The sequence below is a fragment of the Platalea leucorodia genome (genome assembly GCF_965183815.1).
Source record: "Platalea leucorodia genome assembly, chromosome: 22".
Taxonomy (NCBI): Eukaryota; Metazoa; Chordata; class Aves; order Pelecaniformes; family Threskiornithidae; genus Platalea; species Platalea leucorodia.
The window spans coordinates 2,298,686-2,440,229 of record NC_138844.1 but is presented as its reverse complement, the minus strand read 5'-3'; the positions used below and the strand labels follow the sequence as shown (position 1 = coordinate 2,440,229).

Sequence of the window (141,544 nt, the reverse complement as noted above, 5' to 3'; positions counted from 1 at the left end):
TATTCAGCCCTGTACACTGTATTCCTTTTGCAGATGCCAGCAAGCCAGGCTTGCAGCTCCCTCCCCTCGCCCGCGTGCTGCAAGCGCTGCTGGCGGTGGTGCGCGCTGTGTCGCAGCCGGGGAGGGGTAGGGACGGTGCTGCTCTGCAACGCCCCTGTAGAACGCAGGAGTGCATCCATTCAGAAGTAAATCCACGTGAAGTACGGCCTTCCCGTGTCTCAGGAAGCACTATACTTACTGATCCACCCAGGAATCCTACCGGGACCTGGGCATTGAAACATGGGCAATTATGAAGGCCATTCAATACTGAAGGCCTTCCTCGGGCACCACCGTGCTTTGCTGCGCCAAGTACAGCTCAACCGAAAGGCAAGAGAAACGCATCAGTTACCATCACGTACAAAATCAGATGCAGAGAAAGGAAATTCAAACTCACTTTTGCAAAGGCATCTCTGCCGTAGGTGGCTTCTTGTTCGGTATGTTGCTTGTCGATGACATCCCGACCCGTAGCTACAGTTCGAAACAACAGAGCCTTCTCCACCATGTCAGATTTTGTTGACAGCAAGTCTGCGATGATCGACACAACCTTGCCATTTTCTATTACAGGCGTATCACCATCCACAAAAAACTTCAAGTTCCCCTGCAATAAGTAGCAAGAAACTAGATTTCTCAATCTGTCTTTTATTCATATGAATCATTACACCCCAAGTTCGTCCATATTCCACCTGCTGTTCAAGTCAGTAAAGCTCCTAACACCTTAGAAGGGCGGGCCGTGCATATCCACATACCCACGAAGCTCTCACATCAGTGGAAGCAGCAAAGCCCGACTCAAAGAAAAGCATTCCTGCTCAGTGTTCAGCTCAGCTTTTGGAAAAAAATTACATCAAACACTTCCAGAGGTTTAATCAAACACTGTCTCAAGATTCAGAGTCTAGTGGTGGGTAATGACATCAAGCATAGAAACACTGGTTGTAGCATTTCATCTTCGCTGCAGCTCGCCACAAAAGCGCTAGGCTGCAGTTCCGACTGTAACGCTACTGCCCGCACAGGTAATGTGAATGTTCCGGGGAAGCTGAGAAGCCAGCACTGCTAACGGGGCTGGACTGACAGCGCGGCGCCTCGACGGCTTTGCTACTGAACACCTGCAGTGCCAGGATTAAGCAGCAGCACGACTGCACTGTTTGCAGGAGTGGTCTCACGCCCTGTGTGCACAGCCTGGCTCTGCCTCCGTTCCCTTCCCCAGCACTGGCGCACAACTACTCCACGGAGGGGAAAAAATTGGAGAAAAGCTACCGTTTTCTTTGCCACCTTCCTCCTGCCCACCTGCGGCGCCTCTCTTCTCAAGGAAACATAAGATGTGAGGTACAAGGACGCTGCGCAGGGGAGGAGACTCCTGAGAGAGAATATGGGTGAAGGAAGGATTTCCTTAGCATCAGAATACAGAAAGTAAGAGGCCTCCCGTACCAGGCTGTGCTCAAGCCTCCACCATGAAGTGAAGTACCATCCCTCCAGCAAACCCACAGCGGAGATGGTGAGTGTGAGGCTAAAAGCGGACAGAAGGATGGCGAGGTGAGAGCTCCCGACCCTCTCACTGCCAAACCCAAACCATTCCCGTTCAGAACATTTAACAGCTCCCAGTAGTCTGTGGTATGTCTGTTTTGGGATCTGGAATACGCAGGAATAAATGTGATCTTCCATCGTTACTGCAGTGTCCTATTTTACCAAGGATTTTCACTCACCACTGGAAGTCGTAAACTGTATTCACTTTTCCAGCCAGCAGATCTTCCAACTGCTTTTGCAGCAAGAAAATTAGAGCTGCTGGAAGTACCAGTGTACGTGACCCCTCCTGAAGAACAGCCTACTCATACCCGCGGGCAGAGCGCTTACCAAGTGAAGAATGGCTGCCACAATTTTGTAGACAGTCTGAATCTCCTCTTGCTTGAAGCCTATCACTTTCATGGCATCAGCTACTGCTTTGAACTCGGCACCATCGTTGATGGAACACTGATGGGAAAGAGATGTTTGGGACATGAGGGACTTAATGGAAGTCAACTGTGAGAAAGCAAAGATTTTGCAAGCCCGTGGGAAATAGATATGTACTTCGCTATTCTTCAGATGCAAGACACTGTCGTGAGATTTCTCAACTTATTCTAATGCCATACCGTACGCTTGTACGCCGAACCCCGCGTTGGGCACACACGTATGCTAGCAGCAATGAGATACAGAAACCCGCCACAGCACGACTAAATAGTTCAGTACTTTCCCAGTGGAATTTCTTGTGAAAGAGTAGAAGCGATTCATAAAAAAAAAAATCAGAACAACAGTTACAAGTAGCGCGGTCACAGACCCTCCGAGGTGAAGCTGCAGAGCACCGGCAGTGAATTTCTGGTCACCATCTTTCCCAGGATGAGCCTCTGCCCCCCTCCCCTCCTGACCACCTGGGTTTGTTTTCACTGCAGATTTCTAGAGAAGCCGATAAAGGTGTCTGAGAAGGCCCGTGGGTTTGTTTGCCAAAGAGCATCTCGAGAAAGCAATTAGGAAATCTGGGAGCCTTTTGGCTGGACCCTGCTTCAGGGGGACAACACTAGGGACGACTCCAGACATATTTAAAGTGTTCAGGATCTTATTGTCCTAAAAACTTTATGGGTTTGTTCCCTTCTTTCCTGCCCAGAGGCCCCCTTGAGGATAAGTCAGATATGAAGAATGAATGCTTCAGTAACTTAAATGCTCCTACTGTAAAAAAAAAAAATTAGTCCTTACGGCTTTTTGGTCCAGAAAGCAGCTAAAGTTACCCATCATGAAGCATGAGAAGTCTGTCACTGGTAATGGGTGAAATATCTATGCCTGCATTTATTAACAAAGGTGATGTCTCTCCTACTACGTTTGATTGTTTTTTATAAGCAGACACAAATGTAGTAGGCGCAAGTACACATATGCTTGTCTTCTAGGGCCAGAAACTCCATTAAAAACAGCACATTGGTGTCACCTTTCCATATTCATCCTGTAAATATTGGTCTCAGCTTCTGCTAGCTCAGCAGTACTTTAAGTATTTCAAGAAGCATTTACAATTTTAAGACAAGTTACCTCTAACTGACTAACACCCCCCTCACCTTTATCTGTGCTCCAGGACAGATATAGTTGTACGCAGATGCATCCTTCTGAAGATGTAGAGAACGTAACATCTGGTCAGAACCCCCCTGGAGGAGCTGCACAAAGAGTATTTTAAGAAACAGCGAATGAAAAAAATAAAATCCTTCCTTCTTCTGTTTCTTACTCATCTGCTTGACAAGCAAAATCATAAAAGCATTCAATTACTGCTACAGAAGAATCAGCGACAGTATCTGGAGCCGCAAGCACAAGACGTGCAAAACACAGAGTCTGCATCGTTGCAGGGCTCTGAGCCGCAGGAAGAGGTTACCTAAATGACTGTCCTGTTGGGTGACACAGCTGTTTAGAAAACAAGGCTGAACCTCTTCACAGCCCAGACATGTTTACATCTGTGACGTGCCACAGATGTGTCTTGGCAAGCGCATTTACCTTCTCCGCTGTACACAGAGACTTTCCAGTAGGAAATGACACGTTCACGAGAAAGGTGCGAACGTGCCATCATGGAGTACTGCGCAAGTGGGAAAAAAATAAACAAACCGACGTTTCCCTCACCGCAAAACTGAGAATAAAGGTTATACTAATAAGCTGACCATTTCCCCCAGAGGACGCACAAGGGAACCACCATACAACATGGAAGACATTAAAAAGAACCCAAAGGAAAAAAGAAAATCAACTCGGTGTCATAAAATTACTTCCATATGGACTACGGGCCTCAAGAGAATATAGATGGATTAGACTTATTACAAATAAAACAGTGAGTCAAAGTCCAATATTCTACCATATTTGTTTAGTTAGCCTCCTTTTAAGTTTACAAATGTGTTAATATGGGACTGGAGGACAGAAAAAAATAAATCTTCCCATGCTCCTTCCCCAGACCAGGCCTAGTCAAAGAACTGAAGAACCTGAGATCACCCAAGATGCAACAACAAGGGAACCCCTTGCAAAACACACGAGAGGGTGGAAGCTTTAGACATTTCTCCTATCGTGTCTGGGAAACTTGAGAAAAGTCATTTATTTTAGCAAACGAATACAAACCTGGTAAAAAGAATGAAAGCTTCGTTCTCCCGGCTGTTGCACAATCACACGAGACTGTGGGGAAACAAAATACAAAGATAGGTATTTGTGGATGTGGACGGCCTGCTTCCCCAGCACCTCCCCTTAGACACTGATGCATCAGTCCACCGCTGCTAGGACACCTCCAGACTAATCTTATCTTACAATCCGTCTGTTATGAACGTTATTAGCTAGGCACGAGCATGGAGTTTGAAGTCTATCGTCAAAAAGACCAGCTTGCCTAACAGCTGCAATATCCTACTTCCAACCAGGAATCCCATGCAGCAACTACAGAATTGCTTTCATGGAAGAGTCAAATAAAACGTCATTTTCGTTTAAGAGTTATTTAATCGCTGGAAATGAAAAGCAGGACTGTGTGACTACAAAAAAATGATCCACAGGCCACAGTTAGGGCCCCTCGGTAACCACTTGGACAACCCCAGGAGAGGCTGACCGACAGCACCCAGCCACTCTACAAGCGAACGCTCTGCGCTAACACAAGGGCATTGTTTTAGGGAGCAAGCGACAGCTCCATCTTCAGAGCACTCATTCCAAATCAGTGCGAAACAGCACAAAAAATAAAGTTAAATGCAGCAGAAATTCAGTCAACAAGCAACGTAGGCTTGTTTTATGCTACAAGGTTGAACTATGCAGAGCGAGGAGGCATGCGTTCCTGCTGCAGGGCAAAGTCGCTGTGTGTTAACTGCTTGTGTTCAGGCCAGAACCTCAACTGCTTTCAAAATGGAAACAAATTTAACTTGGTAGAATTCAAGAACATGAAATAAATTATCAGGATTTAAGTCACAGCAGCTGCAGCCCCACCCCTTTTTTGCATGAAAGTATCACATGTGAAATGTTTGGGTTTGTTGTTTTGTTTTTTAAAATAAAGTGTTTATTCTGAAAATAGACTTCAGGGAAATAATGGGAAAAGTAAAAAAAACACAAACAAAAAAGCATGTTAGCAGATGTGGTCAAACACAAATTAAAGCCAGACGTGTGTCTCACACATAACAAGAACTGTTAATGGATCGAGCCCAGTTTCTCCACAGAGTTTTACATATTTCAATGTTTTCAGCCACCACTTAATGACATGAAAAAAAAAAAAATTACACTTAGGATCACTTGGAACATATAAAAACAAAGTTACTAAAAGATCACACAAGGCCGTGCCATTATTCCAGAATAACACTTCTCAAGCATACCGTTGCTACTTACAGACCTAGACATCTTCTCCTTTTATTCACCAGTGAGATCTCAAGGCGGGAACTTATAAAGAAGGAGTTTTACAGAGTTAAATTAATCTCAGCTTTTATTCTGGATACAAAGTTCATACACGTAGATGCTCATAAGCTTTTGCGTAACACTGCTCCCTGACACGGCGAGCTCTGAAAGCAGTGGTGGTAAAGTAAGAGGGCAGCGCCAGCAGCATTTCAGTTACTTACAGTAATTCTTGGAGAAGAACAAAGCCCTGGGTTTCAATGAGGTTCCGTGCCCTCATACGTAACGTAACGACATACCACATTTGAAAGGAAAATTTTCTATTGGGAAAGCACATATTACAAAAGTAACTACACAAAAGCCTCTAACTGAAAGCGAGCGTGGCTTACCTTTTCTAGTAAGTAATTATTGATGTGCCCGCCTATCGGGTCTCCTTTAAAATCAAAGTTGATATCCATATATTTTCCAAACCTGCTGGAATTGTCATTACGGTTTGTTTTGGCATTGCCAAAGGCCTCTAACACACAGTTGGATTTCAGCAGTATGTTCTTCACTCTGTAATACAGATAAATGGAAAAGAGAACAGCGTAAGTCCAGACTCGCATACTCAAACCATTAAAATGTTTTTCGCAGGCATTTCTCGAGAAGAAGTGAGTAACAGCAGAGATGCTCGTTGATGACATATTTGGGCAGATGTGTACGACATTAGCAATCCCATGGGAAATCAGCTGGGAGCTTTCGGTAACGTTCCTTACAGCCGAGCAAATGGGAACCAAAGACCAGATCCCCCCCCCACTGAAAAAGACATCACAAAATCAGTTCCTTTACAGATATAAGTTTTGAAATCAATTTCTTGAACGCTTTTGCAAGTAATTTTCAACATTTTTGCTGGGTAGGCACTAGGTCTGTTTCAGCAGAAAGCCACATTCTTTGCTCAAAAAACTTTTACTCTAAGGCTGACGGGCCTTTTATTTTCAAAGTTTGAAAGCTTGAGTTTTTCCTAAGTTTTTTCTATGTGAATTTAGCAATCAATATTGCAAAATTCCCAGAGTAAAAGCAGTAGCTGAAGAGTTAGGTCAATGCTGTAAAATCAGCACGCACTTAGCACAAGAGACCATCTAATAACACGGTGCTGCACAGTGCACAGACAGAGAGCCAGAAACAACACAATTTCACTTTTTTTCCCTGCAAAGCCCTTACCTTTCCACCTCTGCTCTCTGACCGGGGTTGGTAATGGCTGCTATGTACTGCATAATATATTTACTGGCCTCAGTTTTCCCAGCCCCGCTTTCACCTGAGGGCATAAATACAAAGATGACACAACAGATCAAAAAAAGCAAAGCAAATCACCGAATAGCATATTTTAATCCTACCCCACAGCGTTTGGGGTTTTTATTATTGTTTTTCTACAGCAATCTTATTTGTGTGCACTTTGAACGTTTTCTAAACAGAGCCATAACCCTGCCTGGTTGCTGCTGCTGAGTTAGAAGCAGTTATGATGTAAGATTTCACAGGTCGGTAAAGGCCTGGCACACAGAGGATCAAAAGGAATATTGTTAGGGGAGAAAGACTGGCATGCAGAGGCTTAGCTAGCAGCAGTGCCGGGAACTGCAACACAAGAGGCTACTGTTCAGCACACCAGCTCGGGTCTCTCGCTTTTCAGAGCTGCTAAAGCACGGGAACATCAAGGAAACGAAGTGCCAGGGTCCAGATAGCGACCGTTCATGGTACAAGCCCCGCTCCCACTGTCAGAGCCACGACAAGCCATCAGTCCGGCCATCGAAACAGAGAACAAAACGTTGGCCAGTCATCTAAGGGACAAAAATCAGCAGCTCTGCGAAGGGAGACAGGAACCCTGTCCTCACCCATCGCCATTCACCAGGCGCAGCAAGCGGAGGACTCACGTTATCACTCTGCACGCACACAGTAAGCGAATGACTGACACCAGCTCTTGAATTAGATAAGAAATAATTGTTAAGGTCTCCACACACGGATTCAAATGCAAATAAGCAGTTTTAAGATTAATGAAGTTTTCTTTTATAAAATGCTGTCATTAGCCAAATCATTCTTCTTCTTCTGCCTAAAATTTCACAAAGATCAAGTGTTCATCATAATGAAAAGCTCTTTCAGCTTACCTGATATTACAATACAGGTGTCTTTTGATCGCCTCTTCATCGCTTTGTAAGCGGCATCAGCAATTGCAAAGAGGTGAGGAGGCCTCTCGTACAATTCCCTTCCTTTGTACTGCTCGATCATGTCACGCCCATAGATGTTCAAGTTTTTGTAAGGATTCATGGAAACGACCACCTCCCCAATAAACGTGTAAATTCGGCCTTTTTCAAACCTACCCGGAATGAGACAAAAGGGAGAAAGGGAATTAGTCAAACGTAGAGCTTCAGAATACGCCTTCCAAGCAAGCTGCCCCTTTCATCGGGTGAAGTCTTCAATCCATCACTGTACCGAAACGTTATAATAAAACATTGACTACGGACGTGATCTGACCAGCGTGGCCCGGGTGGCACGTTAGCACATCACGTGGAGACCTGATGCTACAAGGACTAAGAGCTAGGGCTAGCTTTGAATCTCACCACCTACAAAGGAAGTTTCGACTGCCACTTGACGCACGGAGGCATGCCCGATCAGAGTACTGAGGTACAGACACCGACTGCGTTTCTGACTAGAGCAAACTTGTGCTGTGCCGATGCAATCAAGCCGGCTTTCTGCACATTCAGGTATTTCTGCTGCCGTTAACATGCTGCCAGAAACAAATGTTTCTAAGAAATTCTTTAGCAAGATTTAAGTTAATATAATTTACTGTTTTGACAATCAACAATACGTACACATGCGTTTGTGGTGAGCTTATATGACCTGCTTCATAAAGGGGATTTAAAAGCAGATTCTTTTTTCCCGTTCTGCAGTTGTCCGTAGCCCAGTGCAGGCCAGAGAAGCAGAAGTTTTGAAGCCACTCACTTAAAGGTCTAATCACATTTGCAAGAAAGTAAGCAAAGATACAAGCCACGGAGCACCTTACAGCCTTTCAGCTCTAGCACTTAGCTCCCACTCCATCCTTTTCGCCGAAGGCACTTTGGTATCATCACCGCTGCTAAACCAGGAGCTTTTTAAGAACGTGTGAAACCAGCCCTACGCTACACCTTTCCTAAACCCTACCCGGTCCTTAGTATTCTTTCTGCAAACAAGACAGAAAATAACTTCATGTTTGTTTAAAAAAGAAAAAAAAAAGTGTTTAAGTTAAAAGATGTTTCCAAAGAAATTCACGTTTTATCGAAAGTTATCTGGCAGAAGAGCACAGGAGGCATTTCAGTTTAACAGCTGAAGAATTCACACAGCATTTGCTTCTCGGGAGAAAGGATGACAGCAGATGCAGAGATCAACGCGCAACTACGGCATCTCTACCATTAAATACCTGCCTGCACCCTGTCTTTAAGTCTTACAACATTAGATGGCACCCTAACACCTCTGCCGAGCACCGGGCCTCCCCGATCCTCGATGGACGCCGGCACAAATTCTAGCATTACTTTATTGAATTTATTACCACCCCCATGTGGTGACAGGCTTGACATTTTCTATTGTTCATTTGAGAATTTTCTGCAGCATCTTGGCAGTGGTAGTTTTTAGCAGGTGTAATAAAACTCAAGAAATATAATCTAGCAACCAGCGTTCCACTTTCTAAAAGCCATTTTGCCTCTAATTCCAGCTTCCTCCAGAAATACTTCGCTAAAAGGACACAAGAATAGCAAAACGTCTTTTTGTTCCTGCGTTCAGTTTTAACTGAAGGTAGTCCTGACATGCATTTCCCAAAACAACAGCGAGCTTAAAATGCAAAGATATTTTCTATTTTAGAGATATATGCTGTTTGAAAGCTACCAAAAATGTTTTAGAAAATATAAGGCCATTATAATCAGCAATACCAACTACAGCTCAGCAGCGAACTGTTGCAACAAAAATGATGGATAAGACGTCGGCAACAACACTAAAATGGGCACACAAGCCTGGTACGAAACACAGAATCCCAGCCTAATTCTTAGGCCAGACTTAGGTACGCAGGAAGCCTCACACACCGAGTCCCCATCATTTGCCACCCCTCATTTAATTCTTTGAAGCACAAAGCAGCTGGGGATTGTGGTATTTGGAAGATACTAAACACACGAGAGGCTCGTGGGTGCAGAGATCGCATACCCCCAGGCTGCTGGTCCTCGGCTCTCAGGAGCACAGGAGGGACTCCATGCCTACCTAGGAGAGCTTAAGGCAAACCACACACACGCACCGCTGTTTCAGTGAAGGAGATCAAATCACTCTGGGACATACATATGCAATGGGAACCATTACAAGAACATCAGAATCAGCCGCATCTGTCCCATCTATTTGGAGCCGGGCCATCCGAAAAGGTAAGTTGCCCAATGGAGAATATATAGACTGCTCTCCAAAAGTCACCGCATGTAGCCACCGCTAAAGGCACTATTAATGATAAAAATAAAGATACAGCAGTTTCTGGAGGAGGTTTTAAGCCCCGCCGTACTGCCAGACGCACGGCCGGAGGGTTCATGTTCAGCACAGAGAGGTTAAGGGGGTTTCTTTTAGCTGCAGAGAAAAAAGAAAGAAAGAAAAAAAAAAAGGGACATCCCCACTGGAGTGTGGTGCCAAGTCACCATCACAGGACCCAACACCCTGACCTCTTCCTTAAGTAATGAATTATGTAAACTTTCAGTAGCAGAGCACAGTTTAAGTTTCCTCCCTTGACAGTTCGGCATCCCTGGCTGCCTCGTAAGCAGAACCTCGGGATTGCCCACCGCCGGCCCTTCGGAGCTCACCACTCCGGAGCAGCCCCCGGCCGGGGCGCAGCTCGGCCCCGACGCTGGCACGCAGCAGCTCGCCGTACTGCCTGCCTGCTTCCCCGGCAGCCCCGGGCTTAGACCACAGATCTCGCATTTGGCCTCCAAGTCAAGTTTTAAAAGGTTTCACTAGGCTGACAAGTTGTGTCTTCCATCTCTGCAGCAAAAGGCAGATGGAGACAAGGGAGAAGGATCCAGCTCCGGGCTTGACAAACAGGCCTCTCTCAAGCTTGGCTTCAAGGATACGGAGGTTATGAACAACTGACATCCCCGTTTACCTCTCTGTTAAATTTTTTTTTTTTTTACTTCTTAGCACCAGAGTTACATTCCAGAGCTGTGCTTAGATGTTCCTAAACGGAGCCGTCGCTCCTCGCCCCTCTTTGCTGATAAAGCCTCTTTTCATCAGGCAGCGCGGCTCAGCCCAGCCGCAGGCCAAGAACAGCAGTGGCTGTTTTCCTAGCTGCATTGCTTCGCTGTGAGATTCTTGGTTTGCCTTGCCCAAGAAGAACTCATGAAAACTTAAGAAAACAACCAATGACGGCAGTCCGGACTGGGAGGTACAAGCTGTGTTAAATGCACTGTTCTGCTGCAAGGCCAGGTCCCAAAACCAGACAAGGAGGCTCTCCGGCGCTTTTCGGAAAGGCTCATCAGTCAGGGCACGCGCTCCATCAAGGGAAAGCTCATCAACGGAGAGGCCGGTGTAATCGTTTCAGTACCCCACGTATAACACATAGGAGCGGATTTTGGGTATTAAAAGCCATCTAGAGCACACTTGATAAAAGGAACCCCTGTACCTGCTCCTGGGGCTCGACACCCCCGCGGTCAAACCTCGTCGTGTGTGTATGAAAATCACATCACCTCGTGCTGCAATACGGAGGAGAAAAGATTTCCCCGTAATGATGCTATTTGAATAATTTCTGTATCACTGTCTTCTGAATTTTCCACGTATTACTTTGGCATCTGAAATCTAGCTCAGCAGCCAAAAAGAAAAAGTCACAGTATTTAATCTTTGTGTGTTATTTTGATGAAGAACATCAGCTCTTTCAGGAGAAGTTTTTACACTCGTTTTTATTACCTTGTTAAAACACGGATTGATAGTGAGAAAATATAAACCAGTAGGTCACAGAATATAAATCACTTAAAGGGATAGAAATGATTGTCTAGAGAAGACGACTGCCAAGACTTTGTTTAGCAGTTTTTATTTTTAGGGAGTTGAAAATAAATACATCCTTACGTCCAGACGTCCTATGTTCACATGCAATTCCCATTGGAAAATATACTGCAGAATTCGGAAGACTAAAGCAGAAATCTTCGCCACCAGAGAGCACTCACATTTAGGATTTCTCCCACCTGACAAACACTCCAGGCAAAAATAAAACTGTTCTTACCGAGGAAATGATGCAACTTCAAATGCACTCAGTACAAATAAAGAAAAGAGTTAGTTGGCAAGACTTGGAACCCATACTCCAAAACAACATCTGCAGAATGCAGACCGTTAAACAAAGGCACCCTACCATGCAAACTCCACTCCAAATGCTGCAATTCAAATTATAAAGGGAATTTCTAATTAATCATTTACATGGCAATTCCTCTGTACCGAAAGATAAACAGAAACTTGCTGGCATCACAGGCAGCAGGCAGCACTCCGCAGGCTCGCTGCTATTTCCAGAACCCAGCACCCTCGCCGAGATAACCCACGCCAGCTTCCAGGGACTGTCCGCAGCGAGATCACGGGCTGGGCTGCGCTGGGGTGTGAAACGGCGCCTCAGAAACACATTTTGCCAGCCTTTCCCTCCATCTGTCTAATATCTGAGGAGAAGAGCAAGTGCTGGAAAAACCATGTCAAGTCACCAGTCGTCTCATTTTCTGTTACTTTATGAGAGCTGCAGTGTAGCTATTGATACTCCGGATTATTTTCTCCCAGGGAGCTCTCTCTCATCCGGAACTACTCCTTTCTCACCACTGATCACAGCCTGACGTCGTATTCTGCTCCACATAGACGCAGACACACTAAAGCTTTCCCACGTTAGCAGGTGCTCGGTAAAGCTCCTTGCTCTCGCCCCCTCCTGCTCCCTGGTGCTACACCGATGCTCCAGAAACACAACGTCTTCACGGCAAGAAGTCACAGCACAGCCATCGACTGAAGACGCGCTTTCAGTGTAACTGTGCAGCAGTGGCTTAAAGCGAAGGAAACCTTAACAAAAAAGGCAAAAGCAAATCATTCAGGACAGGTACGGGAGCACTACAGATGCATCGGCCTGCACTAGATAGTCAACAGCTAACCTAGTACCACCGAAGGGGAAAAGAATAAAAGCTGATGGTTTCAAACTGTTACCTATTTCCAACTTACTCGTTAACTCCAAAGCACAAATCAAACTGAAATATTTAGCATGAGCATACTGCTTTTTCTTCCTCCTCTGTGCACGGGAAGAAGAACGATCTAGCAGCCGCACACCTCTCTGGCACGCACAAGAGGGACAAATCCTTTTCCTGTTGCAAACACCCTGTGTGATTTGGGTTATTCCCCAAAGGGGGTCGCAGTTCTTAGTTATTTCTTCCCACCAAATATATACGTTAAAAATCCATTACTGCAGGCTTTGACTCCATTCTCATTGCAAACACACAGGAAAACGTTAATTAAAACTCGTGTTCATGAAGAGATGTACATGGATAGTCAAGGATGGGCCTTTAGGATGCGTTCACTCAGGAAGGGAATTTAAGTAGACTTCCGGCAGCGAAATCGTACTCACCTGTTTTTAAACGCAAGAACGTATAGCCAGCTGCGCTGACGCAAAGGAACAGCTATTCTTCCAATGCTTTGGGCAGTAGGATGACTTTGCTTAAGCACACTTCACCCTGTGCGTGTCAGACAATTGTGCCTTTTATATGTGATAGCAGGTCTCTCTACTGCTACTTAAAAGACTTTATTTCAGGTAAATCTCAAAATAAACTCAGCTGTCAAGCAGGAAAGAATGACTTTCAAGTCTTTCAGTAAATTGCTCATAAACTGTATTATAGCAAATCCTCCTCATCACAAGACAACTCAGATAAACAGGATTTGCGTTGGCAGAAGTATAGCTAAAATATTCTTGCTGCGCTTGGAAAAACAGACCAAAAACTGTCCAGTCAGTATTACCTCCCCGCGGTAGGAAAACAATCCAAGTCTGTCGCGATTCTGAATATGCATGTCTACAACGTTTTGATCCATCCTGAGAGCCAGAAAAACTGGAATTTAAGTTCATTTAATGTGCAGGTGAAATTTTTGCTTGCAGTTGTCCTGCATGGACTCAGTTTTCAGATGCTGCCAGTTTAACAAAATAGGAAATGCCATTCAGCGCGCGTTCTGCACCACTCCTTTCCTGTGCGGAGGGAGCAGAAAGGGCAGGGTGAGGAATACTTCATTCATCTGCAATTTTCACAGTCAGCTTTGGAAATGAGGTTAAAAGAGTCCTTTGTAATGATGTCATTTTTTTCAAAAGAAAATAGTAAACTAGGAGTGACTGGTGCCACATCTTCCCCAACAAACCAACATTTAAGCAAAGTGACTGTAATTTGACAAGGCTGATTCAGCTCCAACACAGCCGACCCTTGGGCCATCTACCCAGCTCTGCAGACCCACTAGGTAAGGCCAGGGGAAAGGAAAACGGAAGATGGATGCTAATCCAGCTCTAATGAATGCTGAATAAAGGCTAAAACTGTGAAATGTAGCTGGCTAGCTAGAAACTGGAATAATATTAAAATCCCTCTCCTTAAACATGAAGTTAAATTACTAACCTTGCACTGAAAAAATGCCAAACCACTAAACATAGGAGTCACTGAACTTTCATTTCTATTTGCGTCAGACAGGCTGAGCTGTCTCTCCTACAGCAGGGAAGCACTGCCGACTCTTTTCACATATCCAGAAGCGTAGCAGAAGGCGCGAGCAGACTTGAAGCAGATAATGAGACAAAAGGAAGTTCTCTGAAAAGCTTCCAGGGACAACATAATGCTTTGTGGTTTTTTTCCAATCCACACAGGAGAAAGTTGCTGTTGAGCACAGGTAGAGGAAAAGCAGCTTGCTCCTGATGGCTCTGTGTAGAGCAGCAAAACACACTGCCACTTTCCGTGTGAAAAGTCTGTAAAATCCTAATGCAGTAATCACATCACTCTGCTCCGAGCAGGAGGTTGCCCTCAACGACCTCCTGAGGCCGAATTATCCTGTGATCCTGTATCTAGGAAAGAGTAGAACAGGCTTGGGATAGCAACAAACAAGTGACTGACATCTACCTATCATCTCTAACTTTTTAATCTGTCAAATAAAAAGCACATAATATATAAAAGGATAGTAAAGAGAAAAAGAAAGCTCAGAAGTCAGGTAGGTTCTTCTATCTGCTCCCATCGCACGTGAAGTCAACTGGAGCACGTGTGCAGAAGAGCCTAGGGAGCGAACTTAAATGCGTAAGAGTCATAAAACTACTGAGGAGTAGGAAAGGTGAAAGCAATCACTCTATAAATACGTCGGTACATGAATATCATCTTGCCAGGTAGCCAGAAGAACTAATTACACAAAAAACCTACACAGGCCCATACAAAAAAAAAAAAAAAAAGAAAGGGAACGTGCTCACCTTGGCCAATGTAGGCTTGAAACTAAAAGCTCGCTGTCAAGGGAGCAGAGTGCTGGAAGAGCATTTCAATAGAGGCAGAAAGGACGAGTGAGCCCCGCTGGACATTGCGGAACTTATTCTATAGATGTGTTCAGAAGATTTGACCTCCTGCACTGACCAGCGACTGACTTCACGATCCATTACGTTCCTTCCACTCTGATGTTACAGCATTCAGGTACTTCAAAAAAGACGCTTTACCTTCCTTCACCTCCTCCCCTTTCCAAACCCTCTGTCCATATTAACTGTAACCTGCCGCACCACGACTATCTCAGCCTTCCATTTGGGGAATTCAGCTTTGTTAATCGGATTGTACACCACTGTGTTAAAAGGGTATGCTACCTTCAAATGGATCAGCAGACAAAACTGCACCACAAAAGGCAAAAACCAGACCAATGCCTGGTGGCTGGAGAGATTTGCATCGTGCGGAAGATGCCGTCTGATTTCATCTCGCTGGTTCAGTGGTGCATGCATTCCGCAGCGGTCGGTTTGTCTGAACGGTGTCCAGGCAAGGACTAGCTTACACTTCTGAACAGCGCCCGTTCTTTCAAGGGATGCTGAAGGAACTATAAAATCCTACAACCCAACAGAAAGATCAAGAAATACGCAGAAAAACAAAGACCGTGACTGATACCGTTACTTCCTCCGAACTTCTCCGGTAACTTCAGGAAACAAAAACCAGTCACGTCGCTGCTGACGACCCTGACGCAGCAGCATCCTTGTATACACAAACAGAACCTAAAGCCACATCAGCAGCTGTCCTGATGACGACTTCCAACCTTATTTTCTAAGCCATCTCTTTCCTATGCTATACCGCCTCCCCAATTTTCTGTATACACTGCACAATCACCAGAACTTTGTACCGATGTCTAACTACACCTCTATTTATTCCACAAGTCTAGGTGCCGAGGTACACAGTATTTCACAGGTTTTCTTTGTAGATGCTTGGAGACTCCTTTTGCAGTCAGCTGGCCATGAGATGCTGATGTTCAGATGCCTCATTGTTCTGCTGCAAAGGAATATTCTGCATTTGTCAAGCTCATGCCCAGTGCTGATCTGCGAATGCTGCTGGAGTCTCCTGAATACAGCATTGTTTTGATACAGGGCTCAAAACACCCAAGAATCATCTTCCAGTATTAAGATACAGTACACCATCCGTAAGTGCTCCAAAAGGCTTGCTTAGTCCTTTGGTAACACTAGATCTAAAATAAAACGAGATGCCTTATTTACACTAACGCAGGCCATGCAAATCATGCAAAAATAATAATGCAAAATATGCAAATAGTGCACAAATATGGCTTATGTTTCTGCATAATTAGGGTTTCATGTAGAGTTGTTACGGCGATCTGCACCATCTCACCTAAAACCAAATATTGAGTATGTAGTCCTTAAACAGGACTGTTTGTTTTCTGGCCATGAAACCAGGCAGGCTTCCTTAGGCCTTTATGTGTTTTACAGCATAGTGTGACTTAACACAGCTCTTGTGGTTTTGGCTCGTGAACTGTCCTAGCAGCACATCAGATTACCAACTAAGGGCTTCGGCAGACAAACTGCTGAGTCTCAAAGCAGCAGATGAAGATGTTCCACCTCCAGCTGCCCATCCAGCTCCTTTGCCAAAGATTCCCTTCTGCCACGTCTGCTGAAGGGACAGCGATGGACAGCCGGGATCTCAGCCACCCCACGTCCAGATCATCGCTGACACCGTTCCCTGTGGGACAGACACCGACACCTTCAGCCAGCTAACGTAAAGAGCGAGCCATGAGCAATGGAGGGGGAAACTGAGTTTGCAAACCACAAAGCAAATACGTTTCACCACAATATGTCCATTAACTACTCAGGTTGAAAGGACGGACTTCTCCTCGTGCTTCCTTGAAAGCATGTCTATTTAGGAAAAGCTTCCCCTTCTTGGTCATAGATTTAGCTCAGGTTCTTGTTGGATTTTTTCTTGTATTTTCTGTTTTGTATTGGAAAAACGTCATGTCACGTAACGGCAATCTGAACCAGAATGGCAGTGAAATCCCCCCTTCATCTTTCAGACTCTCCCCCATTAGCAAGAATCGAGCAGCAGGTGCCCTGAAGACAAACCCTCCAGCCCTACAGAAACGAGATTAAATATGCGTATCAGTGCTGAAAAGGCCTAGTAAATACACAGGGTTTGTTCTTCCAATTAAAGAGCGAGTAATATTGTACAGAAAGCTTGGTTTAGAAATAAAGGGGTTTTTTACTACAACCAAGGGTAGTGCTTTCAGTCGAAGCCATGAGTGTGACTGACCTGGCAGATCCAATCCCCTCTCGCTGAAAGGACAACTTCAAAAAGGGAAGGAAAAAAGGAAAGGTCCAGAGACGTCTTCAAATATCCTTGTGGATATGGAAGTGCAGGGTAGGACAGGCAAGATAAGCAAATGAATTCGCACAACAGTCTTGAGTACTTCACTTTCCATTCTTTGAATGGAAAAACATCCGAGCAGTAGGAGAGCTGTTATTTATGCATTCATCATTCATTGCAAAAGGAGTGAATTTCTAAATGCCAACTGTACTGAGCTGTTAAACAATGATAATGCAAGGGGAACATTAGCAATACGGAAAAGTACTTAAATGGTTTGATTATTAAAACAGATTACTTGATTTACATGCCGCTTGTTTTATCGTTTTAAATTATCACCGGAAAGATTGTGTTCATTTACTTCCTTTAGATTTTACATATTTTTTCTGTCAAAATAGCTCCCACTCAGAAGCTGAAAGCCTATTCACGTAACACTGTGAGACAGCACAACCACCACTCGGAATTAATAGGCAGAAAACCTGTAAAATATCCACAACTCATCTTCCACAAGCCAAGATGACTTTGGCCACACCGGCGCATTTTTAATTCTAGGCCAGTGGAATTCAGAGCTAGTGAAATGATTTAAAACGGGATCTTTTAAGATGACGTATCAGCCCAAGAATTCAGGCAGGCTCCTACTTCTGTAGAGTATCATTTGTTAGGTAATGAGCATTAGTTAGTGACAATCACCAAAAGTCAGAGCAACGCTACACTGTTCATCAAAAAGGTTAATAACAAAGTTTTCCGCCACTAATTATTTACTGAAAGCACAATTTTAGCCTAGAGAGGGTCAAGTGCATACTCTCAGCTTTGGCAGATGTAATTACACACCCAAAACCAGCAGCACAGAGGAAACCTGCACCGCTGGTTATTTCCAGGATTATCACGTTCATTTTTGACAGGTCTAACAAAGCAGTCGGCCCAGTTTAAAGCAGGGTGCCAGATAAAATGACCTCCACTGGTCCCTTCCCAACAACATTACTGCACGGCTATGGCATATATGTCGCAGCTTCCAATAACGGCTGAAAGTAATTGTTATTTCCAATAATAGCAGCACAGATTTTCAAATTAAATTTGCTATTGGCCCTATTTAGATTAACCTTTTTTTTTTTTTAGAAATCAGTTTAATTAACAGTTCAGAGCTATGACATATCCTCCTCCAAATGCAGCTATGGTTCTCTTCTCCTCCTGTGAGCAACCAGCTGCTGAGCCCTTGCAGAACAGCAACATGCTGCAACGAAACACAAGGAAATACACTCTGAATCAAGAAGTCTGGCAGTCACAAACTGTCAATCTCTTTAAACCTTTAAAAATATATATGAAATTATCTATTAGTGGACAAATTCTTTTCTATATTATTTTTCCTATGTTTTTTAAGTTAAGAGGTTTGTATTACCCTTCCCACATTCATGAAATCGTCTCTTCCGCAGCAGGGATATCTCATCAATACTTGCACAGTTGGAATAACATAGATCGTACTAGATTGCTAATAAATAACCAGACATGTTCACGTATCAGCTCAACGGCACCCTTAGCGATCATCTTCCAGCAGGCAATAACAAATGAGGGAAATGGATCCATTGCCAGTTTTCCAAGGACTCCTGAAAACAACAGAGCGCTTCAAGTTTCTCAAAATATTTTGCGTTCTTACTCGGAAAGCATTAGCAATCCATACATACAGGTGTCTGCTAGCAATCCATAGTGGAATACAACCGTCAACCATCATATATATATATGAAGTCACACACATCGTGCCTCCAGTTCTGTAAAACCCACGTAAAACGCACCCTTCTCCAATGAGAAGTGGCAGCAAAGCTGCCATCCTCACCCCAAAGTGGCCTTTTCTTATCTAATGAAATTCTGTTCAGATCTGGCTCGAGCATAACACTCTTCACACCTATTAACGAAAGAATTTAAACCCACAACACATACAACCCTTATTACTTGCATTTTAAATATTTGATGTATCGTGATGTAGTCACTACTACGTTACTCTGTGTGTACATACAGCATGCATAGTATTTTCATTTTTTATATATATATATATAAAAATATATATAAACTAACCATTAAGGTTTATATTTACACAAGGCTCCTCCTAGCAAATATCGCACACATTCTTCTGGCCTGCTTCTAACTGAATCTGATGAATAAAATAATCACTAATAAAATCCAGTAAGAAAATGCATCTATAGCTTTGGGATACAATGAAACGGTTTGAGGGACTTGCAAATAAGGACAGGGTTCAAGCGTTTCATTCACAGCACTTTCATGCAGTGCCAACAGAATGACTACAAATCCTGGTTTTGTCAAAAGGAGAGTGGAATGTATTTATGAAATGACTCTTTTCCTCCTAAATATATTCAAGAGAGACTTACAGGAAAAGAAATAAAGCTTAGTTATTTCCTGTTCGCATCTTTGTCCTTTGAGAAAGGGAACAAAGGAATTTGACACTTCATATCTACACTCATCTTAAGCACCCATTCTTTGGCCTTTTAGCTGGAGTACAGGCTTGCCTTAACAGTTAAGGAAATGGCCCTACATATAGAAAAATCACAAGCTTTGATAAGTTGCTGCTACGGTGCACAGGTCGTTAACGCTGATAAGCAAACACCAGGAACTAAGGACAGTCCATATCTTCACTTCTCTCAAAGTACCAGGTCAGAGTAGATAAAAACCAGCTAATTATTTTTTCGACTTCTCTCTCCTGCAAGCAAGCTTCGTCTTTTGAAGCTACTTGCTTGCGTAGTGAAATTCTGTCTCAGTCCTAAAAGAATTACAGTTCAGCAGCAAAAATGCCAACGGTTCTAGGAAACAGGCCACGCAAAAACCCTTCTAAACTGTCCAGTAACCTGATACAAGAAAAATCTTTTCCTTAGTCCAAATTTGTTGATGTAACCTCAAGCAAGACAGACCAGGGATCCGAAACAGTTTAACACCGCTCGAAGCGTCGGTTCACCCTGAAAATATCTCATCCGGGCTGCAGCTCATCCGATTCTGGAGAAGAGAACAATAGATAGCCACCAGCCAAAGCAGCGTGCCAGGACCAAGGATTCCTGCTCTGCAAACGCTAAGTGGAAGCCCAAAAACACGGGATCAATGGGTTCAAGCGAACAAACCAACCTGTGCAACCAGCCAGCAACCGTAACTCACGATTTCCCCTCCACCACCTAGTGCTGCTTTACCTGCTGTTTAACCTGCTGTTATTCCTTAAATTCTTTCTTTCCCTTTTTTTGGTGGGAATAGGGGGGAGTGAGGAGAGGCGAGGAGAGAAGGAAGGCTGGAGGGAGAGGAGGTAACAGGGAAAGTGTAATTCCATCAGCTCAGGTTTGGGGGTTTGTTTCCACTTTTAGTTTAAACAAGTCAAACTTTATTTACTCTCCTTCCACAAACCACTGGTAACCAACTCTTCATCACAATAACCATCTCTCTCTCTTCCCATTTTTCCTACTTTAAATACAGAGAAACAAACCTGTTTATAGTTATGAAAACAAAAGCCTGCTAATATTTTATGAAGTCATACCAACATTTCCTTGTCCTTCCTGACTGCATCTCCTCCCACTACATCCTTGGGCCTCATGAGTGTTTTCCAGAAGCACCCTGAACTGGTGGCTGGTGTCACCCAGCGCATGTAGTGTCCTCTAATCCTCCTCTGCCACCGATCCATGACCTTGCAATTTGCAGCACATTACTCATCTGTAAATGAATGGCTCAGCATTTTGTATAATTGGATTTCATCCACGAGGCGATCCAGGCACCTTCAGGAGGAGCACCGCCATCTCCCCCATTCGTGCCATCACTAATGTTATGAATCTTGCTGTTACACAAAGACGACCTCAGCAATATCTGTACCAGCTTTGTGACCCGCTGCGGGGAGATTCCTGTTCCGCAGGCCAGTTGATGCACAGCGTCCTTGCCAGCTCCTTGTCAAGCAGCCGTTTTGCCAGCCACACTGCCCAGCACCTCCAGCAGCGTGGGGATCTTTCTCAACAGGTCTTTGCACATACGCTGCCAGAGCTCTCCAGCAGACCTCATTCTGCACCACGCCCCATGGCTGCTCCCACAGGGCACCTTAACGTAGGCCAGGTTACATTTTTTTCATTTGAGCAGCTCTGCAGGACAAAGCCAGCTTGCCAAACCCCTGCAGAGAGCAGCACTTGCTTTTTCAGCCTGCCAGCCCTGCACCTGGGTTAACCAGCACACTGCCACAAGCCTTCCACTAGATACCTGTGTTCAGGCAGGTGAAATTTTGGGGTTTATTCATCAACATCACTAACCAGGTCTCCACTGACTATATAAAAGAGATCTTAACACCACTAGGTCCCGTATGGTGTCCACGTTGCGTAAGTGGGGTTCACCTCCTGCTCAGAGATCTCTGCAGCTTCTTCCCTGGGATCCCTGCTCTGAGAATACGGTGGCAAAGGGCAAAAGCCAGCTCTGCACAGAGCCACCTCGGCCCTGCAGCTTTGTTCGCTGGAGCTCCACGGGGTGAGAAAACAGCAATACGACTCCCCAGCCCGAAAGCAGCACAGGCGCCTTCTCCCAGCACCACGCCTGGGCTGCTGTGCTGTGCCAGGCTGGAGCTCACGTAGGCCTTTATCAATGGTGTGGTTAATCTGCAACCAGATCATCCACTCCAGGGCAACTGAGGATGTGCAGGAAATAAAACAGGTATTACTAAAATGGAACATTAACTTCCTGCTGCTTGACTATCTTGTTTTTAAGCCCCCCGATGTCCCTCATTAAGTAGGGAAAGAAGATGGTGCTAACACCCAGGCGTTACTGACAACGTAAAGCACCATTTCCCTTTCAAACAGTGTAACAGTATACATAACATAAAACATTACGTCCACAAACTAGGGAGACATACAGAAATTTGGATTCTTTTTGATCATTTATCGCCGGCCTCCTTACCTACAGATCACCCCCTCCCAAAGAAGGGCAGTATTCATATTCCTGTTTTAACCGGGTTGGTTCGGATTGCTTTGCTCCTGAAGTCCCTCATCTGCTTTAACTCTGTTTCCAAAGAGATGGCAAAGCAGAACACGTAACTGAGCTCCACGGGTACGAGCAGCAAGGTGACACCGCACTGCCTGCCTAACACACTGCCTTCTTCAAAGGTGCGTACACAGACGGTCCTTTCTTCTTGTTAACAGCAGCCTCTGTAGGGTCAACTAAGACAATCATGGTACCATAGGCTGCAGAATACACGGACCACCTGTTAGTACACAAACTACCAGACATCACATACCTCACGCACCACAGGGCACGTTCAAAAACTGCAGATCTGGCTATTTAAACGCAGGCTCTTGCTGCACTTCGCAGTTTCTCCACAGCATTGATTGCTTTGTAAAGGTGTAATTACAACGCAAAGGCTAAGAAGATGGGCACGCGTGATGTTTTCATCACATGCTAAGCAGATATAAGCAGTATATAACAAAACGAAGGTATCAAAGGTAGAATTTTAAAAGCTGCTAAGCTGTACCACCACATTGGCCAAGCAGTGGGACCCATTTTCAAATGGCAGCTTGTTGGATGACAATCACTTCAACACCACTGCAATTACTGAGGCTGTTATCATCAGTTTGATCAGAAACAGCAGTGTGCTGTGCAGCTGACTGTTCCTTGACAGCTTTCGCAACTATTAAAATGACCCAGAGAAATAATCAAAAATTCTCAAGGGACCAATTCCTCATCATCAAACTGAAAGGACTGTCAAAATATCTAAACAGATTACAGAGCCGTTATTCAATCAATGGTATCAACCCCGTAACCTACATTAGCAGATTGCAAGCCTTTACAAGCCATTGCTCATTTATAATAGCATCTTTATTGCTGCTTCATGAACCCTGGAATCGGTTCATGGCGCCCTCATGTTCCTCTCTCCCCCTCACATTGTACCCAACCTTAATTAAAAAAAAAAAAAAAAGAGAGAGAGAGAGAAAATCGTTAGACACAACTGTCTTCATGCCACAACTGCAAGCAACGGAAAGAGAAGTCCAGCTAGGCTATGATTCTTCGCTGTGGTCAGCCAGAAGTCAGGCAGGTGGTCTGCACTGGCGTTCCCGTTGTTAAATCCCCCTGGAAGCTCACAGGTTCACAAGGAGCACTGGAGGAATGAGATAACCCCAAGCGTAGACAGCCTTGGGTTCAGAACAGCAGAGCAAGCAGTTGTTTGTATACATTACATTAACCGGTAACCAACCCAATTCAGCCAGCACACGCAGATCTATAGCGGAAAGGGCAACTGGGGAGCAAAACGAGCTGCAGCGTGAGCAAAGCCAGTTTATTAGCTGTGACCATGGAGGCAGCCAGACAAGCAAGCAGGATTTCTGGCAGCACCACGTACTCTAGGATCAAGGTTTTATTTCAGCTATTGACAGATCGTTCAGTGAGGCATCCAAACAAAAGTCTGTCTCAAGTAAAAAAGTCGGACATTATAGAAGGACACATGCTGCCAGGCACTCCCAGGCAGAATTGCACTTACAGGCATTGCCTCCTTCACAGCTGGCACTCACAATCTATAATCATAATAAGAAGTAGGACATTAAAAGAACATCCTGTATAGATCTGAAGGAAACGAATACAATAAAAATAGCTGTAAACTAGTTCCAGTGACCTGTGGACCACAAACCCTCCAGCAGAAAGACCTGTACCTTCCTCCATAGCAAAATAAGTCTGTGCCAGGCTGGTACCTTCAGTAAAACAGACATAACTTTGAAAATCAGCCCCTCAGCCAGGCTGTCCAAGGTTTGTGCCTCCTGTGCAGATGCCCACGGCTGCCGAGAGAGCAGACCTGAGCCCCAGGACCGCCTTCAATCCCTGTTCACTGATAGGGACATGAACGCTGGAGAGCTCAGAGGAAACCAAAGTTTACGTTCAGCGCAGTAGTGAAACATCATCCGAACAGTTTGTACAAATCATAAAATGAGTTAAGAGGGGGAAAAGGAAGTAAGTTGCCAAAACAGGATTAGACACTAATGTGAAACTCCAGGATGCATTCGTGAGCGCAGGCCCAGCCTTAGCTGCTCCTGACACAATCTAGTTCTCGTCCAGCTTTGCTTTCCCAGAATTCGAATGTGCGAGGAAGGGGTCAGGAATGACCCAATGAGGAGCTGCTCTCCAGAACCTTCCCTGGTGCTGCACTAAGGCACAGTTTCTCCAGATCTTAAAATGTGTCCAGGATCTTGGGAAATCCTGCGTCTCCAGCGTACTTCAGGGAACACGGAGCATTTTCGGCGCCAGACCCTTTCTCTTCTCTCCTGCTGGAGCTGAGCAGGAGGCGAGCAGGGCGCTAGCCCTTAGGAGTCACCTGCCGCTGTGCTGGGAACGTCCCCGCTCTGCCCACGGACCTTCTCGCCCCAAAGCTGCTTCTGCTGCCGTCTCTGCCGTCGTCTCTCTGAAAGCAGTCCAGTTTATAGTACTTTCTGTGTACAGTTTTGGAGGACACACAAGAAGGCAATTTACTATCAGCAAACAAACATTCAAAATTCTGATTGTATCTAAGCCTCCCCCCCCCAATAATATCAAATAGTTTAAGGATTCCCTAAATGGAAATGCAACTAACATTAAGGCTTAAAGGTCATCTCAAAGGAAAACTGTGTGCAACAAAAAATGGCCTGTTGATTCCACACACATTATTCCAGACTGCCTTCACTCCATTTAGGGCAAAGAAAAAACCCAAGGAAAATGAAGTAGCTGGTTAAAAGGAATTTAAGGAGGTTCTTAACAATTCTCTTCAGTATCAGGAAAAAGGATTTAAAATCACCTCAGCTGTGGCTACTGAGCCAGCAGTACTAGCCCTCTTGATCCTCTGAACACACCTCTGATGGCAGGCTTGACCCCACCTCATCCCGGGTGAAGCCACACAAAACATCCCCGTGGGCTGCACCGCCCTGACCGCGCCGCACCTCCCGGTTCTTCCACAAGAACAAGACACACGGGAGCTGCAAGCTGCAGCCTCAGAGCGCTTTGGATAACATGAAAACAGAAAGCTTTTCTGATTGTTTTCTCATTTTCCTGACTGCTGGCACTCGGGACAGTCACCCATCAGCGAGGTAACTGGAGGGAAATGAGACACAGCTATTGTGATACAGTAAGTAAGGAAACTGTGCCTTTGTAAACACACCTCACCTGGGTCTTATTCCTGGATGCACGGACACTTCGAATGTTGCTGCCACAACGGAGGCCACAGCAAGCTTTAAACTCTTTCCTTGTTAAAATCACTACGTTGATGCCAAATAATTACATAATATGGCCTGTATCCAAACTAACAAAAGCTTTCTGAAGAAATCAACATGTCTTAAATTAGAGTTGCTTTAAGTTTTTTAAGTAAACTAAATAAACTCTTTAAGCCATACCAATCTCTCAGCTGTTTCAGACGTATGATATGCCTTAATACCTTATTAAAAAAACAAGTAAAAGAGCCTGCCAGCTGGTTCTTCGCACTAGGAACCACAACTATCGTATGTGGCCATAAAATGTGACTTGGAAAATTATGTACAGATGGGCCTACACTTTTAGTATTTTTAAGTTCTCGTGATGGCCTGCATTTACTGTAGATAAAAAGCAAATCACAATTTTTTCACAAAGAACCTTCCCTTGAATTACTCAAAAAAGTACCTTAGAGTCAAGCTCAATTCAGCACAAGGCTAGTGATGAGCTTAAGCACACACAAGCCAAAAGGAAACCAAACTACTAAGGAAAATGGAATTACATCCTGCCAGACCAACAACTCGCCTGTTTGCAGAAAGACTGACTGTATGAAACATATGCTATTATTTTTTTTACAAGGAAAACACTCTAACACACAGTCTTCAGCGGCTGTTCCCTGTCCACTGACTACGTTTCCTTTCAGTACAGCATTGGTAAGAAAACAGCATACATCGCACCACTTCTGCCGGTTAAAGAAAGAATTAAGAGCACGGGACGTCACCATAACCAAAAATAGTGCCGTCACTGTGCCTGCAGGTCGCATACATCTTGCATCTCAGGCAGTACCAATGTTGTATAAACATTCAACAGTCATGTTTAGTCCTCCTACCTAACCATTACAATCTGAGAGAGAGGCCGAAAGTTTGCTAGAGCATGTAAAATTTAGGTTCAGGTAAGTGCTTTCTGCCCTGAACAGAGCTTCAGTAAAATAAACAAACTTCCATGAAATTTAGGGATGCACCAACAGTAACTCTTGTTGGCCGACAGGACAGATTAAAAAAAAAGAGAAATGCCAGCAACCCGCTCCTGTAGTTAAAACTAAATTCCTGTTCAAAATAAAATACAACAGTAGAGCTGCTGAGAATTCGGAGCTTTTCAACCAAAAATAATTCACGTCTCAGATATTGCTAAAATTATCACAGTAATCGATTCTCCCTTATCACGCGCTTCTCGAGGATCTTTTAAACGTGTGTTACTGTCTCACTAAATCTAAAAAGCTCAAATTTTAACCCGGAACACTCTTACAGAAATCTCTCCAATAAACCCAGTTACTTTTTCACTTTCAGAAAGGTTATTACAAGAATAGTCAAAAAATTCAGTCTGGCAGGCTGATACATCACCGTATCCCCTCCAGTCTCACAGAGGACATTCAGAGTTATTTGCAATGCCAGTTCATATGCCTTCAGAAGAGAAACTTCAGAATAAAGCTATAGCTGTCACCATGTCACCTCCGAAGGATATTTTATTCCTTATCCGTGAGTATGTACATTGCATTCTCTGAAGAAAGAAGCAATGGTACTTCTGATGTTTAGTGAGGGTCTGAAAAAACATCATTCCACATTCTCACATGGACGGCAAACATGTTAGAAAGATACCTGTAAAAAGGAGATTTCAGTACTGAAACTCTCGCTCCAGTAAAAGTTTGCGACAGGAGACAGCATGAGAAAGTGTCAGAGCAGATAAAATGCGATTCTAACTCGTCAGAGTAACACTCCACTACATGGCAGCAATGACTTTCTCAGTCTCCACCTGCCAAAATAAATTTACTGCCATTTAAGGCTGTTAAAATTTTTCCCCAATTAATCATTGCTTCACTGCAACATCTGTCCAAGATGACTGTTTTGCTAAAGCTGGTTAGCCCGCCGCAGTACGTTATGCAACCGCGGGCCGTGCCAAGGCTCTGGTGTAACCGTAGCCCGTGCCAGCCACCAAGGGAAGGGCAGCAAAAGGAGTGGGAGCTTTCGGGGTGGAGTGTACCTACTGATCACAGGGCTGACCGGCACCATCCCTGCCCGTGACACAACCGACCTGAATCCAGTGAAGCTGGGCCACCGCTGGGCAGACAGGATCCTGCTAAAACCACTTCCCTAGCCAAAGAGTTACTCCCATTTTGACAGAAGGAATTTAAATTGAGAAGAATGAACCCGTTTAGGTTTCCTACAGGTCACCCTGTTGTCGAAGCCCTGAGGGAGCACTACACCATTGATAACAATCTCCTTTTAGGAAGTAATATCTGTAAATATTAGGAAGTAGGTCTGTAAATTATGGAACCCCAGAAGAAGGATCCTAACAAGGCTAACTTCAGTCTGGAAATACATAGCTCGCACTTTTATTTAGGGCCTAGTGTTTAGCTTCACTCATTTAATCCATAAGTGGAGACAATTGCCTCCCATTTAACCTTCTCATTAATTTCAAAGGCAATTCTTCTTTGAACACCTGTCTGATACACACACAGCAGAGATGACTGCTCCTGGCTCCAAACGAACTGTTTATAAAGGAGAAGACAGGCCAGAGGACAAAGATGTTAGCAACAAAACGCTGGGGAATGGAAAAGAATGGGAAAGAGTGTCTTGAGCAGATGAAAAACCTGAAACTACAAATCTTTTTAACTTCTTCTATTCCAGTTGTGTGTTCGAGTTCATCACACCAGTATTTGAGAACTGCCACACAAGACTCACCTGCAGACGCTGCTATTGGTGATAAATTTTCTGGCAGGAAGATCTTGCTTTGGATAAAGCATTAGGAACTTTCACCTTCCTTCTGGATGTTTCAGTAGATGACGCTCTCAGAAGAGATCACAACGCTAGTAGCTGGGGTACTGGTTTCTGTACCTGATCAGACCAGTTGCTTGCTCCCTGGGGAATCCGCACAGCACAGTGCAGGATTAAAAGTGTTTTTCCCCAGTTCTCTCATGCCCCATCCCATCAGCTCTGAGATCTGCACAGCCCCTGCGAAATGCAACTACACAGCAGTTCACCAATACAAAACCAGGCCCTTGCTGCAGCTGTAGTTTTGCAACAGCGAAACTATCATTGAAATGGAGATTACCCAGGCACTGTCTAGGAAATTAAAAACCGGGACTGGTGTGGCTCACGGTAATTAACCACCAGCACTCCCACAGGCTGCAGCAAGCAGGAGTCTGAGGTCTCCAGAAACCAGCCAAGAGGTAGAGTCAACGGCAGGAACAGCACGTTATTGCTTTCCGAGGGATGACCTCCGGCAATTTCCACTCCCAGTTATAAAACCAAGGCAGATGGGAGGGGAGGGTAGCAGGAAAAATATTCATGGAGACACACTCCAACTTCACCTGGGGTTTTTGTTTGGCTTAAGTAGACAAGTGGGGGAAGAAAAAGCAAGCTCACAGATAAAGGCTACCAGGTAAAGTTCAGTGACTACTGGACAAAATATGAAGTAGCCTAAATGATACGCATTGTAAGGGTGCATCCTATTTTTGCTATATGTGGATCTGGCAAATATGAGTCATCTTTGGAGGAAACCCCAAACTGCTCTGCTAGCACGGTCATAGCTGCAGACAGAAAAGAAGGGACTACGTCCATAACAAAAAAAAGCCACCTCCCCATCAACACTGGTGTTGGCCAAATTTGTCAGGGAACTGCCGGCTGGACAATTTTAAAGCAGACGTTGATTAAGATCACAGGACGGTTATATTTGGAATAAGAAGAACAATCTCAGACACCATCTTCACAAGTATGATCTAATAAATAAGTTTTTATGAGATCCCAAAATACACTTGGTAAGAAAGCAAGTCAAACCAAGACAAGTAGATGCTATCTACTTAATAGGAAGGTGATTTATTATTACTATTTCAACTTCTTCTCTGTGATGTAATTCAAGGCAATAGCAAGAAAAACGCAAGCCACATGAAGAATGGCTAGTTACACTCTGCAAATGTGAAATCTGAAAGGAAAAGAGTGACAAACACTGCAGTGGGATACAGAAGCACCAGAAAATTATTAATAGTGTGCATAATTCCACAACGTAGCAGCAAAGACTTTGCACCAGGGTAAGATGAGCGATGCTTCGGTGGCTTCCAGAGGGCCAAGTGCTGACTAAACGGCAAGGCCCTTGAGAACACTTCTGAGGACTGACAGGTAAGGTAACTATGCCAGAAAGAAAAACTTCACACAAATATGCTCTGCAAAGAGCATGTCAATGGACACCTTCTCCGAGCTCTCTGATGGGGCAGGCTGGAGCAGGGGGGTCAGCGAGCAGACGGTGGGCATCGAATGCTGAGGAAAGGGTAAGGGAAGGAGGAGGTCTGTCACCCCGAGCGAGCAGGAGTCCCAGGACCCCCAGCATCACCTTGTGCCACCGGTTCCCACCCTGGAAGGCTCTTGGGGATCCTGAGCAGAGAAGCAACAGATCCTTTTTCCAGCCAAATCAGTTCCCAGGCATTAGCACCAGCACCTGAAAGCACCTAAGGGCAGGGACATCCCCACTGAAAGCCCTCAGTTCTTGCATCCCGTTAAAGTTCCCATGAAAGTGAATTCTGACATTACCTGCTCCACAAAGTCCTTCGGTTGCCGGTACCTTCTCTGTGTTCGCACAAAATTTCTGTGAGACTGAAAACTACTCCACTCTTCCACTCTGAGCTAAAGATGTAATTTCAAAGGCAAAGTCCCTGATGCGATAACTCTAAGGCAGGACAAGTTAATGCCGGACAACCCAAGGGGTCGGTGGCGGTGACAGCAGCACTGAGCAGGGAGGTAAACACAAGGCAAGATTACAGACTGAGGAATAATATTCAGCACTGGCACTTGTGATTTATTTCATGGGTCTCATGATAACTATTTTTTTTTTAATACATCCTCCTAGAGTAAAATGAATACAACCATCTTCACTCTAAGAGAGGTTTTTAGCTTTCGTCACTGCAAAGAACATTTTGAAAGCAACCACAGCATATCCCAAAGGCTTAAGTGTCAGAAAGCAGAAAACAAAATCTGTGAATGGTTGAGTTTGTCAGTGCTGCTCACTCACCACTTACACACAGTGCGTGTCCTTACGGATAGGTGGATGGCTTGTTCATGATATAGGATAGGGTGCTTTTTCATGTTATTTCCTCCTCACATTAAAAAAAAAGGGAGTATTTGGCACTCATAGCACTGGAGCATACAAAGAGTACCAAAACCCAGGTCAAAACTACAAAGAAATTGCTGTCTTCAGTGACAGGAATTTTTAGTTTGCAAAATACCCACTGCACTCTATTACCTGGAGAACGATAAAGTGAGAGTGTCAAAGGCTCCGCTATCCATGCGGGCACCCGGTGATGACCAGATGGGTGGGCACAATCGTGCAATTTTCCTACAGGCTGTTACACAGAAAATTACTTGGGATCTGGCCATTAGTGCTATCAGCTTCTACATCAAACGCCTCATTAGGATAAACAGAGGCTGCTCATTTGTCTTAAACTGTTTTGGGCTAAGACAAGCCAATACATCTACATATGAAAGGTTAGAGGGTTGGGGTTTTTTTTCCCCTGAAAGCTTTCCCAGATTGGCTATGGGGCTTACAGTGCTCATCAAGAGAGACAAGAATTGGCACTTAAGGTGAAAAATACTTTGGCACTGCACAAAGGATGTGAAAGTGGTGTGGGAATTACTATTAGAACAAGATTTCTGACACATAACTGACGTACATGTACGGAGGAGCCTTCTAAAAGGCAGCAAAAGTGTCTGGATAAAAATAAGCCACGATACTGATCCTGGCTATTTAAATGTTTGAGCTCTCCGAGGTCTTCCCACATCCCTAGTACAACATAAACCAGACCGACCGACCAAGCCAGTCTTTCTGTAAGAACCTGGTGATTTGTGCCATCCTGCAATTTGTTTTGGTTTAACAGTGTACATTAGTACACTAATAGTGTACGTTAGTAACCCTAGCAAATTTTTCCTTCAGTTTAGTCAAGGTGCTACAAAATGTCTTCAAAATTCACTAAGTTTACTGTATTTAACTTTTGTTAAATTTTTTCCAGATACAAGGACAATACAGGAAAGGCAGAAGGTTAAAATGTCGTATCAGATGGAGTTTAACATTTTGAAAGATTATGACCCAATTCAACAGCTTCCATGATTCAACTACGTTTGCTACACAATACATTTTTACTGCTCCCAAGCTAGTTTGTACAATAAAACAAGTGAAATTACTCTGATCTGTCTATCTGTACGGGGTCTACTCACTAACTTCAGTAAACAGCCTCTCAGCAAAGCAGCTGAATTGCCAGGTACAAGTCAACTATGGAAAAAAAAACTCCTGGGAGGAGACCAAGATCGACTAAAGAGTTTTTTCCCCAAATTCAGTAGCAACAAATCTGGACTGGCCTCTGAAGTTAATCACGGCCTATGGTGTGTCACCAGAGCCCCAAAACAATGTCATCACTTTGGAGAAATCATGGAAACAGTAAAGATCTATCTGCTCTAAGCCAGCTGCTTCAACTGTTCCTTTGTACAGTGAGCAGCAGGTGCCACCCTGGCTCCTCGATGAGAAGATCAAAGATCCAGAAACCCAACAGAAGCAGGAAAAAAAATAATCAGGCATTCTTTAACTAAATGAAAACGTTGAGATTTACATTGCTGCTTGCTTCCTGCATGAGGGGGGATGCTACACATAGCATCTTTTAAAAGATGGGTGTCCACCATCACGCTTGCCTGGCTTTCATGCTCCTACCTACCAGCTGCACTCCTCTCCTCCTCAGGGCAGGAGCACTGAGCATCCAAACCCCACAACACCCATCGCTTCAGGCATTCGGGGTGACCGACTGCACCGGCCACCCCTCCACTACCCACAGGAATGGAGTGACAGTACCTAAAAAGAAAGAAGGCAGCCAAAATGTTTTAGTTAAAAACAAGACTCGTTTTGACAATAAGCAGCCCCCCTTTAAGTCTCCAAAAATGTAAGCCCTTAATGGGAAACATGTTTGCTATCAACTGATCGGAAAAATTAAGCAAAATATTCCCAATTATTTCAAAACTGTTCATCTTGCCTTCCGTTTCCTATCAAGTCTGGCTTGTGTAGTTTTATACCAGGTTTAAAAAGGTTTACACGTATCTACTTTTTCTTGGCGTTTCCTCAAAGGGGTTTAAGTTCAGTGTAACTAATAAAGATTCAGAGAATTAGCTGCCAGAGACTGGAGATGTCTAGCTTAGGAATGTCTGCATCCTTGAAAGCCAGGATACACTACGGCCCAAAAAACAAGTTAAGAACCAACAAAGACAAGATTTCTATTGTTTGTTTTGCTAGAGACATAAATGCTACATTTAACAGGAAAAAAAAGGGAAACGAATATACTCCTTGTTATCTACCGATGCCTGCAGGCACACGTCGTCATTAGTGTTCTCTTCACCTAAAAGAGGTCAGCACATAAACCACATAAAGCAAAGTTACTTTCTTACTGCGACACAGACGAAACTCAAAAAAGGAAACACTTTATTATCACGAAGCATTGTCCACAAAGTTATACATCTAACCCTCGGTCTTATTTTAGAAAGTCTCCCTGGTAATTTGCCTGTGCTTTTGAAAAGCAAGTAATATGTTTTGAATTACAAGAGGTTACAGGGACATTTTTGTGGTAAATTTGGATTTTGATTTGCAAAAAAAAAAACCCTCAGTGCTACAGAAATCCTTTCGGAAATAACATTTTTTTGTCATTGCTAAGCACTTTTCAACAAAGTTTAATAGCTACTGTTCCAAGGAGCTGTTTACATCCAGCTTTAAAAGAATACCGAGGTACTTATGTCCCTGCAAGCAAAAAGAAAAGCAGCACGGCATCTTTCCGATATTTTGAGAAGCAAACAAAAGCGAGTATATTCTCCACAGTGTGCGGGGGCAACAATTTTTCTAAACAAGTTCACTGAAAGACTGCCGGTGCTCAGGGTCTCGTATTCTGGGATTTTTCTGGAAGCCTAAATGGTACTTACAGCTCTTTGAGTTTTCTTTCACTCGTTCCCCTGGCCTTTACGCCGAGGATCAAGAAGGAACAAAACGCCAAAAAAGCTGGTATTAAGAAGAAGTGGAAGGCACTATTTCTAGCCTCGGAAGTTTATAAACTCGATGTCCAGTTGCTTTATAAACAGTGCATGGGAAGAGAGGCCTTCAAACAACAGTAGCTGGATTTTTCCTTTGAAGGTGAAACCTACTTCATCATTCATTCTTGTAAACAAAATAACCTATTTAGCTGAAGTTTAGCAATATGAATAAAAGCAAAAGTTTTACTGTAAACATCTAAAAGATGTCTAGCCACATGAAAGCTTCATTGTGCTCTTGATAACCGTGATGGAAAGGCTTTTACAACCACCAGAGTTTTTGCAGCCGACACGCCAGATTTTACCACCTCAGTATAGCATGGAAGAGCTCTCCCAAAAGAAAGCCGTGCTGTTCATACAGTGGGAAAAGAGAATTTTTTGTTTTAGTTTGTTTTTCTTTGCTATTCATGGTGAGACAGCCTTTGCTGCCATCCAGTAAGCTGTTAAAATACGGGTTCTCATTACTCCTTGGCTGGTTTGCTCCCTGGACAGAACGATGCAGTAAATTGCTCGAGCCCCCTTTAGTTTCCCTACTGCGAGTTTGTCCTGGGCACCATAAATAAAACCCAGTACAATGATGAAGGCACTGGCCAGTCTGATGCTTATAATGGGAGCCAGATATTAAAAGGGAACCTTTTTGGAAAGCTCCAGCTGGTGCCCCAAAGTATACTTCGTTTGAAGGGCAGCCACGTATACCTGCTCTACAGCAGAACGAGACTGAGAACCTTCTCATCAGGAGCCGCGTGATAAGACGACTTATTCAAAGGTCGTCAGAAGCTCCAGTGAAACGCTGCTTAAGTTGGCTTGATCTAAATAAAGCATGCAAGATTGCATGCAAGCACAAAAACACAAACTTAAAACATTCTGTTGGGAGATGGAGTTGGACACACTACCCTAAACTAAACATTCGCCTCTTGCAGCACATCATATACCACATATTGCACTGAGTCCTGCCACAAATCTCCAATTTTTATTTCGCAGCAAGATGTAGCGAGCCTTCAGGCTTCCCAAATTAACTTACATCAACCTTAAATGGGAACAGATCACAATACTATAAGCAAATTATTCTCTACCTGAGCAATCTCAGATAGGATAGCGTCGGACCAGCCTCCGTCCAAATCGAAGGGCACACGAACTCCCCCAGGCATGGATCCAGTATGGAACCAGGAAACTACTTGAACAGATCAACACGATAATCAGCAGTTACAGCATACCAAGCCTCCTACCACGACAAAGCTTGTGTAGGCTTCATAAACTGGATATGTAAAGGAGGAGGCGGTGTCTTTGTTGAAATTTATATGGCGTTTCTTCTGTGCCAAAAGAAGCAACTGAGGGAAAAATACACGAATGCTCGTCAAAAAGTTCTCAGTCAGTCATGTTAACAGATCAGTGCTGTGGGAAAAACTGATAAACATTGGAAGGAGATAAGCTGTGTTTCTGAGGTCGAACAGGAAAGAGGCGAAGAGATAGGTGAAGCAGATAAAACAGAAAGCAAAAACAATCTCTGTAGATACATTTTGAACAAGCGCATGTGGGAAAGGGGGGTTTGCCAAGGCGTAAGACAAGGAGCAAGCACGAAAATCAGCGCGAAAATTACTCTAGGCAAGAGATTTAGCTCTACGTATAGCTCAGGTTTGGGTCTGATACACTGCAGGGGAGGCAAGGAGGTTTGGCTTTGAATGCAAAGGCCTAGAAAGGACCGCGTCAGATGGTGCAGGCACAACGAGTGGATTGCTGTCCAGAAGAGCTCACTCGCTCCAGCCTAAGGGAGCTCCAGCTGACTCGCTTGGCAAGGCCGAAAAGATCCCACCGAGATCAGAGAAGACATCTCCGCCGCTGGGAGAGCTGAAGGCACGTGAACAGACGCTTCAGCAAGGGGGAAAGCTGGGCAGAGGTGTCCGTCTGTATAAAGAGGGTACTGAAGGCAAGAGGAGAGAGAGAAGTCACCAAGGATGACCAAGAGGATACTGCAATTATAAAAACATGGCCAGCAAGAGGAGAACGGAAGGGTCAGGTGGGACAACGCTTCTCGGAGGCACAGTGAGAGTCAACAACTGGCAGCCTGGAGTGCAGCAAGAAACATTCAAGGACAAGAAATGACATCACGGCAGGTAAGCCGCTGTCTAGGGACCACCTAACTGGTTTAATGCCATATTTTCACCCAACGGGACATTTTTCTGGAAAGAATGCTCGGGATCAGACCAGCCCAACAGTCACACACTAACTGTTCTCTGAAGTTTCATGTATCTCAAGGCTGGCAGGTCAAAGCGGGCAAAAGGCAGCAGCAGGGCAGACCACTGCCAACTTCTAAATCTAGAAGGGAAGGCAAGCAACATCACAGCAACCAGGAAAGGCGTGCTGCGAAATGCTTCAGCAGACAGGTAGGGCAGAACACGATAGCGGTGAGAGACGTGCATATTCCAACACTGTTCAGGGAGAAAATTAAAAATTTGCACAGATAAATACTTCGAAACTGGGGGGCGGGGGAGGCAGAATGGAAAGTACCATCACCATCAAGAGTTAAAGCAAGAACGGGCTCGTTATGCCCCAGCACTAGTCACACTTGTATGGATGAGCCTGAGAAGAAGTAGAGCACCGCAAGACCATCCAGACCATCCATGATGACGGGGTGGGTCCCCTGGCTTATCATTAACCTTTATTTAAAAGGTCTTTACATGATACCCCCTCCTCCTACCTCAGCTTCTGTTGTCTATCTAAACCACTACTCACAAACAGAACCATCCGCTGTCCCTGTCAGCTTGCAGCAGCTGGGCGCCGTGCAGGCCAGGTGAGAACACCACTAGCTGAAACAAATCCCAGGAACGAGAAAAACCTCATTCCTAGCAAAAGATAGAGGTTATCTGAGAAACAGTTTAATGGTTTAGATTTGAAGACAAAAAGTCTTTTCACCAGGTTAAAGCTATCTAATGCCCCTTTTTTACTCCCAAAGACAGAACAGTCTCATATCCAAGCTGCTCTCTTAGCATTTGAAAGCCCCCCAATGAAAACTGACTTCCCCTCCTGGTCTGTTTAACAGAGACAGAAACACCCGTACAGGATAGCAGTAGTGTGAGCTGAGATCTCATCGGATCTAACTGAGAAGCCCTGAAAGGAACAGAAATCTTCTTCCACAAATTGTATTTCTGCTTCTGAGAACTGGAAATGAGCATTTGCCACAGAGAGACACACAGCTCCTTATTTACACTTAAAGGCAACAGGCAAATCTGTGTTCAGACATCTGCTTTCTTCTCCCCCCTCTCAGAATTTCTTCATTCCATAAAAAGGTGCAATCATGACCCAGGGACTGAGAAAGAAGAGCGATGAGGTAACAGTCAAATATCTAGCGAGATCTGCATCTATAAAAGGAATTTGAGTAAGTGTGACGAAAGGGGAAACGTTCAGGTATGTAAAAGCTTGCTCAGCCCAAAAGGAATGCAAGGGGCGGTGGATCAGTAAAACCATCTAAAGAGGCAGATTTTCAAACAGAAGTCAACACAAAGGACTCTTGACTAAAGGACACCACGAGACTCATTGGAAATATTAGCTAATATTTACTATAAGGATTTGCCAGATCTTAAAGCCAGCCTTTAGCTAATGAAGTTCAGAAGGTGATGATAACTTCAGTTAAGAGGATGCAGGTTATACAAGCCATCTCCAACGTGTGGTAGTCAAAAACAAGAACAGGATTCTACTTTACAGTCTCACAAACAGATGCACTGCCCGCTCTGAGGGTCTTCAGGACCCATATCACTTCCTCAGAATCTACAAAATAATTGCAGAGAAGAGGCAAGGAGGAAAGCAAAAAGGCTGGTGAGGAGTTCCTAAAGTAGCAGCTGACTTTTTGTAGATATCCTTTGTGTAAACGGCAGAAAAAATAATTTACTAAAAAAAGATGCAATAAGGAGCATCTCCTACTGAGCTAGCTCACAATAGTTCTGGTTGCCAAACTGATTCCGTAGGGCTTTTTCTTCACACCTGACGCCATGTGACATGAATGTCCCTCCCCAGCTTGCTGCTAGCTAGCGACCTACAATTAAATTTTGTTATCTGTGCTCTGGCAAGTCCCATACACGCAGCTCGGCATCAGCTGGCAAGCCAGGACCAGCAGGTCCGGTGCACAGCATTACCAGCCTAAGAATTAAAACTGTAAGGTACCCTGAAAGACTAATCTCATTCATAAATCTGACCTTGTATATTATTCAACACCCATGTGTTAACATTATTAAACACTACCTCACCCACGGTGCTATAAAAAGCCTACTGTAAAATTTCACTCGGAGAAAAGAAGGTATTCATAAGTCAGGGGAGGACAGATGTGCAAAAGAAGATTCAGTGAAACTATATAAATTCAGCACATACGGAGGCAAAACAAATTCCACGCGGGACATCATCTCATTCAACGCTTCGGTCATACAAACGCTGTCAGGAAACACAGAGCCCACCTGTAGCAGCTCTTGGTTTCCCTAAGTCCCTGCAGAAATCGGAAAGCTGGCCTTGATCCTCCCTTTTGCTACTTGTGTAGTCAGGATTTGCTTTTTAAGTGAGATCGATGGCCTTTTCCATCTACGAAGATCAAGCTGGACTCTGTCCAAGCTCGTAAGTCAAATTTTGATGGACTAAGGGGAATTTTCATTCCATTCATTCCGAATTCTGACACAAGACAGCTCTCTGCAAGCTGAGCAGTTCTGAAGAAGCCAAGAAGAGCTGACGAGACTTAACTGCTGACCGTCCGAGCAGCAGCGAGCGTCCCGCAGCCTCCGCGGTGGCAGGCACCCCTCTCCGGGAGCAAAGCAGACTCCTCCCAGCAGCTTTTTAATTCAACACCACATGAACAATTCAAATATTCATATCTATTTAAAATGAGGAAATTAAATGGCTTAAAGGCATGAAAAGCTTGTTTATTAAGCATGAATATTTCATTACCAAAAGCACGAATGAAACCAAGCATTCACATAATATTTCCTCTGCCAGGATTAAAGATACTTTACTACCTAGCATGAAGCCAAACCTCTCCCACCACAACTTCAACCAAAAATATGAATGTTTAAGATGGTGCTCGAAAGATAAGAAAGCCAGTGTAAAAACCCCAATACAATACAGACGGCACACTTTCGCTCCAGCTCTTTACGTAAGACCAAGTCAACGGAGGAGCAGAGAAGGTGCTATACAGATGAAGAATTGAATGCTATCGCTGATCCACATCCCTGCTGAGGAACAATTGTTGCTAATGTATCTATGGGGACTCTGATTCTCTGAAGACGGGAACAAGTTAAAGTGTTCGGTCCACCCCAGAACTTGTGCATGTTTTGCCACACCTGTTGAGCACAGATAAAAGGAAGATAACCCCGTCTGCAGATCCAGAGGACAGTAAATTGCAGAACGTTTGGCCTTTCAGAACTGTAGGATGAGTGAACATCTGTGTAGTTACACCAAAAAACCACCCGTTTGTATCACCTACTGAAAGGGGCTGCAAACAACTGCATTATAGCTTCTTTTCAGGTCACTGGGGCAGTTACAAAGCCTATATATTTTCGGCACCATCTTCAGCTTCTTGTATCCAAAATGGCCTCCAAAGGAGCTGCTGTAAACCCAAGAGGCTAACAGCTGATCACACCAGAGTCATTCAAAACACAAAACAGATCATTTTTAAGACTGACAGATACTACGGACTCAACCCACTACATCATCTGGAAGAAAAAGATGTCTTTTTTTTTGAGAGAGAGGCCCAAAAGGTATAGCCTACACACAACTGCCTCAAGAAAATCCCTTCAAGATATCCCTCTTCAGGATTGGAAACCCAATTCCTTGTTTCAGTTTGCTACAACCTTTTTACAGGACTACAGCCTATGCCTCACCCTTGCTTGCACAGCAAACACGCCTCAGCAGCAAACACACACAGAAAATTCTCAGAGAACCAGATTTTCTTTACAGGTTCTTGATACCAAAGATGATATTAATCATAACTAATATTATCAGTCTTTCAAAAGTATCTGCAATAAATACGAATTTAGAACTGCTGCCTTAATATAGGATAGCTGTGAAAATGCTGGGATTTGCACTGTAAGACATAGTTGAGAAACAGTAGAAAAAACACTTTTGCGTATTTTTAACTAAATGCAGAGCTGTGTTTTTATTAAGTGCTGCTTTAAGAGGTCAGCAAAAACAACGTGTCCAGGGAGACAACTACAAGGACTATTAAACTGTAGTTCTTCGCATCACATCCTCAGGCTCGGGTGGGCTGGAATGACCAGGAACTATCTGAGCAGCAAGTACAGCTTTCCACATCGGGTTTCAGGCTGGAACTAGTTAAAAAAAGAGGAAAACAACCCAAAATTCATTTTATGATCATTACACCTTACCATGTGCTTTCACAGTCTTTCTTTCATGCGTCCTTGAATTCTTTAATAACCGCGACAAAGATCTATTATATTCCCAGGAGGGGATTTGCACAATGCTTACGAAAAATGAGCAACTCGCTAGAAATCAGGAAGAGATGAGTCAAGCAGCACCTGCTCACGACTTAGATGTGAGAACAGAAAGACCTTGAGCACACAGCTCATACGGGACTACCCCGACTGCTACCCTGCCGCTGCGATACGTAATAGTCTGCTTTCTTCCTGCCTTTCAACGTGGCTTTCCAATTACAGTTGATTGAGAGGCGTTGGGTTTATCCACAGTGGGGCTCCACATCATCTCGCCACCTCGCACGGCAGGGATCGCGTCTTACTCTCCTGCAAAGCCCTCGAGACCTTGTGAGGAGAAGCTAGCTGAAGTTATTCCTGAAGTTATCGCTAAGACTGCAAAACAGATAATTCAAGAAATCAAGCTACCGCTTTGCATGCTGCAGATACCGTTTTTAAAGCTCTGAGTTTTTATTTGTTTATCAAGATAAATGCTAGTTGTACAGCATAGTACAATGAGCAGTCTTTGCAGGAGAATACAAGAAATCATATATAAACCAGAATATTTCACACTTGTGAAAAATAACCTTCTCGCCCTCTTCCTTACAAGGAAGTAAATTAAGAATGGTAACTTTTATCCCTTGAAATTTTCATTATGGCGTGATGAAAAATGAGGTGATGCACAGTTTTGCGTTTCTCATACCCAAAAGTTCACACCGCAAGTTTCATCTACGCCACAATTTCTGCAAAACGTTAGCAACTCCTGCGAGACCGCTGCTCCCTTTCCACAAGCACTGTCTCGCTCCACCTGCTGTGGAATAGTCACAGTCACGTTAAGTCAAAACCACCCACTGAAATGAAAGTGTTTCAACAAGTCCAGAGCAGGGTGTTCTCCCTTAGATTACAGGCGGGTAACACTCGGAGGACAGCTAAATACTAGCCCCTGAATGCCAGTGAGAGGACTCGAGAGCTGTTTGACATTAAAAAGATTCCCTGGTTTAAGGAGTCTTTCAATTAATCTTAGGTCCTCTGATAGGAATTGAAATGCCAATGACTACTGGAATAATCAACCTGCCCACAAAGGTCAACACGGAACTGATTAAAGGGAGTGCCAGGCTATCTGCTCAAGTGCAAGCTGCTCAAATACAGCTGTTTATAATAATTCATACTTACGAGCACTTACAGAACAATTATCTGTTAAGGCTTTGGAGGTTTTCTATAACGAAACAAAGCTAGCTACTGAGTCCACACTAACTGTTCCAATACTCCTGCTTTTTTTTTTTTCCCCCTAATTATTCTGATGACTAAGAATCACAACCAGACACTGGTACAGAGCCCACACAGCACTAAGGAATTCAGGGACTGGATGACTTTTATTTACAATTAACGTGTAACATGCAGTGACTGCCAGAGCGTCCACATGAAATGGCCTATTAAGTAGCTGTAAGACAAGGCCATGAAAAAATACTAACACTATGAGATCCTTGCTGAATCACTACACAAACCTACAAACAACAGGGCATGAAGCACAGGGATTGGAAAATGAGGTAGTAGATTCACATTGCATCCATCCAGCTACCCAGGCCGGTACTCACATCGACATCAGCCATGCTAATCCAGCCCATGTCAACACCACTAAATTCAAATATTAAAGTAATAAAAAGTGCAACTTCACCATTTCTCTTTTTCCCACTAGAGACATCCTTGGGGAAATATCCTTGCATGCACCGAAACTGGTATGACTTCAGTTCCACCCACATCTGGGCTCACTTGGGAACTAAATCCAGCACAACCCGTCTTGGGTCAGCCAGTGACCCCGAACAGAAATAGCTCTGGCAGAAAGCTGGATTTATGGACTAGGGTGGAGCCCATCCAAGCATAAGCCGAACAAACCCGCCACTTGAAGTTAATGATGGAGAAGCAACAATTTCTCCATTCTGTTCTGCGCGTGACGAGCACAAAGGTGACTCGTGCCATCTACGCAACGTGACAAAACGCAACGTGACATAATCAACCCTTGAACAGGTCAGAATCTCAGGTGTAATTTGGGTCTGACATAATTTAAAACGTATCAGCAGCAAGAGTTAATTACCATCTCCAAAGCAGTAAAAATAGGAGAAGCAAATGTTGCTTGAGAAGTGTAATAACACCAGCGGTGAAGCTGGGTCAGCAGGCCAGGGCCACCGCTCTACCAGCAGCGTCAATCAGGGCTTAGCAGAATTTAGCAATTTTACTGAAAAGCCACACATTTGGTAAATTCAGATCAGCTTTCCCAAACGTCCCAGTGCAGACAAGCCTAAAGTCAGGCGATGATAGCACCAAGGTTAGAAAAATTAACAGTATCAACTTTTTTTTAACAAAAGGTTCTTCTGCCCACAGCACAGACACAAGACAACCTTGAAGCGCAGGCAGAACTCTGCCTGCAGATTACGGCCGAAGCAACGCATGTGTTCTCGTGCAGAAGAAACCGGAGTTTGAATTGGTGTCACAAGGAAAAGCCTGTGCTTGAGTACCAGTGACCAAGGCATCGGAGTTAAAGGGACACCTGATGGCGTATCAGATACAGCAGGGATGTCCAGACAACGTCCTTAGGCACGATCAGCATGCAACAGGACAGAAAAAAAAATAAACAACAACAACAAAAAAAAAATCAAACTACATATCAGTTGTAAGGATCCAGAATTGCTAGCTTGTTCTACTCATCCTCTTTCATACAAAATTAGCAAAGGCTACCAGTGCAAGGCACCTCTCAATTAATTGATTCCGAAACGCAACCAACATGCTACATTGATCTTTACGTTATCTAGCAATCCGTTTCCAATACTTCATTTAAATTTCTAGTACACATTAACCAAAGAATAAAAACCCCAAGAACAAACTGCTACATGCAAGTTTCCTGCTAATTACAATGACTTTGCTTGTAAGCCCTTTGTCATACAATTAGAGTGTCATGGTGTGCACAAATGAGAAACAAATTCAAGCTTTTAGAGGCACCGCAAAATTTATTTAAATCTGACGTTTCCCCATGTTCAAAGCTCAACTGTTCATGTTTTTCATAGCATTTAAACACAAATGCCCTCCCTACCCAAATAGAAATCCAAAATATAAAATAAAAAATAAGATTAAATATGCTGGTTGTTATTATATCTGAGCCCTCAATTTGCAGCCCCACAGAAGACGGGTTCACCCTGGTAGCCACTTGTGTAGCACAACGATTCCTGAGCACTCAGCAGCTGATGCAGCCAGACCTCAAAATCTACAGATTTCATCCAGAGGAGACAACACAGTTTCCTGAAAGAGTTTAATTTTCTCCTTCCTCAGTAGTTTTATGCCAGCTGAGGAAGCTTAGCCCACCTCTCTTCCCTTGGCTACTGCCAGAGCCACTCTCAGGTGCATCCAACACCTGCACGGGCCTGACAAGTTACTGACTTCAACTGTCTTCTCCAGAACACAAGTGGCAGGAGAGGTGCGGTATTTAAAGCCTGAGTAAAACGTGGGGGGGAAGCCAATAAGTCACATTTTTATCCCAAAGGCTTCCCTTTGGTAATTATCAAATCCTTGCACAAGCAGGGGCATAAGAGTTTATCAGGAAGAGCTCACATGAATCTTTTATAACGGAAAGTGAAAGACAGCCGCAGACTTAGGGCCCCCACCGGCTGTCCTCTCTATCAGTGCTGCTCAGGATTTAGTTGTACTTCACAGAGGAAACAGGAATGAAAATGCCGAACTTCCCAAAGCCCACTGCGTCTAGAAGGGAAATAAAACCATAAAGATCACAAAACGTTAACGCAGCGAGTTTGCACAGGTGAACGGCTGTAATGCTCCTACGGGGCTGGAGCAACCTTGGACTTGGTGACTTTTACTGCTGGGGTTTTTTTTCCATCTCAACTTTGCACGCGTGTCAGCGGAGGCGAGATACCTGTACGAGGTGGAGAGTGAAGCAGATGAGGTCTGATGAGCGGGAGAAGCGGGAGGTTCTCCAAAGGGGTGACAGAAAGCCCTCACGGACCCAGAAGCAGGGCTTGGTGCTCCCTGGGCACCCTCACACTCACCTGGCTCTCCCGAGTAGCTCCATTTCATAGAAAATTCCCCTATTTCGTGCTGGGTTTGCTCCGCTGCGGAGCCGGCAGGCAGGGGCCAAGGGAAGGCAGGGTGAGGGGGCCAAGGGAAGGCAGGGTGAGGGGGCCAAGGGAAGGCAGGGTGAGGGGGCCGCTGCCCGCGACGCCTCCCTCAGCGCGGGGCCGGTTCAGCTCACTAAACCGGCACGGCGCACCCCCCTCCCCACACCCCGTAGCCAAATTAAGACGGGGGGGTGGGGGGGGGAAGAGAAGCGGGAAGACGAAGCCTCACAGCCCCTCACACACCCCGAGGCGGGGGGGGGTGGGGGGGGTGGGGTGTTCCACCGCCCTTCCCGCTCCTCACACCGGCCCGTTCCCCCCCCCCCCCCCCGCCCCGCTCACCGCAGCCGGAGGTTAGCCATGAACTCGGGCATGGTGACGGCGTCCATCAACACAAAATCCGCTTTGCCGAACTCCAAGCTCTCCTGCTCCGCCATGGCGGCGACGGGGACGGTTGGGCTCGCGCTGCCCCGGGGGGGGTGGGGGGGGGGGGGGGGGGTGCCCGCCTCGCGCCCGCCGGGCCCCGCCTCACCTGCGGTGAGGCGGGGCCGGCGGGCGCGAGGCGGGCACCGGGCAGCGCCCCCTGCTGGCCCACCCGGAGGACGCAGCCCCGCCCCTCGCTGAGGGCGGGCGGGAGCGAGGGCGCCCTCTGCCGGCGAGAGGCGCGCCCTGCATCGGGGGGGGCCTCATCCTGCACCCCAGGGACCCCCCCCCCCCACACACACTCAGCCCCCTCAGGATGGGGCCAGCACCCATTGCCCCCCCCCCTTTTGCTGTAGCCCAACGCCTTGCGCCGCAGAACATGGCCCTGCACCCAGAGACCCTCCCCACCTTAGGGGGTCACTGGGCAGGGACAGATCCTGCACCCAGGGAACCCCCATCCCAGGACCCCCCACTGGGCAGGGACAGCTCCTGCAAACCAGGGGACACCCAGCCACCCCAGGATCCCAGTGAGCAGGGCCAGATCCTGCACCTGGGGACCCCCCCACCCCAAGATCCCAAAGCACAGGGCCAGATCCTGCACCCAGGAGAACCCCCACCCTACGGCCCCAAAGTGCAGGGCCAGATCCTGCACCTGCGGACACCCCTCCCAGGATCCCAGTGGACAGGGCCCGATCCTGCAAGTCAGAGGACACCCAGCCACCACAGGATCCCCCTGGGCAGGGACAGATCCCGCACCTGGGGACCCCCCACATCAGGGTGCCAGTGGGCAGGACCTGATCCTGCACCCAGGAGAACCCCCACCCCAAGATCCCCAAGCACAGGGACAGATCCTGCACCTGGGGACCCCCCCACCCCAGGGTCCCACTGGGCAGGGCCCGATCCTGCAAACCAGGGGACAGCCAGCCACCACAGGACCCCCTGTGCAGGGACAGATCCTGCACCCAGGAGAACTCTGACCCCAAGATCCCAAAGCACAGGGCCAGATCCTGCACCTGGGGACCCTCCATCCCAGGGTCCCACTACGCAGGGCCAGATCCTGCCCCCAGCACCCCTGGGTGCCCCCCCAGACCCTGCTCACTGTGGCGCTTACAGAACCCCCAGACACCCCCCAATAAATGCAGAATAAAACCACGCAAAAAAATCCCCCGGAACACGCGGGTACCACGGCAGAGCGGCCAGCCCGGCTAATTAGCTTAATGGCACTAATTAGGGCAAGAAGGGCAGGGGGGGCCGGGGAGCAGGCACAGCCTCACCCGAAAGAGCAATTTGGGCAAGGATTGCTGGTTTGGGTGTAGGAGCCAGGGGGTGCGAGGCAGCGTGGCCATCCCTGTCCCCATCCCTGTCCTTGTCCCCGTCCCCGTCCCCGTCCCCGTCCCTGCAGCCCGGTGGGTGCTGATGGGCTGCAGCCCCCAGCTGAAAGCAATGAACCCCCCTGCTTATAGGCAGTGGGTCCTGGCTCCCTGCCTGCTCCTGGGGGAGGCTGGGGCTGGGGCAGCGGCAGCTCCTGGAGGTGAGCTGGGGGGGAAAAATAAACCCCACAACCCTAAAATACCCCGGAATACCCTAAAATACCTTTATTTGTGCTTTGCTTCTCTGGGGTGTTTGGCTCTGTGGGGAGGATGTTTTCTGGTCTTGTTTTATGCAACATGTTGAATATTTTTTGTGTTATTGCAAGTGCCTAATTTGCATGATGCTAGTTAAATGCCTGTAAATGCCCTGGGAAATGCAGGGTAAGGTGGAGGTGCCTGGTGCGGAGGCAGGACCCCGGTGCGGAGGCAGGACCCTGCTGCTGGTGCTCTGCTCTCCTGCAGCAGAGGCGTCGGGGCCGCAGCAAGCGTGCGTTAAACCAGCTCCGTGTGCGGGCAGCAGCGATGGAGCCCGGTCCCCCTGCCCTCCCGAGGAAGAAGGCAGCAGCCGGGCAGGCCTGGCAGAGCCTCCTCTGCCTCCGTCCCCGCAGGCAGAAGAAGAAGGTGGCTTATTCCTCCTACATCCATAAGCTCCTAAACCAGGTATGTCCTGATTGGGCTTGGGTGCAACCACCGCCTTTCCAAGCTCAGCTTGGGCATCCCTGTATCCAAGCCTGGATGCTCGTGTGTTAGCTGAATCTGGAAGGTTTTGACTTAAAACGAAGGGGTGGTGGATGGGGCTGGGGGAGCTCCGCCTGACCTGTGCCTGCGGGCAGCTCCTCCAGCCGTGCTGCCCCGTGGGTGGCTGTGCTCATGCTCTGATGGTTGCCCTCCCTGCAGACGTGGTCCACTGGAGCCTCCTGCCTGGCGGCTGCTGCCCTTGCCTGGCTCGGCAGCCCCCGGCTGCTCGGGGACGTGGCGCTGGAGGCCGCCCGGCTGTCCCGCTGCGGCAGAAGAAGCCACCTCGGCCACCGGGAGGTCCTGCTGGCCATGAAGCTGGTGCTGCTGCGTGAGCTCTCCAAGCCTTCTCTGGGATCCTCAGGCTGTGAGCCACTACTGAAGGGACCTGGTGAGACAGGACAGTCTTAAGAGTATTTTAATGTGGTTTTGGTAAATAAAGTATTTATTAGCATTGTTTAACAGAGCCTCCTACCTGGGCTGGTAGTCTGGTTACCTGCATACCCCGAGAAGGGGTGTGGGAGGGAGGGTGCTCGCACACATCCACCTCAATAAATATTTGCGGAGCAGCCCCGCCAGCGGGTGAACGGTCCCCAGAGGTCCAAAGGGCGCTGCCCAGCCAGGGAAGCCTCTGTGACAGCCCAGGCTGCCCGGGGGCTGTTGGGCAGCTGGATACCTCTCTGCACCAGATTCGGCCAAGAAAGGGGAGGAAAGGCGGTGGTTATTCCAAGTCCTGGGGAAATGTCAAGCTTGGAGAGCAGCAGATCCCCCGGTGATGCTGTGTTAGGTGGTGGCACCGAGTGACTTGTTCCCAGGCTCTCCATGGAGCCCCTGCGGATGCCGGTCCCCGCCGTGCACAGGGATGCCTCCAGGTTCTCCGGCCTCCTGCCCGCACCTTCAAATCCAGCCACGGGGACGGCTGGGGTGCCTGGCAGTGCCTGGCCACCCGCCTTCCCGTGTAGGGGCTCTCAGTCCCAGCTAAGTGCCGCCAGCTCCTGGCAGTACTGGAACAACCTCCCTGCATCAGCCTTTCCAGCTGTTGAGCTTCTCCTCCCAGGATCGTGGGCAGGAGGCTGGAAAAGGGACAGATCCTTCCAAAGGGATCTGGCCCTCGTCAGCTCGTGATGCTGGCATGGGCTGAAGGTTGTGAAATGCCTCTTCAGTGGGTTTGCAGCGGGAGGTGGTGACCGGTCTACCTGTCTCTGAGCCACCACCTGCGGCTGCCGGGCCACCATGGGTGTTTGGGGGGACTTGCTGGACCGTGTGGTGGCAGGCACGGTAGCGGGTGTCACTGGTGTAAAGCAGCTCGTGCTTATGGCTGACGGTAGCTCTGGCTGTGTCCCCGAGCTGCTCCTGTTTGCTCTCTCCATTCTCCTGTGTGTATCTTAGACCTGTGTAGCGTGACGGACTGTCACCTCCAGCGGCCTTTGGCTGTTTCCACAGTAAACGTCGGGATAACGGTTGCCTTCAAGGAGCAAGCCCTGCCCAAGGACTGAGGGTTCAGGAGCTGCTGCCCAGGAGAAGGTTGACTTTTGATGCCCCACCTGCTGTCTCTGCTGCACGCGATGCGCTGCCTCATCGTCATCCCCGTGCCAAGAGGCTTCAGCTTGCCCCAACCCTTGCTCTAGCAGTCCCGACTCTTTTGGTAGAATACAGTTTGCTCCAATTCATGGATCTGGGGTCAACTCCTATAGGGGAGTCCCAGCTCCTGTAGAAGTAAGAGCTGCAGGTGACCTTGAGAAAAACAGCCAGGCTGTCCCACAGCCCCAGGCAATGCTGACCTTACCTGCAGCGTTCCTGGTCCAGGTCTATTCAATCTGCCCCAAAAGCTCATCACAGGGGTGTGGAACCCTCCTCCTCTGTTACCGTCTGGTTCAGAGCTCCATCGTCCCCTGTCAGGGTGTTTCTCTTGTGTCCCAGAGAGGAAAAACTGAGCTGAACGTTCACAGCCCAAACCACTTGCTCTCTTTCTTCTCTTCTGCTTTATTTGTGTATCTGGAGCCCTGGCTGCTGCTGAAGAGTTTCTGGTGTCCTGCAGACCGCAGGCGGCGTGATGTTGACACATGGAGCCGCTCTTCTGCAGCGCTGCTGTTTAACTTTTTTAACCCCTCCGCTAATTGTGCAGATGATCACTCCTGCCTGGAAGTAAAACTGAGCCTAGAGCCGTTGCCAGCTCTCTCACAGAAAGCAGCTGGAGCAGGGGAGCTCTAGTAGACATCACCAGGGGAGGTTCCTGGCCAGGGCAGGTCAGGAGAGCAGATGTTATCAACGTTGTCTTTTCCTGACTGAAAACCTATAGCTCAATAGCTCACCCGGGCTTTGGAGAGCCAAAATGTGACCCAGGGTGAATCCGCCCAAGGCCAACACAGCTCAGCTTTGACTTCGTGCAAGGGGTGGATTGAAAATAGGCACCAACTGGAAATTGTCACAATACTCAATCGCCCTTGGAAATTCTTCAGATGTGCTACCAGCATCTCTGGCTGTTGCATTAAGGTCAGCGTTCCCCCCATCAGCGCTCAAATCCCTGTGCAAATCCCTGCTCAAATTGCTTTGTCCTTGGAGCAAATGTCGCTTCCAAATCTCCTCTCGAGCAAAGACTCTCCCGTGTGGAGCTGTGCTCCAGCACAATCTGGGAGCAGATATAATAAAACTACTAGCGCCTGGAGCCGCTAGAGCTAATCATTCGTCGCCCCGGCCCCTTGTTTCCATCACCTTTGCTGTTTAGTGCTTGGGTGCCCTGCTCATCTCATTTCTTTTTGGCCCCGGTCTATAGAAACTTGGACCCATCTCCAGCGAGGTCGTTGACACCGATGCAGCTATGTCGTCCCCAGTGCAGATCCAGCTCCAAGATGCCGATATCAAGGCGGCTTCACGCTGGGGAGGGCCAGAGCAGCGCGAGGAGCTCTGCCGCAGGACGGCGTCCGCAGTGCGGCTCTGCCTCCAGCGCTTGACCTCACTCAGCCTCACCGCTGACGTGGTGGATCCTCGGCTCTCTAGGATCCGTGCTTCAGCCTCTTTATTTTCTCCTTATTTTCCATTTATTTTTCTCCTTATAGTCCACCCTGCTTTTGGAATTGAGAGTTCTTGTGTTACAAATAGGGACCTGAAGCCCAGGGTGAACCAAGTGACTTCCCAAAAAACCTTCTGGAGGGTCCGGGTTGGGGGAAGAGGGAAACGCGCTCCACTGCTCCGGTGGCAGCAGCAGTTTCTCCGGCGTGGGCAGCTCCTGGCCCACGTTCACCCACGGGCACGGGCCCCCTGTACCAGACCACACCAGCTACACATAAAAGTCCATGTTTGCTATTTCTTCTGCATTTGCGCTCTCTGTTCTCAATTTCAACTTCCTCCCTCCAATCTATTAATGGGGAAACATCCGGATGTAAAATCCTGGATTCAAAAATTGAGAGCCATGATTTATTCCTCGAGGGAAGCGCCCCGTTGAGGCTGCACGCACCGCGTGGACACCCATTAAAAATCCTCTCTGCCACCCCAAAAAGCAGCTTTGGTAGAAGCAGGAGGATGAACCCCCAAGTAACTGGGCCTGAAAGGGCTTTTCAGGATGGTTTTTTTGATAGTGTCTTCTATTTTTAACTATGTTGGTGATAGAAACCTAGGCAGACTGAAGAAATGGAAGGGTTAAACATAAAAGAGGTGCTTTTTCAGTCTGTAGATCCAAAATTAACAGAGAAAGTCTTCTGTCCTTCAAGAGCTCTGAAGGAGGACCACGGCTCTCACGGTTTGCTACTCCAAAGGATGGCCTCGTGCCATTTGCGTTGCCTTTGCTCAGCGTCGCGGTGGCCTTTCCAAAAACAAGATCTGAAACCAACCCAAGTCTCTCATCTGCAAAACACAGCTGTGGGTTTTACAGCTCCGGCTGGAGATTTTTAAGCAGACGATCCTAAATTCGGCAGCAAACAGCTTTTGAAAAACAAGCAGCGGGGCTGCTTCGCACTCCAGCGTAGCACGGCGTGAAAGGACGGGGAAAAGCCATTAAAAGTCGCTTCCCCTTGTCCCAGGCGTAAGGAGGGACGAGCACGCTTCCCCTCGCCGGGGTGCTGCACGGTGATGAACCGAAAATTGGCTTCGGAGCACATCCCGGCGCCTGAGCAGGAACCTGCCAGGGAATCAGAGCCATCTGATGGTTCGCCTTTAGATATTTGATTGCGTTTAAGCTAATCATAGACACGAAGCAGGGCAGGATTGGCGCTGTGGTTTCTTTGGGCTCCGGGAGTCGGAGCGAGTCGGCGTGGGAGGTGCGTGTCGGTCGTGTGCCTGCTCCAGGCACCGGCAAAGAGCCGTGCCGTGGCCGGCAGGTTGCTGGGGACAGCAAAAGGGATGTGGCTTGATGCCGCTCTGCCCGTGCAAAAGAGACGGGAGCCAGGTGCAGCCAGGGCACCCACGTCCCCCGTCACCGCGGTGCCCTGACGAGCAGTCGTGGGGGCTCCAGCATCCTTGAATCCGCCCCGAACGCGGCCGGCGCGGGTTGAGCGGGGGTGAGCTCGGGCCGTGCAGCTCTGCCCAGCGCAGGGATGTGCGCGTCCAGCGCACGATGGCAGCTGCGTGCCCGCCTGCGCTTGAGTTCAGCCGGGGCGTCAGCCTTAAAGCCCACCCGGGGGGGTCTGGACACATCAAAATCGCATCCCTGGAGCACACCGGAGACTGGGCACAGACTGCCCTGAAACCTGGCTTCTCCCTGAGGTGGAATTGAGGACAAAACAGATGATTACTTAAATCCAGAGATTTCTCTGCAAGATGTTCTCTGATGCTTTAACTAATCATCTGCCTGGGCTCCTTTTAAAAGCACGAGTTTCGCTTTTGATAAATTGTATCGATACTTCATTTCTTCTTTTTTAGTTTCCTCTGACATTTCTTCTTCTATTTCATTACTCAGGTCACCTTCCTCCTTTCTACAATTTCCCTGCTGGTAAATGGCCACCGTGGGCCTGCCCAGCATTAACCATTTGTGAGTGGGTAACATATGCCGTTCCCTCTTCTCTAGTTTTTCAAAAAGGGAAGTAGAAAAGAAAATTACACATCACATCAAAATTTCCAGTCTATCACATACACAATAATGTGATGGTCTCTAGCCACCGAGGAGGATGTTAAACTGTAAACAAAACTAAATATTGAGTTCCCAGGCTTCTTGTAATTATATAAAGTGGATACTGTCTTGTCTTTTATGGAGTTTTCCAGGAAATATTATGAAATGAGACTTCCCAAGTCTCTAATGTGACTGTTGCACAAATACGTAGTGATTTATACTGGGAGAACATTATTAACATCCCCTGTCAGGACAGACTGCGACAGAGCAAGACGTCCTGTAAAGGAAAGCAGATAAAGCGGAGTCCATAACGCCTTTGCTTCTGATAAGGGGAAACCTTTCCCAAAGCTGTTCCTGAGAACACTCTTGAGGATGTTTTTCCTCCTGGGAGGAGAGGGTGGAGGACCCGGAGGCAGCATGATGGGCTACAGGACCGCCTCGTCCCTCAGCAGAATCCAACATTTGTATTTTCTCCTCCCTGGAGAGGAAGGAACTTGCCCGATGGCAAAAGCTTCGCTATGAGCCACGTCGTATCTACATACATGTTTGTGATTCCCCAAGCTGACGCGAGGTGGGAATCCAGCCAAAACCACCAGACTCGTCCGAACCGAAGGGAAACATCTTGAGATGTTCACCAGTTATGACTGCAGCAGATTTTGCAGCAGCCTGGAGGAAAAGGTCATCCCTCCTTGCCCGGAGACGGGGTGCTGAGCCTGAACCAGCCCTCAGGAGCACACAAGTGCTGGAACCCCAGGCTGACCGCTGGAACCCCCAGCTCCCGTGCTCTGGCTTCGGCAGTGCGGGGGGGTTAGTTACCCTGTTACCCCATCGTATGGCAGCCAAATGGTTTCCATTAAAACTCTTTAAAAAAAAAAAAAAAAAGAAAAAGAAGCTTTTTGGAGTCCGGAGATCTTTGACAAAGCTCAGCCGGCTCCATGGTCCCTCCGCGATGCTCCCAGGGCAGTTCTCCATCCTTCCCCTGCCCCACCACGGGCCTGCGGCCGCACGGCGTCGCACCGCTTCCCCTGCAGCAAGGCGGCTGGGTCGTCACGTTGACGGGAGCGAACACCTCGTCCAAAAATCCGCTCTTGGAGAGAAGGATCTGGTTCCAGGCTGGCTGCAGTTAAGCGACTGCCTGAAGCTGCGAGGCTGTTGAAAACAGTAGAGAAGCAGAGAAAACAGAGCCGGAGGGGTGCCTTGACAAATTGTCTAATCCCCCTGTTCCAACGCAGGATAAGCACAACTTAAAGCCCTCCTGACGGATGTTTGTCTAATCTGTGATTTTTCTTTTTTCCCCCCGCCCTGAAACTCCCAGTACTGGAGAGCTGACACCGGGCGATCTGTCCTGGCGCATTGCTCTATTTACATTTAGTCAGTCCCCAAATGCCTCACTAAAGCTCTCCTACCGCAGCTGCATCCCGTGATTTCTCATCCTCTCTGGGCCGACAGAGAGAAGAGTTTATTCCCTTCCTCTTCATGGCAGGCTTTTATTTATTGGAGGACCGTGATCGCAGCAGTGCAGGAAAGCCAGCTGCCGAAAGAGAGCCTGGAGGTCAGCTAGTCCACAGCTGGCTCGTCTTCCCCCAGCCTTCGCTGCTCTGGACCAAACAACCCAATTCTTTCATTCTTCCCTCATAGATCCTATTTTCTAGACTTCTGCTAATCCTTGCTGTGAGAGAAAAAGGGAAGGTTTTTCAGGACCAGTCGTAGTAAGGAGCAAGTCCCCCGACCGCGGAGGTGAGGAAAGCCTGCCGGCTTACGCGGCGTGAGCTGTGGTTTGTTTAGTGGATTCGCCGTGGGATCTGCCGAGGGATTGCAGACTCACCCGTCATCGTGTGAGCATTGCAGGAGCAGGGGGCTAGGAGAGAAGCCGGCAGTACGGCAAGCAAAGGCAGCAAAGCAGGAGTTTTGGAAGGACCGACCGCCTTTGTCCAGTCTTCAGAAACCAAAAGGGTTGCACAAAATAAATATCCAGCTCCATCAGAATTTCTCCTCCCTACCGATGTGACCTAAAAGATCCTGAACTTGGTTGCTTTCATGAAAACAGGTGAAATATTGGGTCTTCTCTATCCGTCAGCTCTCCCGCTTCCTCAGGTGTCTCGGGCAATGACACAGCAGCAGCAGCCGCAGCAGCAGCCGCTTGGCCTGCCCTCCTCCGTGCAAAGGCAGGAGGTGCCCAGGCCACGCCGTCGTCCCTGATTTGGGGCTGCTCATCCTGAGCCTAAGAGAAAGCAGCTCCTAATTTACCTATCAAAAAGGCTTTGAAGGCTAATTACAATCTCCCTATAGTGCTTTCTTCCTGGAAGTTATTCTATTCTATTCTATTCTATTCTATTCTATTCTATTCTATTCTATTCTAATTCCATTCCATTCCATTCCATTCCATTCCATTCCATTTCATTGCATCCCACTGCATCCCATTCCATACCATTCCATCCCATTCCATCCCATTCAAGTTAACCCAGCTGCAATGGGACACAGTTTCCAAGTGGGAATTCTAATTTAAGGGGCAGGTTTCCAGATATCTAAGCTGCAGCGAAATGCCCAGGAAGATCCCTCATAGACACCTGGGCTCCCAATGCCAAAAGAATGTAAAAAATCTGCATAGGTATTTCCCTTTATCTCAAAATCTTTAAAATCCCTTTATCTTCAAAAAACTGGCACCGTGACTTCAGCTGCATGGTACCAGCACAACTCAATACGGCAGTCAGCCATTCATCACCAAACATCTTGCCACTCTAGCAAAAGGACTCCCGAGGGCATGAACTTTCCCAATCAGTCATCAAAAAACGTGTTGCAACTGTTAATGAGCTTCCTCCCAGCTCCGGCAAGCGCCGCAGCCCCAGCCCGGAGCTCTCCTGGCGGTGGGAGAACAGCCCCAGGCATGAGTCAAACGCGGCCAAGCGCAGCAATGACCTCGAGTTCCTCCGTGCTCCAGTTCCTGGGAAAGCTATGAGTGGCTATGTGGAAGAACCGAAAAAAAAACCCCAACCCCAAAATCAAGGACTAGAGCTGGGTGTAGCTTAGCAGAGATTCAAAAGAAATACAGCAGCCAAAGACAGGTCCTGGATGTGCACCTCAGTGGTTTCCAACCAAGTCGGCATGAAAGAGCTTTCCCTGGACCCTGGAGCTCCCTGGACTTGTCTGACTTTACTTCTGGCTACCAGAATTTGTGACCAGCAAATCTGTGATGGGCTTGGACAGAGAAGAGTTTTGTGGATTTAAAGAAGTGAAATGATTGAGGGCTTGTTGTTAGCCCGCCACAGCGAGCCCCTTTGAAAGGGAGCTGGGCTCGGCCTGCCCGGGCCCACTTGCCCGCCTCCCGGACACCTCCATGGGCATGGGTCCGGCAGCCAGAGCTCGCTGTCGTAAGACAAAGCAAGGACATAAAATTTGGTGCAGAAAGGATGCGAGGACAGCGAGTTTGACCTAGAAGAACCTGAGGGCCAGAGAAAAAACAAAAGAGAAAAGAGATGTTGAACTGCATGAAGCTCCTGTAAGCCCGTTTCTCCCTCTGGATGGCAGCACGAGCCTCTGGTCCATCAGCCACGCGCCCAGTTTTGTGTCATCGGTAAACACTGCCCCATCATCTAGATCATTACTGAAGGTATTTTCTCAGCAGGAAGCTCTAGGGAAGAGCAGGAGGAAAACGTTTAAGGCAGTAGGAGTCAGGAAGAGGGTACAGGGTTGCTGTGCTCCAAAACCAGCCAGAACCATCTGAGTGGCCAGTGAATGTCTTACCATCGCCCAGCCAGCAACTCCCACAGCCTCCCCACCACAACTCCCACTCCCGTTTGGGGTCACAGGGTTGGGAACTGTCGAGCTGTGCTGGCAGGACAGGCAAGACGGGTGACGCCGCACTGCCCTCGGTCCTGCTACAGGCGTCTGCTTCCCAGCTGACAGTTCCCCAACCCTCTTGACTGCCTTCTACTCGGGGACCTGTTCTTGTCCTACAGCCACGCTCTGATCACAGCAACGCCACCCAAAGTGCACAGGAATATAAAATATTCCCAATATAAAACGCAAAGTAAGAGTTTCTCCCCACACTTCTTTCTTCCTCCTGTCTGCTTTCTCCCGGTACCAGTCCGACCACCACGCAGCAGCGACCAGCAAAGGCCCAGACCCCTCCACTGCTCCCCAGCGCTCTGCTCTCTCCTCTGACACTCTCCCGTGTTCAGGGAGCCCAGGGGAGCATGCCGCACGGCTGGGAGCCTTCATCCTCACTAACAGAGTCAGGAGAAGCTTACGCAGCCTCTTCCTCGGCACCGGCTCTCTCTGCCACCCCGTGATGCCTGCAGGGATATAAATCACGGATAGCTGAACTTGGCCGTTTTGAGGGGATAACGCCCAGGAGCCGAGCTGCTGAACATGTCCTGGCCTGACCCAGGTCCTCGGCTTGGCCACCCACGAGCCGGGTGCTGTCCCACCCGGTGGGGACAAGCACTAGATGGAGCCACGCAATCGGGAAAGCGGCCCCGCTGCTGGCAGCAGCACCCCCGCCAGCCCCTGCACCCCCAGCCTGGGACAGGCCCGGGGAGAAGGGCGCCTGGGGACGGGGACGCCAGGGACCGTGTCTGGATGCGTGCTACACGGCAGCAGGAGGCTGGAGGTTGGAAATGAGGCCGGTGCCACCTCCATCACTGAGGGAGCTGGATGTGAATGAAGAGAAGGTAAGAGGGTCGTGTATAGTTTGCGTAGCTCAGAAGAACAGATGAAGGCCATGTAGGATAGGACAGGATAGGACAGGACAGGACAGGACAGGACAGGATAGGATAGGATAGGATAGGACAGGACAGGACAGGACAGGACAGGACAGGATAGGATAGGATAGGATAGGATAGGATGGAATGGAACAGAATGGAATGGAACGGATCAGAACGGATCAGAACAGAACAGAACAGAACAGAATAGACGAGACCATTTCAGTTGGAAGGGACCTACGATGATCACCTATTCCAACGGCCTGACCATTTCAGGCCTGACCAAAAGTTCAAGCATGTTATTATGTCCAAATGCCTCTTAGACACTGACAGGCGTGGGGCATCGACCACCTCTCTAGGAAGCGTGTTGAAGGGTTTGACCACCCTCTCGGTAAATAAATGCTTCCTAATGTCCAGCCTAAACCTCCCCTGGTGCAGCTTTGAACCATTCCCACACATCCTATCACTGGATCCCAGGGAGAAGAGCTCAGCACCTCCTTCTCCACGTCCCCTCCTCGGGAAGCTGCAGAGAGCCATGAGGTCTCCCCTCAGCCTCCTTTTCTCCAAACCAGACAAACCCAGAGTCCTCACAGGCCATGGCCATGCCTTCCAGCCCCGGCACCAGCTTGGTTGCCCTCCTCTGGATGCGTTCAAGCACCTTCACATCCTTCTTAAACGGTGGGGCCCAGCACTGTGCAGAGTTCCTACAGGATGGGGGGTTACTGTGTAAATGTGACGTAGGATGGGGAAATCGGGATCTAGAAGGTGGGATGAGGGACCACAGGCTGCCTGGGAGCTCCCATCAGCAGGCTGGGGAATCTGGAGCGGGACTGGGATCCCACACCCGCGGTGCTGCCCACGGCTCAGGGAAGACTTGATCTCTGGCAGTTCCCGTGGGGGAACAGAAGTTTGACACCGGAGGGTTCTTCTGTCTGGCAGAGAAAAGAACAATGCAAGCCAGCGCTGCGAGCCACCCGAGGCATATTGGGACTGGAAACACAGCACACGTTTTTAACAGGGAAGGTAATTAATTGTTGGAGCCACACATTAAGGTATTGGCAGGCTCAGTCACCGACAGGCTGAAATAGGGTTGCATACGTTTTCTTTAAAATTATTTTCTTCAAACATGAGTTAATTCAGGGCTGTCCTGCATCACCCAGGTGTCTTCTTCTGAGTCAATCCTTCTGGGTTTAAACACTGGCTTTAAGGGCGGCCTTTGGTGTTTGGGAATCACAGCTGAACGCGATGCCTGCGGGCGTTACGCCCGAAAGCACAGCGTCCTCCAGTGATGAGGCGGACAAAGGCGCTGCACGGGTCTTTACTCCATCCCGAAGCGGGGGAGTCCTCTTGTCCTCTCCCTTAGTCCCGCTGGGGTGCAAGCACGCGGGATCCTCACCGAGTGACAGCAGAGGCCTCTGTGAAGTCTCCTCTCGTAGCATTCGCCTGATGCTATGCAGCGTGAGCTGTTCCCAACACCGCGGCACTAACTCTTGGCCACGGCCACTCCGGCCTGGATTAGCCCCTAGATCATGTATCAATTTCTCTCGTGCTCTTTTCTTGTTTTTGACACCTGGCACCACGCAGATGCTGTCTTTACGCTGGCCATCGTGTGGGACTGTGTCCAACCGCGTGGGACCTCACAGGTCTGTGAACAGCCGCCTCCGTGCCCAGTCAATGGTCAGAAATTACCCCTCCTTGGTCAGAAAGGTGGGAGAAACAACACACACCTGATGTTTCGGGGATGAGAGGTTTTGCTGCAGATGCGTTACCCGTGCCCAGGGCATTTCCAGTTAACGGCTTATTTGTGAGTGCGAACACCAAAACTGCCACTCGGCGAGGTGAACTGCGGCTCCCCTCTCCAACACCGAGCGTCGGTGCCAAGAGGCTGCACCTTGCCAAGTGTTTACAGTAATCCTTGGCAGGTGCCCAGGGTTTCAACAAAGACATCTGCTAATCCGCAGGACTGAGCTTTCAGGAAAGAGAATCTTAAAAGGTTCAGGAAACCTTGCTCCCAGCCAGGCTCTGCGAGTTGCAAACTTGCCTGTCCCAGCTGGGGAAGCACACCTGAGTCTCCCGAGACTGGGATTTGTCTCAGACAACAGTTCCCAGTAGGTTTCCTCACTTGGATTTGTTATTCTGCAGCGTTTGTAGCCTCTGTCCTTGTTTCTGCAGCCTCCTCGCTGTGCACGGATCAAAGGGGATCCTTGTGAGATGTCCACGTGGGACCCGAGTCCGGCCAGGCACTCAACGCCCGAGCAGAGCTGCTCTCCACCCCCTGCACTTCCCTCCCCTCAATCACGAGGCTGACGGAAAATGGGACAAGGAACGGTGGCGTTGGCGAGAACACGGGCACGGCAGAAAGCCTCATCCTGCGGCACCGTATGCCTCGTGCTGCCGTAGGAGCCAGGCGCTATACGGTGCACGGGGTTAAGCGAGCTGAGATGTCCTTGCATCCCCTAAACCAGGCAGGTGCATCCACTCTGCTCCCATTCAAACTCCCTCTTTGGCAGCATGCATCAATACTTTCATGGCTCCGAGAGAAATAAGCCAATTTCCCAGGAAACGGGCTTAAAATCTAAAAACAGATCAAAAGTTTTAAGTGTTTTCCTTCGTCGAAGGCTGCACCCTGCCTTCCTGCGTGGTGCTTCAGGGGTCCCACCTCCTCTGGCAGGGGTCCAGCTTGAACCCCCCCTCCTTGGAGAGCGGATACCGCCTTTCCTCCTCAATCCCAGCTGGCTCTTGCACACCTTTTCTCCCTTTCCTGGAGAGAGGCTCCTTTCAGTTTCTGGGCTGGGAAATCACATGCTTGATGGCTTCAACATGATGTAATTGTTTTTGGAAGAGACCTGAGCGCTGGTTGGGTTGGTTTGTTTTTCAGGCACACACCGACGCTGGGAAGGGCAGGCAGCGTGACCGTGACCAGCCTGGCCTCCCCTCCTGGCACCCCCGGCAGAGCCGGCTGACCCTGCCGCACCGGTGAAAACATGCAAGTGCCGATTTTCAGCATTAATAATTCCTGCGGAGGGGAAACCGCCGAGAGCGGCTGGTGCATGCAGCGACGCCGGAGAATGCCTCGGCGTGGGTCACAGAGACCTCTCCGTCTCCTCCTGTGCGCTTGTCTCCAAAAGTGGGAGCTGCCACGGGGGCTGATAAACACCAGTCCGGAGACAACATCCAGTGCAGAAAGTCCCAAAGCTGCAGATTGCTGGAAACCAGGCGGGTTTGCTGGGAAAGGGCCTGTCCTCGGGCTCCTTCCCACGTACCCTGTTCGCTGCTCAGGGTTTTCCCCCCGGCACAGCAGTACCGGAGGTTACATGTGGAGCGGCTGTAGCAAACCCATCCTTCAGCTCCAGAAGGCACTGCTGGAGAGTCCTCGCTCCAACACCACTTGGTGACAAGGCGCTTTGCCAGATGGATCTTCGATCTGCCTCATTAATGGAACATTTTAATCTTTAACAGCCAAGAACACGAACTGGGGCGCAACCTCCCATCCATCTCTGTCCGCAGTTCCCCGGGGTATTCCATGGGTTTGTCCTCATCTGCCTGAGCTGTAAAGTGGCAGCACGGGGAAGGATGGCCCGGCCGGCCATCTGCCATCCCTCAGCCCCTCTCTGCCCCAGCCTGGAGCCATTGCAGTGACCAGAAACTCAACAGCCAGGCCACAAAATGAACCCTGCAATAGCTGAATTAACCCCGCTTGCTCAAGACCCATGGTTGGGAGCTGGAGTGAGCCCAGCTCAGAAGCTCATCTGACTTTCCAGCACCATCCTGCCCCAAGCTTCCTTACGCTTTCCCTGCAAGGTAAATCCTCTACAGTTCTCTGAGAAAAACTCGAGGCAACCTTGGAACAAGTCCTTGTGCCATGTGCACGCAGGCTGGGACAGACACAGCCCACGCACTCCACGCAATCCAAGCGTCGGGCTCCCAGACCAGCTCGTGGACTGAACGAATCCAGGTGAGCGACGCCGCATTTGCGGCAGCAAGAGAATAGAGCCCGCCATGGCGAGCTCTGCACTCTTAACTGGATAAATACAGAGCAGATAACAGAGACGCTGTTTCCTAAGCCCAGGAGCAGAGGGACCTGTCCTAAAAATGGCATCACTGACAAAACTGATCTTTGAATTTTTTAATATAGCCTATGCAGCCCTTTGGTGAAACAGGCAGAGAAACGCCGCTTGCCGCTGGAGGAACGGGGGCAACGTGTGGCTCCAGGCGACGCAGCCCTGTCCTGGCCGGCAGCACCGGCTCCTGTACCCAGAATTATCTGAGAATGCAAGTGCAGGGGGGAGAATGAGTGTCCTGGGGGTAGGAGGGGATGAGAGATGCGCTATATTCTCCTTAGACCTGTTTTTCTTAAGAAAGACATTGGTTTCTTTTTTTTTAGAAGCGACTTTTTAAAGTTGTGCATTTATGTTAAAAAAGAAGAAGCTATTTATCATCTTCACAGGGTAGAAGCTGCTTTCTAGCTAATACGAGAGCTGTTGCTCTTATCTATAATAATTCTTTGATCGGTTAAGACATGTCTAAGCCTGCGTATACGGAGAACAGAATTAGGCTCCCATCTAAACTTGGCAATGCACCAGCCCTTCCCCGTGATGTCTGTCGCAAGAGCATCTTGGGATCCTGGCGATGAATAGGGCTCTTTTTGCATCTGGTGTGCTATGAGCCAAACCAAAGAGTTTGTCTCTGAGTCAACTCCTTTACAGTGTAACATGACACAAGGCAGGGACAAGCTATAATGATGAGTTTATCTTTTGTTGCAATTCCGTGTTGTGGCAAGACCCATTTATTTTAATGCAGGAATTAGTGCAGGAGATGGTCAAGCCTGCAGCTTAGACAGACACTTGATTTGATTTCAGGCCTTCGTTGACGGAGAGCTGTTAAAGTGGATCCATCGAGCCTTTCCCGCTCTTCATGCTAGCCTGAAGTTGCCTCCTTTCTCCTCCTGGCTGTTGGCACTTGTTATTTTTTTATTTGTTAAAATAAATATCTTCTAACATCAGAATCTTCATTGGAAACGGCGATCGAGTCGCTCCTTAACCTTTTCTTAGTTAAACAAACTCAATATAGCGTTGCTGTAGTCGGTCAGGCGGGCTTGTCCCACCTTCAGCCACTCTTGGAAGCCTTTCTGAACCCTTCCCAACTTGTTTTTTGCAGTGGCAGCACGAGACCTGCACCGCGTTCCAACAACCCCGTGCCCAGGTCTGGATAGTCCCTTCTGATGATATTCAAGGGTCAGGCTCAAGTTGTTTTAAGCATCTGACAGTAACAGAAGTTCATTACCGAACGTACCCTGGCCTCTTTCATGGTCCTGAGCCCACCTGCCAGAAGAACCTGCCTTTCTCTACCCAAACAGTGTAGGGGCAGGAACCCAGCTGGAGCCGAGGCAGGAGCTCGGCCACGAGCGTGCCGCTGGCCGGAAAGCCCTTGTTGACTCCGTTTCCTTTTCCTCCAAAACTTCCTTCTGGTTTGATCAACAGAAAATACACATCTGGCAGAGAAGGACCAGCTCTATCAGCCAGAGCCCAGCGGGAGTTTCTGTTCCACTCCTCGCCGGCGCAGTAGGATTTTGCACCCGGTAGATGCGTCACATCAAACCCTGCAAAGGACTGGATGGAAAATTTGAAGTTATGGTGACCTCCAGAGAGGTTCCCTAAAGCTCAGCTTGAATCTTTGGAAGCCCAGCTTATGACAGGAATGAATCAAATACAAACGCTGCTCCCAAACTTTGCCTGGAGAATTGCATGGATAAATGCTGGATGCTTTCACTGAGATTGAGGGAATTTAATCTAGCAGTACTACTTCGCTTCCCCGCGCTACAGACCGGCAATGTTTGCTGTGAGGGCTTCACCCTCTTTTCAAATATTGGTCTTGGAAAAAGGACTCCCAAAGAAAACTGTATGGCAATAACAAACGTCTAGGACTACTGGAAGGCTTCTGATTCGTAACAGTCTGAGCTGACTCATTTCTGCATTTATTAAGTGACCAACAAGCTCAGCCAGCCTTGGGATGACAGTCGGCCCTGTGGGGAACATTTTTATGACCGAAGAACCCCCTGGGCAGGAGAAGTTAGTCTAATCAGAAGGACATGGGTTTAGGACAACAGAAACAGTGTGGGAATGGGTTGGTTTAGCCCTAGAGCTAATACTACGTCCTCTGAAGAGCGTGAATTTGTTTGGAGATCCAGCAGCCTCACCACAGTGTTTCTTGTGTTTTTCAAACCCATTACTGTTTTGTTGCTCTTGCTACTGGATTCCTCGAGTGAATAGCACGCCCCATGAACGCGAGAACCGCGGCTTCGCAAAACCCAGCGACAGACAGCGATGTGCCACTCCATCCGCACATGTGCGCTGTGGGAAACCAACGACTGCTACCCTGGTTAAGGTCTGGAGGCCGGGTGTTTGGGGCCGGCTGGCGTGCTGCAGCTTTAACCCTTCAGGCTGTTCTCCGCAGGCATGACCAGCCCCGAGCTTCCTCTGGGAAAAGCAGAACAGGTCATGGAACCACCTCTCCGGTGCAACCTTGCAGCAAGCACGTTTTGATCTCACCACCAACTCTAACCCGCACCAGTAACATCAACAAACGAACGGTTAGGCACGCGGTGAGCAGTGCTCCAAAGAGCAAGAGGAGGAACTTGAAAGGTTTGCAAAGGCTGAGCTGTTGCACCCACCTCGCAGGTACTGATCGTGCTGAAACGTGCCCGGGCTGTATCACAGAATCACAGAAGGGTTTGGGTGGGAAGGGACCTCTAAAGGCCACCCAGTCCAACCCCCTGCCATGGGCAGGGACATCGTCAGCTAGATCAGGTTGCTCAGAGCCCCCTCCAACCTGACCTTGAATGCTTCCAGGGAGCTATATGGGATATACGGGAGGGAGACAGCGCGGAGGGAGAAGCTCTGGCTCCTGCCGAAGCTGGGAGCACACGAGGTGGCAAATTGGTGGCTCCAGCGTAGCAGAGCCACCTCTGCTGCTCTGGGACTGACGGTGCCAGGCGAAACGGCGCGGGACAGCCCGATCCGCAGGGGACGGGCGAGCCGGACCGTGCCCTGCGCTGCCTCCCGCCCCGGGCCGAGGCAGCCAGGCCGCGCTGCAGAAGTGTGAGCGACCGGCCTCGGCGCGGGAGCACGAGGCGCGGGGCTGTCGCAGCTCGGGCTGTGCCCCGCTGCCCCGCGCGCGGCGGAACGGCTGCGGCAGCTCGGGCCGGCAGTCCTGGGGGAGGAAGCACGGGGGTGATGGCTTGATGTTGCCTCTGCCATTTAGCTGCTATGAATTCTCTTTTTATCTAGTGGATGGATCATACCTGAAAACAAAATCTCTGTCCTACAGCATGCTTTAAGGGCTTCTGTTATTTTGCAACGGATTAATACATAGTTAACTTTAAAGCATTGCATGCATTTTTCCGTCAGATTAATACCAAATGTCTGATTGAATTTTTAACCCATTTCCATTTATAGTTTTTTTTACAGACTGGTTTAATTTGATTAGAAATTCCAGTCCCTGACACTTTGGATTTAGCATAATTAATTTCATAAGCAAAGACTGAGCCAGCGGCTTTTGCTGGAGCACGATTGCTTTAAGGCAGAAAGTGTGGGATCTGTGGAAAGCCCAGCTCTGGGCTGTGCCCCTGCTCCATCCTGCCGTCTGCCTAACGAGGATTCTGCCTAATTGTTGCTACCAGAATTTCCAAGGCTGGAGCGAAGAGCAGAGGCGAGGGGCACTGCCTGTTTCCTCCTCCGGGTACATTGAAGAAATCCCATTTACTGGCACAGAAGCTCAAGGATCCTCTCAGAGAGCAAAGCCACAGGCCCTGCATTTATCGGCACAGATAAATGGGGCCTGTATGCTCGCGGTTGAGTTTGTAAAGGGCACTTTCTGTGTTAGGAAAGCAAAGATACTCTGGGTGTTGGTTTTTGCATGTTTTGCCAGGTCCTAATATTAGCTGCAGCCTGCCCGCCTACAATAAACCCTGATTGATCTGTCCGTAAATACTTAGCTAGTGACCCCCCCATCTAGCTGTCAAGCCTGGTGAAAGAAATCTTCCTCCTCTTTAGGGATTTTGTTTCAGGAGGAGGAATGTCGTCTTCTCGCACGGTCTTGCAGATGAGATGACTTTGGACGCGCCTGCACCTTGTTTCATGCCGGTTGGTCCCCCTGCAGTCGTGCCTGCTCACCCCTGGGGACAAGCCGTGCAGAAGGAACCCCGTATGTATTTCTCTCCAGCTCTCTTCACACACGAAGGAAGGGACGGAGCCCATGCCAAGCGCGGCTCCCTCCACCGAGATCATCCTTCTCCTGGGAAGTTAAAAATGAAAGGTATCACGAAGAGGGAGTTAGAGCTCGGGGCTTTGTGAGGGTTATCTTATCTTCTGGGCAGGGTTTTCACTGGGAAATAAAGGGCTGAAGGGATGGGTGGGTGGGTGGAAGGAAGATTTTGAAAGCAGGAGATCAGCAGAGCTGTGGGGGAGAGCGTGGATGCCCATGGAGCGGCACTGGCCCGAGGAGCTGGGTGGGAGGCTGGGGCCACCAGGAGAGGGAGAGGATACCCAGAGTAAAAACTGAGTAAAGCACTGGAGACGAGACGTCTGCAGCTGGACCGTGGCTGACCGCCTTTGCTCTTCTGTTCTTCTGCTTCTCGGTAGCCCTTCCCACCACATATGAGAAATAGGAGAAAAAATGTGAATATTTCCAACATTTTATCCTATTTCTAATCTGAGAAAATCAGTAAGTCGCATTAGAATTGCACAGAGTTGTTTTGTTAATTAGTGCCAGAGCAGCACTGAAAGCAGCCAGCGGAGCTCCCGGGGTGGGCGGCAGGGGCGTTGGGGCAGGACGACAGTCCGGAGCGGTGCGAGAACCTGGATGGGGGACCGGGATGTGGCAGCCGGGCAAAGAAATCTGGTAGAAGGATACAGAGCGTGGCAGCCCCCCGTCGCTGCTGGGAGGGCTGGGAGGAGGTGTGAACATGGAGCTATGCCGACCTTCTTGCAAGGCAGGGGGACGGCCGCTTTGCAGAAACGAGGTGGAAGTGCAACAGAGCAGGCAGCAGCTGCTGGTTTTTAATTCAGACCATCTGAATGCCTGTAAGAGGAGAGAGCTTATCGACCGCTCGGGTTTTCTGAAGGTTCAAGCGGAGGACGGGGGCTGGGATGAAAGGGGACATTCCAGAAGGGAGGCTGCCCAACAGCAGCCGCCGACAGCTGAGTCTCCTCGAGGGCTCCCTGTCCCGACGCTCTCAGGATTTCCTCTCTGCTCCGGGACCACATCGCTGGATCCCTTGCTGTCGCAGGCAGCGCGTCCACGCTTCCCACCGTCAGTCGGTGTGATGGCTCCGAACGTTTCAGCCTCGCAGGAAGCCGGAGCAGGTCTTCCCGACACGGTAAGAGGCTGTGCAGAGGCAGGGGAATCCTGGCTGCCTCGCAGACACAGACCTCAGGATGTTTCGTAACAAGATTCCAAATTACGGCATTCGACAGAGACTGCAGAGTGGAAACGCCTGAGGCAGAAGTTTGGGGTCAGGCCCACGCTGTTTGCCCATTTGTTCCAAAGCCTCCATCTGTAGTGTTGGGAGCAGAGGTGCTTCCAAGCCCCTGGCCCCAGAGCGAGCCCTGAGGGTGCCGGCTGTATTCAGCCTGCCGGGGAAACAAACCGCTGCGTACAGTAAGAGGGGAAGCGTCCTCTCGTGACGGCACCTGAAGACACCGCACGTGGCGGCACGCGCCCGCCTGCCTGCCAGAGGCGGCCTGGCTCCGGTGCCCGATCCCCCTGACCGCGCTGCCCACCGCTGCCTCCCCCGGTCCCTCAGCGGCTCTGCTCCAGGGAGCACACCAACCCTGCGCGCCCCGACCCTTAGAGAAGGGCATCGTTTCCTCAGCCTCGTTGGGCTTCATTGCCCAGCAGCGATCGGTCCCGGGACGCTGACAAAATCTTGTCTGGGCTGTAGGAGCACAGACGCGATGCTGCGCCCCCTCCTACCCTCCCCGCGTGCTGAGGAGAGAGGGTGACGCACACAAAAATGGTCACTTATAGACTACTGCAATTTGGAAACTTTGAAACCTGAGTAAGCCAACCAGTTTTTGTCCACATCCTATGGATTTTAAAAATCGCTAACTAGATTAATTCTTGTAAATGAATGCACGCACACCCAGACTACCCTGTGCCTACGTGTGCTCTGCTGGGGCCCAGGGAAAGAGCAAGCCAGCAGGTCTACTGGAATATAACCAAGGCTTTCAAATGTGAGGAGCACTGCAAAGTGCTGCTGCAACGCTGCAGTGAAAGGTAAGCCACCAGGTCGCTTGGCTGAAAGGCAAAGCCAAATTCTTTTCGCCAGGCGTCATGCTTGCAACAAGCCGTGTATTATTTTGGAATGACCTGCGCACCACAGCTCGGAAATCCAGCAAGTCAACATGGCTTTTGGACTCCGGCTACCGTTTCTTAGCTTGGGAGTGTATAACATTAACTGCCAGGGATCTAAAAATAATTACTGTTTTATCTGCATTGTGTCACGTAGTGAAATTACAGTGGGATGTGACAAGACCGGCTGTCTAAGAACAAAGTCCTCTTTCTACACAAAGCAAAACCTGCAGAGCGAATATCAACTCTGGCTCCTCCTCCTGCTGAGGGATCCAGCCCTGGTCTCCATGTGAGCTGCTGGGGACAGGCGTCCAGTAACGCTCGGTTCCTGATGTGAAGAGATCGGTCTTTCTCCATGAAGTCCCTCTAGAAGCTAGTCTGAAAATCCAGCACAATTTTTCCCCAAAAAACGTCGTGGCTATGTAGATCTACGTGGTAATGAATAAAAGCTGCAGCTGGGATGTATTTTTGACAAATGGCTACAATGAGCTGAATTACAGCCAGCTCCCTCGGAGGAAGCTGTCGCTCATTTTGGGTTAAGGAGTTACCGGTTAAAGCAAAGAGTATTCCATCAAAACAGTACTGTCAACCTCTCAGCTTCTCAGAAATCAGGAGCTTGATCCCGCCAAACTACATATAAAGAATTTCTTTTTAAAAAAGCAGCATTTGAATTTTTCATTTACTGCTTAAGTCTCAGAGCTGGGGCTTAAAAAAAACCCACATGGATATTGTGATATTCTGACAAAGATTTTGTGCTTATTTTCTAATATGTCCTTTGGTATCTGAGGTGCTGTAAGGCTTCGGTGAGTGGCATCTCTGCTTCTGATGCAGCCTGTGACTCTCAGAAAAGTGATTTTTAGGGAGCAGAGTTTGGAAACCCTTTAAGCCCCCTCCCAAAAGGGAGTCATCCCTACCAGAGCAGTCCTGTGATCTACAAGAAAAAGAACGCTCAAATTTCCTCGAACTGAGCAGCCAAGACCCAAAATCAGGGGCTGCTTTTAATAATCTTGGCTTTATCTTTCCAGTGCTCATTTCCTCTTTTCATACGCTAGCGCTGGTGCCTCTGCAGAAGAATCTGATGAAGATTCAGCCTCGTGAAAGTTGGTTGGTGAAGTGCTGAAGTCCTTGGATGACCTCCAGAGCGGAGAGGCAAAATCAATGTTTACTCGATACTCCTAACCATAAATGAGCAAACGATAGCTGGCCCTAGCCCTGCTCCGTACGCACCCATCTCGGAGCGAGCGCTCATTCCCAACAGGACACCCAGCTGTTAAAACGCCGACATGTGTTTCCTGATGATAGACCAGAGCCAAAAGCAGAACTCGTTCAAAAAGACAAGCAATTTGATCACATTTTGGCAAAGATAAGAGGAAGCTGTACAGAAGCGTATTCCCTGCAGGGGCCCAACTCCAATTAATTGGAACTGCTTGGTATTCCAAAGAGCTGATGAAAAACTTTCGCAAGCCATTGAGGCTGTGTCTTACTTCTCCCTGGCACAAGCCACGAATGTGCCGTTCAGTTGAAAGGAATCACATCAGCCTTGCGTAACCGAGATCAGGATCAGACCCATTCCACAAAGGCCTCAATCTGTTTGTTTTCATTTCTCCCACCCCAGCCAGAGAACAAAACCAGCCCATTTCCAATGTTAAGATTCATTTCCGTGGACCTCTTCTGCACAGCCTTTTAACACCAGAGAAACAGCCACGTGCCAACATTATACAGGTCAGAGCTCTTAAACTCCTGGGCTCCGTTCCCCTCAGAGGTACCGCTGCAGCGGTAGACTGCTTTGCTAACCTTGCTCAAGCTCAAGTCCGGCTGCGATATGCGGCTTGCTCGAAGTCATGTTATGCAAGAGGATGAAGTAAGATGACCCATTAATTTTTAAATCTACCAAGCTAGGTGTCTTCATCTCTTTCTCAATAAGAAAGGGATGTTACAAACCTACTTCCACTGAGAGAGAGAAAGAGAGAGAGAGAGAGCGTGCATATATACAGGCATCCTGGCCTGTATCAGGAACAGTGTGGCCAGCAGGACCCGCGAGGTGATGGTGCCCCAGTACTCGGCACTGGTGAGGCCGCACCTCGAGTCCTGTGTTCAGTGTTGGGCCCCTCACTACAAGGACATCGAGGTGCTGGAGCGTGGCCAGAGAAGGGCAACGAAGTTGGTGAAGGGTCTGGAGCACAAGGCTGGGGAGGAGCGGCTGGGGGAGCTGGGGTTGTGTAGCCTGGAGAAGAGGAGGCTGAGGGGAGACCTTATTGCTCTCTGCAACGGCCTGAAAGGAGGCTGGAGCCGGGGGGGTCGGTCTCTTCTCCCCAGGAACAAGCGATGGGACGAGAGGGAACGGCCTCAAGCTGCGCCAGGGGAGGTTTGGGTTGGATATTAGGAAAAACTTCTTCACCAAAAGAGTGGTCAAGCATTGGCCCAGGCTGCCCAGGGAAGTGGTTGAGTCTCCATCCCTGGAGGTATTTAAAGGACGGATAGACGTGGTGCTCGAGGACATGGTATAGATGGACTTGGCAGTGCTGGGTTAACGGTTGGACTCGATGATCTTAAGGGTCTTTTCCAACCTTGATGATTCTATGATTCTATTTATATAGGATATTTATAAAACATCGGTACCTGAGTGCACCCTACACAGGACAGAGCCTACTGTTTAAGTTTCTAGTATGTACACACAACCTACACAACTCATAAAGAATGAGAGAAAAGCAGTATCATCTGTTTGACGTGGGACTGAAAGCAAGGAGCTACGGAATTTGTCAAGGATCATAAATCAGTAGCGGAATCGGAAATTCAAGCAAACTACCTTAAGTATTTCTTTTGGTTTGGGCAGGAAAGCACTCCGAGATCTGTTGATAAGAGCGCGTGTAAAGCACTGTTATTCCTAAGGCAACATCTTTAGCTACGTGATATCCAAAGAGCCTGAAGAAGTGAGTTTTTCCATGCTAAGTGCAATAATTGTGGGTGCACTTCTGCTCCCGTTTACAGCAACCCGCACCAGCTCGCAGGCTGCAACGTGAGTCTGTTCCGCAGAAGAGGTGGGTTCCTTGCCTTGTATTTACTCACAGACAGCTCAAGGGTTAAGGCCCGGAGTATGCGAGTTACAAAGCATGCTGTGTCTCATGTGTGGGAGTAAATGTCATATCCCACTGCACAGGGTATTTATAGAACAGCACTATTTGGGAAGTGAAACTTTTTAATGGTGAAGTTTTCAACCAGTTGCTTCAGGTTCAAGTTCTGAAGAATGAAACAGCTGAGAACCCCATTTTACACTTTCTGGCTCTAGCTGGCTCCAAAAGTTACAGCGAAACAAGCGGGGTCTGAGTCCGGTTACCTCGGGTGTAGAAGCTCCAGTCTCCACACTAAAGGAGCGTTCCTGCAGCTGACACATCAACCCCGTGTCCCCGCCGGAGGACAGAGCGCTGCTTCGTCATCGTAACCCACACTACCTGCTGGAGGAGCTCTTCCCATGCACGAGGTACGGGTCACCCTCAGACAGGCGTGCAGCTCCCGGGGGATGCCGTTCTCCTGGCGAGCCGGCTGGCTGAGCACCCGCAAGCCCCCGAGCTCCTCCACGCAGGTTCTCCAGCGCAGCTGCCCACGGCCAGACACCAAACTTCACCACAAACTGGAGTAGGTGGCCCTTGTTTCCAGGCAAGACCTTGAACCAAGAAGAGCGACTCTGGGAAAGCCAGCAGCAACCTAAGGCACCAGTGACTGCCACTGCGAGCTCCGCAGCGCACAAGGGCTGGACGCAGGCTTCTAGAAGAGGGATTGGGATGAGAGAGCGCGGGCTATAGCCGCATAAAGCCGGGGGTGGTGGATAAATGGCTGGGGGGCAGGGAAAGCAGTCAGAATTCTCCTTCGTTAGAACAGCGACGTGCCACAGGGGCTGAAGCTGGGTCGGTGGGATGAGGCTGAAGATCGGCCAAGGTGGTATGAGCTGTCCCCGTCTCCAGAGCCGGACTGGAGCTCGCGCTGCCAAAGGCTTGCCTCGTTCAAATTCTTACACAACTCCCTATTTGTAACACGCTGCTCTTGGCTCACGCGCAGGCAGCGAGCACCAAACATGGACTAACAGATTGAAAACTCCAAGTTAAAAGCTTTTTTTGATCAGTGGTCCCAGAGTAGATCACTGTAATCAAGGCAGGCAGGAACAAAAGGCCTTTTGTCAAACTAACTGTGCTCTCTGAGCTGTAACTATAATCACAGCGCATATTCCGAGAAGTAGGTCTTGACATTAGTGGGTCAGCCAAAGGAAGGGCTATGCATATTTTGCACCAATTATTAATGCAGCTATTTGTGTTACCTCTCCAAATCGAGTAACCGATACACCCTGTGCAATTTACATAAATAGGAACGCAGTTATATTTGCATTCGCTCCATTTGTACTCGCGGTGATAACTACTTGTGGGTTTTATTGCTGCAATAGAAACCGGCGCTCGGCCGTACGTGCTCTTGTAACTACAAAGCAGGGGCAGAGCAGGGGCCGGGCAGCCGGTGCCCGTCTCCCTGCCTTGCCTTCACCAGCCAGGTTGCTTCCGCGCTGGCGGGTTGGACGCGCCGTGTTCTCAGCCTTCTCCAAAGACACGTTTTCTGCTGGAGAGGCGTCAGAAGCGCTCCGACACATCAGTACGTGCTCTTGCTATTTCCAACAAATGGACTCTGCGCCTCTTTGGGCCGTTACTGTAGGCCAGGAGCACTGCTTGCTTACGGGAGCAGTCATTAGGACATTATTTACAATTTGTGTTCGTGATTTCAAGACATTTTTTACAGCTTCAAGAGCGACAAACTTCTCTACCAGTAAGCTGATTGAGACCACTGATTCATTTCACATACCTTAACCACAAAAGAAAAAGCAGAGTATTCTGGATTTCAGTATCGAACCTGGGCTTGTAACACGTTCCACACGTGCCTCGCAAACTCAGCCCTGTATACCTCCTGTCCCCCCTCCTCAGACAATTACAGAACGCAGCTTCAATGGAAAGTGTGGCTTGTCCAACACCCACAAAACCAGCATTAAGGCCCATTATATTTTGTCAAAAGCTTTGTTTGATCTTCTTTCCACTGTGATAAAAATGTCAAGGTCATAAATATCTCTAAACGCAACATTATGATCACCTCAACTACTCTTGCAAAAATAACCTAACAAAGACTCCCTCAGATATTTAAAGGCAGAACTGTTGTCAAATTACTTCAACTTCTGAAAAGCACCACCTTGTAAAAGTTTCTCTAATTGTTCTGTATCTCAACCAGCAGACATCCCACATTCTTTAAGCGAGCATAAGATAGCAAGAAAGGTTGAAAAAGATGTGACCAGCCATTAGCACAACTCCTTGCAATGCCTTCCTCACTTGAGCTTTTCCTACTGCTTGAAAGCAAGGACGATTCTTCCCTTAGAGACCGGGTGGATCTCGGGTTCTGTGACCGTAACACGTGCTGCCTAAGCGCAGGAGCACGCAGACCGCGAACCCGGCCCTGAAGCTCGATTCTCTGCGTACACCCCACTCGGAGCCGACCACGGCCCAGCTCCTCCAGGACTGAAAACCACCTGTAATTACTGGCTATCTCCTTGCGAGAGCTGACCTGATGACAGCAGCCCCGCTCCCAGCATTCTCTATTTCCACTTTAATCAATTCCGAAAGTATTGGAGTAACCTGCAGAACAGCCTCTTGACTATAACACACCACGTATGATAGCGACCTACTGCGACAGGTTCATTTCACTCTGGTTTTGTACTATAACCGAGCAACAGGATATTCTTCTGCAACACGATACAGCTCTATTCGCTTCAGAAAGAGCTCTCAGGACTGCAAAGCTCTCTCCAAACTACGTGAAGAGCCTGAGCAGAAGAGGCACCTGCACGGAGCCCGCCCACACTGAAGGTGAGGGATATGGGATCCTGCTACTGCAGATTTTCAAGACGGCTCAGAGCACCGCCGCAGCGGCCGTCATACACAGGCTCTGCCACAACTGCAAGTCATCCTCCTGCATTGCACAGCACACCAGGGGGGCAAACCCAGAGGGACTAAGCAAGTATATCGGAGGCCTTTCCTGAAGTCATGACCTCTGAAATGATTTAACTTTCCATGGCTGTCACCTCTCTGAGGCGAGGACCAGGAGGAGTCACCTAAACTGACCCCTTCCTTTAGTGTGAAAGCAGAGAATAATGCTACTTGGGCAAATTAGAATCTGAAGAATAAACTGTCACTTACTGGGGAGCATCAGCGACTAAATGAGGAGAAAAAAAAACCCCTATCAATGCTATCACAAACTCACACTACTGAAAAATATTATCTCCACAGCAGGACTGAAACCCTTCCCGTCACCTCCCCCGTGGCTGGGGATGGAGGCTCATCCTCTTCTCTCCCACGGCCTTGATGCAGCTCTGACATCAGATGCAGACATCCCTTCTTGCAGCCTTTCTCCTAGCATTTAACTGGTGAAAAGTAACGGAGTCTTAGAACGGGGAAAGAAAACAAAAGTCAATAGGAAGTCTCAGCTTCTTGAGCCCAAAGGAGTTTAATTTGTAAGTCAAGTAAGTCGCAAAAGAGGCAGCTGACAGACAGAACGCTATTCCATAGCGGCCCTGGGCTCCTCGTTCAGAGCCACGCGTTCCTGTAGCACCCGCACAGGCAAGTCCCACTCCCTCAGCGTCCTCGGGAAAGCCTGTGCGGCCGCTACAGCTTCACAGCAGCGCCCTTCCCGCAGGGCAGCACGGCGAGACGGCTCCTGACGGGGCGGGCAGCCGCGCCGCGAACCCCGGGGCCTGCCCGGCGCCGCTTCGGGACGCTGCCCGCCTCCCTTCCTGAGGCGGCGGGGCCCGGGGAGGCGGGCAGCAGCGCGGCCGGCGGAGCGAGAAGCCGAAGCCGCGGCGCGACCACCGTGAGGAACGATCGTGAGGAGACCGGCGGCCGTTTAACGGCCCCCCGGGGCACGCGCCCCGCCCGCCTGCCCCCGCGCCTGCGCACTGGGCGCCTCCGCGCCGCTGCCCCCGCGGCGCCCCCCCCCGACCCGGCCGTAGGCGCATGCGCGGCGCGGCGGCGGCGCCCGGAGGAAGCGGGGCAGGGCGGGGAATGCTTGGCAGGAAGCCCCGCCCGCTTCTGGGAAACCCGGGCCGCCCCCGGCCGCTCGCCGCCCGCCCCCGGCCTTCCCCGGCCCGCCGGGGCCGCGCCGCTCCCGGGGAACCGACGGGGCGGGGCCGGGCGGTGGTTGGGCGCGCGCGGGCGGCGGGGCGGGGCGGGGCGGGGGCGGGCGGGAGCGGGGCGTCGTCACGCGGCGCGGCGGGGGCGGCGATTGGCTGCGCGGCGGCGGGAGGGGCGGGGCCGGCGCTGGCCGCCGCCTGTCAGTGAGCGGGGCGCCGCGGAGGAGGCCTGAGGGGCCGCGCCGGGCCGGGCCGCTGCGGTAGGTGCGGCCGCTCGGGGGGCGCGGGGCCGGGAGCCGGGGGGGCCTTCGGGGCGGGAGCCGTGGAGCGCGTCCCTCCGGTAGGGCCTGGGGGGGGGCCGCTGCTGCCGCGGCCGCCGCCGGGACGGGGGTGTGAGGGAGCCCCCTGCTCGCCGCCCGGCCCCGGCGGGAGGGGAGCCCGCCCCCAGCCGGCGCCCGCCGCGGGAAGGGCCCCGGCCGCCCGGGAGTACCGGGGAGCGGCGGGCGGTTCCTGCCGGCTAACGGGCTCCTCCCGGGCCCCGCTCGCCGCGGCGGCGCGCACTGCCCCCGTCGCCGCAGGGCGCTGGGGCTCCCTCCGTCGGGTTTTTTGAAAGCGTAGCTGTCACTTGGCTGCTGGGAAGCTCCTCTGCTCGGCCCGCGGGCTCCCCGGTTCCTGCCAGCCGCGCCGCTCCCGGAGCAGCCGCCGGAGAGGAGAGGCGAAGCCGTGGCCGTGGGGTGTTGCTGGGCGCTGCGTCCCAGAGCGATCCCTGGCCCCGGAGAGGCGAGGAGGAGGCAGGCCCGAGATCAGCTCATCAAAATATACAGCTGAATAAGATCCGAAGTTCAGTTAAACTGCCCGTCTGCTCGCCTCGCACATTGAGCCGTAGCGCTTCTCTTTAACGCGACTTTTTTACTACTTTTTTTTTTTTTTTTTCTGGCAAAAGGTTAAAATGCTTCTTTGCTGATTAATAAGTTGCTGCTGTGGTTGATCTCAGATGCTTCCTGTCTACTTTAATCGGTTACATTAGAAACATGTGTTCAGTGCTTTCAACATGTAAGAAGCAGCAATCTGAAAGTAGCATCCATAAACAACGTCTAAATTTCTTTTTCAGCTGGCTTTCTGAACTCTTTTGTGAGTAATAACTCGCGCCTTCTTTGCTGTGACATTAGTGATAAGAATAATCGAATCGGGCTTTGAAATTTGTGTCTGTAGTGTGCTGCTTTATTGCATTTTAACTAAGTTAAAATCTGTTATTGGCACAGCCACTAGATTCTTTTGGAATGAGTCATTTGCTATTAACTATTAAATTTTAACTGCTATAAGAGAGTGAATCTTTGTATAGCATGCTGTGAAGAAGGAATATAACAAACAGACATGTTACAGCCAAAAAACCTAAAGGATTTGTGGGACCTGATCCAACATCGCTGGAGTTAAAGAACTTTGCCACTGTCTGTCCTGAATGTTATTTCAGTGTTAAATGTGAGAAGGTAGAGCTGAGCTTTTGTTGTAACAGTGATGTGGTGCCTAACTATTACGCTGGCCGCTAAGAGGACAGAGGCAAATGTGACGATGCTGGACCTTTAACTTTCCTTCTGCGACTTTTGAAGTTTGCTGGCAAGTGTCAGTAAAATCTGTCAGTGGGGACAGAGGGTTAGAGGTCTGGAAGAGAGAAAAATCTCCAATTTCCAAGAAGAGCAGCTGGCTCGGGGTAAAAGAGACCTGAGTTAGGAAAGGGTCTGGAGATGCTGGGGAAGGGAGATCAAGAGGATGCATGGGAGGACCAGAAGGAGGCCTATGAGGGCGAGACATGTGGGACTTTAATCTGTAGGAAACTGGGCTTTGCTGGTCACAGTTCAGTGACATCAGGGCCCTGGGCCCTGAAGAATATGGACCTCGTCTTGTCTAGAAGGCAGTTGCGGTTCTCTTCTTGCAGTTAATAAGAGAGTTTGTCTCACGGGAGTTTGCTCGGGATGGGCTGTTAGAAACTACTCTGCTCAGTTCATATTTTCAAACTTTTGGGTTTGTCTGGCATTTCAGCCTTACTGCTTCCTTGGAGGCTTGCATGGCATTTTATAAATGTGATTAAAAATTTCAATCTGCAAAGCAATGTGTGGTAATCACTGGTGAAAGTCGCTCGGTCCTGCCTGCTTGGGCAGAATTGACTTTAATGTGTGCTTGTGGTTATTGTTGGAAGTTGTCCATTTAGGTGCTTTATTATATCATCTTGTTATAATTTAGGAAATAGCATCACTCTACAAGTGGGTCTTAAAGATCAGGATGTCGTTAAGCAGTGTCCTGAACGCCCGCGTGGGAACAGCTAAGCCAGGCCGGAAAGCAAAACCTTATCAGGTTGAAGTTTGTTCTGATGCTTTCTGTTATACTTGTTTGCAAAGCAGTTTGGAAAAATTAGCCACTTCTGTGAATGAATGAGGTTGCGGTGATGTTTATAAACTCTGGGCAAATGGTGTTCTTCGTATCTTTGTTCAACAACATGAAAAGAATTGTTAAGGGGTGAGTTGTACCCAAGCTTGTACTTGAGGAAATGAAAATAGGTGTGTTTAGATACATTTAGAAATTCTGCTGATGGTTAAACCCAGTCAAATATTTTCCTGCAGACTTTGTAACCAAACTATTGCAATATACTAATGTCTGGCAACTAAAAAGACAGTTGAAGCTCATTATCCTGATGTTTACAGTAAGCAGTACAAATGGCTGAAACAGGATTTTGAAGCATTTACTATCAAACCACTTTAAAGAACATGTTTACACATTTATTATCGTTTGTAACATAACTTACTCATGAACATAAGGCTGATAGTGAAATCCTTCACACAGGCAGTTCCGTGGTGGTGTAGGTAGAAGGCTTAGCGTTACCTGGTGATCTTCAGGTAAACCCGCGTGCAGCAGGACTTGACAATACGCGAGAGACCGAGAGGAACCAGACAAGATTGTACAGGAGCCCCTTCTACAGACGAACGGATAACACTGGTTAAAGAAGAGGAGGTGAAGGCTGTGAGCATCCTGGAATAGCAACTGGTGATCTGACTCACCAGTATTTTAATCAGTCAGGCATTCTATTTATTTTTACTTTGGAACTCTTAGATACGCAAGGGAAGTCTTTTTTTTTTTCTCTTAAGCATGCTAACTTAAAATGGCTTTAAGTATGTTTTAAGGTAGGGGTGTGTGTGGAGTGCTACAACTTTTTCTTTTTTTTTTTTAAGTCCCTTCTGACACAAATTGAAACTTCTCCTTGCTGACAGCTCTGAGCTTGTTTAAATAACCACCCCAGGCCCATGCTACAATAATATGCCTTAAACTGACACAGACGAAAACGGAACCGTCTTAATTTCAGTTCCATCTGAAACGTGGGCAGGCAAGGAAGCTCATCGATAGCATCCAAGCAGAGAAGGACAACGGCGAGGAGGCAGGGACAAAGGGTGCCTGGGGTTTGAAAGGCTCGTACACAGATATCTACTCCTTGGGGCCCAAACCAGATCTTTAGTGTGATTCATTTTTTTAACAAGTGTAATAATTTTTTTTTTTTTTTGCCTTTGGTGAAACACGTGGTTTTTGACAAGGTTTGATGTCTTTGTGTGATGATTTTGTAGCTAATACCCTGGATCGGTTCTTTTGGCTGCAGACTTGGCACTTTGTCGAGTACCTACCGACAGTTGTTAGGCCTGGAAGGTCCCCAGAAGGTGCACGTTCTGCTTCTCGGTTGACATTCCCTGCTCTAGCGATGCATAAATTCCTGGCTTTTCCCAGCTGCTGCTTTGTTGTAGTGGTCAGCAAAGCAACATTGCTAAAATGCTAGTTGTGTTGTTTTAATAAACCAGTAGCAGCTGCAAAAGAGAAGGCTAACCTAACTTAATGCATTGTTCATAAAACTCTTCTCAATAAGGAAGTGGGAAACCTCACTGAGACAACATGATTTTTCTTCTTTTTTTTTTTTTTTCTTCAAACTAAATGTCAATGTGAAACTGCTGCTGAACGTTCGCACTCAGACTAGGAGAAGAAATCTGCATACTTTGAAGCTGATTATGTATATTTTAAAACTCTTTCCCCGGTCTTTTTTAACCGAATCTGTGGGCTACTCCACAAAATGTTAACTGAAATTCTCCAAAAAGCCATTGGCAAGGGAGATTTGACCCGGGCAGACCAAGCAGGACCCTGTATTATGGTGTGCTGCAGAGTGTTTTAGTGCTGGAGAGGTATTTGCATTACTTTTTTCCAGCTATGAGTCTCTCTTTCTATAGCCATAGTAACTTCACGAAACACAGAAATGTTCTTTTAAGGTCCCCGCTACAAATAGCTTCCCGTTGAGATGGAAGAGCTGAAGAGGGTGACTAGGCGCTTTTTTAGAGAAGGGTGGAGGGAGGAGGTTTTAAAGGAGCAGAAAGCACATGGTTCTCTCTTATATTAATAATGTTTGAGTGTCTCCTTAGTTCTGGCTCCCTGCAAGCCTCGGATGACCTTATCCAGTATATTAGTTTCTCACAGGAGCACAAACATTATTTGAGGGAGGAGCTGCCGCTGCCATCAGACCAGTGCCTCTACAGCGCAACTGATACTGTGTTTGGCTTTCATTCTGTAAAAACGCACTTTCTTTTTTACAGCAGTGAGAACTAACATTAGTTAAACAGAGGTGAGCGTAAAACATTAGTGAAGATAAGGAGCAAGTGGTCCTTAACGCTGCTAGCAAAAGCCCATTGTGGGTTAGGGGTGTAGTATTCACTTTTATCTACTGCATCATTACCCGACTTCCCCTTTCTTCCTTGAAAATAATGACTCCATACACATGTCTACAGAAGGAAGAAAGTCAGGGATATCGAAATCAAGAATTACAGTTGAATCTAAGTGACTTGGATGAGGGAGAGGAGGTTTTGAAAACCAGAGAAGCAGTTTGGGGTATGAAACAGCCACCTTCCAGCTCAATAACTTGAAGCGCCTCGTGTTGCACGTACATAACTTATGTCTGTACAGGAAGCTGTGCTCATCCTGGAGCGGTGGCAAGTAAATAGGCAGCCGAAACCGCAGCTCCAGCGTGTCTCATGTGGGTAAATCCTGTTCTTAGTGGTCTTGCCGTGGAACCTCAGGTGCCCATTTACTGCTCCCAAGGCACCCTTTTATCTAGAGCTTCCCTGAGCAGGGCTGCGCACGGGGCCTGGGCCTGAGAGACCGAGTGCCTACGTCCAAATTAACGGGGCTTACGAATGCTTTGCACCTCTCTGGGTTGCCGCCCCCTCCAAGCGCACGGAGGTGAGTCTGGCCTGTTCAGTTCTGAATATGTAGCTTCAAGAGAAGTTGTGCTTCAAGAAGTTAAAAGTTCTGATTTTTTTTTTTTAATCACAACTTCTGCCAACTATGCTTTGTTGTACATGCCATAAAAATAGTTGGGGTTCTGATTGTTATAAGGACCTGAAAATTGTGCGGCAACAGTTAAACTGGGCTGGGCTCGCAGCTTCTGTGCCTACACAGCCTTGTAGACCTGAGTCACACATTAAACTGTCAGAGCGCTGGCGGCTGCGGTGTTAGAGGACGTTGCTTACAATAGCTACCTCTTTTTTCTTTTTTTCTCTTTCAGTCGGCAAGTGAAGTATGTGCTTTGTTGACTTTAATCTCAGTAATGTTTCCTTGTTAATTCTTTTCCATTTCAGAGGGCGACAAGGACTTGCAATTTTGCTTCTCCCCTCCCTCTGTTGTCTTTTAACTAAGCTGAGGACCGACTTGTAGAATTACAGACTTTTTGGCGATGGGGATGGGTTTGGGCTGCAGACCTTGAAGGTCCTTGAAGGTGAGGGGAGGGCAAGGAGAGACAGAGTTAATGCAAATCAGGAGAGAGTGAGGATAAAAATAGCTCTGAACTTGTCAGTTTGGTCACTGGTGGCTTGGGTTAGTCATCTGGCAGGCTCTCTTTCTGCTGCTCCAAGGGATTATTTTACAGCACTGAGATTTGACATAATTTCTGTAGAGGAGAGGGAGCGGGTCGGGCGTAATGAGTGGGATACTGTCATCAGCACTTCTTTTGCACAGCAGCTGTTCTCTGTTTAGCCGCTGAATGTGGTCATTGTTGACTTGCCTTGTATACCTGCCAGGTTGTTAGGTGACTCATTTACACATCGCACCAAGGTTCATGCACTTGGCTCCCAAACGCCTCCCTTCCCCTTTCTTTGGCGGCCCTTTAGGCACCCAGCACCCACTAGTTTTGTCATTTTCCTGATTGATCTCTGTGTTGCCAGGAGCCTGTTAGAATAAATGTCCTGTCACCCCAAGCAGCTGTTCAGAGGGGGTGGAAAGGAAAGAAAAAAGGAAAAGAAAATCCCTGGTGCAGATTTAAACTGATGAGCCTCAAAGATGTGCTCCTGTAATAGTTCTGAGATCTTGTTTTTGCTGGCCTCGGTTCAAAAGTCCCTCCTCATAGTCTTATATTGGGTTCGTGGTACTTAACAACTGTAAGTGTTTGCTAAGGTTTCTGAATTTTCATGGATTGTTTAGTGACAGAAATGTTCATTTTGAGATTTTTGCACTTGAGCCGTGAGAGGACTGGCTGGCACGAGGAAGTGACCTCTACGGTGAAGGGGCAACAGAGCATATTCCAGTTTAAAAGAAAACAGTTGCTTTAACTTTTCTGGAATCCAAGGTGAGGCTTGGATGAGCTTGAGGCCCGGTGAGCCCCCATCGGGGGCTAAACCAAAGCCCTTATTTGCTGTGGGCTTGTGTTCAGCGTGGCTGTAGGGAACCCCTAACTCCCCGCGTTCCCGACTGCCACCCCACGATATACCCCCGTCCTGTCCCGCAGCGCCTTGCTTCCATGCTGCTTTATGCTTCTCCCTTTCCACCCCTGGCTCCCTTCCACCTTCCTCTGCGCTGCCAACTGGCCAAGATTTGGCATGTGCTGGGACTTGTTGGGAGCTACATTTACGCTAACTGGTCAGCGAGCAGCCCGTGCTGATTGACTCGCCAGCTGCTGCCAAGCCGAGGGGATCGTCTTTTCCAGCGCCATCGCCGTCCTCGATCCAACACCAACCTGCGTTAATCTGATACACCATAAGAGCTCTACTTTTCTTCGGGCTTGACCAAGGATTTCAAAAGTTATTGGTGATTAAGGGGAAGGAAGGGGAGCGAGGGAGGAGTTATGCATGGGCAGGCTGATTGTCTAGCCCTGTTTCATTGGAAGGAAAAATGAGACATGGATTTGAGGGTGACTGAGTACAAGGAAGAGAGCAATTAGCAGGCTTTTATGGCCATTTTATGTGGTGTGAGAGCATAACATAATGTCTCCTAGGTGCACTCTAGGAGAAAATCTTTTCGTGCCTTCTCTTTTTTTCTTTTTTATTGGTGAATATTCTTCCTGTTTAGTGATACAAGAGTTCCCTCTTCTATATGGTTTCACTGTTTGTATTTAAGCTAAGGGAATATACCAAGAAATAAATTTCCCTTTGAAACCTGTGTGGTCTCGTATTTTTAGTACTGAGAATAACATCGATTATTCAGATCTTCAGTGGCACAAGTCAGGGTTGGAGAGCTGGCAGTCTTGGGTTCTTTTTCAGCTCCATGCTCAGAGGTTGGGTAGGACCTTGATTTGATTGAAATTATTTAGTAATCTGATTCCTTCAGCAGCCTCCTGATATTTCTCATGAACTTGAAGCTGCTTCTGCCTGAGAAGTTAAGTATTTTGACAAGTGCTGTGCTTTGTTTTTTTATTCTTACTCAGTGACTCTCTGAACCTGTGAAATGGCAGTGATGGGAATTACATGCCAAGGAGCTCCTGATCCAGCCGTCAAGCACAAGAAGGAGCTCACAGCTACCAAGGGGCTGAACGAGACAGTTAGTGAAAAGCAGAGCAGCGTTTGCAAAGTAGAAGATTCAAAGAAGGTCATCTTTCACAGTCAGTGGAAAATCCTGAATGATGTAATCACCAAAGGAACAGCAAAAGAAGAAACAGAAGGAGGCTGTGCATCAATTTCTATTATTGCCCAAGCAGAATGTAAGTAGCAGGGCGGTCTGCTCTTCATTGAGAAAAAGGAATGTGTAATGCAGTATGAGATTTCACTCACTTCGCACTCCTGGAGACCTGAGCTGAAATCTATTTGTAATCCCAAGTGGGGTGGAGTTGGTGACACATCCCAGTCTCTATTTAGGAAGCTCATGAAATCTCCTAATAATGTGGCAGCATCCAGTGAAGAAAGCATAAATAACAGAACAGCATGTGGCCGTTGCACCTAGCTGCTTTGACTATAAATCTGTGTCCTGCTGGGTCATCTGTTCTTGGCTGACTTCTGAAAGGTGTTTTAAAAGAAGGGGGAAGAGAGAAGAAAAACAAAATAGAGCTGTCAGGTGGGAAAGAGCCGGGGGATCAGGAGATCGCAGTGCTGGGAAGCCGTCGAATGCCGGGGGAGGAAGAACGTAGCGTGGGTGATGTGGCACGACTGTGTGGTGATTTGTCTGGGTCACCGCTTGGTTTAGCAAGTTGGTAGAGTTGTTTCTTAGTCCAGTTGTTACCAGGAGAGACTTTGCCTGATATTGAAGACATGTGATGATCCTGTTTTCTTTCACACAGGTGAAAACAGTCAGGAGTTCAGCCCCACTTTATCAGAGAGATCCTTTATTGCTCATAGTAAGCGTTACAGGTGAGAGACCCCTTAACACAACTACCCACCTTCGCTGTTGTCTGTGCTGACTTGTTCCAAATCACCCTGGTTCTGTGTGCTTACAGTAATTTTTCCAAAAGCACTCCTGTTTGAATTAGCTTTTCTGTCTGAGGTTTGGGAAGAGTGTGTCTTTCCCCAAACATCTTCCTCAAAACTGTTTTGTGTTAGAAGAAAATAGAAGTTTAATCACAAACCACACAAAACACCTTGCATTGTCTTATTGTCAATGCCTGCTGATTGTCTTCTGCCTCGATTTCTGGGTTGTCAAATTTGTTTTGAAATGACTGAGTCGTTTTTTGGGGTTCATGGGCTTGAAGTAGAAGGATCCAAGGGAAAGCTTTCAGTCTTTTTTAACTGAACTGTCCTGATGCTTTTGAAACCACGTTACACGATCCCTTTTGAAAAGTTGTGGGAAACTTAGGCTGCTGCTAGAAGTAGTCGTGAGAAAAAGGAACTACTTTGTTTCTGGGGAGGATAAACAAAAGGGGATGAGAGAAGAACCTTTACTTAATGACAGCATCAGCAAAAGAAATAGAGTTGGGAAGAGAAGCTGAAAGTGGTAAAGGGGGAGTAACAGTTGCGATGGACAAATGGAGGCCCGGGACTTGCTTTTCTGAAGTCATCTGGGAGTGAGCCACTTTTTCTTCATGAAGAATATGTGCCCTATTGGGGCCCATGCTGGAGCTTTCTTAAGCCCTGGAGCTTTACTAAGCAGCTCCAACGCTCTCTGAAGTGGGTGACTGGGGTATAGAATTAGGTGCTGCCTGTTTTCTGGCAGCTTTCAGACACTGAATCTGGCCTCGTGAGGTACATGCTTTGGCATTGCCCGCTGACTTTTGACGTTGTCCCATGAACCAACCGAAGAAATGCAGAGTGAACCATTTCTTAGGGGTTTTATGTGGAATGCATGCCAGCTCTGTGTTCAGGTTCAAGGCACTGTGGGAATGCCGTCACCTAGAACTCTACTTATTGGATGTTTTAGTGCTCAGTGGTGCCCTGAAACAGCAGGGAAAGATGGCGAGAGCAATGCTGGCTGTGAACTGCATCGCTGTTCAGTAAAGGCAGATGATATACTGCATGGATCAGCAGAACAATTGTGATTTCTTCGTTTGAAGATGAAATATCCTGTCTTCTCTTACAACTTGAGGAAAAAATCTAACTCCTGTGATTGGTGTTGAATAACTGCAGGCAAATGTTCCTCCTGAGAGTTGTATCTATTTGTGCAGACCCCCAGCTGGTGTGCGGGCCAGTGCTGTTTTGTATATATATGCGTTCCTAGAAATCGTATCGATTGAGCTGTACGTGCCAGAACATTTTGGCTTTCTGAAGCTATTTTATTTGAGTGCACTTAGTCATCCCTTTTCTTTGGTGCAAAGCCTATTTTCCTTTCAAATAGAATAGACATTTATATTATAAGCACTTTTATTAATTTTAACAATTTTTTAAAATAGATTGCATTTATACATAATCTCTGTGTTTGCTATAAATCATAGAAACAAACTGTCTCAAGGCAACCTGGAGACATTCAGTTCTTTTCCCTCTACTTTGCTGTCTAGTCTTGCTGTTCCTTGCAGAATTTGCAAATACTGCGAGACTTAATGCTTTGCTCCCCCCCTCACCCGCCACATTTCTGTCTCACGATGCCAGATACACTACTGTGCCTTGATATCGAAGTTACAAATGCTACGTATTAGAAGGCAGGAAGTTATGTTGTTGTTCTCTATTCTTTAAATCTCAGAAGGCAGAATTGCTAATTCTCGTTCTTGTTCTGTTGGTCATAATTGTTAACTGGAGGTGTGCTTTCACCGTCAGATCTAAGAGACTTCATGCATTTTGGTTTCCAATAGCCGGTCAGACAGTCTCGACCAAATCCCTAACAATGTGGCCCACGCAACGGAGGGGAAGATGGCACCTACCTGCTGGAGGGGGAGGCATCGTGGTAAGACGAAAAAGAAACGTCACAAGAAAAGATCCAAGCTGAAAGTACAAACAGTGGCTGCTGGCAGGCAAGGTCCCAGAACTCCAGAACAAGAGAGCTGCACCCCAATTCCCGTCCAGGTGAGAAGCCTTAAACCTTCCTTTTGTACTGTTGGGACCCCTGCAAACTCCGAACGATTCTTGGTTGAATTTTGGGTGGCTATAGTGAGGTTCCTGCTCAGCTGTTTGCTTTTGTTTTATTTTCTAGGAGGATGAATCACACCAAAATACTCTTTACAGAAACAATTTTTGGGTTTCAGAACTTAACAAGGACTTGGTCTATGACCCGCTGCCATTTGAGAAGCCCGAGAAAGTTCTGTCCACGGGCAAGCTCCATTCACCAAGGAGCCAGTACAAAACAGAACTGCACAAGTTGATAAGCCCTATTCAGTGCCTTAATCATGTTTGGAAACGGCACTATCAGAGGGACAGTGTTCCACAGCCTGAAACTCTCCATCCTTTTCCCTACAACATAATACCCCCTCATTTCCCACATCTGGACAGTCCTCTCCATGCCATGAAACTAAATGCTCTGAAGACGTACTTCCACGGTGATCTCAACTATCAGGAAAGTGAGCATCGCTTCTCTGGCCTAAACTTAGAATATAGTTTCCCCAAATGCGTCAACCAGTCCATGAAAACCAGTTTGGACAAGATTTCTGTGGAAGAATACTTGGTAGATGCCTTGAAGGGGAGCGTGAGTCTTGGTGAACCACAGAATTTAGCCAGCCTAGCCAAGACGTGGAAAGGAGGTGGTCTGGACCCGAAGGAACAATGTCATGAAGCAGATGAAAATGAAGGCGTGCTACTTAATGAGGTGATCTTCTGACCCTACACACTAATGTTGTGGAAGGCAGAGTTTCTCCGGGGCTTCAGAGGAGAGATAATCTGCATCCATGTGCTAGCTTCTGTAACAAGACTGCATTTTCTGAATGGTTCTTGATATGGTGGAAGGCTGTCAGTTAAAGATGCGGTTTTGTTTTTTGAAGGATATGAAGCCCTATCTTAGATTGGTGGCTCTAATTTGTTCGCTCGTTCACAAAATATGCATGCTTGTCTATGAGAAGCGTTTCTGTGCTTAGTCAGTCTTCCAATACGTCTTCTCTGTTTGTCTGTGAAAGAACCCAATCCATTCAGGTGAACAGGATGCAATATTTTACTGGCTATAGATGACCTGGCCTGTGACACAGACAGAAACCAGGGACGTGTAGATGGTGAAGGTGCAAAAAGCACGTCTGCTGCCTCTGGTAGGAAGCCAGCAGCTCGCCCGTTGTCCCTTGCCAAATGCAGGGCTCGAGCATAGCAAATGCATGTAAATCGTAGATGCATGATTCATTTCTTCTGAATTCGGTTCTCCCTTGCCACCTTAAACTCCTCTTAGAGGGCTCTTCACTGGAATCGGTGTGGCCCTGTCAGTATTGTCAGTGGAGTTCAGGCTGTCGCTTACCTGCCTGAATACGTTTATACTGAGACCTAAGGCACAATCTCCGTCTACTGACTATAAAAAAGGTTTAGCTCACACATAGATGTCTACATTTAGTCACGTGAATCTTGTTTTGTTTGGAGGATTTAGCTTCGTAGTTATGTCCTGCATGTGAAGGGAATGGTTTGGAGCTCCAAAGCTATCCAAATACTGGTGGCCTTTCTTTACAAGAATGGGGGGCACTCATTTAGATCAAACAGAGCCCACAGAAATCAAGTAGATCCTCCCATATCCCTTCATCTCAAGCCCGTGACAGAAGTAATTTTGTACGGGGATTTTGAGAGAGCTGCGGCGGTATATATCATTGTGCTTTTTCTGAAAATGTTGGTCTCTGTCTGTGGAACTCAACAGTTACATGTTTCTGTCCTTGCTTCATCTTGTTTTCTGATTTTAACTTCCAGAAACTAAAGCCGGTGGATTATGAGTACCGAGAAGAGGTTCATTGGACCAAGTGTCACGGTTCTTTGGGCATTGGCTCTTTTGGAGAAGTATACAAAATAGAGGACAAACAGACAGGATTTCAGTGTGCTGCCAAAAAGGTAATTATGTGTGAGAAAGGGGGGTTTCCTGACACGAGAAGGCGTATGGAGAAAAAGTCTTCTTCCAGCTGCCATGGACTGTAGGCACCTTATTGTACAGTCACAGTGAAATGCTGCTGCGGTTATGTCCAAGGAAAAAATTCAAGGTGATGGCATGGAGAGAAGAAGCACATGGAGACCCCGTATGTGCACAGGGGGTCAAGCTTAGCAGCCAGAAATAGGTTCGTTTGGCCTACAAAGCGTGCTACAAGGGATCTTGTGCTGAGACAGGCCGAAAGCGTAGAGATTTCAGAAAGACTGTGTCCTCCTAGTGACTGTGGGGGAGAAACGGCTGTGTGAGTTCTCTGCTTATCTAACTATTCTCATCTTAAAACATGTCTAGTGCAAATGGTGACATGGCAGGTGTTTGTTGAAAAAGGAAAGAAGTAGGAAAAAAATAAGGCGGTTGGTAGGCACTCAAAACGGAGAGAGCTTTCGCCTGCTCTCTGAGCATCATGTGCAATACTGGCACATTGTAATGGGGTGATTCTGTTACAGGTGCAGCAAAGGCTGTGTATTTGCCAGAAGTTGGCATAATAATCTATTGTACGCCAAGATATGCCACTGTCATACGATGTATGAAGCGTGTGGGCTATAACTTGAATCAGGGTACTGATTTGTAGGCAGCCATGGGGGGGCCTCAGAGCTGAAGGCAGAGTGATAATGCAAGTAGATGATGAGAATGCAAACTATTTTGTTTGAACTTAACACTTGAATAGTTTCATCACCTCCGTGAACTGATGTTTCTCACGTTACTCCAACAGAAAACTTCAAAAAGTGAGTGGGAAGCGTTTGTCTTGAGTACAAAAATATTATATGCAAAAAGAATTGGACCTTGCGTTTTTCAGTTTAAAATGTTTGCTTTTTCGTGTTTGCATTGGTCTCAACTTGCTGTATTGCCTGTGGAAAGATATAAGTGGCAAGACTAAGCCAGCTTGTCCAGTTTTTTAACCATTTCATTTGTCAGCTGTATAGAAGCAAACATATTTAAAGCATGTAGAAAATTATTTCCTGTTCTGCATCCTCACATTTTAGATGTGGACTTCTGTGGCAACATGACCAGGTTGTTTTTTGACAGTGTGTAACTACTTAAATTTATTATCCATTTTGCAAATACACAGTCTTCGGAGAAAGAGCTGTTACCAGTGGGGTTTATTTTCAGGAAGGAGGAGTGGTTGTGCTGAAAAGGCAGACATGAGAGTAGGAGAAGCCGAAGTCTTTCAAAATGTCAATTTTTCCTAATTTTCCTAATTTTTCCTCATTACTGGAGGATTTCAAAGGATACTTCTGTAGATCAGAAATACATCTTCTCAGACCAAACTCTTAAACCAGTGAGTTCTAACGTGGAAGTCGAACACTTAACTGCGATATATCTCATTTTACGTCAGTAACTGTCTTCAGTTACTGCTGTCTGCCTGTGTTAGAAGGGGACTACCTGACCTTTCGCCATAGGTGGTGGTGTAAGCACCTGCTCTCCAAATTCTTGAGATTAAAGAAAACTGGCTACAGCTGGATTGCTGTCAGGGAAGAAACCTGATACATCCTTTTCCCACCAGAATCTTAATGACTCATATTTTCCTTCTGGTCTTTAGCAAATTCTTGTTTTATTTTGTTTGGCTGAACTTAGTGAATGGAGTTTTTTCTTTAACCATTTTTCTGTGCAGGCCAAGTACCACCTAAAAAGGTGATAGTGGAGACCTCTGCTTGTGGCCATATTTCATATTCCCTCCTGTTTTGGGGGAATTTTATTTTTGCCAAGTACTGCACCATCCTTAATTTTTTTTCCTCTTTCATGAAAGCAGAATGCTTCAGTTGTCAGTGTTATCTTTTTAACTAAGACAGAAATTACCTTCCTCCTGAAGATCACCAGTACTCAGCTATAAGCCGGAGGTGTTGCAACCTGGCATCTTTTTTGACAAATCTTCGCTTTACTCAGACACTGAGGATTTAGGGACTGTCATTGTCCTTGTTCAGAGTCGTTCTGAGTGTTCCCGCTTCTTGCTGTACCCACTGATTTCTGTTAACGAAGGTCATCCTTGTGCCTCCGCTGTTAAACAGCGCGGGACACTCGGAGCCACGCATCAGAGAGGGACAATTCTGTCAGGATTCGTCACAAAATTTGTTCAGTGCTTCTCCTTTGTTTCTCTAGGTACAAGTTGAACACTTCCGTGCAGAGGAGTTGACGACGTGTGCTGCAATAACAAGTCCTAAAGTTGTCCCCTTGTACGGAGCTGTGAAGGAAGGACCTTGGGTGACCATCTTCATGAAGCTGATGGAGGGTGAGAAAGGAACAACCGCAATGGAAGCACCATTGTAACTGCTGAATGCGGTGGCCATTGATCTCCTCTTCCTCCTGCCCCAATTTTAAATCTGTTAATTCTTTGATGTATCCAGAGCGTTCCTAGCATTAATTCCTGAGTGGGTTGGGGTAGGTATGTGTAACCCCTGCTGGTGTGTAGCAATGGGGGGAATAATTTCCAGTCCTGCCTCACTCGAGTTCAAGATGTGTGTCTCTTAACAGCAGCTACAAATTCTCGCTAAAACACACAGCTGATGCTGTTTTTTGCTTTCATGTTTGTTTGCATAGCACCACGTAAAGCATGTTGTACTGGAACGGGGGATACTGTATAAGAAAAACCCAGGACCATGGAAAACACAGCCTGTGAAGAACGGGCTGGTGATCAGTAGCACCTAGAAATGTTTGATCTGATCACAGAGTAGTTGCACGGTTAACTGACACTAAGCAAAAGGCTTCATGAAAGAGGCCGGTTTCTGTGGGCAGTAAGAACTCTGGGAATAAACAAAAGGAACAGACCCATGTGTGGAAGATAAGGGCGGTCAGACCTGGCAGTTCTCATTTCTTCATCAGAAACAACGAGGAACGCTGATGATGCCGGGAAGAATTTAAAGATAAGCTAACATGGACCTTCTGGATTCCTTTCTAGGTGGCTCACTAGGTCAGCTAATTAAACAGAGCGGCTGCCTGCCAGAGGACAGAGCCCTCAGTTATTTGGGCCAGGCATTAGAGGGCTTGGAGTATCTTCACGCTCAAAACATTCTCCATGGAGATGTAAAAGGTAGGATGGTGCTTAAGGTACCTTGTTCTTCCCTTTTTCTTACAAGAGGCAACCTGCTTGGAGATTGTTACTGAGTGGCAAAAGGTTATGTACTAGATTTTCAGCTCTGCATTGAGATTAGAGCTTAACTTGGTTCTAAACAGCTGGGCATATCGTGTTTGTCACCTCTTTCTTTCTGTCATCCGGTGGGTCTGACAGGCTGTTTGCCCAGGGCGCCCCGCCACTGGGGTAGAGGAATCTCCAGGGCAGATAATTGGTAGCTTGTAAGTAGAAATAATTATAGCTGTGTATTTGCTTAAGCCAGAGACACTCTACAGGAGTAATAGACCTTGGTTTGGGCTCAAAAACCTGTAGTTCTGTGGGCTTTTGACTTTTTTTCCGTCTCAGTGACCATAATACAAAGGAAACTAACTAATCAAAAACTTCTCATTGACAGCGGAAAACGTGCTCTTGTCTGATGACGGAAGCAGGGCTCTTCTGTGTGACTTTGGTCACTCTGCTCACCTTCATCCAGATGGCCTGGGAAAGTGCTTGGTCACAGGTAAGGATTTTCTGCTGCAATTCTAAAGAATTGCCCTACTGACTCATTCTTTCTTTTTGAACATTTACATATGGCTAATTTGCAAGCAACCGTATTTTCCAGACTTAACGTTGCTCATAGCATCGCATTTATTGATATTACTGTGATGTATCCTGCTGACAGCTCAAATGAACTTACGGTTGGAAGGTGGTCCTTATCTCCCAGTCTAGAAGGCTGTTGTATTTTTTGTAAGATATGTCAGCGTACTACATTCAGTGTTTTGTCCCTGCAAGAAACCACAGAGAAACTTAAAAATCTAACTCTGACTGGTCGTGTAACCTCACTAAACAGCTGGGGAAGAATCCTGACCTCCACCAATGCAAAATTCCTCACTGACTTTTGGGCAGTTAAACTTTTCAGTGCTTCTTAATGCAGCGTCAGGTTCTGCCTCCCAAATTTGCTGGGAAGGGGAGCTTGATACCTGTTCTGTGTATACGGGATGAGACTGATACGGAGATGTAGCCTTCGAACAGCTTATAAGAGCAGACAATGCTGCTTTTTGGGTTAAGGTGACTTGTTTCTCACTTTAACTGAAAAGATAAGGAGGCTTCCCAGCAGTCGCACTGAAACAATCATCTAGTTTACATGCAGTGAGTTTTCATTTGAATGGTTTTAGGGAACTATGTGCCTGGCACGGAGACTCACATGGCTCCGGAGGTGGTCATGGGAAAGCGTTGTGACTCCAAAGTGGATGTCTGGAGCAGCTGCTGTATGATGTTGCACATGCTTAATGGGTGCCACCCTTGGACCCAGTATTACAATCACCCGCTCTGTCTAAAGGTGAGTGAACCAGCAGAGCTGCAGTAAAAGGTACGTAAGCCTGCAAAATCTCATTATACCTGGCTAGAGAGCAGTCATTTCAGGAAGGCTGGCTGAGAGCCAGCTGGGCATTTACGATGATGCCAGCCTTGCTTTGGAAGCTAATCATTTCTTACGCCTCTCAGTCTGCTGTGTATTACACATGCTACGGCTGTTTCTTTCATATCCTGCTCATGACTTGGGTGTGACTTTTTAGCCATTCAGCTGTAATAAAATTACTGCTTAGGTCTGTCATTAATTTCAGTTGGAAACGCTCTCAGGGTGGGAAGAACCTTTCTGAAATCAAATGAAGCCTCTCTGGTCTAACTTCTTTCACTTCCTGTTTGTCACACAGATAGCTAAAGAGCCACCTCCTCTGAGGGAAATTCCACCTTCCTGCAACCCTCTCACTGCTGAGATTATTAAAATGGGTCTGGAGAAAGAGCCTGTTCAAAGAGCATCTGCGTCTGAACTGAAAACTAAGACCAGCGTCGCACTTGAAGAAGGTAGAAATGTCCTGTATCTAAAGCTTCTTGTCCGCACTGGTAAAGTGGCCAGTGCTAGTTATGTCAGAGCGGTCCTGTGGGAAATATCAGCATGTTTTACTGTTCAGTATAGCATTTGCACAGGCTTCAGCATTGATGTTTATTTTTGGGTTGATAGCTTTTGCCCGCACCCGGGTGTTTCTCACCCAAATAAATTTAAATTTCCGGTGTGCTGTCACGTGCTCTTTCTTCCTTCTCTGCTTGAAGTAAATGATGTTGTGCTCTATGTGGGTTTATTAAGGTGTGTTCTGTGGCTGGGCTCATATTCAGCTGAAATATCAACTGCATCTTGTGAGCTGGAGCCTGGTATGCAGCAAAACTGAAAGCAGAGGTTTATTGCATCCTGAACCGTAACTCATACTTGTGGTCCAGCCTTGCCTCTAAGACTATCCGTAATTTATTACAACTTAATCCTGCTGAAAGGTTCTGTAGTACAGCAAGAATTTGTAGAGGTGATCTGGTTTTGGCTTTTGAAGAAGCTGGGCATTTTACAGCAAGATACACTTCAGAAACTCTTATTGTGAAGGAAAACTTTTACCTCTTCTTATTTTCTTTAGTTGATCATGTTTATATGCTTTTTGTTTTTATAGTGGGAGGTGTAACAAGTCCCTGGAAAGGCGAATACAGAGAGCCTAGACATTTATCTTTGAGCAAAGAAAACAATCCACAGACGTCCCTGTCCCCCACAGTGAGCCCAGTTTCTGAGACTGGTTCTGACCCAAAATTGCCAGTCAAAGTTTCTTGTGTGAGCCCAGTCCTACCACCACCGTGTCTGGAGCAAACAGAGGAGGTCGAGGGAACCCCTTGGAACGGGTGCAAGGAATTATCTGAGACCTGGGATCCTCCACCTCTCTCTTCGACTCCTCTGCCCCTGAAGAGCTGCGGCCATGTGGAGAGAGCAACGACCATTTCAGAACAAGAGCTTCAGCAGCTGGAAATAGGTAAGCGATGTGCTATGTAGGGAATTCAGCTTTTCGCCTGAGAGCATGATGAAAATACAGCTGCTTTCTTTTGGCCTCTTGACAGTTATTTCTGGTTTTTGAGCTTGGATGTCATTTTGTTCGTAGTTCCTCTCTCGTTACACGAATTGCTCAGCCTTCCTTGAAATTACCAAAACTAGTAGTTCTTAACCAATTAAATGTGCCACAAAGGTAGCGGTCAGGATTTCCTTCCACTCTGTGAACAGTGGAGCGAACTTCTGTGAGAGGTTCCTGCACCTCTCAGAAAACAGCCAGTTTCAGACTTGTGCTTATGTGCACCGAATAAACAGTGGCTGCAATTCCATCTTCATCTGAAATTTTAGGTTTTCAAACATAATTCTTTTAATAGAAGGATAAGCCTATTGGATGGGACATGCCAAACAAAGCAGTGTAGTTAAAATCACTCTGCAACTGTTTTGTTCTGGGCATTGGAAAACCCGCACCCACCGGCCAACGAATTTGCTAACCAGCAGCAATCCCGAATTTGAAAACCAGCAGTAAGTTCAGTGTGAAAATCAGTGAAGTACTAGTCCAGTTCCATTGCCTCAGTATAACTCAACCTTTCACTTTTTTTATCCTGTATTTTCTAGTCTTTGTAAATGAATCGAAAACTTCGAGCTAGGAAAAAAGTGTCTTGAAATGTAACTTGCCACAGAACTGAGGAATGGCATTTTAGGGGTTGCTGAGGGCCGGCTTTCTTCCCAAATGGCTTTGGATCTTCAACAGCCTTGTCAGGTCTGGATATTAGCAGTGCAAGTTACTGCAGGAGTTGAACACGGAAGTTTGACTTTTCCCTGGGTAGGATGTGGATGGATCTGGGATGAAGACTGGTAGGGGACATAATAGGCAAGAACTGGGAAATTCTGGGTGCTGGTCCTGTCCCTGGCGTTTTGCATGTCGTTGCACAATTCATCTGTCCTTTCTGGCTCAGGTTCCCTATTTTCACAGTGGTGGCCATAGCCTCTACTTAGCAGAGGAATTGTCTCGTGTGTTTCGCGAACACTGGTATCAATGTTCATTAGATAATGCTGAAGAAGCTTTGGGTATTAATTGCAGTAGCTGATTAGAGCAGTGAGGCATGAAAGGAATCACTGGAAATGTCTTCCCTCTCTTTCCCTTTGCTTGCAGAACTGTTTTTGAACAGCCTTTCACAGCCTTACTCGCTGGAAGAGCAAGAACAAATGCTTTCGTGCCTCAGCATCGACAGCCCGTTTGTGTCAGACGCCAGTGAGAAGGCGAGTATCAGCGGATGCCAGCCGTGTTATTGTGGTGGGGGGTGGCAGGGTCGCCACCGCTGGGAGACTGGAAGCTGCGAGCAATGGACATCTGGAGTTTCTCACGTTTGTTGCTGCTTTTTGACACCCAGTTTGCTGGAGAGTACCTTGGGAAGAAATCTTTGTTCTTGGACAGTGGGGTATTTAGGACTGTAGTTGTTCTTTAGTTTACTGTCCAGCATGGATCCCTTTCCTCCAGTTGCTCTCCTGTGCTGTATACTCACAGTAAGCATCAAGTGTGTGGAGATGGAAAATCTCAGCAGCCTTGGCCCTCTCCATGCAGAAGAAAGGAACTGAAGAAGCAGTGATGAGCGTAGGAGCTGTACCACGGTGGACCAAATGGCCGTGCAGCCCAGGGTCTTCTTCCTGGCCATGGCCACTGAGGGGATGTTCAGGGAAAGACCAGAGAATAGGGCAGAAGAACAGAGACCCAGCCTGTGGATCTGTTCTCCATGAACTTCTTTTAACCCCTTCATACTAATGATTTACATAGTCTAAGTTACTTAAATACTAAGTTGAATTAATTTTGTTTGCTCTGTCTCTGGTGTTCATAAGGTAGGGAATACCAGTGAGAAACACTGAATAAGCCTTGTTGAACCAGCGAAGGACGTAAGCCCTTCAATCTTTTTTTTCAAAGACATAGAGTCCAAAATTGTGTAGCCTGCCATCTACAGGAGTCATTTCGGACTGTGAGCATCTCTGTTTCCTATTTCTGTTCCTCTTCTCAGCCTTCTAATGCTTTTTGAGGAGGATTGAGCAGAGTTCTGTACAGTAGCTCAGCTGTTGACACAGCGTGGTGTACAGCTTGGGAAGTGACTCTGCTTTTTTGCCTTTTTTTTCCCTCCTAATACCTGGCCCTAACATTTAATTTGACTCTTGACTGGTACTTACCACTATGCTGATGTTGTCAGATTGACCTTCTATGACTCTAAGATAGTATAGACTTTTCTAAGCAGTACAGCAATGTGGGGTCCGTAGTTGTTTATGTACATTTAACTGTTTTTCCTGGGTGTCACTTGTCACTTACTGACATGAGAATTTTATCTGATGCTTTACTCTCCTGTCACTGAGTACGATAAAGCTCTTTTTTTCCTCATCCAGATCTTCAGCTGATTATTCATTTGACTATTGAGAATAACTTACTATGTCTGCAAACTGTTGCATTGCTATTCATCCCCTTTTCTAGATGGCAGGTAAATGTTGAGTAACTCAAGGCCCGGTCTAGATCCCTGCGGATTTCTACTTTTTTCTTCCTGAGGTTATTTTAATGTTTATCTCATGCAAGCACATTGTCTTTAGGAGCCTTTGACAAACCTGTGCTTTCTTCTGCAGAACTCCATGAAGGCTTCTCATAGCTTGAGGGACACTATGAGCTCTGGGATTCATTCCTGGAACAGCCAGACAGATGGACAGAGCTTCAGTTGGAACAACCTGCTGAACCGCAGTCGGCACACAGACACTCCCAGCTATTTCAACGGTGAGTCTGAAGTTCTAAAGTTTGGCTAAATGGTCAGGTATAATTTTCTCAGTATCTAGAGGGTCTGGGACATGGAGTCTTTGAGCTCTTCTTATCCTTCAGTTGCTGTGTCAGCACAGACCCTCCTAAAAGCACGTGGGTTGCCAAGAGGCCCAGTCTGCCCCAGTCATAGATGGGTGAAGGCACTCAAGTCTGTATAGTCCGGTAAAAGCCAGAGAAGTTCCTGAACACACGGAGTCTGGTTCAGCTTTGTATGCCTTGCCTCGTGCAACTGCTATGTGCAAGAATATATGCTTCATAACCGTAAACGTCTACAAAGTAATTTTGAGGGCATGTTGTGCAAATCAATACATCTCTTCAGCTGCTTTCTTGCTAAATCCAGCTCTGCTCTGTGAGTCACTGTTGTCTTCGGCAAGCCTCCATGCTCAGCAGAAGACCTACATGAATTAAATGCTTAATGACAAAAATGAATTCTTCTGATGTATGTGCCTTGCTAGTCAATTTTGCTGTGTTGGACTGTGAAGTCATTATGCCTACAGCGGAAGTTAATGACTTCTGTTGTGCGTTACAGGAGTGAAAATCCAGATCCAGTTGCTAAGTGGAGAAAATTTACACATCAGGGATTTCCACAGGACAAAGGTGGGAGACATTGCCACTGGGATAAGCAGCCAGGTGAGACCCAAGGCTGGGGTTAAGTACGGCATTTTGTCTGAGAAGCAATTTCTTCCAAAATGCAGCCTCACGGTGCCTTAAAACCAGTGACCCAGACGTCCATTCAGGGATCCTAATGACACATTTAGTAACGTAACTTTGGTGCTGCTGTTACGAGTGTGATAGCAGATGTTTTCTGAATCATAAGCCATCGCTAACTATCATAGGGACCATAGGGATCTCCATCTTAGAAAGTACCTGTGCTGCAGCTTAAAAATCCTTCTCCTTGACTACAAAGATAAATTCTTTCCCCTCTCCCTAAAGAAGAATCACCATATGGCTTTTTCATCAAGAGCAGTAATATCAGCTAAGGGAAATGGGCTGTGTTTGGCTGTGATGCTTCCAACTTCTTAGGTTGGAGGAGATACTGGCAGACTCCAGGGAACCTCACCGTGGCTCTCTTTGGCAGTCCCTGAAAGAAGCTCCTGAGTGTTTGTGGGACTGTGACTCATCTGGGTGTAAAACATGGTGATCGTCTCTAAACAAAGAGGTTGCAGAAGTCCAGAAAATGTGTTAGTGGTGTTGGTTCTCTTTGGCGTACTTCATTCTCTTGGACATTGCAAAGCAAAATATCACTAGCCTGCAGAGGAATTCACAGTGCCCGAACATGGGCAGTTCAGGAACCACCAGCGATGGTCAAAAACTTGGGTGAGGCGATTTGGCAGCAGGGTGAATGCTACCTAGTTCAGTTTCTGAGATACTTTCTTAAGAGAGAAGGTTAGGATGTTCCTGCCAAGCACAAGCCTCTCTCCAGGAGCTTTTCTTGGGTTGGGAAGCTATTTGCTGGGTTTGGCAGAGGGATATTGTGTTCTGAAAGAGACTTGAAGTGCCGCTCAGATCTGTTTGTTCTGCTTCACAGATACCGGTCCCTGCTTTCAGTCTGGTTACTAAAGAAGGCCAGCCAGTTCACTACGACATGGAGGTCCCCGACTCTGGTATTGAGCTGCAGTGCACCCTTGCCCCTGACTGCAGCGTCAGCTGGACATGGCGAGTCAAACACGGTCAGCTGGAGAACAGACCATGAAGCCGTTCCTGTTTTGGAGGTTTTTACCTTGTTGAAAGAAGGAATTGCAAAAGCTTCCAACCACCCCTGCCGTGGAGCACCAAGTGCAGTTGCTGGTGTTTTGTGCTGAAGTAGGATAGCGGTTCAGCAGCTCACTGCTCTCGGGCCTCACTTCTGTTGTCTGTTCTGATCCAGTTCTAAGACATGTCCTGAGCTTAGACGTTCCCCAGAACAGTGGGAATTACTTGTTTTGGGTGTGAGTGTTAGGTTCAGCTTGAGAATGGTGGGTGGAAATTCCTGCTTTTCAGAGGAATGTGATTGCGCTTTTCAGGAGAAGAGGAGGATTGGATGAGAACTGTTGCTCAGCCTCTGAGGTGAAGCTGGTGGTTGCTGGGCTTGCCCAAAGGAGGAGGTTGGGTATCTTCAGTGCAGCTGTGGTTGTTTGTGCCGAGGGGAGCTGGCTAACTTCCTTCTAGCTGGAGGAAAAACTTAACGTTTCTGTAGGCTTTGGGTAGCATCATCTCTACCTCAAGCCTTTTGCATGGGGAAAATCGACAGCAGTAACTAGCTGGGTTCTTAGTTTCACCTCCCACCCTTCCCCGCAGACGCTTCCTTCTTGAATCAGAAAAGAACTTTGTTCCCAGAAAGAGCTTTGCTTGCAGCTCTCATCTTCAGGTCTCCTCCCCGACTGACGAGCTGGTGCTCTCTCTGGTGTTGCTGCCAACGTGGTCTGGCAGGTAGGGCAGGAGGAGGGTATTCCTTGGCGGGCAGGGTGAAGGGCTTGTGTTCCTCCATCCTCTTTCCACGCTGACTTGGGACTTCACCTGAACTGTCCCGTCCAGGCAGCTCCCCCTGGAGGGGGAAGGACCGGCGGCTCGGTCAGCTCAGACAAGGGCTGAATTTTGCTGCGGCGTTTATAAAATCTCACTGCCAGCTATGAATCCGGCTGGCCGCTCGGCCCCTCCGCTGGAGATCAGTGCCCCAGTTCTGCATGGTGTGTTAGCTCAGCCTGTCTTCACCAGCACTTACGGACTGGCACGAGGCTTCGTACTGCTCCCCTTATGTCAAAATGTGTTAAAAGAGTGGGATGGGCAGCTGGGCCCGGAATGCCGTAAGCTTTGAACTTTTTTTTTACTGATTTGTGAATTGTTTGGAGTATACTGAAACTGCACGGGTCAAATTCAGACGGGCAGGTGTTGTCAGCCCTTCTGTAACCCAGAACAAAACCGGCGGGAGGTGTAAGCTATGAGTGTACCCGTTCGGGACTGCTCCAAGTCCTTGCACATCTGGAAATCACGGTCACTTGACGATGTGCTGTGGCTCTTCCAGTGTGCTGTAACTGCCGCGGCCTCTGAGCGGGGGCTGTCTACATCCAGGCTGAGTAGAGGAACGGTTCCCAAAAAGCGCGGTAGGCCCTGCCGGATCTGTGCTGGTTCTGGGGGACGCAACGGGGCAGGAATGTTTGCAGTTTTCTCAAGTGAAGTTCACTTAGAAAATAGCTGGGAAAAGTTACACTTGGGCCTCCCTTTTTGAGGACCGGTGCTCCTTAAGCAACTGATACTCCTTCCCTTTGGTCTCCCAGAACATCAGCTGGTTTTCGTACACAAGGCAGTGACATCCCTAATCAGAAAACTAAAGTTGTGATGCAATAAAAAAGTGGAACTCTTGAAGAAAAATTAAACCTGTCACCGCTATGGGTATAGTTTTATAGCACTTTTTGTTCTAAAGCACTTAATACGTTGTCCAAAATAGACATCTAATTATAGCTGAAATGCCACATTAAGAGTGTTTTTAGTAAACAATTAACACATTACGCACATCTCTTCCAGGAAGGAGTGGGGGGGGAATGGGTAGGTTGGCTAGATTTTGTTTTTTCAGATGCCATAAACTACTAAGAATTGTAGTCTCTGGAGCAGGAGGGATCAAAATGCCTTCCCGGGAGCTGCCAAGCTCAGCGCACCAGCCAGCCTCCCCACGCCTGGCACCCTTCCTAGGCTTCCTCTGAGGGGGGGAGGAAAAAAAACTGTTGGTTGTTTCTAAGAAGAGTCTGTTGGTGATGTGTCAGTATGACACATTGCTGTTGGTGATGTGTCAATATGAAAGCATAGTCTGTTCCCTTCCCAAAGGCTGCGTCTTGTGGCTTTCACTGTTGTCTGCAAAATGCTTCGATGTCCAGGTGTACGGTTTTGTACATCGGGGTTCGACTCAAGTTCTGCCGAGCAGCAGGGCAGGATGCAGCAGCCCTCTGTTGGCAGGACTTCTGAGCTTTACGTTTCATCTATAGCATTAAGGTTAATCTCGGGCCACCTACACGAATGGGTGAAAGGCAGTAAACCCTTGCGAACCCAGAATGTCTCTGTTGGGTAGATGGAGATGTCCGTGTTCTCCTGTACTCTCACACCAGCATTAGCCAGTATCTCCATCCTGTTCATTTTGTCCAAAACCTTCAGTCCTATTTTGCTGCCACCTCAAGTGAGAAAGTGAGGCTGCGGATTTCCACCTAACGAATGTCTTACGTGACAGCCGGCCAGACAAGCGGGCTGTGGCGTCAGCAGTCCCTGACGGATGGGAAAGACGCTTCGGCTGATACCACAAACCACTGGTGCTTTCTTACTGTCCTGAAATGTGGTTCTGCTCTCAGGAGTATCTCCAGAGTTTTCATGGTGTTGCTACCTACCAGCTTGGGATCTCCTCGACTCTCTCCTGCTGCCAGGACAGTTTCCTCTTCATTTGGCTGGTCGTTATTGCTGTGACAGGCATAAAAAGTCCAGCTTGCAGACCGAGGCTGGCTGTGCAATACTGACGAAAGAGAAAGTCAGGAAAGCTTTTTGTTATCCACATTAAAATTTGGCTGAAACTGTGTGTAATAACATAACTAGTCTTTAGGACAGAACCCCACTTCAGGGTAGGGAGGACAAATAGCAGTAGGAGTGATAAACACAGATGGCTCTTGTCGTGTAGCTCCTTCCGAAAGTCTGGAAAAATCACTGTTGGCAAAGCAATATGAAGCTGATAATCTCTTTGGGATGGGCAGGACTGGTGTGGGTGAAGGCGATGGAATGACTAGCTTGTATCGAATGAATGACACTTTATAAAACTGTGATTTCTTGAAATTAACATTTTGACCTGCATTTTCACAGGAAAAAAAATAAAGCTGGAAAAAAAAGATTCTTTGTTCTCATTGCTAGTGGTTTGATACGTCGTCCCAGAGAACAAGACTGGGTGCTGAGTAAGGCATTTTTCAAGAAGGGAAGCCTGGTCTGGTTAAACTCTGCTGCATCTTACCCTAGTTTTGGGGGATGCAGGGAGAAGTCACTTCTGGGTATGAAGAGGCAGCAACAACTTCGATGGATTTGCTAAATATACTGGCATCTCTCTCTGTTTCCATGTAGATAGTCCCTTCTCCTCCTCCTGTCCCAGTGCAGGCAGGGGGATTCGCTGTTCTGGGAGCTGCTGAGTCTTCCCCTCGATAGCACCAAAGTAGGTCTGGGATCCAGAGGCACCGGGTTGGGCAGGCAGGGCTCTGGAGATTCGCCAGTGCTTCTGCTCGCTGTTGGTGCAGGAGCCGTTTGTCTCCACTTGGGTTGGTGCCTTTCTGTTAAATGGGCGCAGCGGACTGGAGGCGTGCTGGTGGCACTGCCAGTGAGCGGGCGAGGTCAGTTATCCTGAAACGTAAACCCCAAAGTGAAGGTGGGGTGGGGGCTGCTATCAGGTACCCGCTTGTACTGTGAGCACCGAAGTCGGATCAGTTGTCGGCAAAAGAAGGCGGGTGTTTTGTTGCTGTAAAGCTACGGATCGGCTTAGGGAAGCACTCTGGTAGCCTTCTCCTCAGGGACACTTGTGTAGTCAGAAGTGGGACTGCCCCTTGGAAGAGCCACACGTCCTGGCTTTTCCCTTCTCTTGTCCTGTGGCACTCCTGTTCCTCACGTTCTCACCCATTAGATCATGGCTGCCCGGAGGCCGCCAGTCCTGGAGGGAGCTGCAGGGCCGAGCGGAGCCTTGAAGTTACCCTACCCCCAGCCCCAGGCCGGGCGAGTCAGGAACACATCTTCCACTTGAAAATGTTCAAAGGAGCACGGTCGCCACTCCTGGCAGCCGTTCCTTACGCGGGAGGTCGCGCGTTGTTAGCGGAGCCTCAGCAGCAGCTTGTGCATCCCTCCATCCCTCCTTTCCTCCCTCCATCCTTCCCTCCATCCTTCCCTCCATCCATCTTTTCCTCCCTCCCTCCCTTTCCCTCCCTCCTTCCTTCCCTCCCTCCCTCCCTCCCTCCATCGCAGCATCACCCCCCATGCAAAGCTTCACCCCTTCTCACAGACAAGTGCTTTATCCTCGGAGTCATTTTATTTCCAGTTCTGCTTTAGATTAAACAGGATTTTAATATATAAAAATAATGTATACAAATTAGCAGTCGATGTTTTACATTTCTGGCTTAAAGGCATTTATAATTTACACATTCCTTTCCCTTCCCTCCCCTTGGAGCTTGTGTGTGATACTGAGCCGGCTGGCGCTTAGCATCGTAATTACAGCAGGAAGCCGTCACTGCTCTGGCTCGCAGCGAGGACTTGCCCTGGCCTAAAAGCTGGGGCTAGCGAGAATGTACACGGCAGCCACGCGTCCTCGCAGCAGGGCGAGCGGGGGCCGCTTAACGATGTAAATGCGTTAACAGGTTAACTGGGACAGCGCGCGGTTCGGCTGTACGCAGCAGGGCAGGGGAGGAATCGAGTCCAGCGCGTTATCTGGAGGCTCATGCAGCTCTGGCCTCTGTCTCCTGCGTGATTTCAGCAGTGCCCCTGCAGTGTTTCGGGATCGTGGTGGTGGCTGCAGGGGCTGGAGGCTGCCTAGCACCGCCTGCACATTGCGTCCTGCAACCGCTGGCTAACGGGGAGCAGCCTCGGGCTCCCCGAGGGCTGACGGGCACCGCTGTCCCCGAGCGGCTCCAGCCCCGACAGCGGAGGCGGATGCCAGAGCTGCAGGAGGGCAGAGCTAGGTACCAGCTTGCAGAGACCTGAGGATAGGAAATCCTTGCCCCTGCTGCTGCTGTCGTAGCTACGGAGCCTCCCCTGCAGTGAGGAACAGACTCACCGGAGCCTTGGGATCCTGGGGAGGTCCTGTTTATGGGTGTTCCAGTCCCTGCTCCCGTAGCACAGAGAAATTTTAAGGAAGACGTATAAAATCACTGTAAAATAGCACCCCTGCCAGCTCCTGGGGTACGGGAAGCGCCCAGGGTGGGATCTTTGCAGCAGGCTCCTCGCTGGAGAGCAGGCGCAGCCCGTGCCTGCTCGGCTCTGCAGCGGAGGAGAACGCGGGTCTCCAGGGGCCAGGGGAGATGGGGGAGAGGCAGCCCTCCTCCCCTCCTGCAGCGGGAAGTCAAAGGCACCAGCAAGCTGAAGAGTGGGGCACGCCGGTGCGCGGGGCTGACCCCGAGACAGGCGTGCGATGGAGCAGCTCTGGGGTAGGGATGGGGCAGCCCCGCGTTTCCCTCCGAGACAAGTTGGGGCCCTTTCTGTGCCCCCCCCTCCCTGCCCGTGCCCAGGAGGGTCCCCCAGCCCTGCCAGCCGCGGGGAGAGGAGCTCAGAGGCCTCGCTAAGCAAGCGCCGGGGGATCCCTGCGCCGGACCCAAGGGCATGCGGGGTGGGAGCTGGCACGCTAAGCAGCTGGAGCAGCTAGGAGCAGGCACTGCCCCTCCGCCCCGCGTCGTCCCGGGCTGGCAGGCTGATGTCCTGCGGTCCCGTCTGCGTCGGGAGGATGGTCCTGCCCCGGTCCTGGCAGCTGCAGGGACGACGCCGGTCACAGCGAGATGTCCGGCGTCGCCTGCAGGCTCTGCCCCGCAGCCCGCTTCTTGGCGCTGCCGCGGCCCTTGTCTGCGCGCCGGTAAGGGTTGTTCCGCAGATCTGCACCGGGAGAAAGCGCGGAGGCTGGCTGAGCTCCACCCGCCCGCCCTGGCGAAGGCTGGGACCCAGTCACCCACCACCGCCCAGGAGTCCCCCCACTTGGGTACCAGCCCGACCCGCTGCACGCAGAGACAGGAGGAGCAGCAGCTACGACCAACCAGCCTGCGGGACCCCCTCCCTCGCCTCTTTCGGTGCCCGGCACCGCGCCGTGGGGCTGGGGCTGATGCCTTGGTGCCCCTCGGGGTTGGCTTTCGGCACGGGGCAGAGTCCAGCCAGCCTGCCACGCAGCCAGAGGTGACGATGGGCCGAGAAACCCAGGAGGGTGCCAAAGTCTGGCAGCCCCTGCCTGCGCCGTGCCCTCGCCCCCAGCCCGGCTGCCCCCACGTTACCTACAGAGGACCCTCCTCGTTGAAGCTCACATCGCAGAAGAGCCGGGACGAGCGCTTGCCCGTCCGGGCCGTGAAAGGAACAGTTTTCAGAGCTGAGCAGAGCAATCCAGAGAGACAGCGAGGAGGAGGAGGGAGGAAGAAGAAGCAGAAGAGGAGGAAAAGCTATGAGACAGGGCAGAGAGTGCTCGGCAGCTTTGCCGCGTGGGATGGGAAGGTGCTAAGGGTGGGTTTGGTCCCCACGATGGGGCTTGGTGGCCCTCGGCTCCAGGCTGTGACAGCCCCCCGCAGCCCCCCATCCCCGAGGGTCTCCTCGCTGGCACCGAGCGCTGGGTCTGCTGCAGGGGGACGCCGGACCGCGCACCTGAAATAATCGCTCACCTGAAATAATATCCTCGATGGCCCCGTCTTTTCCTTCGTAGATAAGTGGCTCCTTCACCATCTGCTTCTTCTTCAGCTCGGCGATCATGTCCATCTGCTGCCGCTTGGCTTTCTGGATGGGCAACTGCGGTTGGGGACAGCGCGGGGTGAACGGCGCGGCCTCCCCCACCCAGCTCTCTCCCCACGGCTGGAGCGGAGCCGCCCCACCAGGACAGAGGGACGCGTGGGGCACCTTTACCTCAGGCTGGTCCTTGCTGCCGGGGGGGCTGGATTCTGCCTCTCTGGCCGCGGCTTCTTGTTTCTTCCACAGCTCAATGTCCTGCTCTGCTTTCTTGGGAGAGGCGCAGGGAGGGTGTGCTGAGCTGGGGGGGTCCTGCCGCGGGACTGCAGCCCCCCTTCCTCCCCTCGGCAGCCCCCGGCTCACCCCAACCCAGCTCCAGCATCTCCGACCGCCCCGACGGGCAGCACTGAGCCCCACGGTCCCATGTGTGGCTTTTTCTGGTTACCCCAAAGTGGGGTCAGACCCCCCCAATCCACTCCCAACTCCCAGAAACAGGGCACCCCCCGTCCCCTCCTACCTTGTAGGCTCTGATGAAGCGCATGAACATGGGGAAGAAGGTGGTGGGGGGACTGGTCTTGGGGTTCTCCCCAAAATACTCCACAGCCGACTCGTACGCCTCCTGCAGGCAGAGACACCCCGATCCGGGGGGCTGGGGCCAGGCAGCGGCGCCCCATCGCCCACCGCCTCCTTCCAGCCTCTCCCACCTCGCCATCCCCCTCCGCATCCCGCTGGAGCCACATCCCAACCGGGAGCCTCTCCCACAGGGCGGAGGTGTGAGCAGAGGGCACCCCGGGGTATCCCCACGGAGGAATGGGGGGGCCCCATCCTGCCCCACGACCCCACGCTACCCCCAGCACCCACCTTGGCGGTTTTGCTGTCAGCCTGCAGCTTCTCCATCACCTCCGAGTTGACCTTGAGGAATTCCTTGAGCACGAGGCTGTCGTCCTGCCGCATGAACTCCTTGCGGGTCAGCTCCATCCCCTGCTGCAGGCTCCGCACGTCCTGCAACACGCTGTCCAGGGAGACTGCGGGGAGGGCGAGCAGCGCCGGGGTCAGGGCAGGCTCCGAGAGCCCCCGCGCCAGGGCTGCAGCCTGCCGCGAACCCCCCAGCCCGGTTCCCGCGGGCGCTACCTGTGCCCGCCTTGTCGAGGAAGTGCAGCTCGGTGTGGAAGCCGGTCAGCTCGGGGTACTTCTCCGTGATCACCCGCACCAGGTAATGCAGCAGCGTTTGCTTGCGGTCTGTCGACTTCATCTCCAGGAGCTGGGAGAGAGCAGCGTCAGCCCCGACCTGCATCCCACCATCCCACCTCACCCCTGCTCAGGGCAGGCTCTGGTGGCCCTCCATCCCCACTGTTCTGCATCCTTCTGTCCCCATGGTTCTGCATCCCTCCATCCCCACCGTTCTGCATCCTTCTGTCCCCATGGTTCTGCATCCCTCCATCCCCACGGTTCTGCATCCCTCCATCCCCACAGTTCTGCATCCCTCCATCCCCGTGGCTGGTTCCCATCTTCCTCCGCCCCCATAGCTGGTCTTGCATCCCTCCATCTCTCCATATCTGCTCTCTGCATCCTTCCAACGCCACCGTTAGTACTTGTGTATCTCCATCCCTTTAGCTCCTCCCCAGCCCTATAGATGGTCCCTGCACCCCTCCACCCCCACAGCTGAATCCTATCTCCCTCCATCCCCACGGCTGGGCCTTGCATCCTTCCATCCCCACAGCAGGTTCGCAAGCCCCTCCATCGCTACAGCCGGTCCCTGTGTCCCTCCGTCCCCAAGGCTGGTCCCTGGGCAGTGACGGTGCCCCAGGACACTGGGCAGCCCCGCGCCGACCCTACCGCGTCGAGGCTCTGCAGCCGGAAGCCGTAGGCTGCCCCGCGCTTGCTGCTGTTCATGTAGTTCCCGAAGGCCAGGACAATCTGCGGAGACACAACGGTTCGGCGACACAACCCGGCATGGACGGGGCACCCCGGGGGGGGCACAGCACCTACACGCACCCTGCGTGCACCCGTCCCAGCCCGACGTCCCCCCATCAGGGCCACCGCCCCCCAAACTCCTCACCTCGAGGATGTTGCGCAGTTTGCTGGAGGACTTGAGGGACATGGAGGCGGCGATGATGGCGTTGAGTTGCTGTGGGTGGGAGGAGAAGCGTTGAGTCTCGCTGCAGATGGATGCCACCCCCTCGCAGCCCCCCACCCACAGCCACCCCGTCCCCCCCAACACCCACCGGCATCAGCAGCTGGGCCGTGTCATTGAAGTTGCCCAGGAAGATCATGACGTTCATGCGCTCGGCCAGGCGCGGGATCTTGCTGAAGCGGATCATGAACTGGTCCTCATCCGAGAGCTCCTCCAGCGGCTGCTGCTCCCGCTCGAACTTCCCGATGAGCGTCCGCTCGTACTCAGTGGGTAGGAAGCGCAGCAGCAGCTCCAGAAAGTCGAGGCTCAGGGCTTGCTGGTCATACCTGCGGGTGGTGGGAAACGACCCTGTCACCCATGGCTGGTTCCCATCTTCTGTCCATCCCCACAGCTGGTCCTCGCATCCCTCCATCTCTCCGTATCTGCTCCCTGCATCCCTCCATCCCCATGACTGGTTCCCATCTGACCTCCGTCCCCAAGGCTGGTGCCATCACCCCTCCAACCCCAGCACACCCTGCACCATCCCGACCCCTTGGCGTAGCTGGGCTCGCGCCCGACCTTCTCCTGATCACCTCCCATCAAGGAGGGGACACTCACATCTCGATGGCTGTGCAGATGTCCTGGATGCTGCGGCCGCCCTTGCGGAGGGTAATGGCCAGGTTCTTGGCTCGGTTGGACTCCATGAGGGTGACCTTGCTGGGAGCCTTCTGCGTGGCCTTCACCTTGAGGGCACTGATGTCCAAGCCGGGGCCTTGTGCCTTGGTCTTGAACTGCTCCTCAAAGTCACTCATGTCCAGCTCCTGTGGGGAGACAGGGCTGAGGGCACGGCAAGGAGGTGACACAGGACATCTGGGACGGGGCCGGGGCCAGAGGACCGGGACGAGGGGGAGAGGAGTGAGAGGATGAAGATGGGGCAAGTGGATGAGGTCAAGTTGAAGGGATGAGGATGGAGCAAGGGGACAAGGACAGGGACAGGACAAGGGGACAGGGAGGGGGTAAGGAGGGGATGAGGGGACCAGAGGATGAAGATGAGGAAGAAGACAGGACAGGCTGTGAGCATGAGGATGGAGCAAGGGGACAAGGACGGGGTGATAGGAGAAGGATGGCAGACCCCACGTTGTCCCTCTCCACGGCCCCAAGGAGCTGCTCCAACCTCCAGCTCCTCCAGCAGCCACGTGGCACCACGGACGGGTGCAGGGTGGTCACGGGGGCGACCTCAGCACGGGTGCGGTGCGGACGCTGCACCCAGACCCCCCGGACACCGTCGTGTCCTCACCTGCAGCACCTTCTCGTCGTTGAGCTCGGTGAAGACGGTGCCATCGATCTGGCTCGGCTTCAGTGCCACCCAGTTGAAGACGGGCATGCGAAATTTGGTCTGGATCGGCTTCTTCACCTTCACTGCAGGGTGACGGGGAGGGGGCACATGTCACGGGGTGGGGGGGTCCCAAACCCACCCCAGGGTGCCCCCAGCCCTCGGCTGGGGCCGTCCCCACCGTCCCTGGGCCACACTCACCTGAACTGCCGGCAGCTTGGGGGGCACCCGGTGCAGCTGGGAGCTCCCCACTGAGGGGTGGGGGTGGTGGAGGGGGGGGGACGGGGCCCTCCAGCCCCCCCGGGGGCGGTGGGGGTGGGGGTGGCACTTGGGCACCCGGGAGTGGAGGGGCCGGGGGGGGGCCGGTGCCCGCGGGCAGTGGGGGTGCGGGGGGCAGCGGGGGGCCGGGCTCAGCCCCCGGCAGTGGTGGGGGGGGTGGAGGTGGGGGGGCCGGGGGGGCGGCAGGTGCTGGTGGGGGAGATGGGGCCGGAGCCAGAGCCGGAGCATCTGCAACGGAAAGAAGACGTGGGTGAGATGGCGGCACAGCAGGGCACGGTGCCACCGCCACGTTCCCTCTGCCACCGAGTGACGCCGCGTCCCTGGGCACATCCCCGCGCCCCTGCCTCAGTTTCTCTGCCCAGAGACACGCTGCCACCCCTCCTCTGTGCCAGGTGTCCCCACCGGGAAGGGGACATCATGGGCTGCCACCATCCCCCTGCACCCGTGGTACCTGTGCCGGTGGCGGTGCTGGTGGTGGTGCTGGTGGCAGTGGCCTCTCCGGTAACCACGGGGGCTGCTGGGGTTTCTATGACGACGGGGACAATTTCGATGGCGACGTCTCCATCGGGCCCACGCAGGATCTGCACCAACCCCTTCTCCTCCAGCTCCGCCAGCCGCCGCTCCAGCGCCAGCCGGTAGGAATCCTGGGGCTGCGGGGCCGGCGGGCTGGGTGGCCGCGGTGGGCTCAGCTGCTCCTGCAGTGGTGACAAGCCCCGGCACATCACTGGTGTCCCACTGCACCCCTTAAACCCCGCTCCCCCAGGCACCCATCCCTTCCTCCAGCACCATAGCACCCACGGGTGCTCACCCGCAGCGCCTCCAGCTCCCGCCGCGCCTGGCTCAGCTGCTTCTCCAGCTCCGCTATCTTGGCCATGGAGTCGTTCTCCGCATCCTGCAGCTTCTCCGTCAACTGCGGGGGAACGAGGCGACGTCGCTCAGCCCCATCCCCGTCCCTCCCTCGGGGCTTGCGTCAGCAGCTCCTGCCCACGCGCCCACGTCCCACCTGGTTGACGTGCTCCTGCAGCTCCTCCATGTGCTCCAGCACAGCCGTCTTGGTCTCCGAGTCCTCCAGCATGGCCCCCACATCAAAGACGTTGTCCAGGTAGGCTTGGATCTGCACCTGCAGCTTGTCGCTCTCGGTGAGACGGAGGGTCTGCCGTGGGACAGCCGGTGGCACCGTCACGGCCAATGGCAACCCCCCCAGCACCTACCCCACCTCCGGCATCGGGGCTCAGCACCGGGGCGGTGCAGGATCACCCACCTCCAGGTAGTGGTCCAGCCCCAGGTGGGTGAACTCGTACTGCAGGAAGACGCGGAAGTTCATGTTCTCCACAGAGTGCACCACGATGTTGATGAACTGCATGCAGGCCACCTGCGGGACGGGCACGGGCTCAGCACGGCCACTGGAACGGCACTATGGCCCGGTAGTCCTTGGGGACATGGTGCCCTGGGGATTGCGCAGTGTTTCGGTGGCCCTTGGGGACACGGTGCCCCTGGGGAGTGCATGGTGGTTTCACAGCCCGGGGGACCTGGGGACCTGGGGAAGGACGAGCAGCCCAGCAGCCCTTGGGGACATGATGCCCTGGGGACAGCACAGTGGCTCAACAGCCCTTGGGGACATGCCACCCTGGGGACAGCACGGCAGCTGAGAAACCCTTGGGGACATGATGGCCTGGGGAGAGCATGGTGGCTCAAGCAGCCCTTGGGGACACGATGCCCTGGGGACAGTACAACAGCTCAGCAGCCCTTGGGACACAGCACCCTGGGGATGGACCCAGGGGACACAATGCCCTGGGGATGGCGGAGCAGCAGCCCCGCCAGCCACTCACCATGAAGTCGATGTTGGTGTCGTCGTTTCGGAAATACTCCATCAGCTTCTCGAAGCGGTTCTTCTCCCCGCAGACCTGGGGTGGGAGCATGGGCCTGAGGGCCAGGAGGGACACGGCCAGGGTGGGCACCCAGGGGGTAGCGGGGCAGGAGGCACCCGCTGGTGACACCGTCCCAACCCTGCTGGGTGCTGCCTAGCACCTGGTCCAGTTGGGACATGGCCCTGGGGACACGTGCTGGCATGGGGACATCAAGCCCAACGGCCAGAGCATCCCCGCGCGAGTCACAGGATGGGCATTTTTAGGATGGAGGATGCCCTGATGCTGCAGGGCTCTGCCACACATAGGGAAACTGAGGCACGAACCCAGCCGGAGCCCGGGTGTCAGCGTGGTGACCACGTGTCCCTGCTGGGGACTCACCTCCTTGAAGTTGTCGAAGGCGGCCAGGATGATGTCATGGCCACCTCGGACCAGGCAGACGGCAGCCAGCAGCTCCAGCACCAGCGCCTTGGTCCTGCGGAGACACGGGGCATGAGGGGGTCAGGGCCATGGGGCGGGCAAGGGGACAGAGGGACAGGAGGACAGGAGATGGGTCCTACCTGGCGTTCTTGTTGTTGAGGCTCAGGGTGATCTCATTGACACAGGCTGGGTGGTTCATCACCAGGCTGAAACCAGACTTGGGGGGGGAAGAGCATTAATGGGGTCGTGCATCCTCCTGTCCCCACCCCAGGGATGCTCCAGGACCTTGGGACATCCCCATGCCACGTCCCCACCAGACATGAGGTTGAGTGAGGACATCTCAGAGCAAGGGAATGGAGAACGGGTCCCATCCCACCCAAACCCTGACCCTGAAGATGGTCCCGCAGGCTTTTGGGGAGCCCCAGGTGGGTCCCCAAGGTCCTTGGGTCCCCAAGGACGTTGCCTTCTCCCACCTGGTAGTTCATGATGGCGCGGAGACACATGATGCAGACGTGGACATCGTCCTTCTGGCTGACGAGGCGGGAGTTCCTCAGCGCCTTCTTGCTGTGCGAGGGGTTCAGCCTGGGCGGACGAGAGGGCGGCTGAGCGGGGGCTGGGGGGTGGCCGAGGGGTGCAGCGCAAGCAGGGAGGGGGCAGCGCATGGGTGGGTGGCAGCAGGGGTTGAGGGACACCAGGGGACCCAGGTGATTGCACCCCCACAGGAGAGACCCCCATGTCCGTGCCCGTCTACAAGCCCTTGGGCTGGGGGGGGGTGGTGGTGGGATGGAGGTTGGGTGCCCCTCGTGCGCACGGGTGGTCTCGGAGGCTCACCGGGGCGGGCAGGAGCTGCCGGGTGACCTGGGGCTACTGTCCCCATCACTGCCCGGGGCGCTGCAGGGGACGCTGGGGTGGACGTGGCGGAGGAGGGTGTGGAGGTGCTGGTTCGAGAGGCAGCAGCTGGAGGCGCGTTAGAGCCTGCAGGACAGGAGGGAGAAATGGGGCTCCCATGTGGCCCCTGGGACACCCGGGCTTGGGGACACGGGTAGGGGACAAGGGCTGGGACCCCCCGTGGGTGCCACGTCACTCCTGACCTGTCCCTGGGGCTCGGGGGGACACCCCGGCTCCTCCGGAGCTGCTGGCAGGCGGCGAGGGACCCCCGAGGTGCCGCGTTACGGCTCCCGGGGTGACCATGGCCGAGTGTCCCCTGGGACCCCCCTGCCTGCCGAAGATGCCCCACAGGCACCGTCCCCAACACCGGTGACCGGCAGCGGGGTCCCACCGGGGCGTCCCCGCCCCGCCAGCGCCCCGGCCCCGTCACCTACCGTCAGTGCGTCCCCCGGCAGCGTGCAAGAGAAGAGCGGGGTTAGAAGGGGGCTGCGGGGGCGAGAGGCGCCAAGCGAGAGCCACCGGCCACCGGGACCGGCTGCGGGGGCGCAGGCCCGTTCCTCCGCCCCGGTTTTAAACCAGGGGGTTTTGGGGATTTGCTCCCCCAAAATCTCAAGCACCTCCAATTTTTGCTTATTCATGGGTTTTACCCAGAGCATCCCACAACTGTGGCGGTGCTGGGCTGGGGGCACTGATCCAGCCCAGCTCCCGGCAGGGTTTATCCCTTGCGCACACACACGGGGACGTGGCTTTGTGTGTCCCCTCCCAGCACTGTGGACCCATTTTTAGGACCAGGCCTGCGTCTCCCTGCCAAACCCCTCTCCCAGCACAGCGCGGCAGGGGGTGCAGCGAGGCAGAGAGCAGGGGGACACGGCGCAGGGATGGGGGGACGTGGGTGGCACAGGACCACGCGTTACCTGACGGTGAGGTGCCGCACTTTGGAGGAGCCCTGGGTGGGGGACGAGGAGTTGCTTTTGCTCAGGTCCTCCAGCGACCGCTCCAGGACCTTGCCCTTGTCGGAGCCTGGGCTGCCGTTCTCGGTGCTCTCCATGTCGTACCTGGAGGCCCATGGGGACATCGGTGCCTGCCGACAGGGGCAGGCACCCCCCTGGGGTCCCCAGCGCTGGGGACGTTGGGGATGCTCTGCTCAACCCCAGCCACGGAGCACCCGTAGCTCCATCGCTCCGATGGTGGGGGACCCCCCAGCCCCTCCGAGTCCCAGGGGAGGCTGATCCCAGCCTTGGGGAAGGGGCGCCCGGTTGGGGACATACGTGACGGAGCACTGGGCGAAGGCGAGATACTCCAGCAGCACGTCCAGCCCCTTGTTCTCCTCGTTGAGGAACTCCTGGACCCAGCTGGGGGGTGCAGGGGGTTAGTGGGCTCCGCCAGCCCTCCTCATCCTCCCTTCTCCCTTCCCAGACCCTCAGCGAAGCCACCCCCTGGTCAGAGGTCCCCAGCAAGGGTGGGACACCCTGGGGACAGGAGGTGGCACCATGAGCTGGCATCTCTCCGAGGCAGGTGGGTGCCACGGTGACCCCTGCTCCTGATGCCTGGGGGGACACAGCTGCCACCACTGCCACTGCTGCCACCAGGACAGGACAGCCCGGCCCTGGGTGGCACCCACGGCTCAGCACCCACCACACCGCAAGGGGCCAGGGCACCCAGGGTGGGGACCAGGGTCCATCTTGGCACCCAGGGTGGGGACCAGAGAGACAAAATGGGGTTCGGGTCCTACAGCGCCCATGGCACAGCCAGCTGCTTCGGCCCCCCTGTCCTCCCATCCGAGCCACCCCAGAGGGGCAGGATGAGGCCACCAGCCTCCACATCCCGCTGTCACCCCAGCACGCCAGTCCCTGTCCCTGCAATGCTGGGGACAGCAGTGGCAGCTGGGTGACAATGAGGACACCCCCAGGTCCCCCTTCCTTACCCGATGTAGTTTGTTCTCAAGGAAATCTCCAGCTCCCGGAGCACCTGCGTCGACTCCTGCACTCGCCTCTTGAACTGGGGGACGGGGAGAGCCGTTGGCACCGTCCCTGCGCCCAACCCGGGATGGGGACAAGGGGCAGAAGGGGGAGCCCTCACCTTCCTGCTTACGCCACCCGTGTCCAAGTAGCTCTTCAGCTTCTGGATGTAGGCGGACGGTGGGTTTTTCACCTGGAAACGCTCCTACGAGCCCCGGAGAGAGGCTGAAACCGGGCCACCCGTCTGCGGCATGGGGACGTGCCACCATCCCCGCGACAGCCACCGTGTCCCTGTCCCCACCCCCCACGCTACACCAGTGTTTAATCAGGCTAATAAGGTGCCGTATCGCTAACGGAGATGGATGTCGGCGCTCAGCACGTGCCGGGTTGATGACCACACCACGAGTGGCGCTTGGGGACAGGGATGGCACTGGGGACACCGGGACGCCCGGACCTCACCTGGTCACAGATGAGCTCCCACTTCTTCTCATTGTCGTACTGGTTGAGCAGCTCCATCTTGTCCGGGGGCAGGTTCATGGAGTTCTGCGGGGTGACGGGTGTCAGGGCTGGGGTCACCCCCAAAAACACCCCCCGGGGCTGTAGCGCCCGCTGCTCGCCCAGCACCGGGTGTCCTTGCTCAGCGGTGGGGTGATGGGGACAGGGGTGGGAGGACGGGGGTGCCACCATTCCCGGGATGTGGGCATCCCACCAGCCCATCAGCAACGTCCCCCACCTGGGGGTCCCCAAGGCGGAGGGCAGGGGGTGTCAGTGGGGGACAGAAGGGAAAACTGGACCCATCCATTCATGTCATGAGTGCACAACACTCCCGGCCTCAGCCAGCGCAGTCCCGGCAGAGCCACTTGGGGTGAGGGACAGGGACACAGGCTGGTGACACAGCTGAGGAACCCAGGAGCCTGGGCCCTGCTCGAGGGCGACGGTCACCTCCGAGTCCCCCCCCCCCGCGGGTGCAAGATGAGCCTGGCTGGTGAAATCAGTGTTTCTTTAAAGACATGATGTCAGGGCAGGGTCTGGCGTGTCACCACATCCCTCCGTGCCACTGTTGCACAACCCTGGCCCCCGCCGCTCCCCCAGGGCCGCCCCGGCAGGATGCGACATGGTTTCCGCTCTCCGAACGGCACGAGGCAGCTGCCAAAACTGCTCTGCACCGCGGCCGGGGGCTCCGGGAGGCCCTGGGTGCAGCTCCCGCCTCTGGGTGCTCGGGGACACAGCGCAACCACCATGGGGTGACCAGCAGAGCCTTTAATGGGGCACCCACCATGGAGCTGGGAGCTCAGCTCGGGTCACGGCTGATTTATTTTCCCAAAAGACCCATTTCTTGGTGATCCGGCCTCCAGGGAAAAGCAGGAACTGAGGCTGCTGCTGGCCCGGAGAGCCTGGGCAAGCAGGCACGATGGCACGGGGAGGCGATGTGCCACCCCAAGTCACCCTTAACCTCCAGTTTTGGGGTCCCCTGATGCTGAGGATGGGGATGTGAAGTGCACGCACCCCTGGGACACACACATCCCTGGGAAAAAGGCATCTCGCAGGGGTTTGGTTGCTCACTGAGGAGCAGGTCCAAGGGGAGAGGTGCCACGGTGACGGGCCTGAGCAGAAACCTCACCACCCGCCTCCACCGAGGACCTGTCGAGCGGCTTTCACAAGAAGCCAAAGCCAGGAGACGTGGGTGGAGAGGAGCCAGCGCTGGGCTGGATTTGCCCAGGGGACGGCTCGCACGGAGAGCTGGGCAGGGAGGGTAAAATTAGGCTGCAGGGTCAGAAATAGCCTCGTTGCAAAGCTGCTGGGGCTGCATCGGAGCTGCCAGCTGGGTCCTGGGACGGGCAAGGTAGCAGCAGCACCTGGATGTCCCCTTTGCTGGGGAGCCCTGTCCCCGTGGTCCCCAAGCTGTCATCCTTGGGATGGATGAGACCCTCCAGAAGGGTCAGGCCAAGGGGCAGGGCTGTGCCAAGAGGGACCACACACCCAAACACCCCACCCAGGGCTCTGGCAGCACCCGTGGCACCCTCTGTGGGATGCTCTATTGGGTGTCCTCAGCAGAAAGGGGATGGTGGCACCCACCACGTGGATCACCTCTTCCAGGGACCATGTGTGGGACCTCGAAAAACCAGGACCAAGCGTCACCGGTGGGACAGGACCTCCCATGGGCTCCCTGCCATGAGGATGCAGGCGGGGCAGAGGGATGCTGGGGACATCCCTATGGAGGTGGCTCTGCCACCGAGCCCCACGGTCCCTTCCTCGCAAGCAGGGCTGGGCCGGGCGGCAGGATGTGGCACGGTTCGGGTACAAACTGGGCGGTGGCTGCATCCCGCCGCGGCCCCGGGCAGGCACATGGTGCCGGCGGGGAGGAAGTGGCTCCGTTGTGGTCCCCGGCGTCAGCCGGCAGCGCGAAGAAACTGGTTCTCATTTCCTGCTGGGGAGGGGGGAACCGGTGCTGCGGGAGGTGTGGGGCAGGGTGGGGAGTGTGGGGCAGGGCGGGTGATGTGGGTCCGGGTGGGAGATGTGGGGCAGGGCAGCAGCCCAGCACCCCGGGGGTGGCAGAGGAAGGACTTGGCCTTCCTCCTCCTTGGGGGCCAAAGATGGAGGGGTCACGGGGACTTGCCCTCAGCAGCCACATCCCACCTCCCATCACCCAGCACCCTCCGGCCGGCACTCAGCACCCTCATCCCACCCTGGCGTGGGGCTTCCCCATCTCCCGCCGCAGCCTGCCAGCAGCGTCACAGCCACCGCGGTACTGAACTGCCACCAAATGTCCTCCACCAACCCTTCTGGGACACGAGGGGCCACGCAGCCCCCGGTGCCATCCCACCCCTGCCTGCCGCCAGGATGCGGCCGGCCGGGACCCCCCCATCGCAGGGTGGGTTTGTTGCAGGGTTGAGCTGGGCTTAACCCAAAACCAGAAACTAAGACTGGGGGAGGCAGAGCAGCTCCTACATCATTTTCCGGTACGAAAAGACCTTTTCATATCGCAGCACCCACAGCGCCGGGGCTGCCGATGGCGGGGGGGTGGAGCTATTTTGGGTGTCAGACACCTTCTTTTTGTTCCGCACGCGAGCAGGCAGAGCTGAACAGAGCCGGGCTCTGCACCAAACCTCAGCACAAAAAATTCAAAGCATCCTTTACGGAAGTGTTTGCTCTGCAAAACACCGACGGGCTCGAGTGAAAACCACACTGAACCACGGGAGCATCGTTTCTGGGGCACGCGGGGGATGCGCATCCACGGAGCGGGGATGGAAGGCCTCGATGGCACGTGGCACTGGAGAGCATCCCAGTGCGAACATCAGATACCAACCCTGCCCGCCGCAGGGAAGGGGCCGCAGCAGCCCCGAGATGGCGGTTTAGGGGCTTCCACGGACCGGTTGGCCACGGGAAAGACTAATGTCACCGAGTGCCTGGGCTGGTGGCTGATGGACCACGCCACTCCTGGGATGCCCCATCCCTCATGGCCACGGAGCGCGATGCTCCCACCCAAGGGGGTCTGGGGCATGCCCAGCCCTGTGGTGTCCCCTCCAGCGACCCCGACTGCCACCAGACCCATCCTCCTGCCTCTTCCCAAGGCTCAGCGCCGGGCATCCAGCAGGATCAGGCCCACCCAGGGCTCACCCAACGCCCAGCGTGCAGCAAGCCGGGCTGGGCGATGCTCCCAGGACCAGCTCATCCCAACAGGGAGTCTCCCTGGATCCAGCCAGGTCCCAAACCCACCATGTGCCAGGCAGGGACAAGCCGGCGGAGGAGCAGACGGGTCCCTGCCGATGGCCAGATCCTGCTGCGAGGGCGGCGAGGAGCGGGCTAAGGGATGAGCGGCCGCTACCGCCTGCTGCTCCCGGCTCTATTTTAAGAACAAGCAGAAGCTGCTGTCAGCACAGGCTGGGGAGATGAGCCTGATCCAGCTGCCGCGCCCGCATCCCCGGCAGGTGCCTGCCTGCCCACCCTGCGCCCGCGCCCGGGGGATCCCTGTGCCGGGGTGCTCCCCTGTGTCAGCCAGGGCCGGGTCCAGGCATCCGGGGGGATCCCTGCACCGGGACTCTCTCCTGATTCAGCCAGGGCCTGTTCCGGCCCCGTATGGCAGCCCTCAGCCCACAGGCCGCTTCCCTCCCTATCCAGGGCACGCGTCCCCCGTGGGGACACCCCACCGCAGCCCCCAGCTGGACCTGGCCACCGTGCCGGGGTCGGGCTGGGGACGGATCCAGCAAAAAGCCGAGCATCAGTTTTCTTTCCTGGTTGAGCTGAGGCCAACACCACGGCCAGGGCTCGCTGGTGACCAGTCCCCCACCACTGGGGCCAACAGCACATCTGCAAACATCTGCAGCGGTGACGTTTGCTGCGCTCTCCCCCAGGTCCCAGGAGAAGCAGCAGCAGCAAAGCCCCTGCCAGCAAAACCTCCTGGCCGGAGCAGTCCCCGTCCCCATCAGCCACCGTCCCCAAGGCTCCAGCCGAACCTGCCCAACTATTTTCGGCTCCACCACACCCTCCACTCACAATTTCATTTGTATATTCCCGGTTGCTACCTCTTGACCTGCACAGGGGGGGAAAAAATCCCGACTCCTCCAAGCGGGAGCATCCGAACATCCCCATCCTGGCAGCAAAGATGCTCCCCTTCCTCTGCTCCATCCCAAAAAGCCGCCTTGGCACATCCCAAACCGCTTGGCACGGGGACAACCCTCCCGTCGCTCTGCCAAAGCGGCATCTGCCACGGCACCCTCGCTGGGAAGAAGCCAGCTTTTGGGGAATAAACCTAAATTCCCCATTTCTCAGCATGTGGTGGGTTATCCATCCTCTTCCCGGCGGCAGTCTGGATCCCCCAGACTCCACTGTTGACTTTTCCACCAGGCTTTGCCCCACCACCTCTCCCAGTTTGGGATGTCCAGCCCAAAACTGGTATGCGCCGACGTGCTCCCACAGCATCGCCGTGGCAACGTGCCGAATCCGGATTGTGCCCCACCGGGAGATTCCCAACCCATCACCTCCTGCTCCATCACTGATCTCACAAGCTCAGGAGGTGGAAAAATTGAACCCCGAGTCAAGGAACGTGGCTGGGGTGGGTGAGGGCGGAGGGACCCCCCTGTCCCCGACCCCCGGGAGTCCCGCTGCCCCCCCGGCCGCGGCGAGGGGGAAGGGAACCTGCGAAAGGAGGAAGCGAGATTGGGACAGCCGATTTCACAAGATGTTCCCGTCTGGCCAAAACTCAGCCCCCTGGGTGCCCCCGGCTCCCAGGAAAGGGCTTTCCCTCGGGATGGAGGAGGCCCGGGCGGAGGCGAGGGCCTGGAGCAGCGCTTTCCCCTTTTTCTGCTCATTTTTTGGCTTAAGATTTCCAACCTGCTGCCACCCAGCCAGACGGAAAGCGCCGTTTCCTGAGGCCTCGCACAGCAGCGGAAGCACCCCGAGGTCCCCGGCCACCCGTCCCCGCCTGCCACCGCCGCTGTGGCACCCAGGAGCCATCACGGGTGCCGCCACCCAGCTTGGCCACCCGCCGCCCTCTGCACCCCTGGCGACGGGCATCCCACGGCAAAGCCCCCTCCCTGGGGACTTGGGGGGTCCCATGCGGATCCCTGCCTTGCAAAGCCCTTCGCCATCATCCGGCCGCGCCGAGCCGGAGCTGATGCTGCCAGCGGCTGCGAAGCGGCAGCGGCTCCGGCTGCGATGCCTCTCCCCAAATAATACTCCTATAAACACCACGAGATAAAAAAAGCTTCCAAATAATTTGCATTCGGGGCTGGGATGGTGAATCCCACCGAGCAGATCCCGGCGCGTCGGCATCGGCGGGAGCTTTTGCCCACGGCCGCTCCCGGCACGGGGTTGGCAAACGGGCTCCATCTCTCACCGGGGGGCCAAGGGATTAAAGCAGCAATTTTTTTCCCCGCTCCCAGGCTGATCCTCCACCACGGAGCATTTTTGGGGAGGGCATGGCTACGGTATGGAGCGTGCCCCGGCTCCCATGGTGGGACCGTGGCCAGCACGGCGCGAAGGTCACGGCCGGCCAGCCCCGCTCAAGGACAGAGGGGAGCAAGCGGGAGCTGATCTCCTGCAGCTCCGAGCGTTTCAAGGAGCTGCCATCCCACGGGAACGCGGCTTCGGCATCACCCGCTGCTCACCCCACGGCCGCAGCCGGGGAGGCCGGAGCGATGCCGGTGGTTTTCCCCGGGGAGAACGGCACCGGGGAGGAGGTGAGCCGAACGCTTTGACATCCGCCGCACCGGCTGCCTGCAGCACGCTGCCGACTCCGGGCCCTGCCGCCGCCGGCTCCCCGCCATGGCGGAGCGTCCCCGGGAGCCGGGGTCACCCCAACAGTTTAGGGCCGGATCCCCCCCCACCGTGAGAGCAGCGGGGGAGGCAGCGCCGGGTACGGAGCATCCCCTAGGCAGGGCCGAGCATCCCCGGGAGCGGCGGGGTGGGTGGGGGAAAATTATTGTTAATAATAATAATAATAATTAATAATAATAATAATAGAAGAATAAAAGACTAATAAAAGACTAAAAGAATAAGAAGAATAAAAAGGAAATAATGGCAGGATAACGAAGCGGCATGCTAATTAGCCGAGGAAGATGGAGCGGGGCTGCCGAGGCCGGCGGCGCAGCGCGGCAGGTTTCGGGGGTCCCCGGCCCCCGCAGGTCCGCAGCCCCCCGTCCCCGCTCACCAGGACGCGGCCGAAGCGCTCCTCCAGCTCGGCGGCGGCGGGCATCGGCTGCCGGGCGGGCGGCGGGGCGGCGGCGGCGGGGGGGGGGCCCCGGCAGGCGCTGGTCGCGGTGGTCGCGGTGGTCGCGCTGGTCGCGGTGGTCGCGGCTCTCCCGCCCCGCGGCCCCCCCCTCCATGCCCCCGGCCGCGTTGCCCATGGCGGGGGTGCGGGAGCGCCGGAGCGGCGGGGCCGGGGCCGGCTGCGCTTGGGGCTGAGTCTCCTCCTTCCCCCGCCTTCGCCGCCGCCGCTCCTCGGCGATCGCAACTTCGCCGGGGCGTTGTTGCGCCGGGAGCGCCTCCCCCCCCCCGCCCCGGCCCCGGCCCGGCCCGGCCCCGGCCCCCGCCCCGGCACCTGCTCCCGGCGCTCCCGGCGCTCCCGGCGCTCCCGGCCCGGCTCCTCGGGGCGCAGCTTTTATTTTTTTGTAATTTACTTTCATTTTGTTAAGTAATGAATTGGGTTTAGTTTGATTTTTGTTGCCTTTTTTTATTTTATGCATTTCTTATTCTAGTATTTTAAATTTTATTTTATTATTTAATTTTTATTTCATTCTTTTCTTTTTTAATTTCAATTTTTATTTTATTATTTTATTCTATTTTGTTTACTTTTTAAAATATTCTTTATTTTATTTTATCATATTATTTATTTTAATTTTTAATTTTTTAATTATTTGTTTTTTTATTTTATTTTACTTTATTCTTAAAATCTTATTTATTTATTTTATTATTTATTTTATTACTTCTTTTATTTTATTTACTTTTAATTTCATTTCATTATTTTATTTTACTTTTTAAAATCTTTCTTTTATTTTATTATCTCTTTTATTTAAATTTTTTTATTATTTTGTTATTTCATTTTATTTTACTTTATTTTTTAAATCTTATTTATTTATTATATTATTATCTTTATTTTATTTTATTTACTTTTTAAATTATTTTATTTTATTTTATTTTATTTTATTTATTTTATTTTATTTTTATTTATTTTTTAAAGGGCAGCTGGGAGCAAGGAGGGCAGCCAGGAGGGGCTGGGCTCCCTCCCCTCTTCCCCTCTCTCCCTGCCTCAGCCCCTACAGGAGGGAGAGCTGAGGCCGAGCAAACTCATTGCACCCTGGGCAGGGGACCTCTGGCGCCCGTGACGCCGGGCGCAGGGGCTCCCTGGGTGGGGACACGCGCCCAGTGCCGGCGTTGGCACGGGGTGGGCAGGGGCCGCCCTGCCAGGAGGGCCAGACCCTGGCGGCCCGGGCTGCTCCTGCTTCGCCGCCGGGCCAGGATAAAGCCGGACGAGCGGAACACCTCGCCCAAGGGTGCCGGGGGCAGGGGCGCGCAGGGATGGAGCCGCCATTGGCACCACGCTCCCCGCCGGCTCGCCCAGGGGAGCCGCAGCACCCGTCACCCTGGCAGAGCGCTGCCATCCCCATGGCTCCCGCCACGCCGGCATCAGTAACCGTAGCGCCGAACCGCTGCCAGGACGCGAAGCTCATTATTCCGCTGAGATTTGGCGACATTTGATGAGATATACTGTGATTCGGCGAGATTTGGTGAGATTTGATGAGATTTGATGAGATTTACTGCGATTCGGCGAGATTTGGTGAGATTTGATGAGATTTACTGCAATTTGGCGAGATTTGGTGAGATTTGCCAAGATTTGGTGAGATTTGCTGAGATTTGCCAGGATTTCAGATTCAAGGAGAGATCTGCTGAGGGATGGGCGGAGGACGGATCCGGGTGGGATACTGAGACCCCCCAGGATCCACCGTGGTCCGGACCCTCCCCGCGCAGCCCTGGGGCCAGACACCAGCATTACCGCATCCGTCCGGCTCTCGTGGCGTCTCCTGTTCGGCAAGACCTGCCGAGGTGTCGGGGCGAGGTGCTCGGCACCGCAGAGACCGGGGGAACGCGCCGGACCTGTTCTGCCAACCTCTCCCACCCTCTGCAAACCCCAAATCCCAGCCGGGGGACGCGCGGCGCGAGCAGGCAGCTGCCACCGATTGCCGAGCTGCCCTTGGCGCGACGCCGCGCCCTCCCCATCGTCTCTGGGGGTTTGGGCAGTCGGAGAGGAGCCGAGGGCGGCTCAGCGGCACCGAAATTGGGGTCACCCACATTTGGGTTCGTTCTGATTTTCCGAAGCTCAATTTTGCAGTTGAAATCTCTCCGTTTCATCAAACATTTCAGCATCTCATTAAATTGAATTCCCCGATCCCGGTTTTTAAGGGAAGGCATTGGGACCCCCTGTGGGGACGGGGACGGCCACCCCGACGCAGTCCCAGAGGTGTGCCCAGGAGGGCAGATGTCACCAGGACCATGTGTGAGGACCAGGGCTTTCACCCAGCGCTGTCCCACGCTGGGGACGAGCTCCGCTCTGGGGCAGGAGGTCTGTGGGGACCCCAAGATCTGGATCCCCCCCAGAGCACCCTACCTGCATGCTGGGGTGAAACCTGGGTGCTGTCAGAGCACCCACCTCCACGCTGGCAACACCTTCCTGACCACTGCTGGAAAAGGGTGCAAGGACCTCTCCTGATGGGAAGCACCAGGGTTGGGATCCCAGCTGGGGACGCAGGGTAGGAGCGGAGACCCCCACGCAGGAGACCCGGTGTGGACCGAGCCCCATGGGAGACGGGTGCTAGGACAGGTCCCAGGCTGCCTGCTGGGCCAGGCTTTGATCTCAAAGGTCCCACCAGTCCCTCTTGACTTGGGGTGGGATGTCCCATGTCAAGGGCAAGTGTGATCAGAGCAGCAGGCGGGGCTGGGCAGGATGGGGTTGACATGAGGGACAGCTGTGGCTCTCCGTCCCCAGGAGAAGCAGGGACAAGGCCAACGGTACCATCTCCTGGCCATGGGAAGGGCTGTGATGGTGGGATGAAGGCTGTGAAAGCAGGGCATGAAATGGGGGCTGTGCATTGGGAAGGACAGGGCTTGTGGCCTCCTTTGCACGGGGAGGTGTTTCACGAGGGATTTGGGGTTGTGCTGGTCCCCATGGGCATGGAATCGAGCTGCAAAGAGGGAGCCCAGTCCTGGTTTTTGGGCTGCTGGAGGTCCTTGGTGCAGGTTGGACATGGTAGTCCTTGCGCCAGCGATATCAGGAGGACGAGGTGGGGGAGCATCCAGCTCACCCCTCGTCTTAACCCAAGACTGAGATGCCTCTGGAGATGGCAGAGCAGCCAGGGTGCCCATGGTCCCTTGGCGGGGGGACTTCATGGCTCTTATCCGCTCTTCTCTTAGGCCAGCCCTGCACGACCCATCCTGGGCTCTGCACCTTGGGGTGATGGTGGTTGAGCTCAAGTGACCATGAAGAACCTGGCTGGGACCTGGCCATGCCCTTTGGGAAGTGAGGAGACCCCGCTTCGCTCGGGGAGCTTTGCTGAGAGACGAGTGCATCACAACTCGGGTATCACTGATGTTCCTTCATCACTGATAGCTTCTCTCTTCATTTAACTGCCTGTGCCTCTGTTGCTACCAAGTCCTTGTACTCTCGTGTCTTCTCTCACCACTTTTTCGGTGTTTGACTTGCGATACGTGAAGGCTTTTATCTGACCATTCAAATTACATGGGGGCTCTTCACTCCCTGCTATAACAGTCCTTAAAAAGCATTCCAGAAATGACTTGTTCAAATAATCGTCTTCGATATGTGCCCAGGCCTAATTATTTTTTTACGTTAAGGTTGACGCTTAATTAATTTCAGTTCACTGGAAAACACTCAGGCAGGACACCGTACTCTTCTGTTTTTTCCCCTGAATTTACAGGTCCACAAAAAAATACTGTTTCTTGCTGTTAGAGCTACCCAGGCAATATCTCCTCATCCAGATAAGCATTCCTAGACCTAGGTTGTGCAGCCCAGAATAAACCCAAGATTATCATGCTAACTTGGCACTGCAGGCTTAGGCTCCAGAAGCTTGAGGGTGTTTGGAGAGCTGACCCCACCTCACGTACCTCCAAGGAGCTGGACCTAGGGGTGCCTGGGATAGGGAGGGAACCCTTTCTCAAGGTTCCCCGAGGGCATCGCTCCTCCTTTCCACCTCGACGGAGGATTTCTGATGATTTGAGGACCTACTCTGAAGTTGTGTGGCTGAAGTGAAGGTCAACCCAAGAGTTTTTCTTGATGGAAGGATCAAGATCTTAATTTCTTTGCCTCTGAGATGCTGAGACTGGATTTCTGGTTTCAGTGCTGCTGAATTTCTCGGTGGCTGTAATGAGTTCCAGGTATAACTCCGCTCTTCATTTAGTCCACTGCTTTCTCAAGCACACATTTTAATGTGTTAAGCCATGGGAAGCAGTGGAAGGAGAAGAAACCTGTGCCTTCTGTCCGTAAATCAGCTTCTCCTGTAGGCAAATCAGTTTTTACAGTATAAAATACAGGATTACAGAGAGAAAGCTCACGTCTGGAGTCCTGGGACATGGGTTTTCAGGGCTGTGAGGAGTTTGGAAAACAGATGAAGATAAACATAGTTCGCAACCAGAAATATTTTGGTAACGTCACATGGTAAATAGCTCATCAAGGGACTGATTATATGTAACTTGGTGTTTGCTTATCATCTGCAGCTTGAAGGCATTCGGCCTCCTTCCCAAGGGACGCGTGTGAGTTCAGAGTCTGTGTAACGAGGAAAACACGGAATAGATAACGGGTAAAGATGGGGATATGATGTGTGTGAACATCAGGAGAAGAGCAGTGGAAGAGAAAGGGGTTCCTCAGCCTCCCTCTGTTCCTCTGGGAATGGAAAACAAATGCTGTGGATAGAATATGGAATATTTTTGTTTGTTTATTTGTTTCTAAGGAGCTTCTACTCCAACTCAGAGCAGTGAATCCACTTCTCCCACTGACAACAGGGGAGGAACAGAAAGCAGGTGAGCTCTGCCAGGAGAGGTCTCACCCGGCCGTTAAAGAGCCATGGTCGAACCCTATGAGGAATGACCTAGAGCATGCCAAGCGATGAACACATCAGGGTGGCCTCGCCATCGTTGGTGGGGTCCCCAAAAGGGCTCCCCATGCTCCGGCTGGAGGTCCGTGCACCAGCTTCCAAATTAAGTTCCTTCTTAAGTTGCATCTACTGTTTCCAACAAGGGACGAGACCAAGTCCTGGGCAGAGCACGTTATAACTCTGACACACCGCGGCCCCCTGCTTCCCGTGGTCAGATGGACCCAGAAGCAACCATCAGCCATGGACGTTATTAACAGGAACAGGCTTTTGCCACAAAAATTCAAGGCAGGCCTGGGTGCTGATAAAGCCTTGTCAGCCGCAGAGTCGATGCCACAGTGACGGGACAGGAAGGCGACAGCATCCCTCCCCATTAGCCCAAGAGAAGCGCAGATAAGAGCCATGAAGTCCTCCTTCCAAGGGACCACAGGCACTGCCATCTCCAGAGGCAGCAGGATGCCAAATCCTGATACGGAAACCTCCTGCCGTGGTGGCCATCAGCTTCTTAGAGGGTTCAGCAAACTATCCGAAAGCGGGTTTGCCGTCACCGGTCGAGCAGCAGCTCTGATGGTTGGTGTCTCTTTCATTTGTGTCCCCTGAGTGCTCCCAGCCGTCTGTCCCCCCCATGGCTGTGAGAGTGGGTGGATTCAGTTCTGTTTAATAAAAATAACACTTTCCTCCTGCCCCCGGAGGCCTCGCCCAGCAGGGGCGGAGGAAGGGTCGAAGCTGTGCCTCAGCTGTGCGTTATTTGGCACAGCCGCACCCCGGCGGCGGGCACGGGGCTGGACCACTCCAGCCAGGGCACCTTCGCAAGTCCTCCGGTGTCGGCATGTGCTGGAGGAGAGCAGCCCCCAGCCCAGCTTCAACAGGAGGTGGGTTTTCACAGAATCACAGGATGGCTGAGGTTGGGAGGAACCTCGGGAGGTCACCTGGTCCATCCCCCTGCTCCAGCAGGGCCACCTAGAGCAGGCTGCCCAGGACCATGCCTAGGCAGTTTTTTTAATATCTCCAAGGATGGAGATTGCACAACCTCCCTGGGCAACCTGTGCCAGTGCTCCATCACCAGTGAAAAAGTGTTTCCTGAGGTTCAGATGGAACCTCCTGTGTTTCAGTTGGTGCCCATGGCCTCTGGGCACCACTGAGAAGAGCCTGGCTCCATCCTCTCTGCACCCTTCCTTCAGGTATTTATGCGTATTGATGAGATCCCCCCGAGCCTTCGCTTCTCTTGACTAAACCGTCCCAGCTCTCTCAGCCTTTCCTCATAGGCAAGGCGCTCCAGTCCCTCCATCATCCTCCACTGAACTCTCTCCAGTGTCTGTCCTGTACTGGGGACCCCAGAACATGACGGAGTCCTCCAGGCGTGGCCTCACCAGTGCCGAGTAAGGGGAAGAATCACCTCCCTCCACCTGCTGGCAATACCTTGTCTAATGCAGCCCAGGACACCATTCACCTTCTTTGCAGCCTGGTGTCCACCAGGACCCCCAGGCCACGCTCCTTCCCAGCTGGCTGTCCCCCAGCACATACTGGTGCCTGGGCTTGTTCTTCCCCAGGGGCAGGGCTGTGCACTTCTTGTTGAAGGAGAGGGGCTCCCAAACACCCATTTCTGCCCAAGCTGCCTCCTTAGGAGCAGGGTGGAGGTCACACAGCACTTTCTGGGCTCCTTCCAGCCCTGCTGCTACCAGAATTGGCCCAGAAATGGAGAGACCAGGGTCCCCAGGACTCATCCTGGCTCCTCCTGCCTGTGGGCTCAGGACACGATGCCAACCCCCTCAGTGATGAGGGAAGACTCTTCCAAACAAGGGCCACCAAGGGCTGCTGCTAGAGCCATCCCCACTCAGTCCCTGTCCCCAGGGCCAGCATCTCTCCTGGAGAAGACAAGCATGGTGGCCCGGGTGGAGGGAGAGCCTGGTGCCAGCTCCCAAAGGGTGGGCAGCTCTTTTTCACTCCTCCCTGTGATTTTTTGGGGAAAAAGGAGCAGCACAGGGAGTGCAGATATCCTCGGTGCTTTATTGGTGGCAGCTCAAGCCCAGGCGGCCGTGCAGCCAGGAGCACTGGTTCCTTGCTGGGGACAGCAGGTCCCACACCAGCACCGTGGGACGCCAGAGCTCACCCATGGGCGAGGAGCCCTGGGGCCTGGGTCACCGTGTGAGCTGCTGGAGGAGGTTTCATCCCCATCACTCCCTGCTCCTCTCTCACCAGCTGCTCTAGGTGGTCCAGGGCTGGGGTGGCATGGCCACACTGACGCTGCTCTCTGCCTCCCCTGCGGCCGCAGCGCTCCCACCTTCCTCCTCCTCTTGGTCCGTCAGCAGCTCCGAGAAGCTGGCACCTTGTTGAGGCAGAGACCTGGAGGCTTGGTCCTCCTCCGGGCTGCGGCCCAGGTCTGCGGGCAGATGGACAGAGGGAAGGGTGAGGAGCTGGCTGAGTTCAACCACCCTCCTCTGCTGGAGGAACACGTGTGGCACCCGTGGGCCAGGTCCCATGGGGATCAGCTCTGGATCACGCACAGATCCCAGCCCTGCAGAGCGGGATGTGCCTGTTCTAAGGCTGCATCAGAGATGGCCCCTTGGGGATGAGGATGGAGAGGACTTTGGGGCACCGAAAGGGGCCCGGAGCAGGAATGCCACAGCGGGGACATGCCCGGGTGCTTGGTGGCACCAGGGCAGGTTGGAGCAAAGGTGGGAGAAGCTGCCCAGGAACAGGAACTGGGGGTGACAAAGCAGAGAGAAGTGGCTTGGTGGGGTGCGCTGGGGATGATGCTGCAGGGGCCATCACCTTCCTCATCCTGAGCCTCTGACGCTTTCCTCTCCAGGCCCTGGGACAGCAGGGTCAACCTGTTGAGGGCCAGCAGAGCTTTGCCTGTTTTCTGGAGAGGAGAGAAGAGAAGGAGCACTGAGCCCCACCAGAGCCATCCCTGTCCCCGTGTCCTCATCTTTCCCCCAGGTACCTGCCACTTCCGACGGGTCAGGAACTGCTTGATCCTCTCCTTTGACAGCGCCTTGGTGCTGCTGGGCTGGGGCTGCTGCAGCCAGGGGTGCAGCAGAGCCCCTGCGCTGGAGAGCCGGTGGCTGGGGGCAGAGGGGGCAGTCATGAGGGGGCTTCTCCACCGTCAGATGCTGGCATGGCCTCACGGAGCATCCCCTCCATCAACTGCATTCAGCGCTTTGCCCTGCCCATCCCCTTGGCACCCCAAAACCCAGCCCAGCTCCAGCTCAGCACCCCACAGCCACCCCCAGGTCCTACCGGGGGTCCTTCTGCAGCAGTTGGCTGATTAAGTCCTTGGCTTGCTGGGAGATCTCTGAGAAGGTCTCCTCCTCAAAGTCCCACTGGGCAGCTGTGACGTTGCTCAGCGTCTCCATGTCGTTGTCCCCCTGGAAGGGGGACTCCCCGCTCAGCCTGGGGAGGTGACGCAAGGACATCAGTGACAGCTCAGCACCCTCCAGCCCGCCCTGCTGCTCCCAGGAGGCCACTCACAGGATGTAGCAGATGACACCAACGCTCCACATGTCCGTGGAGAAGCCCACGGGCTCAAAGGCGACCACTTCTGGAGCCATGAACTCAGGGGTGCCGTGCATCACCTTCACGGGGGTGTCTGGAGCTGCAGAGAAGATGCACGGGGCCGATGTGCAGCCGGGATCTCCCCGGGGCAGCCCAGCTGCACGCCAACACATGCCAGGCGGATGAGCCCCTGCATCCAGGCAGAGCTGCCGCCCTCCAGGACCCATCGCAGGTCTTGGTGTTCTCCTAGAGCATCCCTGGGTGCCAGGCACCCACAGGCACAGGGGTCTTGGGGGTCTCCACTTTGGAGGCAGGGCTGGGGACATGCAGGTTTCCCCAGAGCATCTTACAGTGACCAGGAAGGGCCCTGATGTGGTGCCACAGGGCTGCCCGTTCCAAAGGCACGGGCAGAAGGATGCCAAGCTCCTTGCTGACATGCCCAGCCGGATCATGTCCCTGTGACGGTGACAGTCTCTGCCCTGGTGCCCCAGGACCCCCCTCCTTGCTCACCCAGCTTCCGCGCCAAGCCAAAGTCGATGATCTTGAGCCAGTGGCTGCCGGGGCTGACGCAGACGATGTTCTCGGGTTTGAGGTCGAGGTGGACGATGGCCTGGCCGTGCATGAACTGCAGCCCCTCCAGGATCTGCTGCATGTACTGGGCGCTGCTGGGCTCTGTGTGCTCAAAGTCATCGTCCACGATGCGCTCAAAGAGCTCCCCACCTGCCACGCTGGGGGAGGACAAGGTGCTGGGGACCCCGCTGGGGTCTACCAGCCCCGAGGAGGAGAAGCCCCACCAGGGAACCTGCACTCAGCGCTCTGGGAGGATCTCGCCACCCGGATCTCCAGGGTCTGCAGGTTCCCCATCCATCCTATGACCCATGCCAGCACCCCACGGTGCAGGGACCCCTCCCCACCTTCAGTGCTCTTCCTTGCAGGGTCCAGCACTGTCCCCACCACCCCTAAACTTGACTCTGCCCCCACTCACTACTCCATCACCATCACCAGCTCGGCGGGGCCCTGGAAGGCGGCGAGGCACTGCACGAGGCGTGGGTGATGCAGCAGGTTCATGAGCTCCACCTCAGCCCGAGCCGCCTGCTTCTCTTTAGCTGTCCGCGTCCGGAAATATTTCCCAGCCCGGATTTTGCCGGTGGCTTTTTCCTGCAGCCGGTACACCGTCCCAAATTTTCCCCTGGGACAGAGCCAAGGATGAGGGATGGAGGAGCCATCACCACCCTGCATCCCACCCATAGCTGCGCATGGACAGCCATGGCCCATCCCCAAGCAGCGGGGACGTGGGACCTCCACTTACTCTCCCAGCTTCTCCAGCTGCGCGTACGCGTCTGAAACCTTCTCCTGGCTGTTGATGACCACATCGCGGTATTCAAAGGTCTCCTCACTGCCTGGGAGGGATGGAGCAGAGTGGTCCATGCATGGATCCCTCAGGCTTTGGGGACCACCCGCCTGCGCTTCCCCTCCAGTGCTTATCTTTGTGCCCCCCCAGCTCCATCCACATCCGACCGCCCTCCCCACACAGTGTGGATGGGACCTGGGGGGGACATGGGGACAGGGGGTACTGCTACAGGAGCTCCTGGAGCAGCCCAGAACCCTGCAAATCAGGGTCGGGGGCAAAAGGTGCTTTTAGGTTCAAAAATCCAAGCAAACTGGGGCCATTAAACAGGATGGGATGGAGATTGGTGCTGATGGGGGGCATGGGGGGGCACACCAGCGCTGGGATCCCTGTGCAAATCCTGTGCCTCCCCAGGACAGGCGGAGGGCTCAGCCGTACCTTCTGCCTGGGACATGGTGGTGCCACCAGCTCCTCGCCGGGTGCCAGCGCAGTCAGGACGGGGGCTGGATGCGGCCCCGAGGCTCCCAGCAGCCCTGCGCTGGGGTGCGGGTGCTGAGGCAGGCGATGTCTGCGTGTCTGCTCCAGCTGCTCCCCGGAGTCCTGCACCTTCTCCCTGCCACGGGAGACCACCAGCATCTCTTCACCTCCACCCGACCTCATCCTACCCGAGAGCTGACATCTTGATGGACCCAAAGAGACCCAGTAAGGGGCCAAACTCGATTTTAAAGCAAGATCCCTCTCCTCAAATGGGGACAACCGCTCTCCAGCAACAACTTAGGCTCAAAGCCACCGTTTTTCTCATGCCCTGTCTTGCATCAGCCAGGAAATCCCCAGGAAAAGCCACGTTTCTAGGGCGAAGGACTTGTTTCCTTATGCACGCCCCCTCCCCGCTCCATCCACGCGAAGGCTGGGAGGACAGGGCGATGATGCCCAAGGGTGCTGGGTGGCAGCACCCAAGCCCCAAGCCAAGAGCCACAGCACTGACCTGTCACCGTCCAGTCCCAGGCCACCAGCAGGTCCCTGAGCCTTCCCGGTCACTGCAGAGCCACCCGGGAGCTGGAAGGGGTAGGAAAGGACGATGCTGGGGGGTCAAGGACCGCTGGGGCCACACATATGGGGATGTCTCGGGGCTGCCTCCGGGCACAGCCGGGAACATCCCTCCTGCTCCGGTGCTGGGAACTGCCCCGGCTCTCCCCTCCCTTTCCTTCCCAGCGGAATGTTTCCGGACTTGGGGGTAAACAACCACCAGCATCATCACTGAGCCCTCCCCAAACTGTGGCCAGCACTGCGGTCCCACACCCCCCAACACCCCATTTAGCACCGTGCAGGGTCACGGGTCTGCAACGCAGGGGTCTTGGCCAGAGAAATCCCAAGGGGGGGTCTGCAGAGACCTGACACACCTCATCGCATCGCAGAGAGCTCAGCCCTTCCAGCAATATCCAGACCTTGGAGCCTTTCAGGAGCTAAATCCACCGGCAGCCCAGCCCCGGGGCACACCTCCGCCTCCTTCCCCACCCATGGGTGGGTTCCCGCACTGGGGCTGAGCACCCACACCTGCTCCCCTGTTCCCAGCTCCGCCTGCAGCCAATATCCCACCGGAGCCATCGCTCTCCCTGAAACCCATCCTGGGCTTCGGCCTTCCCCGGGTGAGCTCGGCTCCAGGTTCAGGGAGGCTGGGATGAGGGTGAATGGGGTGTTGCAAAACTCCTCCAGGCCTCTGAGCCCAGCGGTTTGGAGGAAAAATGGGATTTTCCAGCCCTTATCCCCCAAAAGCGGGTCTGTGCAGCCACTCTGGCAGCTGGCGTGCTGCCGTGCCTCAGTTTCCCCTGCTTTAAAATGGGAATAACACCGTGATTTCCTCCCAGAGCTGACTCCAGACCCAGGGCTGGGGCAGCGGCACCACGCGGGGGGATCCATTCTCCCCGGGGAGCCCCGTGTCACCGCATCGCCCCAAGCGGAGGGGATGTCACCCTGGTGTTACCTGCCGTCCGAAGCCAGGTCTTGCAGGCGATTTGGGGCTCTGTCAGCGCTGGCAGACATGTCACCGCCGCTGCTCCCGTGCTCGGCACAAAGTCCACGGCCACCGGCAGGGTGTCGGCGACAAATGTCCCCAGCGCCAGGGCGGTGGCAGGGCCACCACGACCTCGCTGCTCGCCCGTCCCCGTGACCTTGCCACCGGCGGGGCAGAGCCACGGGATGGGGGTGCCGTGGCCGGGGGGTTCCCGCCGGTGCCCCGTGGGCGAGGGACGCAGTGGATGCTCCCGGCTCGGCGATGCCGTCAGCGCGCCGGGTTCGACCCTGCTGGGATATCGACTGCCGCAGCTGGGGACGCCGGGGACAGGAGTAGGACACGGCGATGGCCTGTCTGGGGACATGCAGCGGGGTGGCGATGGAGCAGGCAAGGGGGGACGGAGACCTGGCTGGGGTGATGTCTGGCACCGCTGGCCGCAGCTCCTGACCCCGCTTGGCTCCGCGCCCCTCTCCAGGGCAGGATGAGGCCGTGCGGGCGATGCTGGGCTGCTCCCAGCACAGGGAGAGGCAGGATGCGGCCCAGGCGTGCGAGGGATCCCAGCAGCCACTTGATGTCAGTGTTGGCCTGATGCTCGTCCCAGTGACGAGCAGCAAAAATGAGCAGAAAAAGGCCAGGAGGGGAAAAAAGATTTGGGGTCTGGGAGGACCTGTGGAGGGGTGGCAGCACCGCCATCCCCGCGAGGACAGGCCAGGATCCAGCGCTTAGCTGGAGGGCGAATCCCTTGGGAGCGGCTTCCCAGCCCCATCCCACCCCTCCAGGACCAGCCCGGATGGAGAGTCGCATCCGTGGGACAACCCTCTGCCACCAGCCCGGGGTCCCTGGGGACGCCATGGGGCACCGGGGTGAGCTCACACAGTGACGGGCCACCGCCCTGGGCACCATCCAGATTCGATTTCTTGTCACCAGCAGACATAGATATATTTTTTTCCCAGCATCCGATGAGGATAACGAGCAGCTGGGGGCCAAGCACAGGTCTGGGACAACACGGCCGTTCCCAGCTCCATCCCTCCATCGCGCCACACCAGTAGTTATCCTGCTCCCAGCCTTTAATTCCCATGGGAGCGGAGCCCGGCTCGGATGACATTTAATTTTCAAGCTCTAAACCAAATTTCCCCTCGATCTCATCTACTGGAGCATCCCCAGGAGTTTAAGATCAACAGCGGGAAAAGCCAGAAGGATTTTAAGGAGTGAGGGTAAACGAGGCAATCCAGGGATGGACGAACAGATCCATCCACCGTTCCGGATTTTCCAGCCTTCGAAACGAACCTCGTTACCGACAGCGCTTCGTTTAACGGCCACCGGCCCCTGGCCCTTTCTTGCCCCTTTGCTTTCGGGTTTGGGAAGGCAGCCCGTGCAAAACGTCCAGCGGTGTGTTACCCGCCACGGACATCCTCTTCTCATGCCTTATAAAATTAATTCAATAATGAAATTAATTAATTAATTGTTAGCACTCGCACCCAGGCAGCCACGGGTTCCCGCTTGGGGGATGACGTTGTCGCCATCCGCCCGGAGGCACAGCCGGGATGGGGTTCCCAGGCGACCCCATCACCCGGGGACGCGGCACTGGGTGGGTGCGCCGGGGCCAGGCGTGTGGGGACAGGGGTGACGTGGCGATACAGAGGACATGGGGGACAGGGGTGCATGGAGGACGTGGGGACATGAGGACACAGGGGACAGGGGGGCACGTGGAGTACATGAGGGGACAAGGGACATGGGAAAACATGGAGGACATGGGGACATGGGGTGCACAGGGCACATGGGGACACATGGAGGACATGGGGTCATGGGGCGCACAGGGCACATGGGGACACATGGAGGACATGGGGTCATGGGGCGCACAGGGCACATGGGGACACATGGAGGACATGGGGACATGGGGCGCACAGGGGACATGGGGACACATGGAGGACATGGGGATGTGGGGGACACGGGGACATGGGGTGCACAGGGGACATGGGGACACATGGGGACATGGGGGACACAGGGGACATGAGGGTACATGGAGGACATGGGGACATGGGGCACATGGAGGACATGGGGTGCACAGGGGACATGGGGGCACATGGGGGACACGGGGGACGTGGGGACATGGGGGACACCATGGACATGGGGACATGGAGGGGTACTCAAAGGACATGGGGGGGACCAGGGGAACATGGAGGGGACACAGGAGAGGGGGGGACACTGGGGATGGGGGCGACATGGGAGCCACAAGGGCGCAGAGAGGCCGTGGGGGGCAGACGGGGGGACAGGGGGGACATGAGGGACACGGGGGGACATGGGGGACACGGGGGGACACAAGAGACACGGGGACACCGAGGGGGCACATGGAAGCCACAGGGGTCCTGGGAGGGTCCGGGGACACCTGGGGCACACCGAGGGGCAGCGGGGGCGGGGGGGACGCAGGGGACACCCAGGGGACGGGGGGGCGGGCGTGGGGACCCGGGGGGCACCCGTGCGCCTTCTGGGCGGGGCCGGCTGCGCGCACGCTGTGGGCGGGGCTAAGGGTTGGGGCGGGGCCAGGCCGTTGCGCAAGGCAGTGGGCGGGGCCAGAACGCCGTGCGCCGCGGTGGGCGGGGCCGTGCCGGCAGTGGGCGGGGCCAGGGAGGTGCACGGGGCGGGCTCTGGCGCCCCGCTGCGCTCGGGGCGGGTGGGAGCAGCGGGGCACTGGGAGCGCCGGGAGACGGGACTGGGAGCGCTGGGAGATGGGACTGGGAGCGCCGGGAGACGGGACTGGGAGCGCTGGGAGATGGGACTGGGAGCGCTGGGAGATGGGACTGGGAGCGCTGGGAGACGGGACTGGGAGCGCCGGGAGACGGGACTGGGAGCGCTGGGAGACGGGACTGGGAGCGCCGGGAGACGGGACTGGGAGCGCTGGGAGATGGGACTGGGAGCGCTGGGAGACGGGACTGGGAGCGCTGGCAGATGGGACTGGGAGCGCTGGCAGATGGGACTGGGAGCGCTGGGAGACGGGACTGGGAGCGCTGAGAGACGGGGACTGGGAGCTCTGGGAGACGGGACTGGGAGACAGGGACTGGGAGCGCTGGGAGATGGGACTGGGAGACAGGGACTGGGAGCACTGGGAGACGGGGACTAGGAGCGCTGGGAGACGATGGGTGCTGGGAGCCCTGGGAGACAGGGACTGGGCGTGCTGGGAGACTGGACTGGGAGCGCTGGGAGACTGGACTGGGAGTGCTGGGAGACGGGCGCTGGGAGCACTGGGAGACGGGGAGATGGGTACTAGGAGTGCTGGGAAATGGGAAGATGGGTGCTGGGAGATGAGATGGGTGCTGGGAGTGCTGGGAGATGAGGACTGGGAGTGCTGGGAGATGCGCCAGGAGATGGGCACTGGCAACACTGGGAGATGGGTGCTGGGATGCTGGGGAGATGGGTGCTAGGAGTGCTGGGATGCTGGGAACCGGGGTGCTGGGAGCTGGGGAGCTGGGATACAGATGCTGGGAGCTGGGTGCTGGGTGCTCAGGTGCTGGGAGCTGGGTGCTGGGCACCGGGGCGCTGGGTGCTGAGCACGGGGTGGCCGGGGCCGCGGTAACGGTGCGAGAGCTGTGCCGGGGGATGCTTCACATCAGCTTCGGCCTGAAGAGAGAGACAGAGCAAAGGCAACGGCACGAGGTGGCAGCGGGGTCGCAGGCTGGGCTTTCGGGTGCCCTGGGGACAGCACCGGGGGACGCGAGGGCACCCGAGGGCACCCGAGGGCAGCGTGCAGGCAGCGCAGGCAGCCTGGCCCCGGGCGAGGCGGCACATCCCGGCCACGCCGCCAGCTCCCGGTTGCCGGGAGAGGCGTGTTGGGAGCCGGGGCTGGGCTTGCGGCCGGGCCGGGGTTGCGAGGGCTGGTTGCAGACCTCGGTCGCCAGCGTCGGGCTCCCTTCGCTCCACCTCTGCCCCAGCTCCTCAAGGTTTTGCTCAAGCTCAGGCCGGTCCCAACAAGCAGCTCCCTGCCCCTTCCAGCCCAGCAGCCGCCCTGCTTCACCCGGGGCAGCGCTATCCCAAAATCCAGACCCAAAACTGCTCTGGAAGGAGACACCCACCCCCCCACACGTCACCAGTTTAAATCCAGCCTGAGGCGCTTCTTCCCCCCACAAAGCCAGCCCAGAGGCTGGGCGCAAACCCAGCCGGGTCCACCAACCCGCGGGAGGCCAGTTCGGCAAGCTCAAGGTTGTAAAAACGACATCTGATCTCCCCAAAATATTCCTGAGAGGTGCGGAAAGGGCCGCGGCACCCGAGCTTTCGGGTGGCACGAAGGGCGGGAGGACCCACGGGTGGCAGACGGGGCGACGGCTGTGCCCAGACCCGGCTGGCCGTGCTCGGCTGGGCGCCCTGGGTTGTGGAGGAGGCCAAAACACGGCTGGAAAACACCCAAATGGAAAAAAAAAAAAATCGATCTGGCGCTATAAAACCTCCGGCAGCAGCAGCTCGGGGGTCAGCACGGGGCTGGCTGCCAAATCCTCCCGCTTCTCCGCGCAGCCCTGAGCGCCCGGCACGGCCGGCACCTTGCGCCCAGGCTGTTCCTCCGGCCCGGGGAACGCCAAGCAGCTCGGGACGGGACTGCCGGCGCTTCGGCGGTGCACGGAGCACCCCTGGGAGCGGGATTGCCTCCAGCAACCCTGTGGGCCAAAAACTGAACGCGCATGGCGACCGCGCCGTCACTCGCGCTGGTAAATGTGTCGTGCGTAAGGCGAGCGAGGGGCCGGAGCTGGGCGCTGGCTGACTCGGCACACGCGTGTGTGTGTGTGGGCGGCTCAGCTGTGCCGCGACGGCTACGGGCTGAAAGATAAGTTCAGCACCCCAGAAGATGCGGGTTATCGGCACGCCAGGCTGCTGCCCGGCTCCTGCAAACCCCTCTGCGCCTCCGCCTTGCGCTCTGCTTCGGGCAGCAGCAGGCAAGGGGAGGGCAAGAGCAGGCAGGGGGGCGGCAGGAGCAGGCAGGGGGGCCCGTGACACAGACACCCGGGAAATGGGAGACGCAGGGAGCCCAACCCCGTCTGCAGGAGTTGGGGGCCATCGTGTCCTTTAGTTGCCGATGCCGTAGCTGCCAAACCCATGCTCCCAACACAGAAACCCCCCAAAAAAGGGGGAACCTCTGGCTCGGAGGGGTGGGCCGGCACCGGGAGCACACCCGACCGCTGGCTGTGAGCTCAGGGTGCGCCGAGGAGCGAGGACCGCGTCGGGGGAGCACGGCTCTGCCTCCCTCCTGTCCCCCGTGAAGATCCCAACGTCTCCCAGACGGGGAGGGGACAGGGACAAATCCCTCCAGAGGAGACGAGGGGCTGCGCCAGGGCCCCTCCTGCTCCCTGGCACCGAGTCAGCCATTGCCACTGCCGCCGCTGAGCGGGGCAAGCCCGGGCCTGGCTGCCGGCCCTGCCTGCGCCTCCCGCCACAGCCTGGTGCTGCCTCCCCGGCACGTCGGATCCCCTCTCCACGGCTGGGGCACCGACGTCGCCAGCCTCCTGCACAGCCCTCCCCGGGTCCCTGCAAAGGGGGGTTCTGCCCCCCACTGTCCCCCGAAACTACAGCAGGGCAGTACTGGGACAGGCGGAGGGGGAGAGGCCGATCTGTCCCCCTCCTCCCTGCCCAAATCCCAAGATTTGGCCCATTTTACACCTTCTCCCTTCAGGAACAGCCAGGCCATCTCCAACACTAACCCTCCAGATGGAAAACGTTCAGCACAATTAACCCCCACTCACTAAAATCATAAACAACATGGAGGGAGGGGTGTGATTCTGGCGTTTGCCAGCCCAGAAAAAAACTCTTTTGTCTTTTTATAACAGCAGAACTTGATTCAAAAAGCTTAAAGCAGCTGCGCAGGCTGATTCCCTGCATCGTTCTTCCCAAAATCACACAGGGACACAGCCTGGGCCCAGCCTGCCCCGCGCTTCCCTCCGGGAAAGGAAAGTCCAAGACGTCTGCCTTCGTATGGACAGGCTTTTTTATGCCTTTATGCAAAACGTATTGCTTATCTTTGCCTTTCATGTGTCCCGATCCCCAAAATACACACGTTATTCCCCCTTACAGACTGAAAACCCCACCAGTAACACCCACAGCTCACCCAGCGAGGCTGCTTGCAAGGAGCATTCCCGTGCCAGAGGCAAGAACGGAGGCTTTGGGAAAAATCTGAGGGAGATACTTGGAAAAGCTCCTCATCAACTTTGCTCTTTGGGTCGCTCCTCTCCTTGAGATCCAAGATGGAGCCTGGGCTCGCCCTGGGAGGAGGAGGAGAGCTGGAAATGGGCAGAGAGGCAATTTGGGGTGAGAACCGCCACCTCCGGCTCTCACCGCGCCGGCCAAAGGGGCCGCGTTCCCCACAGGGGGACGTTTCTCCTAATTGTGATCCATTTCTCCTAATTGTGGTCCGTGCCTGCTAACTGCCATCCCGGAACGGTTCTGAGGGAGGAGAGAGGCATTAAAGAGTTAAGCTCCAGCCGGTTGAAGCGGAAGGCCGGGCCTAGAGCCGGGCACCCTCCATGAGCCGGGCACCCTCCCTTGGAGCCAGGGACCCTCCTGGAGCCGCCCCCCCCCGCCCAGGCCGCTTGAGCGAGGCCTGGGCCCCCTGTGCCAGCGCCAGGCCGGGCCGGCAGCACCCGAGGCCGGATTTCAGTGTCTCTGTCCCGGCCTAAACCCTCCTCCGCGGAGCCCGACGGGCCCTGACCGCCCAACCGAGGCGCTTCCCCCTCCCGGGAGGCCGGGGAGGGCCCGCAGCGCCCGGCCCCTGCCGCCCTGCATAGGCCCCCGGTGGCATCAGGGCCGGCGGGAGGCTTCGGCTCCGGGTCCCCCCGCCCGGCGGCAGCGGCGGCAGGACCGGGGGTCGGGGTCGGGGTCCGGGCCCGGCCCCCCTCAGCCCCGGGGCGGCCCCGCCTGGCGCCATGGCAACGCGCCGCGGCCGGATGCAGCGCTCCCCGCTGCGCATGACGGGACAGCGAGTCCGCGGCCGCCCTGTCCCCGCCGCCCTGCCGCGGCGGAGGACTACAGCCCCCATAAGCCCTCGCGGCGGAGGCGCGCCCCGCCTCTTCCTCTACGAGTCTCGTTTCCATTGGCTCCGCCAAGCCGTCGCGCAGCGGCACGGAGGCGCCTGATTGGTGGAAGAGCGGCGGGGTCGAGGCGCCGGCTATGGCGGCCGAGCGGGCGGTGGGGGAGCGGCGGCCGCCATTTTGTGTGTGCGGAGGCCGGCTCCGGGCCTCGCTGCCCGCCGCGGAGGCGGGGGTGCCCGGCGCGGCGAGGCCGGTGAGCGGCCGGGGACCGGCGGGGGGGGCTCCTCCGCGGCGCCGCGGAGCCGAGCCGGCAGCGCGGGGCGGCCCGGCCGGGCCTCCCTTCCCCGGGAGCGGAGCGCGGGTCTCCCCGCCGGCCCTGAGGTGGGCGGCGGCGCCGCGCCCGCCACCGGCCGCTCCCCTCTCAGGGCTGCGGGGACGGAGGGAGCCCTGTCCCCGCCGGGAGCGCCTCGTCTGGAGCCGGCGGAGGCCCGGAGCGGCGCCGGGGCCTTGTCCGGGGGAGCCGCGGCCTCCTCCCGGGGTCTGAGTGCGCGGTGGGGCGGGGGGAGCCCCGGCCCGGCCCGGCCCGGCGCGGCCCGGCCCTCCCCGCCTCGGCCTCCGCGGGTTTTCACGTCGTGGCTCTGCTCGAAGTGGCCCCTCGGTCCGGCCTCACCTGCGACGCTGGGCGGGGGGGATGCGTGTAACATTTTTCTAGCAAAACCCGCGTTAAGCAGTATTTGAGCGCTGCCGGGCAGCAGCAGCCCCCGGTCCCGCGGGGCCGGTTTCTGACTGACCCCGGTGGGAGCAAAGTGGGGAGGAACGGCGCAGTTTTATACGGAAAGTGAAATTTGGGTTAAGAAACACGTTTCCTGGAAGGGTGAAAGCTGCTCGTTGCCATCGCACAACTCCCTTTTAATGGACGGCATCGGGGGGGAAAAATAATCCCTGGAATTTAATCCTTTGTTTCACACATTTCAGCCAAACCCCGGCCAGATTCCCAGAGGGGGATCTCCCTGGCTGGATCCAGTGGATCGCAGTTAATATGGCCTCCCCTCGCCGGCTGCCCAGGCAGCAATTACCGCCGCGGTGCTTGGGGAGACTTAAAAACAAAAGCGTTTGCCTGTCGCCGGGGCCGAAGGGGTAACTTTTCAAGCTGATAATAAACCGGAGCGAACCTTGTCTTTGAGTTATAAATGCCACTCCTCTGGCTGGTGGAAACGAGGGCTGTGGAAATAACTGAGGGGATTTTTTTTTTTCCTGTGCAAAGTTGAAAAAAAGCCCGTTTTGTTTTGGTTTTTAACTAATTTTTTTTTTTTAAACCCTCAGTGCCAGGGAGGTTTTGAGCTGACGGCAGCCTCTGTGCTCGCTTCCCTGACGAGCAGCGAGGCTGGGGGCAGCCGGTGAGGCTGGGTTGGGTTCCCGGTTGCCTTAGAGGCTGAGTTTCTTTAAGCAAATGCCTCGGCCACGTTTTCTTCCTTCTGCAAAAGGCAGATAATGCCGGCTCATCCCCGCTATTAATGGGACTTGCTTTAGATGTAAAACAGTGAGATTTTGGAGGCTTCTGGTGGAAGTGCAGATTGCGCTGTCAAACGTGGACTCTCCCAGTTAAAAACCGGATTATTTTACATTTATGCACTTGGTGTTCTTTTTTGGAAGAAGATGCTTTTGTTGTTATGACTCTGCTGACAGTTTTTGACTCCCACGTTGCTTTATTAGGTCCTGAACTCTGAAGCTTTGTATTTTTATAAGTCGCTGCGTTATAAAAGCTGGGAGGTTTATCGTCGTCTGCGTCTTCGCATGCGCACGACAGCTGAAGATCTAATTTCAAGTTGATTTTGCCAAACTGAGCAGGGTTACGCTTCGTTCAAGCCCGATGCCTTGCACCTACCCAGGTCGTTCGAGGGTTTTTTGTGGGGTGGGAGGGAGCACGAAGGGCCTGATCCTAACAGCCAGGGTTTGGTACGTTACAGGTGGACCAAAAGCCGCCAGCGTTTCGGCAGTGGCGTCGCCAGTGAGCGCTGCGAAACCTCTGCCGCGTGCGGGGCTCGCCGTGCCGCACGTTCTCCTCTTTTTTTTTTTTTTTTTTTTTTTTTTTTAACAAAATGCCGCTTACGTGAGAGACTCGCCGGGATATCCCGAACGGCCGTGTGAGTATATCCCCAGCACCTAAAGCTAACGAAAGTCGATGCAATTAGCGCGAGTTAGGTCGTTAGCAGGACAGCGGCGTTACTGGCAGCGCCCTGTCCCTGCTGTATAAAACCTGGAGCACCGAACAGCTGGGTTTAACCGACTTCAGGGCCTAATTGCCGCGCCGGCAACCCGCTCCTTGAAACTTCTTCAGACCGTAGGGGGACGGCAAGCCGCACGTTCCCTTCGGCCGGTGTTAAGGGGCAGGATTCGGGTTTCACTTCACGCCAAGGTTGCGGCATTAACGGGCTGTTAAGATGGACTACTTCCCTTTTTTTTATTTTCTTGCAGCCGGCGGCGTTTCCAGGGAACTGCTCTGTCCTTGGGCCGCTTCGCCCCTGCCTTGAAGAAGAATGGCTGTCACCGCAGGTGGGATATTTCAGTCCCCTTTTCTTTTGCGTTAGCACAATAATTTCTGCTTCTCCCCGCGACAGAAACGCGATCCTTTCCTCAGCGAGCGAGAACCCTCGCGAGGGGAGGAACTGTAAAGCCCTTGAGCCGCAAGGGTCCCTCTGCGCTTCCCGAGGCCGCTTGCCGCAAGGCCGGTGCCGGTGGCGTCCTCCCGCAGCCGGCGGAGCGGCGGCGAACCTCTTCCAGCCGCTCGGCCCCGCGGTCGCGCCGGGCAGGAGCTCCGACGGGCCGATTCCCGCCGCCGCGGGCTCCGTGCCGAGGCGCAGCCCGTTCGGGGAGATCGGAGGGGTGCTGCCCTGCCCGCGGCGTTCCCGGGCTCACCGGAGGAGCCGGAATAAAGGCCAGTTGGCTCGAACAACCCGGGAGAGACCAAAGTGGTGGCGGGGCGAGAAGGGATGTGCTTCAAAGGTTTGGTAGCCGCGGCTGCCTTGCCCTCCAGGGAGGTGCTTGCCCTCGACTAGTTAAGACAAGGCGCTGCCTCCTTGTCAGGAGGGACTAATTGCTGCCCTTTGGTACCACATCACAGCCCCGCGCTGCGGCACCTTTATCTCTGGCGATCTCAAAGATTTTATTTGTGCCTCTCCAACAGCTGAGCTGCAGCCGAGCTCACCTCTCCTGGACCGGCTCCGCGCCCGGCTCCGGGCAGAGCTGGCAGGGAGGCTCGGGCGGGCGAGCTCGGCCCTCAGCCGGGGAGGCGAAGCACGGCCGAGCTTCCCCGTCCGTTCCTGATCCGCTGGGAGGTTTCAAAGGTCCCCGAGCGCCGTCGGGCCGTGTCTGCCGGCAGGTTTGGACGCGGGAGCTGGAATGAGGCTTTGCAAGGAGAGGCGCCGTTCGCAAACCGCTCCCGAAGCGGGGGGCGGGCGTAGCCTGCTCCGCATTAGGGCTCCTCGTCGTTAAAACAGAGAGCAGAATAAAATAGGAAGAGTTGGTGGAGGCAAAGCAGGTTGGAGAGGTGATCATTGCGGTACTTTTAGGGGGTTTTTAAGTTCTGTCTGTTAAAGCGTTTGCAGAGAAATCAAATTATTTACGGCTAGGAGTTAAATGTAGCGAGTTTGGGGTAA

At 52.1% G+C, this 141,544-nt stretch overlaps 3 protein-coding genes across 4 annotated transcripts in view; 1 reads left to right on the top strand and 2 right to left on the bottom strand.

Moving 5' to 3' along the window:
• The window catches only part of MYO1D (myosin ID), a 159,783-nt gene extending 115,364 nt beyond the window's left edge, over positions 1 to 44,419 (bottom strand). The window contains exons 1-8 of the mRNA XM_082332086.1: positions 44,304 to 44,419; positions 7,512 to 7,720; positions 6,577 to 6,670; positions 5,766 to 5,931; positions 4,141 to 4,194; positions 3,108 to 3,203; positions 1,885 to 2,001; positions 434 to 637 (exon numbers count right to left, since the gene is read on the bottom strand). Of these exons, the coding sequence (XP_082188212.1) occupies positions 434 to 637; positions 1,885 to 2,001; positions 3,108 to 3,203; positions 4,141 to 4,194; positions 5,766 to 5,931; positions 6,577 to 6,670; positions 7,512 to 7,720; positions 44,304 to 44,398 (1,035 nt within the window). The 5' untranslated portion in view covers positions 44,399 to 44,419. The remainder of the gene's footprint in view (positions 1 to 433; positions 638 to 1,884; positions 2,002 to 3,107; positions 3,204 to 4,140; positions 4,195 to 5,765; positions 5,932 to 6,576; positions 6,671 to 7,511; positions 7,721 to 44,303) is intronic.
• A 29,487-nt stretch (positions 44,420 to 73,906) lies between these two features.
• Positions 73,907 to 99,982, top strand: MAP3K14 (mitogen-activated protein kinase kinase kinase 14). Of its 2 annotated transcripts, none has more exons than XM_082332036.1 (16): positions 73,907 to 73,984; positions 81,439 to 81,711; positions 82,285 to 82,354; positions 84,223 to 84,433; positions 84,561 to 85,169; positions 86,237 to 86,374; positions 88,563 to 88,692; positions 89,359 to 89,490; positions 89,927 to 90,031; positions 90,687 to 90,850; positions 91,224 to 91,374; positions 92,004 to 92,354; positions 93,522 to 93,628; positions 95,000 to 95,144; positions 95,716 to 95,816; positions 96,715 to 99,982. In XM_082332036.1, exons 2-16 carry the CDS (start codon positions 81,459 to 81,461, stop codon positions 96,877 to 96,879), a joined length of 2,832 nt encoding a protein of 943 aa, XP_082188162.1. In that variant the 5' UTR covers positions 73,907 to 73,984; positions 81,439 to 81,458; the 3' UTR covers positions 96,880 to 99,982. The 2 variants fall into 2 exon arrangements, with proteins under 2 accessions (XP_082188162.1, XP_082188163.1); XM_082332037.1 differs by having other exon boundaries at positions 73,969 to 73,988.
• A 2,560-nt stretch (positions 99,983 to 102,542) lies between these two features.
• On the bottom strand, positions 102,543 to 119,311 carry FMNL1 (formin like 1). Its single transcript, XM_082332038.1, is given in 27 exon segments — positions 102,543 to 102,749; positions 103,517 to 103,640; positions 103,755 to 103,847; positions 104,095 to 104,196; positions 104,439 to 104,602; positions 104,709 to 104,838; positions 105,414 to 105,494; positions 105,637 to 105,705; positions 105,803 to 106,037; positions 106,309 to 106,511; positions 106,988 to 107,109; positions 107,225 to 107,530; positions 107,754 to 107,997; positions 108,111 to 108,212; positions 108,306 to 108,455; positions 108,564 to 108,674; positions 109,132 to 109,206; positions 109,549 to 109,642; positions 109,728 to 109,804; positions 110,061 to 110,169; positions 111,390 to 111,530; positions 111,744 to 111,827; positions 112,400 to 112,473; positions 112,555 to 112,638; positions 112,893 to 112,976; positions 119,083 to 119,161; positions 119,163 to 119,311. Coding segments are annotated over 27 exon segments (3,357 nt in total). The 5' UTR covers positions 119,279 to 119,311; the 3' UTR covers positions 102,543 to 102,645.
• Between the last annotated feature and the right edge of the window lie 22,233 nt (positions 119,312 to 141,544).

What these genes read in the sequence shown, in the direction of transcription:
- MAP3K14 (XM_082332036.1), top strand. Translation starts at nt 81,459, where the DNA reads ATGGCAGTGATGGGAATTACATGCCAAGGAGCTCCTGATCCAGCCGTC. An exon ending in TGTCAGACGCCAGTGAGAAG is followed by an intron (nt 93,629 to 94,999) that starts GCGAGTATCAGC and finishes TTTCTTCTGCAG; the next exon opens with AACTCCATGAAGGCTTCTCA. An exon ending in CACTCCCAGCTATTTCAACG is followed by an intron (nt 95,145 to 95,715) that starts GTGAGTCTGAAG and finishes TGTGCGTTACAG; the next exon opens with GAGTGAAAATCCAGATCCAG.